General features: G+C 40.3%; 3 protein-coding genes and 1 long non-coding RNA gene across 12 annotated transcripts in view; 2 read left to right on the forward strand and 2 right to left on the reverse strand.

The window, feature by feature from the left end:
• The first annotated feature begins 3,633 nt into the window (after nt 1-3,633).
• Nucleotides 3,634-40,145, forward strand: IL31RA (interleukin 31 receptor A). 8 transcript variants are annotated; one of them, XM_035553697.2, is made up of 17 exons: nt 3,634-3,703; nt 3,926-4,208; nt 12,616-12,700; nt 14,663-14,959; nt 16,313-16,433; nt 19,390-19,574; nt 21,543-21,694; nt 25,083-25,248; nt 26,912-26,994; nt 27,523-27,739; nt 29,168-29,350; nt 30,563-30,664; nt 31,771-31,917; nt 34,409-34,549; nt 35,831-35,924; nt 37,431-37,509; nt 38,302-40,145. In XM_035553697.2, exons 3-17 carry the CDS (start codon nt 12,646-12,648, stop codon nt 38,929-38,931), a joined length of 2,652 nt encoding a protein of 883 aa, XP_035409590.1. In that variant the 5' UTR covers nt 3,634-3,703; nt 3,926-4,208; nt 12,616-12,645; the 3' UTR covers nt 38,932-40,145. The 8 variants fall into 8 exon arrangements, with proteins under 8 accessions (XP_035409590.1, XP_035409592.1, XP_035409591.1 ...); XM_050716579.1 differs by lacking the exon at nt 3,634-3,703 and adding an exon at nt 7,381-7,449 and having other exon boundaries at nt 3,813-4,208; XM_035553699.2 differs by lacking the exon at nt 3,634-3,703 and having other exon boundaries at nt 3,792-4,208.
• A 17,852-nt stretch (nt 40,146-57,997) lies between these two features.
• IL6ST (interleukin 6 cytokine family signal transducer) lies at nt 57,998-83,720 on the reverse strand. 2 transcript variants are annotated; one of them, XM_035553695.2, is made up of 16 exons: nt 83,578-83,720; nt 76,141-76,221; nt 74,684-74,995; nt 72,772-72,904; nt 71,885-72,045; nt 71,384-71,535; nt 71,139-71,298; nt 68,422-68,504; nt 67,045-67,264; nt 65,786-65,962; nt 65,015-65,116; nt 64,305-64,451; nt 63,524-63,664; nt 62,540-62,636; nt 61,094-61,175; nt 57,998-60,283 (listed from the first exon to the last, which is right to left on the reverse strand). In XM_035553695.2, exons 2-16 carry the CDS (start codon nt 76,205-76,207, stop codon nt 59,558-59,560), a joined length of 2,760 nt encoding a protein of 919 aa, XP_035409588.1. In that variant the 5' UTR covers nt 76,208-76,221; nt 83,578-83,720; the 3' UTR covers nt 57,998-59,557. The 2 variants fall into 2 exon arrangements, with proteins under 2 accessions (XP_035409588.1, XP_035409589.1); XM_035553696.1 differs by lacking the exon at nt 83,578-83,720 and adding an exon at nt 82,325-82,802.
• A 183-nt stretch (nt 83,721-83,903) lies between these two features.
• On the forward strand, nt 83,904-98,406 carry LOC126913660 (uncharacterized). The gene is made up of 3 exons (XR_007709318.1): nt 83,904-83,964; nt 92,112-92,170; nt 96,732-98,406. It is a non-coding gene; the product is annotated as an uncharacterized LOC126913660 (long non-coding RNA).
• Nucleotides 98,407-115,282: 16,876 nt separating this feature from the next.
• ANKRD55 (ankyrin repeat domain 55) overlaps nt 115,283-144,179 on the reverse strand; it is a 49,235-nt gene continuing 20,338 nt past the window's right edge. The window contains exons 6-11 of the mRNA XM_035553694.1: nt 144,129-144,179; nt 132,119-132,303; nt 130,286-130,453; nt 128,191-128,852; nt 122,287-122,388; nt 115,283-115,551 (exon numbers count right to left, since the gene is read on the reverse strand). The exon at nt 144,129-144,179 is cut by the window's right edge and continues 78 nt beyond it. Coding sequence (XP_035409587.1) covers nt 115,283-115,551; nt 122,287-122,388; nt 128,191-128,852; nt 130,286-130,453; nt 132,119-132,303; nt 144,129-144,179 — 1,437 coding nt within the window. The remainder of the gene's footprint in view (nt 115,552-122,286; nt 122,389-128,190; nt 128,853-130,285; nt 130,454-132,118; nt 132,304-144,128) is intronic.

A 144,179-nucleotide genomic window follows, 5' to 3' on the forward strand; every position in this document is an offset into this window, starting at 1 on the left:
CAATACTTTGCCCCAAGTGTTGGGAAAGTGTGATTTTCAAGAGAATGGCTCATCGAGATTTTATGGATGCCTTCATAGCAGTATAAGAAGAAAGTATTGCTGGAAGGACTGGGCAGAGTGGGAGTATATGGAAAGGGCAGAATTAAGAGGAGAGTTAGGATTGATTTTGGTTTTGGTAGAGATTTGTGAGGCAGAGTAGCAACTTAGTGCTGTCTTCTCAAAATATTTTGCTGCCATGTGCACTTTGACTTTTCCCTTGCTAACAGCAGTGGGCAATGGCTTTTTCTCTGGATATTGGTGAAGAAGCTAACATGGCCATGACCATTCTGCTTTTCCTGGTCATTACGATCTGTTTTGCCCATTGATATAGTTCTTTCTGAAATTTTGAAATGTTTTGGTTCTCTTCTTAAGCAGCTCAGCACTGAGGTGTCTTTGATTTTACAAGTTTTGCATCCCAATTGGATGGATCAAACAAAGGTGTGCATGCAACTTGGTGTGAGGTAGGTTGAATGCTTCTCAGAATTACACTTCTGAATGCTTGAGGGTTTCCTGTATATTTGGGTTATTTTCAGAAAATGTTATGTTTCTGTTGTCACCCTGTCTCACACACTTCTCTTGAGATATCACCGAGTCTTCAACCATTTCACAGTTAAAAAAAAAAAAAAAAAAAAAAAAAACTTTGCCAAAGTTCTGTTTCTCATCAAGACTGCACAGTTAAATTCTGCAAGGTCAAATTACAGACTGACCAGTGAAAATGCATCTCATTTTTCCACTTCATTACACAGTTCTCTGTTCTCCTGCCAAAGTGTTAATTTATACCGATTCACTGTAATTGTACAGTGATTAGTAACTTTATAATGTGTGGTCATAGATAATACAGAAGATAAATTATTCTCAGAAGAATTATCTTCTCAGATTTTAGCAATAGTTCTTCAGTGTCCTGCCTCATCCTACTCGCAGGGAGAGCACAAGTTCCTTCCTTCAAGGAGTAGCACGTGAGATCCTTCAGGTCCCTGAGGCAGCCATCCATGAATCACCACCCACAAGATCATAGGTACAGAAGACAGGGCAATGAAAAGGGTCTTCCTTTTGAGGGTATTTTCTTCTCTGAAGTTCCAAGAACTGCTTCGCTCTTTGCCACTCGAAGTAGAAGTTTTGTCCTTTTAGAGCATTCTAGTGCAAAGTGGATATAAGCACCCATAAGTGTGGATGTGATGACGTATTTTTGGCATGATTTCTATTACACCCTAAAGGTTTCCAGTCTTGTATGGTAAATCATTTTTGGTAAATCACATAACCATCTGTTGTAAGATGGTTTTTCCTTTCCTACTAATCACTACAGATGGTGGTAAGTGGAACAGTTATTTCTGCTTTCCTTAAGTGTCCTCTGCATCCTGGAGTGGTTTAAGTGCAACAAGCCTAGTCCACCAAAGCATGTACAACTATGGGAGCTTTAATTAGAACTTGTACCTAGTCCTGAGGCAGTTAGAGGGATGACTCGAGATTTTAAAAAGTTAAGAAAGTGCTTAAGTTATATCAGACCTAACAAAAATAGTTTTCATCGCCTTGAAAGTTTGAGACATCTTTCATCAAGTTGATTAAAACAATGTTCTGTATTAATCTGTTGTTACAGGTAGCAATAGATCAAGTCCAGGATACAGCTGCCAACAACAACAAAGTCCTGACCATTTCTGTAATGTTTAAGAAGAAAGTCTAGTGTATCAAGGAAAGCTTAGTTTACAGTTTGGGTCCGTTCGTTTAATCACATTTCTGTTTTGTGTTATATAATAATAAAATAAATGGAAGTTATCTAATAATAAATGGAAGTTTTCAAAATACTGCTATACATACTAACATAATAAAATACCTCTAAATAGCAGAGAGAATTTAGAAACATCAGTGCAATGCAGCCTTATACTGACAGCATAGATCATGGGGAGGTTGCAACATTGTTTGAAAAATAAAAAGGGGATCAGCAGGCTACCTGGCTGAATTAGTTGGGGAAGGGAGGGGGGTTAGCTAAAGAGATGAGGACTCAAGAGTACTCTGAAAGTTGGAGTGAATGCTGAGGTGGTGGGTGTAAAGGGCTGCTCTGTGGGAAAGAGCCAAGCAGGCAGGAGCTGGACAAGTACAGACAGGAGAAACTAGTCAGTGAAGTGGGTGTCTGAATTGATGGCTCCAAGTGCGAAGTGTACAAGTGCAGCGCCAGCTTGGCCTGAGGGGTAGGGTTTGTGCTTGGGGCATTCTGGTCTGTCAGCCAGCCTGCTCATTTACAAACTGGGATCAGCAGGGAGCAGTGGGATTGGGTAGTTGTAGGCAGAAATCAGTTCAAATTGTGAGTGCTGTCAGGTAGCAAATTGTGGGTGAATGTGTAGGGTAAATGTCTGAAACTGCTCTTTGGAACTCTTGAGCACGGGCCTGCTGCTTGTTCACGACAGCTGTTTGGGCTGGTTGTGGCTTCTCGAAACACAAACTAAACAAAAAGGGCATTTCTTGAATCCTCCCATAAGTGAACAGGTATGAGCCAATCATTAGGCTGTTCCCACTTTGCACTTCTGCATGTAGGCGATTGGATTGGGAAAAACAGAGCTTGAGGAATGCAAAGAAGGTGAGCACTGTCATTGAAGACAGATTCTGGAGATGGGACAGATGCAATGGAGACACGCCGGAGGAGCCTGGGGACCTTGGCTGGTGACAGTGGGCAGTTGTGGAGCAGAGAGGCAGCATGACCTTCCCCACCAGCACCCATCTCTCCCCAGTGGAAGAGGTGATGGGCCTGAGTGAGAGGTGAGATAATTGATTAGGGGTGACAGCTCTAATCTCACTGGTTTTACCAGAGGTTTTTCACATTTACTACAGCTTGTTGTTGGTTATTCTTCCCTGTGATGATAGCGTAGCATAAACACACTGAACCAGTGTGGATTTCCTGCTGGCTAAGGGACAAGACACCTGGATGATGTCTGTATTAAGACACTGAAGTGCATTATCTGTTCTCAGAGATTGTCTGCTTAGAAAGGTCTTGTTGGTGCTTAAGAGGCACATTGCTGGGGACTTTGGGTTTCCATTTGCTGACTTCACGGTATCCCTCTTAATTGCAATATTCCTCCTAATACTTTTTCCTTTTATTCCGTTCTTTGTTGCTGATGGCTGTCATTAGTTGGAACACATGCGCTAGCTTTAAAAGGGATCATAACTTCAGCTGTTCGTAATGGTGCTGATGACCTGAATAATGAATGAAGCGTGTTGCTCTGAGCGTTCATCAGTGATGGCTATTAACGTAATCCACTTGTTCCATTGCAGAGGTCTGTGCCACTTAAAGGCACTGTTGAGTCACCTCAGCTGTACCAAAACGCTGTGGTACGCATCGTTATGGAGGGGATGGACCCAAACCCCTCGGGAAGCAGTGGGAGATGGGTGCCGGTATTCAGGACTCGTCGAACAACACCAGATAAGCCTCTGCGTGCCCCCAGCGGGCGAGGCCCCTCTCCCAAGCCGCTCTTTGGGCCCGGGGGCCGCAGCCATGCCCCTTCTGACTGACCCGCACCCCGCTACGCCCGCCCTGCTCAGGCCGCGGCCTGGCCCAGAAGATGGCCGGCGGGCGGCGTGGCGGGCGGCGGGCCGCGCTCCCCGGGCGGACCGTGACGGGCCGGGACGCGGCCCCCCCGCCACGGCTCCCCCCGTCCCAGCCCTGCCCGTCCCGCAGGTGGGGCGGCCGGGCCGGGCCGGGCGGCGGAGAGGCGGCCCCGGGGCCGGAGCGGGGCCACGGGGCGGGCGGCGGGGCCGGGCCTCCGCGCTCGGGGCGTGCCGGGGCGGGCGGGTGCCGGGTACCGGGCGGGCTCCTCGCACCGGCCGGGGCTCGACGCCGCTCCCCGGCAGCCCCGCGGCCGGCGCCGGGACGCGGCTTTTTTCTTTCTTTTTTTTACAGGAAAAAACAGCGTTGCTCGCGCCGCGCCCGGCGACTTCCTATTCTGCCGCATCGCTGCGGCCGTGCCCCTCTTCCTCGCGGGGCGGCTCGGGCCGGGGCAGCCCCGGCACTGACCGCGGCCGCGGTGGAACCGCTCACGACGAGGGCTTCGACGCGATCCTGGTTTCTCTGGAGCCCACGCGACAGCAAGGATTGAAATTTCCCGGCTTGGCAGCTCGCGCTGGTGTCTTTTGGGAAGAGTTCGCGTGCTTGGCGGTGGTTTTGTTTCTGCGAGTTGTCAAAGGTAGTGTAAGCTCTTTGCCAGCTGTTGGCTGCTTAAACTGTGTGTTTGCGCTCGGTTGTTCTCCAGAGAGGCGTATCGGATTAAATACTGCGGCCCCATGCCTCTTCTTTACGTGCACAGTTTCTGCCTCGTGGGAAGTGAAGTGATAGTTGTGCGTTACGCATCTGTCACAGGTATCGCCGACACGCGCTTGTGCTTAAGCTGGGGAGGCTGCGTGAGGCTTCGCGTCTTTACTGGGCTGTGTGAGCGCTGTCTTTTGAGGATGGGTGTCTAAAACAGTTGAAACCAAACTTTTGATCCCTGAGAACTGAGACGCGGGGCAAAAGGATGGTTTTGTGCTCGAAGAAAGCTTCGTGTGTCAGGCGAAAGAATGGAGTGGTCAGGTTAGGTCCCTCTGTCAGGGACTAACCAGTAACAACAGACTTCAAAAGGGGGAGGGGGGAAAGAGGAGGTTTGTATCATAATGTACTGAACATCACAGTGTTGATTTATGTACAGTGATGATGTGGATCTGGTATTTATTTATTTATTTGCATGATTTGGGACTTGTAGGGAACATTTTTAATTAAAAAATGTCATGCTGGCAGATCTCAAAATCCGTTTTTTTAAGTAGGTCCCATTGCGATTAGTTTCACACCACGGTTCTGTTTCAGCCAGCAGTTTTGACTGATATATAAAAATATTGCTAGTATGAGTTTACGCTATGGCAGTAAATGGAAGACTGGACATGCATCCTCTACGAGATGATCAGTATTAACAGGGTGAAACGGTCACCATTCAGTTGTCTCATGCAGGCTTATAATGAGATAAATACATTTGGAATCAAAGAATACAGACCATGCTCAACAGGACAAAAAACTGTCTTGGATAGACTGCCGCCTCTGTTGGGGAAAAAGGGCTAATGCTGTGCTTAGACGTACAGTAGCAGGAATTAGCAGGTAGGAGTCCTGGTAGTGATCTTAAGTTCCTTTAACAACCTAAGTGAGGAAGGCATCTGTCTGGCATCTCGCAGTGAAAAATGAAGGAATTGGTGAAGGTGGGCTCTGTAGAGGCTTCCCTGTAATGTTACACATTAACTGCATTAATGCAATGGAGCTGTAGCCCACTCCTGTAAACCCAGCGCTAACTATTCGGATATTGTGTCCACACATTAGGAAGGGTATGAAGCAATGGCGAACCTTCAAAAGAGGATATAGAAAAATAATCAAAGGAAATGGAAAACAAACCTGTTGAAGAGGACTTAGAGTATAATACTTCCATTTGCATAAACTTGAGATGAGTACATCTAGGTGTTTGCATGTTTGCACGAGGATATTCAGGCCAGGCAGAGTAACCTTCTTAATTGCTGAGAAAGATACGAGACAAAATAATGCATAATAATTGCCAGTATTACCAATTAATGACTAAAACCAAGAATAGGTATTACAATAGTTGTGTAAGTGCAAAACTCATTACCAACTGTGTCTGTAAGATGGCTTTTTAATGTGTTCCAGAATATATGATTAAGTCTCTTTTTCAGAATGGCTGTTGTATGTGGGCATGTAAACATGCATGGTCACAGTCATCTTTTCTGACTGATAATGATATTTTGTGTTCATTTTGTTTCCTCTGATTCTTGTGTTTGGGAGACCAGGATTACCTGCATTGTTACCCCTATTCTTTTAACACCAGCAGCACTGTGGTAGGATCTGCAACTTGCGGCTGTAGCTGATCCTCTGCACATTCCAGGAAAATTTTGTCTTTTTTGTAAAACAGTTGCTAACATTACTTAAGTGGATGTGGGTTTTACTCTGGAGCATCTAGAACTGATCTTAGTTTATAAGGCGAAGCTGGACAGGTGAACAAGTGCTCTGAAGAAGTACAGGAAATCTTCCCTCTTATTTTCTGACAGGCGCATATTCCTTATGAACTTGAGGTTAAAACAATTGCCAGATTTGGGAGGTAAGGAAGGGTTTTGGTTCTGGAATAGGTGGGAAAAAAAACACTATCTTCTCTTAAGGGGAGTTATACCTTCCTTTAAAGCACAGTGCATGCATCCTTCTGCAGGGACCATCCAGATTTCTCGTCTGGTTGCTTACTATGGCACAAGCATCTCAGTCTGTCTTGTTCTTGGTCTCTGTTTTTCTTTGGGTCATCCTTCTTTTCTCAAGGAAGGGGCACAGAGGTAACCAGCCTACCTAATAACGTCTTACCAAGGTGTGACACAAAATCATGTTTCAAAGTATACTCTAACATTTGTGGCTCCCAAAAAACTCATGCTAAGGAGAAAAGTCCAGGGTCAGACCCGTGTATGAATCCTATTTAAGCCCTTGCTCGACTGTTTCTTCCTTCTCACAGGTAAAACAAAAACAAGGAATGACTGTGCAGCTACTAGATCTGCAGTTGTCTCTAGTAGTGACCAACATTCAGTTCTGGTAGCATTGATGTCTCGGCCTTTCTTTTAGTACGCATTATCAAATCAGATATGATTATGTACTTAAAATGAAAAAAAAAAAAGTGCCCTTATGTAAAATACAGAAATTAAATCTTGTTTTGTATTTGTAGCTTTAAGCTTTTCCACTAAAATTGAAGTCTTTATTATGAGGTTTCATATATTAATATATTGACAAACAGATATTTGTTCTGCATCTGTTTTATTTAGCTTGGCATCTGTACCTAAAGATATATTTAAAGGCCTGTCTGTTATATTTGTATTTGTTTAGAGAACAGTGAATTGTGTTCTACTTACTAGACACATAAGTTTTTTTTATTAGTATCAAGCTGTATTTAGGCGAATTTTGGAATTTAAAGATAACGTATAGCATTGTATATCAGAATGTGTTAATATTTAATACGCTGCTAAATAATGTTCCATACAAAAGGAAAGGGTTTATCAAGACAAGTTTTGCATCTGTAACTTCAATGTGTAGTAAACAAAATATATGTTATCAGTAGTTTTTAGCTGAACTGACCTTTCCTTGTCACTATGTCCTTCCGGGTTTTAGAACAAAAGTATCTTATCCTGTTGTGCTTTTTTGTTCTTTATTATCATTATTTAGAGGCTGAAAGAGGAAAAAGTCTTTCCTGCTTTTTCAGTTTCTAGTTAACTTGCAGTTTGTAAATTAAGAAGTCATTGAACTTAATGATTACAGCCTTTGTTTCTATTCTTTTTTTTCCACTATGACATATGTAGAACAAGTTTCTGCGGTCAGAAGTTGGCGCTGAGCTTCAAGAGGCTCTTCTCCATGTTGCTTCTTCAGATGTCTCTGGAAACTTACTGGTTTCTATTTTGTCAATAAATCTGTGTTGTTTGAATAATACTCTGCATTTATTTTAGTAATAAGTAGTAATTTTAATGGTGATGATAGCTTTGGGTTTTAAGGCAAGTTGCCATGATTTCAAATTTAAATAGGTTTGTTTTTCATCAGAAAATGTGCTTAATTACTGTTCAAGTGAAAATTTATTTAAATGTCAAAGTTGTAAGTTTTATTTTTCCTGGACTAAGGTTCAACTAACTATTTTTAGCTCAGTTGAGTACTGCAGGTTACAAAACCAGTGTGCTCAGGATCATTTACTACAGTGTTTGACATTTTCCCCATAAACGGGCTTGTCAAGGTATGATTTGTAGGGATTAGAGAATTCAGAGAGGAAATTAACTGTCCCTCAATTCTGTTGCTTCCTCCAGTATGCTTGCATGTCATTCTCTCCTCTGACCTGTGTAGAGAAATCTATGCTTTTCCTCTTCTGATACCCACTGGTACTCACCCTTGGAACTGGTCCTGGAAGCTGATGCTTCTGCAGCCTGTTTTCTAGGAACAAGGCTGAAGTTCACATTGGGTTTATTTGCCTCAAAATGCCCTCCTTCCCTCCAGGATTTTTTAAAAACTAATAGATTTGAATAGTAGTGTTCAGGACACTGATGCTTACACCTTTTCCAAATGAATCTGTTTCTTTTTTCTGTATTAATTCCAAATGAATTCACTGGGGTAGCTCATGCTAGGGCTTGGGGCAATCAGCGTTGGCTGATAGAGCAAATTCTGTCTCTTTGCATGGCTCTAGCTCCTTCAATTGCTGCTAAAGACTGAATAAAAGACTACACTCACTATTCAGTTTTTGTTGTCAGTTGCTAAGAGTGCTGTATATATACCTAGTGGGAAAGGACACTCTGTTAGGTTCCAACAAAAACATTAGAAATTCTTGAAGACTACTGGGCTTATGTTTTATGCAGGCTAAAGAAATACTGCTGGTTCCACTTACAAATGTACCATGTTCTTTATGCATGGCACAGCAGCTACATTGCATACAGAAGTATGTGTTTGTGTAGTTAAAAATAATCTCAGAATTAGGTTTGAGTGGAAGAAACTTTCCCATCCTGAAAAATGGGAAAGAGGAGGAGGAAAGATGGTGAAGGGCCTAGAGGGGAAGACATACGAGGAGCGGCTGAGGTCATGGGCCTGTTCAGCCTGGAGAAGAGGAGGCCGAGGGGAGACCTCATCGCAGTCTACAACTCCTCGCGAGGGGGAGTGGAAAGGCAGGTGACCTATTCTCCGTTATCACCAGTGACAGGACCCGCGGGAACGGTGTTAAGCTGAGGCAGGGGAAGTTCAGGCTGGACATCAGGAGGAGGTTCTTCACCGAGAGGGTGGTTGCACACTGGAACAGGCTCCCCAGTGAAGTAGTCACTGCACCAAGCCTGTCTGAATTTAAGAAGCGATTGGACTGTGCACTTAGCCACATGGTCTAAACTTTTGGGCAGACCTGTGCGGTGCCAGGAGTTGGACTCGATGATCCTTATGGGTCCCTTCCAAGTCGGGATATTCTGTGATTCTATGAAAGTTGATCGAGAAACAGCTCTACATAGAAAATGTAATGAGAAGTTGGTTAGGGTCATTTTTTCTTCTGACTTATTTATATTTTTAAACCATAATAATTCCAAATAAATTTCAAAATGAAAAATGGAAGAACAGTTGTTTTGGTGTTGAGGCAGCCTTTTTTCATCAATAATATTACCTTTTAAAAAAATACCTTCATTGTGATTTCCTCTTCCTGCAAGAAATCTTGTTTTGATTAATAGAGTTTTTAAATAGCTCTTGTTGAAGAAAATGGTTCTGCTCATGCAGTTTGTTTACTCATCTGATTTTAGCTTCTCTAGGTATCTTTCACAGACTTACAGAATGGCTGAGGCTGGCAGGGATCTCTGGGCCCGTCTGGCCCAACCCCTGTCCAAGCAGAGACACCCAGAGCAGGCTCTCCCAGGGCCAAGTCCAAGTGGCTTTTGGAGATCTCCAAGGAGGAGACTCCACAGCTTGTCTGGGCAGCCTGTGCCAGGGCTCCTTCAACCGCACAGCATGGGAGGAGGTGCTGCCTGATGTTTGGAAGGAACCTCTTGCATTGAAGTTTGTGCCCCTTGCCACTTGTCCTGGCACTGGGCACCACTGAAAAGAGCCTGGACCCGTTCTCTTTGCACCCTCTCTTCAAGTGTTTATGTATATTGATGAGATCCCTCTGAGCCTCCTCTTCTCCAAGCGAAGCAGTCCTAGCTGTAAAAGAGATGCTCAGTCCCTTCATCATCTTCATGGCCTTTTGTTACACCCCTTCCAGTATTTCTGTGTTTCCCTTGCACTGGGGAGCCCAGAACTGGACACAGTACTCCTCTGGGGTGGCTGCCCAGTGCTGAACATAGTGGAGGGATCACCTCCCTTGACCTGCTGGCAATACTTTGCCTAGTGTGAGCCAAGTTACCAGTCAGCCTTCTTTGTGGCACCTTGCTGGCTTACGTTCAGCTTGGTGTCCACCAGGACCCCCAGGTCCTTTCCTACAGAGCTGCTTCCCAGCTGGGAGGCCCCCAGCCCATGTGGGTGCCTGGGGATGCTACTCCCCAGGTGCAGGACTCTGCACTCCTCCTTGTTAAACTTCATGAGGTTTTTGTCAGCCTACCTGACCACCTGTCCAGCCTGTCAGGGTCTCTCTGGATGGTGCGTGACTCTGCTCTATCAGCCCCTCCTCCCAGTTTTGTGTCACGTGCTTTCAGCACTTCTGAATTTATGGTGTGACTTTTCCATCACCAGACCATTCTTAGTACACTTTTACGTGTGCAATTTCTTAAACAAATAAACAGCTAAAGACCTATTTAGTCATGTATGATTGCCACATAAGATGGGAAGGGATGTAACCTGCTGAGTCACTTTCTGGTTTCTGGCATGCAGTAGTTAGCAACTTGCACATCGAATAACTGGCTGCCAATGGTACTCGAAAAGGTGGAAGGGTAGCATCAGGACTGAACCAAATTAACAGAAGAAGAAATGGGAAGAAATGCCTTGGAGATCTCTCTCCCTAGGCCCCGTGCAGTTCTCTATTTAAGCAAATCAGATGCTCTTCAGGTCATATAGTAAGTCACATTTGCTACCTTAGCAAAAACATATGTGTGTATATATATATATATATTTTTTCTCTTTTACCAAGTGGAAATGACTGCGTAGAAACCACTAGGAAAAAAGAGAAAAACTGGTGAGGGTAGAGGACAAGGAGATCACTGAGAATGGATGGGATATTTGATCTTTGTTTAAGCTTTTGGGTAGGCACATGGAACCAGAGTTTTTTGAAGGCTTGTAACTAGGCTTGTGGCTGGATTTGCCATGCCTGGGCTTCTTAGCGCTGCCCTCCACTGTAGCTGAGTATTTGGTGGTATGGGATGTTTTTGGAACAAGCATAACTCAGAAATGGTTTTGACTTTCCTATGCTTTTGCGTTCTGATTCCTTGCTAAAAAAGTATGGGATTGCTGGAGCAAGTCAAAAGACTGGTCAAAAAGTGTTTTCCTATTATTGGAAATAGCTGAATTATTCTGGCTGAAAGGCCGCCTCTTCTATCTCGTCTCTTCAAAAATAGAGAACCAGCATGTAAGATTTCAGCAGAAACTGTTTTTTATCACAAAACGTCTGGACATGGTCCAGTAATTTCCAGAAGAAGAGTCAGTTGGTGCTCCCAGATAAAGTCAAGTGTCCATGTCAACTTACCGTTGCTTTTTTTGCACCATCTTCTATTGAAATGGACTGTTAATTTTATTAAAAACTTCTCGTAAATTGTTCCTTTCCTAGATTGGAAGGGATTGTGTTCTGTAATGCTTTACTAATTGTTTTGTTTACTTGTTTATGTAAGTTAAACAATTAAAAATTACAACTAAACAATTAAAAATGTTTAATTTACTAATGCTAATTGTTTGCATGCCCCTTTTGGGGAGAACCAAGATATTGTTTTGGTCTTGGCATTAGCTGAAATATATTTTGAGTAGGCCACAGATAAGAAAACCTATGACCATTTCTTACATAGAGCAGTGAATTCACATTCAGTCTAGACAGTTGCTTTGTGGTGATAATTGTATCCTCTCTTTTTTCTTGATTCTTTCATAGGAAAAAAAATGTTTTGAACTGTTGGTTTTATTTCATGAAGTCTTTACAACATAGAATACATGTTGAGCTTTTGTTGCAGGTTGCTAGTAGTTAAGACTACAAAAAAGAGTAATAGAGCTTTATTATGTTAAATGCCATAAGCTCTTTCCTGTGAACAGTTATACATGCTTATCTTCGCATGCCACACACAGGATTTGGTGTTCTCATGAATGAGCATTTCCTCCAAGATTAAAGCCATATTCATGGAGCTGCTACAAAACATTTTATTTAACTACCTAATAAGATGATGTACTTCTTGAAGCAGAAAAAAGTACTTACACCAGTGCAGCATCTGTAACCCATTATTGCGTGAAGTTGATTTCTCTTGGGCTTACCCTTCCTACTCTGCCATAGCTTTGATTAGGCACATCTTGTACGGCTCTTGATTATTTTGCTCAGTTTTGTTGATATCACTAATCATTTTTGAAGTGTTAGTTTCTCTGTAACCACTGGTCTAGCTCATAAAGTACCGACTGCATCACTGTTTACCACAAAGGTATGGTAATCTTTGGTTCATGTTCCTATGAATTTGGTAAAGCCTTTTTTGCAGTCATCTGACCATTATGATTTTCCTTTATTTTTGAATGGAATGTAGTTTTCTTGTAGACATTTTAAAAGAATTAGCCTTGCTAAATGTCTCTCCGCAGAAGATGGCTAGGCAGGCTGAATTTCAAACAGACACAAAGGCATTTCTCAACCATTCTTTACACTGCCATTGGAAGGCAGACTGGATCACCCCCAGAAGGATTTCAGGTGTGCTTACCTGTCTCTTCTTCATGGAAAAACTCAAGCACTTACCTTAGGAAAACTGCATCAAATTTCTCTCATCGTGCAGGAAACTAACACTTAGATAAAGCAAACTTGAATCCAAGTGAGTCGTCATTAACTCTGACACAAATGTTTGCAAAGTATTAAAGTTACAGGGACACCTTTACTTGAAGTATATTATTTTTATGTATGTATTCCTTATTTTTTATGACAGTGTTTCCTGCCCGTAGTTTATGAAAAGGAAATGTTCAGCTGTTGGATTTGGATGTTCATCTTGCTCTGCGGAAGTTCTATAGCAGGTGTGTTTCTTTATTATTAGCACTTGTCTTGCCATAAGAAAATTTTCTGAAAGGTGTCTTTCACCAAGTAAAATTTCCAAGCATTATTAAAATGAAAAAAAAAAATAGAACCATACTGTACACATTAAGTAGCGTACAATATAGTGTGAAAAATTAATTTATAGCATTCTTGATCTCTTTGTGGAATGTAAATTATGATTGTTGCAGCCTGGATTTGTTTTCTTTTGTGTTTTTAAAAAAGAATATTTTAAAGCTAACCCGGGTAACTGTTTCTCTGCTGCACAGGATATAGGAGGAGACTGCATTAGAAAGTCATACCATACATAGTTCAATTCTTGTTGGGTTGTCAAGACTGTTAACTTTGGAGATCTGTAAATGGAACAAATTAATATTTATGTAACACGTGAGCACTAAAAGAGCAGTGAATGTGTGCTGCTTCGGGACACATTTAGGTCACGTATTATTTTTTCATAAAATTCATGCAACAACTACTAACTTTCTTATATTATCCCTAATTTTACAAGTTACTTAACAGTATGTGAATGTCATTTTTAAAATAAATTTGGCAGCTCCACAGTCAGTTTAAGCTTGCATAACTGCTGAAGCTGGGGGAAACACAGTGGTCCTGCTCACCTTCTACCTCTGGATCTACATCTCCTTCCATTGCAGTGCTTGTTTGTATGGCTGGTTTTGAAGTGGTTACAAAACTGATCTGCATGGGAAACTACATACGTTTTTGCCAAGCTCTTATTTTTCATTTGTTTCAGTTTCCCTATAGTTCTCTTACACAGTTATGCTTTCTGACGTGGGAAGGGAGTAACACCAGAGTGAATAGGTGACATGGGGATTAAAAATGCTGCTTGTGACAACAGTGGCACTTTATACTGACTAAGTTGAATAGTATAGGTTAGAAAAGGAAATCACAGGGCCAGACTGAAATAACGACTGTTTGACGGTAATTGACAATTCAATGCAATTTGTCACATACACTTTAACACACAACAGTTGTGTATAACATAATGGCATCTCAAATTGTTTGGGGATTACATGGAAGAGGGGATTCATATGTTTGTAGAAGCTTGAACTATATGAAGCAGGGCAGCTGAATGCTTACATGTGATACACAGGAAACTGTGTAGCAGTATGCAAAATAAACAATATTATGTTTTACTTAATTTGAAATTAAAATAAATTACTTTGAAACAAAAAGACAGAAATCAAGTCACATAAGGGTTAAAATACACCAGGAGAGAATTAACAGAAAACGAGGAAGAAAGTTTAATATTTGGTTCCCTTTAATTTCTTAATTCCAGAAAAAAAACAAAACAAAACAAACTATCTCTGAAAGATTTTTTTTTATCTCTGAAAGATGGTTTTTTTTTGTTTATATATAACAGATTTATTTATGAAATTTGGCTCCAAGAAATAAGTAGCAACAGTAAAATATATAAAATAGCTCCTTGCAGGATTCCTTTGGGTGATTCTTACATTCTTTGAGTTCTCTTTGAGAACTTTGAGTTCATTCATTCACCCTCCTTCTGTGTTTTCCTATTATGTATATTTTGCGTACAATTCCTGCACTGTGTTTGAGATTTTAAATTCTGTGAAGGGTAAAGTCCTAATGAAACATTGAAATATACTGCAGCCTGCTTATAGATTTTAAACTTAACAGTTTGATGTACTTTCTGACATACTCATTAGTAATGATATAATGAAATTGCAGGTGTACTTTTTATATATAGGAATGTTTTTAAAAAACATTTAAATGGCAACAGCCTCTTTTCTTCATTTACTTCTATTAAAGGACATATGAGTTGAAATTTCTCCACTCTATCTGGGAAGTTATGGAAATCTAATTAAATGATGTGTAGACATATATGTTGATGGCAAAATAAGGTAGCATTTTTCCACAGGTATTTTGAAAGAGTCTAGGTAATGTGATGTCTTTAATTTTGCTTTTAGATGAAAACTCTATCAGAGATGCTGACATTTTTCCTTCATCTCCTGAAATTGAAAGAGGATCCACCCTGAAACTATTCTGTGTTCTTGGAAAACACTATACGCCTCAAAGAAATGCAAGCCACATAATCTGGAAATTGAATCGTGAATTGATTGCTCAGGAAAACTATAACATTGTGAATGAGACTGTATCTAGTGTAATCATCCATAATTTCACTTACAACAAAGCACATGTGAAATGTTTCATCAAGTACTTAGGCAAAGAACAACTTTTGGTTCACACTGAAGTTAAATCTGGCTGTAAGTAGAAATATGGGACAAAATTTTTAATATTTTTGAGTAACTTACTGTCAGATCTTTTTCTTAGAACTAGTTTTGTTTGTTTGCTTGTTTTTTAGCTTGGGGCATTACAAGACCTGTATTCAAGTATCTTCTTTTTTTTTTTCTTTTTTTTCTTTTTCTAAACTAAAGCATGAGATTTCTGGCAATCCTTATTGATGCTAGTCCATAACCTCTCTGAGCCTGACTTGACCAGCTAAAGCAGTGGGCGTTTTCTGTTGAATTCAGAGACTACTAGATCCTTCTCTTTGGTTACTTCTCATGTCTAGCCTAGCCAACTTAAGCTTTCTCAAGGGATGATTTCCTTTCTAATCCTGTGTTCCAGAAAAATTATAATCATAGTCTCATCTGGAGAAAGTTGCAGGATAAATATAAATACTACTTTTCTATTTTATTGAGCAGGTTAAGTCCATGTTATACTAATGCCTGCATGGGGATCCCATTCTAGTAAGGAAGCAGTAAATGCAGAGAAATAAACCCCCAGAATAAAGAACAGCAGAAAATATTACCTGTTTACAAAGTGAAGTGTGCTGTAAGCTTGTCAGCAAAAGGAAGATCTTTTTAAGAAATGTGCTGGGTAGAACAGAAAAGTATTATTTTACAGAAATGGCTTCTTCAATCCGTTTATTTCAGTGGGAGCAGTTCTCTTCCTTTCAACTCCCGTTTCTTCTAGTGAGTGAAGAAGTCTGTGTTTAAGGCAGGTATCTTTGAGGGTGTTACATTTTTATGGATTGTTTCCTTTGTGCCATCTTGCTTGTAAGTGAAATTAGTGGTTGCTTCAGTGTCACATAGATCTTTCCCAGGAAGTTGTCTTCTGCAGTCTGAGGCCATGCAGGCTTCTCAGTTTAGCAGTTTTAATAAGGTATGTGGCTAGGTATTCTAGGAAGGAACCAAGAGGAGCTTTATCTTTCAGACAATGCTGGTACATTTTTGCTGTTTCTTTGTTTTCCTGCTATTGGCTGGACTGGTGCTTAGCTACAGACACTTTACAGGGAGTGTACTTAGATGTTCAGGACAAAACATATTTTGGTTTGATATAAAATGTTTAATGAGTTCCTATAAACTATAAACTATACTATGAGTTACCAGGCCCATTCAGTTAAGTACTTCTGAGAATTAGTTGGAGCCAGTCTCCCTGCCTCCCTGGGGAAAGAAGGAATGGTTTTGGTTTTGTGAAGAGTTTTGAGGGCAATAAGAAAAAAAAATGGAGTTCTGTGGAAGCCACATAGTGAAGATTGGCCTTCTGACTAATATAGGAATTTTTATATATTAAAGTTGTTTATATTTATAATTTTTTCTCCTTGGTCATTGTAGTTCCACCAGACACACCAGGAAATATTTCCTGCATTTATTACTTTAATGTTGAACTTACCTGCAACTGGACTTCAGGAAGAGAAACAAATCTTGCAACAATCTATACTCTTTACAGAAAAATGTAAGTATTGGATGTATCAGGAACTGGGATGCTGGGGTAAGACTGCTAGCGCCCTCCCCGTCATATCCTCACTTCTGTTTAAAGTAAACCTGGAAGCATCATCTAGTTCAGTGTCGCAGCATTCCTCAGTAAGCACAATTAATTTTGTATTGATAATGGTTAAAAAAGTTACAACCTGATACTGTTCTAGTGCTCTGTATAAACATAATGAACATTTTTAACTCAATACTCAGTACAAAAATATTTGTTGGAATTGACGTTCCCTTGTTTCCTTGAAGTACCATGATTAATTAGGTCAAACTGGGTAAGCCTAGGTACAAATATAATCTTTTAGGATATTCTACTGATGAGTCAGAATGGAGGCACATAGTTGGACTGTAACCGAGAAACTTATTAACAGTCCTTGCTTTGAATGGGGAAAGATGCCTTCTCCCCCTACTTTAAACAATTCCCACTTAAAACCATTAAAGCCCCTGTTGTTCTGTCTAGTAATAGCATATACAACAGTTTGTACTAAGGTGTTGCACGTAGGGATATTTTAGAATTTATTTATTTATTTTAGATTAAATAAGTTTTCAAGGTGCTTTTCTAATTCGAAGCATTTTGTGTAGTATAGTACTCTAAAATATAGTGATTGACAACCATACTTCTCATCTGAAGGCCATTTTAGGGTAGGGAAAAAAATCAGAACTATGCAAGTATAATGACAAGCAACAGCAATAGTGTTTGATGGCATTAGGCTTTAACCTAGTAGTCTTTGGAGTCATACCATCTTAGTGAAAGAATCAAGAGTTGTCCTTTTTGGTTTGCTCATATCTGGGGATTTGCATTTACAAATACAAGTTATGCAGTCTTGTGCTTTTTATTATCTTCACAACCCCACTATGGGAGGAGTTATTTGATTCTTTCAATTTTTGTGAAATTTTAGATTTTGCTTAGTAGCTTACTTTTTCATAAGTTCCTGTGAAAATAGTGAAATCACTGTTGTTTCAAGGCAAATCTCAGATACAGTTTTGAAGGTGACAGCACAGATTTTATCAAATATACTTGTCAATGTGTTTTTCATAATACTGCTGCTTGAGGCTGTAGATAATATGTTTGCATGAATAGTTTTCTAAAATGCCTAAGATGTCCTTGAGAAACGGAAGGAATGTAGGCTCCAAAGGAAATACTTTCTTATTGTAAGTTATATTAGCATATTACATTATTTTTATGCAAATGGAAGGACAGGAAAATATCTTTAGTTTTGTCTCTACTTCAGGCTCGACATTTTAGTCCACCTTCGTTAGGTAGAACTTCCTACTGCTTCTCGTGTTTCTCTGTTTTGTAACAGTTGAACATGTGAAACCATAAACTGTGCCAGCTGTTGAAAAGAAGTATTGATACTGTTCCTTCCTGTACCAGCACAATTTTTTCTTTAACAGCACAGTGAATTGCAGATCTATTTCCAGTAAAATCTAACCATTAATTTTAATCTAGATCTATTTCCCTGTTTGTTTTACTATATGACTACTGTGGTGGTTTTACCCAGCTGGGCAGCTAAACTCCACCACAACCACTCTCTCACTCCCCCTCCTCAAATGGAAAGGGGGTGAAAATATGATGAAAAGTGGATCAAGGGTTGAGATAAGGACGGGGAGATCACTCAACAGTTATCATCATGGGCAAAACAGACTCAGCACAGGGAGACTGACTTACTACCTATTACTAACAAGCAAGAGAAAGCAGTGAGAAACTAAAAGCAAACCATAAATGCCTTTCCCTATCCACCCTTTTCCACTTTCTTCCCCCAAGCAGTGCAGGGAACAGGGAATGGGGGCTGCGGTCAGTCCCTGAGGCTTCGTCTCCGCCGCTCCTTCTCGGTCCCTCTGTGCCCCTGCTCCATGTGGGGTCCACGGGATGCCGTCCTTCCCGAACTGAGCCTGCGGGGGCTGCCCACAGGCAGCAGCTCTTCAAGAACTGCTCCCACATGGCTCCGTACCACGGGGTCCATCCATCCCCCAGGAGCAAACTGCTCCAGCACCAGTCCAGCAGCTCCCCCCAGGCCCCCTGCTCCTGCGTGGGCTCCTCTCCACGGGCTGCAGCTCCGGCCCGGGGCCTGCTCCTGCGGGGGCTCTCCATGGTCCGCAGCCTCCTCCAGGCCACATCCACCTGCTCCACCGGGGGCTCCTCCACGGGGGGGCTGCAGCGTGGAGATCTGCTCCATATGGGACCCATGGGCTGCAGGGGGACAGCCTGCTCCACCAGGGGCCTCTCCACAGGCCGCAGGGGAACTGCTGCTGCATGCCTGGAGCACCTCCTGCCCTCCTGCTGCACTCACCTGGGGGGCTGCGGGGCTGCTTCTCTGGTTCTCTCACATTTCTCATCCCTCTCTCCCAGATGCTGTTGCACAGCAGTTTTTGGTTTTGTTGATCACCCCCCCCGCCCCGCTTTCTTCAGTCTTCCCTCCCAGAGGCCCAAGCAGTGTCACTCATGGCTCATCTCTGGCCAGCAGCAGGTCTGCATGCTGTCTCATAGCTGTATCATGAGGCATGTGTTCCTAGCTGTATCTACATACATATTGTTAAAGGAGGTCTTGTGTGGAGTGGCTTGATTATTTCACTGCTCTTTTATTTTAATCTAAAATAATAATAACCTATGAATCCCCCATTAAGTCATTTTTACTTTTCATTACTGCTTGCTGGAATTTGTCTTACTAATGACAATTAAAGCTGAGTCCTTGTGGGCTATACATATGCATAATTTATTGAGTTTAATTTTTATAGAGTAAATGCAGGAGCAGTGCAGTTAGGAAAGAGCATTTGTTTGCACACATGTATTACCTAGGGAGGTTTTTAGTATTAAAGTCCTGCAGCCTCAAAAACATATAATAATTAATTCCTAACCTAAAAATCAGATTTATTCTGAGAAAATCTTCTAACGGCTAACTCCTGCTATTTTTCTCTCTTAATTTTAGTAAGAATAAGCAAGGTCTGATTATGCCGGACTCAGAGCTCTCCAGCTGCCGAAGCAAAACCGAGTCATGCTCATTTCGTCACCCAAATACTCCGTTTAGTAATTCTTTTTGTTTTCAAGTGAAAGCTCAAAATGTTTTGGGTGAAGCTTCATCAGACTGTGTTCCTATAGCTATGGAAAACATAGGTAATTAAAAAAACGTTAAGTAAAGATAACAACAGATTATGTTGAAATGGTGGCACCTTCACAATTCTTTTTCCATTTCTGTAAAATATGGCCTAAAGGTCTCTGGGACAAATTCTGTATGTTAAGTTAGTTTTTGTAGAATGAAAATATGAAAGTATATTTTTTTTCAATTTAAGTTTTGAAACAATTATTCAGGTTTCATTTGTTTTTAAATCGGTTTGCTTTTAAAGTACCATCTCATTTTAATTGCTAGTTAAAATTCATAGAATCATAGAATGTCTGAGGTTGGAAGAGACACACATGAATAATCAAGTCCAACTCCTGGCTCCACCCAGGACTACCTAAAAAATTAAACTATAAAATTACAAAGTTTCTGAGATTAAGTGCATTATTAAGTACATAAAATGTTTTATTCCTCCCAGTTTTTATTTTGTTAAAATCTGGGTGCTTCCAATTTAGTGAAGCAGATCTCCCATTATATTTTAACTGTTTGCATTTAATATGTAAGATTCTTTGAACTGCTTGGAACAGGCAGCAATTTTCAGCAGTTTCTTGGACTTACCAAGAGGTGATCAAAATGATACAGTTGTAGTCATAGCATGGAGTAGGTACCTCAACAATGTTTTAGCTAATGTCTGCAGTAGCCATTGTATGTTACAAAGTTTTTAAATTATTAACAAGTAAAGGCTTTATACTAAAATTCTTTGTCAAATAAGTGGTATTTGGACTGTGTGTATTTTTGAGTGGTACTAGATGTCAGCGCAGTATTTGGCTGTAAATGAATCATATCCTATTTGCAGATCTGTCCATCATTTATTCTGCTGTTCTACTTTCTGGTTAGGAAAAATAAATAAATCACCTATGATTGTATTCTGTAATTCCTGGAAGCAATGGTACTATTTTGTCTGTCTCTTCTCCCTCTGTGCTTTGCTGCATTTTCTTCTATTCATTTTGGTAGAGTTAATTGAGATTTTGATATCAGACGGGTAAGGTCAGTATCATCACTCTTCCCTGCACATCCCTCTAAAGTCGTTCTTTTCCTGATGCATGTAGCAGGTTGTGGAGTTGCATTTGATTTGCTGGCTCATGTGAGACATTGGTATCGAGGGTGAAGCTAGACTGACTCCCAGCTAGAAGGCTTTTCCTGAGCTGTACTGTGTATAATATAAGCACAGTAACAATACTATGCTTCTGCTTGGACCCTGTATGTTACATTCAGCTCCTCAGTGCTTTACAGGTGTCCATGAAACAGCTGTGTGTACTGCACAAGAAGTTGAATGAGGCGCAAGTTTTAACTATATTAAAGTGTAAAGAAGAGCCAGTTATCCTAGAATCAGTGCAAAGAGCTCAAAAGGCTTAATAGTGCGCTTTCAGAGGAAGCCAGTAAAACGCTTTTAATTGAGTATTTTTGGTGCAGCACTCTGTCAGCTCTCCAGCCCTGTTCAAGCCTGCTGTGGCTTCTTGTCACTTTCCATATCCTCTGTACCAACCATCTCTTTTCTCAGTGCTAATCCTTTTCCCATTGTCTCCTTCACATTACTGCACCTTCAAATCCTTTTCAGCTGAACTCTTCCCTCATCTGTAATTAGGGCATGACCTTAGCATTCCAGCCCCACTTCTTTTCTTCTCCCTGCTGTTGTCTTTGAGAAGAGACTCTGGTAGTGTTCTTCAGCACTGATACAGACAGAAGAAATCTGCGCATCTATTTGAGAGTGCGTTTGTCAGCATGAAATTAGTTGTGTGCAATCTCGCTTATAGATAACTTCCCATATGCAGAGTTAAGTCTGTAGAATCATATGTGAATATGTGAAATCGATATGTGAATATCATATGTGAATATCGTGTGAATTCTCTGCTGGAATGTACATTACTGGAAAAGTAGTTAAACTTCTTGGAATGCATGTAGACCAATTCTGAACTTGTATATAACCCTTTTCACCTGTTAATACTTTTCTTTCTTAATTCTAGAGAAATTTGAACCTCCTGAAATACTTTCCGTAAAAAAAGTTGCCGGTATAAAGCAGTTGCTTACAGTAACCTGGAAAATACCTGAGGATATTATACCTGCACAATATTTAAATTGCCAGGTTCGATATAGAAACTTGTATTCAAACTCTTCGGTAAGCTGCTTACATTTTCTTCTGAATGTGGACTTTGTATTTGTCCACAAATAGCTTTGTGGACAAAGCTGTTTGTAAAAGAGGGAAGAAGTAATTGGATATAATGATAAAAGCTTGTCACTTCAATGGAGCATAATTAGATATACAAGATCTTAGGTTTATTGTTTTGTTATCTATTGTTTTGTTATCTATTGTTTATTGTTTTGTTATCTAGGATTAATTTTCTCTCCTTTTGGTCAATGTCTGTTTTGGTACATACCATACTTCTGAATATTTCTGTGAAAGGCTAAGGTATGACCTGTTAAACACAATTGGTGAAATTATTTTATTTTCCTGTTTCATCCTGACGATGAAAACAGCATTTACTCCCAGCTGTAATAGTTGAATCAGAGTAAGAGGGACTAATTATATATTAATTTTCAAGTAAATTCAAGTATAAGTTTTGCAAGATAGAAAATGAGGGAAGTTATTTTTTCTGAATCTACCTTTCTGACACTTAAATGAAGGAGTGTTGTAAGAAAACATAATCTTATTTAGACTATGGCTTCTTTCAGATGGATTATTCCAATCCTTCTCAGTATGGAAGTGAATCCATTTGCAGTCATACTATTTCCTATTTCAAATTTAAGAATAAGTCAGGTTCTTTGACTTTTTTTTTAAGCTCATTAAACTGAGGTGCCTTTCTTGGCCTTGTTTATTAATTTATTTTTAACATATTATACATTTAATTCTGGGAGAGGAGAAGAAATCACCACGGTAACTAATCGTTGTTGTCAGACCTAAAGTTCCTAATGCTAAAATGCTTTTTAATTAGCATCCTCCCCATGTTCTTATGGCAAACATTTTTACTGTAGATATGACACATTAGTTGCTGGACTGAGAATATAATGTCCTGAATGATCTGATGGGCAGAATGCCTTAGGTTTACAGTGGATGTTAGAAACTAAATTAAAATTTATTTAAAAAGATCTATTCAAGACGTTCATCCCTTTAAAGCCAAGACACTCCTGTCCTTGTGATGCTTACATTCACGTGGGATTCTTCACACATGTTGAAAACGTTCATGTTTTTTGCTAAGTTACGTGCTTATTGTATGTTGTGTCTATTTGTCACCACTTCCATAAGAAATAACCTGTCTACTTTTCATTATCAAATACAGTCTACATATATTTTCTTCTTCAAAACTTGCATCTGCTTTTTTCCTTAGGTGAGTTAGAGAAAAAAAAATAGTAGCCATAATCACTAAAGCCAAAAATTTCAATGAGTTTACTTTTGTAGATCTTAGGCAAGCACGATTCATAGTTTTGTCTGTAGTCAATCCAATGGCAATGGCCAATGAAGACAGCATCAAACAATCAGTTGGATATAGAAGCCATTTTTCCGTCTGTTGGAACAAGTACGGAAAAGAAAGACTGAGCAAATGACAGCTGTTTTCTTAATCTTTTAAGCCTTCCTACCAAAAAAAAAAAAACACTTTGCTGTGGACTGTAATTATTGAGTGAAAAAATGATCACCAGTTTTTCTACTTGCATGCACTAAGTTTATAATTAAATATTGTTCACAGCCATTTGACAAGTAACAAAAAGCTAGACTGGGATATTTGCAGTTTTACTTCAAGTTGTGCAGGAGATTAATAATAATTTTGAAGTTCTTTTTGCTATAGGTTGGCTAAGGAGTCTTGTTATCTACCAGAGTGTTGTAGGTCCATGAGTTCATTCTCACAGAAGTAGTTTTCCATTTCTGACAATGAGTTTCTTGTGATCAGGTTGGACTAAAAATTTCAGATGTTAGAGGTTGTTTTATTAAGCAGCGTGCTTCGTATTCTGGTGTTTAAAGGAGCGGTGCTTACATTTTGTTATAGTATGATTCACTTTTCATTCAACTAGTAGAAGGCAATATTTTTTTCACAAATATTTGGCAGTATTGTACACTTACATGACATTACTGTTTAAAATTGGCTCCCAAGAAGTAATCTCCCTTATTCCAAAGCTTACTTACCTTTGCTGACATTGTAGAATTTAAGCCAGCTTGAAAATTAATTGTAGCATGTTTCTGTTTCAGTTTGAAATTGGAGAGCTTATTGATTATTTTTTTTGCAATTTGGAGGAGAAAACACTAATGTTACTGTAGTGATTCTATCCCTTGTTCTGTACACTTAAATCTTTCTGTAGTGCCTATTGTTTGCTTCTACTTTGTGTTCTCAATCCAGATGGGTTGATACATCAGATCTAGTATTTCCTTTTCATGTCTCCTTTCACTTTTTGTTTTGGAACAATGATCTAGTTTCCAACTGCCATTAGTTAGATTTTCTTCAGTGGGACCTTTTTAAGACAAGAGGAAGTTACTCACCTTGTTCTTACTTTTCCAAGAAGACATTACATCAATTACTTCTCATGCTTTTGTCTTCCTTCACCATTTAAAGGCTCCATTTTCCATGCTGTTTTTTTTCTTTTTTTTTTTTTTCTTGGTACCAGAATTTTCTGTTTTCTAATTCTTCTTTTTGTTTTAATCTCATGCTGATGGTGTTTGGGGTGTCCTACAGCCACATTGTTACAGGGCTAAGAGCTAGAAGACCCTGTAACTTGAAAGACAGAAGAAATAAATACCCCGCTGGCTCACAAGCTCAGGTGATCACTGCCTCCCCAGGGATGCGTCTGCTGCAAGGTGCAAATTACCTGTGGTGATCATTGGCTTTAGCAGTACTCAGTTACTTCCCAGTTCATAGAATCACAGAACATCCCGAGTGGGAAGGGACCCATAAGGATCATCGAGTCCAACTCCTGGCTCCACACAGGTCTACCCAAAAATTCAGACCATGTGACTAAGTGCACAGTCCAATCGCTTTTTAAACTCCGACAGGCTTGGTGCCGTGACTACATCCCTGTTCCAGTGCATGACAACCCTCTCAGAGAAGAACCTTTTCCTGATGGCCAGCCTGAACCTTCCCTGTTGCAGCTTGACACCATTCCCTTGGGTCCTATCACTGGTCACTAAAGGGAATAGATCGGCGCCTGCCCCTCCACTGCCCCTCGTGAGGAAGCTGTAGGCCTGCTGCTGAGAACTACAGTTCCCTGTTGCTGGGAACTACAGTTAGCCAGGACCTCCTGTACCAGCACAGCTGCTCTGTTGTTGCTTGTGAGCTGCACATAGTTCAAGCCACAAGGTCAGTCAGCCCAGACCTTTGGCTGAAATTTCTTATTCTGAAGTTTTACAAGAAGAATGAAGATGTTGTGAAGAAAAATGAAATAAGTAAATAAAAAAAGTGATTTTGAGTTTTACGGGAGTGAGATGCAAAATGTGAAAACTGCGGCCTTTTTTTTTTAAACCAGATCACGTGTCTGTTTTCAATTTTGTAGCAAATCATTTTTGTTCATGCATCTGCTTTCAGGAAATTGACACTGTTGCAGTGACTTCTGAAGAGAAAGTAGTATCGCTTAATCTCACGGGTCTGTGGGACTCCACAGAGTATTCAGTTGCCGTTCGGTGTATTGGTGTTGAATCAAAATTCTGGAGCGAATGGTGTACAGAGAAAACAGCAAGCACAGAGGAGAAAGGTAGGGTAACTATATAGTGTGCTTTTCTTTGGGTATTCTTTGAGGAATTAGGATTTAATAATAGCAAACTGTATTTTCACCATATTCAATCTATTGAATTTATAATTCTGTTTAAGAAAAACAAGTGTGTATTTTATTTAAATACAGAAGAAGGAAAACTGCAAGACAGATAAGGAGAGGAAGAGGTCTGAAAGGTAATTTAAATGCAAACAATGCAGGGCTAAAGAAGAAAATGAGTAAATAGAAAGAGAGGAAGAATTAGGGTGTACATGGAGAACAAACATGTGCAAAGTAGGATAGTAGCAGAAAAGCAGTGTAGCAAGTATGTCCAGTAACACGAATCAGAGAAATTAAATTACCAGTTGTAAAACAAGATAATGTGTTTTAACCCTGGTAGGCAGCTAAGCACCACACAGCTGCTTGCTTACTTACCCTTCAGTGGGATGCAGGGGAGAATCAGGAAGGTAAAAGCAGGAAAGCTTGTGGCATGAGACAAAGGCTAGGTAAAGCAAAAGCTCTGCATGCCGGCAGGCAAAACAAGGAAGTCATTCATGACTTTCCATCGACAGGCAGGTGTTCATCAGCTTCCAGAACTGCAGGGCTCATAACGTGTAACAGCTTTTTGGGAAGACTATGCCATCACTCCAAATGTTCCCCCTTTCCTTCTTTTTTCCCTAGCCTTTATTGCTGAGCACAATGTCATATGGCATGGAATATTTCTTTGATCCATTTGGGTCAGCTCTCCTGGCTGTGTTCCCTCCCAGCTTCTTGTTGCACCCCCGTCTGCTCGCTGGCAGGGCAGCATGAGAGAAGTAAAAAAAGTCCCTGGCTCTGTGTAAGCACTACACAGCAACAGCTAAAATGTTGGTGTGTTAGCAACATTATGTTCATCATAAATGCGAAATACAGCATTATCTGAGCCTTTGTGAAGAAAATTAACTCTATTCCAGTCAAAACCAGGACATAAGACTAGAAAATCGTCTCTAGAACTTAACAAAACAAACCAGAAGGAAACATATGGAAAGAACAAGAAAAAATTCTATGAGATTGTACATAGGTTTAGAGAAAACTTTTTAATGTCAAAAATCTTAAGAAAAAAATAGAGAACTAAGTGACTAGACCATTGATAAATTTGAAATTATTTTATAAATAAGTATTTATACACCCACAAGGAACCTTTCTCAGCTCCTCTTTCTAGCACAGTTTACTCCAAAGTGAACTGAGCTATTAGAGTCTATCATGTATTCTAAGAACAACAAAAAAATTTAATTGCTATTTTATATAATGTTGTCAGTGTATGTACCATAGTCATCTAAGAAGATAGTACTTGCTCTTTTTTTCCTTAATCTCAGTAAAATGTCTTTGGTAAAATACAGCAATTAACAACAACAACAAAAAGATGAAATAAATATTCTTTGAGTGTTAAGTGGTGTCAGAAATCTGAAAAAAATAGATGTATTTTGAAGAGGGAAGTTGCTAGCTGCATAAAAAGAGAAAAGCTGTACTAGTTAGAGAAAAAAGGCACAACATTAGAAATAGGAGAAATTCTTTTTAGTAAGTTGCTCCCAGACTATTTTTGAAATTCTTTGTTTGTTTTTTACCACATTATGCTATCTTTGTAATAATAATAACAAATTTCAAGATTTTGTTTGTTTTTGAATAGCTCCCTCAGAAAAAGTGGATTTGTGGAGGATAATTGAATCTTCACACCCAGCTGGAAATAGATCTGTACATCTTATATGGAAGGTATATATAGTTTTTATGAATTGATAATTATACTAGTATCCTGCAGCTGGTGGTTAACTGGAGTATTTTAGTGTTGTAGGACATATAACCACCAGGGGGGTTTGTTGTCAGGAAAAAAACACCTCACTGAACTAAATCAGAACTGAAAAGCCTTTTAAGAGTTACTCTCTTCTATGATCTCATAACATATCTTCTTAGAATAAAATATAGCATTGTGAAATGTTTTTAAAAATAACATTAATAACAATCTGGAAATAAAACATGCTATCTAATTGTTTCCCAGACTGCTATTCTGAAGTAGTGAGATGTTCTGAGGAATCCGTATTGAGAAACAAAATAATGGACTTTCTTGTAGGCTAGAATATGTCTTCATTCAAACAACTCAGACATTCCCCCTGTCCCTCCCACCATATCTTTGTAGCATATGTATTTTTAATTTATAGAGATTCAGTGGTCTTTAATACGGTATATAGTTTTGATAATACAAATAATGCTGTGAAACACTTACTAATACATTTTTTTTAATAGCTACTAAGCAACATTCCACCCCCTGGGAGAATTCTAGGCTACAAAATACAGTATTTTCCAGAAAACAATGCTGTACTTCAAATGACAAACATCACCACCAATAAGAAAATTGTATTACCTTTAAATGAAGAGGCATATATAATATCTGTTACTGCCTATAATTCTGCTGGAAATTCTCCTGCAGCTATTTTGAGGATTCCATCCATTGATGAAAAACGTAAGATTTCTAAGTATCGTGATAGATTTTTCTCTTTATAAAGAAATTATCTTCTTGATGTCTGCTTAAGTTCTTTTATAGTGGAAGCAAAATGGTTTTAAGGACTTTTGTCTTAGAACCATGTAGAGAGTCATATGATGTATAAAGATGTGTATAGTCCATTACTCTTTACTAGAACAATATTATCTCACTGGTTGTCATATTTTGCTATCAGATATTGTTTCCTTATAGAAGATTATTGTTGTGGCTTTTGTTTTAACTTATCACTGTTAAAATACCAGCATTTGCTGATGTGTTATTAAAATTTCTGTTACATTACTTTCTGTTTTGTTGGTATGTTTTAATCCTGAACCTCCCACTCAACAAACTATACCTCACCTGTCTACACCACCATAAAATTGGTTACTGCACTACCTCTAATAATGTCATTTAAACAAAGGTGTGTTTGACAGAAGTCCATAAGATGCCTTAACAGAAGCAGAGAGAAACATTGTAATTTGTATATATTCCCAAAGCAACCCATTCTGCCCACTGACATGGACAGAAAGCTGCACTGCTCTAGCACAGCAGCTTTGTTCTTTGGCTTTTATGCTTAATTCTGTTATCTTCTGTTAGCCTTGTATTGCCACATCCTGCTGCCTACCCATGATCTGTGAGAAAAGTTGCATTTGACACACTGTTGAATCATTTCTACATCAGTTGCTTGTGAAAAAAAGTACAAGTTCCCCTCTGGAGTTGCTCAATTAAATTCCAGTCTAATCAGAAAATTGGATATGTAGATGGGATGTCATCTTGTCCTGGAGGTTGCTGACTACCTCTCTATCCACTTTTGTATTCCTCAATAAATGTATCTTTTTTTTTTTTCCCCATGCTGTGACATGTTTTTTTTTTTTTTAACTACATAATTTTTTTTTTTTTTTTTTACCTTGATGTTGCTAGGTCTTTTTTCTCTCTGCTTTGCTAGAATTGCAGTCAGGTTTCTGTTACCTCTGTTTTACAGGCTGATAGTTCACTTTTGCTTCACTGTCACTCATGATGCTGCTTGCTTGTTTTATTGTTTTCCTCTTCCCTTTTGATGCCCCAATCAAAGCTTGCTTATCTGCACTAGCTGCAGCCAACAAACTGAAATTTGCATCCAAAAAGAGGGACTTGTCATTGATTCTGTATGTGTAAATCTCTATAGGTATCATCACCTCAATTTTTTTTTGTCCCCCTCACCCTCTTTTAATTGTTAAAATTCTTACATGCTTCATTTTAAGGCATTTTGAGTACATTTATGTGAATGTATCTATAAAGTCACTTTTTGTTTAACCTTAGCTAAACATCATACTTTCTAAAGAAGCAACCTCAGCTTGCTTTAACTGAATTGTTTTCTTGCTGCAGTTTTTACAAAGATAGAATTACTGACATTTTCTGTTAAATTTTTAGCTCCCGAGATTATTGAAACAGTGAGGACCTATACAACAAATGAAGAAATGATTGTGGAATGGATAGCCTCTGAACCAGAAGTAACTGAATATGTAGTTGAGTGGTATGAGGAGCTGGAGACAGATCCTTTTATTAGATCATGGCAGTATATATCAAATTCTACAAAGTGGAAAGCTAACAAAAGTACGTTCATTTACAAGTTATGGTTGTAACAATGTACAGATACATAGGTATTTATGTATATTTATTTATAAGTAGACCAGAAAGGACAAAGGAGGATGAACTTGCAAGCAACTGTTTTAAAAATAACATTTGCATTATTGTTCTGCTTTATGTCAAATAGATCACTTTCATACCTGATTTAACATATGTGCTTAAAGGAGCAAAGGGAACAAGATACCTAACGTTAACAGGAATTGAGCATCTGCATTCATATCACCCACCTCTGAAAGTCTCCCCCTTGATCCTGATCTGGAACACCATACTGTAAATTGTATCACATTATGCACAAAATGTAATATTATTGATATTTGAAAGATTGCATGCAATTTAATATTAAAGGATTTGAACTCATGCAGCTTTCCTCAGACCATTAAAAAAATAACAGCCTTATTTCATGCTTTATTGAAATTCCACAAGTAATTTAATAGCATTTTTAACTCTCAGATTTTCGCAAAACATGTAAGATGGTGTTTGTTTCCATATAAGATTAGGCTACAGATTTCATATTTAAGCAATTTGGTAGCTTGGTGGTCTTGCATGAAATTTGCAGTATCTGTTCTAATAGAAAAATCTAGATCCAAAAAACTGAATTCAAGGGAGAAGATTGTATCTTCACATGTTTTAGAGAACAAGAATCCTACAAGAGGATTTCAGAGAGAATTTTTCATTAAAATAAGTAAATGGAGTGATTTACTAACTTGGCATGTTATATATAATCATATAATCTTTCCTGTCCCTGGAGATGTTCAAGGCCAGACTGGATGGGGCTTTGAGCAACCTGATCTAGTGGGAGATGTCGCTGCCTGTGGCAGGGGGAGTTGGAACTGAGTGATCTTTAAGGTCCCCTCCAAACCAAGCCATTCTATCATTCTGTGATATATAATTACATTTGTGTTATAACCTAAAGCATTGCTCAGAGGTTTCAGTGGCCTTATAATGCACTGATAAATAGGTGAGGAACTGCTCACCATTTTCTAGTAGGAACTGACTTTTTTTTTTTAATTGATATACTCTAAATGGTAATGATTTGGCTGTGTGTATGTAGTTTCCGTGAAAAATCAGTGTGCAGAGTCCATGTGATATGTACAAAGGCAAAACTGTAAGCCATATTCTGTCTATATGTTTTATGTGGAGAACAGTGAAATTATTCTTATTTTATTTTTATTTTTTCAGAAATCTTTAAACCATTTGTATGCTATAACATGTCAGTGTATCCTCTTTATGGCAAAAAAGTAGCAGCTCCATATTCCATACAAACTTATGTTCAAGAAAAAGGTATGTATTTCATGATGTTGTGAAAGGTGTGCTGTAGTCTGTCTCCTAGATTGTATTTTCTTTGAGAAATTAGGTACTGGCATTACTGAAGGACAGAAGCAGATGCTGAAGAAGGTTCAGGTACAGCTCTGCTTGAAAGTCATCCATTGGTTGTAATGCTTACGTACGGTATACAACGCACTTGGGAAGAGTATAGCTACAAAGACTTTTTTTCAACTGGCTTCTCTTAAATGTTGCAGCTGCATTTAGATATATAATTACACTTGATTTCAATGATGCAGTTGATTGAGCTAGTTGTGCTCCTAATAAAAGAGAGATTCTACTCACAGAATAAAATTAATAGTTTGAAATGCTTGCTTTTTGTCACATTGTATAATATTAGAGAATATGTGCTGTCCTGCATATAAAAAATGGTAAGGAGCCATGAAGTTTATGGTTGAACAGAAACTGTAGATGAAATAGTGTTTCAGAGGCAGGAAGGGAATATTTCTTTGTAGAAGTTTAATGTGGATGCAGTGATTTGTACAGGCAGCTGCAATAATCTAATTTACTGAAAATTTTAAGATTTTAGGTGAAAATTTTAATGTCTGTGCCTTTAGATCTGTGTAAATGTGCACATGCATATCACAATATATTATTAAGTGTTAGTTACTTGAAAGAGGTAATGGACTGTTGTTCGATAGAGTAATACTAGCACAACTTGGTTTTGAATGCTTTCCTGGTCATAGTGAGCTGTGACAGTATTAAAAGTTGACAGAGAATGGGAAAGAGGATGCTTGTTTCAAAACTGAAGCACAGCAAGCTTCTGCTTCAGAGTTATGAGTTACCTCTCTATGATGTTGTAAGGATTGAGACATTTAATAATCTTGAGATATGTGGATTCTCGTAACACCGAACTATGCAAATACCAAAATAGATGAGGGGAAGTATTATCAGAAGAAATCACACATTAGAGAGGATGATAAAAGTTTGGGTTTATGTCAGAGCACTAATAAGACATTTACTTGTACATTTGCTTTCTTAATATTCCTGGTATGTGTGAAGTAACATATGGATAGTGTTGCAACATGTAGACAGTTTTTCTAATTTATGATGCTTCTGTGCAGAGCCATCAGAAGGTCCTGTGGCTGACACAGATGTTCCAGGCAAAAATGAAGTTGTAATAAAATGGGAGGAGATTTCAAAAGATAAAAGAAATGGCTTTATCACTAACTATACAATATTTTATAAACCTGAAGGTGGAAAAGAATTGAGTAAGTATACATTAAACATCAAAGATTACAACAGGGCTATGACAATCTGCTGTCTGATTATAATTATTATTTTTGTAGCTATTAGCATGCTTTGTTATTGTATACCATAAATACGTCTGAAAATACTGAAATGTGGCTTACATAAAGATTAAGGACCTTTTTTAGATTTATCTGAGATGTTGGAGAATTCTAGTGAACAGTCCTTGCTTTAATGTTGCATGTTTATTCTTGCTCGGTTTCTTTATCTGTTTTGAATTTATTTTGTACAGCACAGCTTTCTGTTAGTGAATCTTAATAGTGAATCACTTCTGCTTCTTTGATGGGATCCAGATCTGTTGGATCTCCAAGTGTTAAACTTAGTGTGTGACAGCATTACCATTCCTCTTCTTTTTCCTAGACTAGGATGGCAGCTCATATATGAGAGAATTTTTACAACCTGTTCTCCATAATGTTAAAAAATAAAATAAAATTGCAAGTGTATGCCAAATTAGAAAGTATTATTTGTCAGATATTTGTAGTTTTCCACTTTTACATAAGTATTAGTCTCTCTCCATCTTCAGATCTCTCTGTCAAGACACACATTTGAAGCCAGTTGAAAAAAATCATAGTAGAGACAGAGGAGTTAAATTGTGGCTAGAATAAATTGGTGAAGCATAGATTCTAAAGCAATTCAAGAATTTGAAGCACTTGAGGGTTCAGTAAGTTTATAAGTTCCGTGTTTGTCCTTGGAAGGATGCCTGTCCCAAGTCCTGAACTTATAGAACAGTATGGTAGAAATTTACTGGTAGAACTATTTTTACAGTCAATTAATAATAAAAACAAAGTAGCAAACAATAGCCAAGAAGCAAAAACAGCCTGCCAGGAAATAATTTCTGTAGACATAGTTTTTTAGATTAATTTCTTCAGATGAGCTTAATGTTTTGTTTGATATTGCTTTCCTGCTCTGTAGGCTGGTAGCATACCTTTTTGAGTATATTAATAATCCCCTATATCAAAAATAGTATCCATGCAAAGTGTCAATAGTCAGTATAATCCTATCTATTCAGAACATCTAGCATAAATCTCAGCAGAATCTTTTATGAGAAGTGCTTCAGTGATCTAAATTTCTTCTTCCTGAATCAAGAGTACTGTTGGATCATTCAATGCCTTATAAACTGTTCCTTTTCCTTCTTTGTTTTAGACATCACTGTTAGCAGAAACCTAACATCTTTCTTTAAACAATCTCAAATTTACAAATCTTGATATGTCTTCAGTTGCTTCTGGATAGTCAGTTCAGAGCCAGGGCAAGAATATTTTTGGTAATTTGTAAGTTAGAAAGATGAAGCTATGACAATTTGTGTCAGATTTAGTCTCCTACATATAATCTTTCTTGCCATGTTAGTTTCTGGATGTGTTAATGCTGAATGTTTTGTGCAGGGTCATCCTTAAGAGACACAACCTCAAACAAAGCAAAATTTGTAAAGCATTGCAAAGCTTCTCATGTGAAACACCGTGCCCATTTTAGGACATCAGATTAGTTTCTTAGGGAAAATATTACTAAATAGCAACTCATGGGAGTTAGTCTTAAATGGCAAAACTCAACTGTACTGTCATATTTTGGGGCTTCCTTGATATCACATCTTTTTGTCACATCTAAGATAGAGCTTTGAGTTTGTGCAAAGGTGATTTCATTGATGGCCTTTTAACTCCAGAACTGTACTTTTCAAACCTTGATTTAAGAGAAATTTTGCTTAATCTCAGGGTATGTTGCAGTGTATCTATTTCCTGAGCATTTCTTGGCTGAGCTGAATGGTGATGTGTTAGCTTTGACTTGATTTATCAGAAAATGCATTAATTTCATAATACACAAACATGTTATTAATTCTGTTGGCAGACATAGAATGTTACTATATATGTACTGCTTAAAAAAAAAAGAAAGTAAAACATATCATACCAATTCCAGTAATGGACAAGGTATTCAAAACATTGAGTTCTATTCAGAAAAGCATTTGGAAACTGGAAAAATTGTGTTGGTTTTGGCTAACCTCCTCTGATTTTATTGGAGTGATATTGCAGTGCTGGTAGGTTGCATCCTTTTGGATGATCAATGTACTAAAAATACAGTTAAATTTTACGAGCTGCAGAAACACAAATTTCATCAACTGTTTTAAGTTCTGAGCTTAGATTCCACGGGTTGTAGAAATAAATTTCAGAAGCCACTTTTTTTTTTTTGGTGATAAAATACTTTAAAATATTTTAAATTTAGAAAACAATTTGTGTGTTTATTTTTAAAATTAACTACACAATGGTTTATTTTTTGCCCCAAACAGTTAAATAGCATCGCCAAACATTGTTTTATAAAACTGATAGGGTCACTTTGTCAAGTTGTCCAGTCATCTTTAAAAACACTCTGTGATTTATCTTTGTAAAAGATGATAAATACTTGTACAGTTCTGATATAACACTATTTTTTTTTGTTTGTTTGTTTTTACATAAATCTTTTCCTAAAAAGATGAAACGGTGAACTCTGATGTTCTGCACCACAGATTGAAGTCCTTACAGGCTAATACACAATATACTGTCCATATCATGGCAAGCAATAGAGCTGGTGGAACCAGTGGAGAGCCAAAAACCTTCAAGACTTTGAAATTCAGTAAGTAACATTCCAGGTTAGTTACTGTTATTTTGAAAAGGAGTTTTGAGGTAAGAAATACAAAAATACAAGATTTCTCTGTTTAGGCATCTGTAAGAGTTATTTTTATTTATTTATTTATTTTTAATGGGTGTTAAGTCAAGGAAGATTGACCAACACGTACTGAATTTAACTCAATCTCACTGAACGTCTTTACAGACTAAAACCTCAGGATAAGAGATCAAAATGCCAAATCTTCTTGCTGTCAGTAAAACCATGGAACACTGGATCTTTGTGGGATCAACGTATTCTTCGTGTGCCATCAATTACGGGATAGAGCGCCTTAGAGTTTTTCAAAAAGCAGATGTTTTGAGTTACTAGATTTAGAATGGCCCTGCATTGAGTCAGATTTTTAGTGTGGAGATTGGTATAATGATTGTGTGCTGGTAGTTCACACACTTCCTCTTTCCTGCTTCTGATAGAATGTTTTTCATATTTATTAATATTCACAGTGTTGGCTGAACTGAAATATGTAAAAGTACATGAGCTAAACAGGTCCTTGAACAGGCCTTGAGACATGAAGCTAATTCTTTTTTTTTTTTCAGCCTGTAAATTCGTCTTCTAGTTTGCCATTCAGATGCAAGATAGGTTAGGCTGTGCTGAATTTTGGTCTTTATTGTTATTAGGACCTACACTGGGTGGTACTTCGGAAATCGGAACAGTATGTTTCAGTCATGAGAATTAACTGTATTTTATTTATATTTAAAGCCTACCTCTGGCATTGAATTTAAAATCTATTTTGTACTAACAGATAGAAGTGGCACTATACAGCAGTTTTAGGTGACTCTAAAACAACAACTGCCCAGAGAGGTATTAAACTTTTCAACCTGGTTGATATTCAAAGATTGGTTTGGTACTAACATGGACACTAAACAACCTGATTCTAATTTCTAAGTTGGATATGGTGTACTGCATATGTCCCCTCCCATATGAGTTATTGTGTGATTCTATTAAATAAAGTAAATTTTAAAATGTGATACATCTGTTCCTGAGATATTTTGAGAAGTTCCAGCATAGGCCGCTTTTCTGGCTTAGTAACTGTGACTTGTTGGATGCAAAATACTCATCTTTTGACACATTGTATAATGTATGGCAGTATTCTGAGTAATTTTAACTAGTTTTGGCAAAGCTTTTGAAATGGTGCTAATTAGGTGACTGATGTTGAAAATCAGCTGTCTTAATGGAATACATAAAGAAATGATAAACATCTGTTTTTTTTTTCCTTTTTTCTTTTCTCTAAAGATAAAGAAGACATTATTTTCATTGCTATACCCGTTGGATTAAGCATGTTCTTTCTGTTAGGCCTTTGGATAACATGCATTTTGAAAAAACACACGTGAGTACATTTTTTCATCTTCTAAAACTGTATTTAGTCTTTAAGTGTAAAAAGCCCGTTTTTAAATTTATTTTCAAAATGCTTCTGGGCTGGGTTTCAAACCAATGTCAAATTAAGAAAATAGAGCTAACGGAGTAACAAATAAAAAAGCCTACATATCTTGTAATTGTAGTTAATGTGCTATAGTCCAAAAATAAATATTAATTTTAGAAAGTGCAGTAGATGGGGAAAATAAAGGAGAAATCAATTTACTTATTATCTGTATCAGTTTATGGAAAAAGTTACATGCGAGTTGCAATTCTGTGTTCAATCAGGTGAGGGGAGTGCAGTTTAAGTCAGATACTGAAATAATAATGCCAAATAAAGCTGACAGAAAGCTTCCTATACTTTCTTAATATATCTGGAAGTACACCACTGGAACACGTTTCATGTAACCTGTATTGCTTAGTTACATTAATATTACTTTCATTAGTTTGTGACTGTAAAGAAGTAATTAAGAAACTAAAAATTTCATCATGTGAAGCATTTGGATGATAGATCCATGAGTTTGAATCCATATCTCTGTATGAAATGTAATTCTTTCATCTACTGTCACAGATGTCCCCTGCCGGATTTTAAATTGCTTTCTTGGAGCCTGGGGACACTGCAAGATCCCAAAGATAGCTGTGATGATTTGTTAGAGTTAAAAATGTGCTTTTCTTTAGCATGAAGAATGACTGGGTTGTTGGGCTGAAGCTTAATCATAAGTTTAATAATTTTATATATTTGGGGAGGTTCTTAGCTACGAAAACTGATAAGTTGATATATAAGTATAGCTGATGTGATGTGTCATTTCCAACAGTTGTACATCTTCATCTGTATTGTATATTCTGATTTTTCATAAAAGTAAGAAACGATGCTTTGATCCTGGAGAACACTTTGAGATGTACTTTAGTGTTAATATTCTTGTGTGGATTGAATTGCAATGTAAAAAGTCAAACTATGGCCAGGTTTTCATTCACTTATTAAACCTAATATGAACGAATGATTCATTTTGTTTCCTGTTTATTACTCCTTCAGAGAGATACAAGCTACAGCTTCATCTATTGTGTTTTATCTACTAATGAAGTAAGAACTAAGTGTAAATTTAGTGTGGTGTAATGTTAGGGACATTTTCACTAGAGCAAAGGTGGCTTTTCACTGAAGAACTACCAGAAACATGATCACTGCAGTTTATATATACAGCCTTTTTTGGGCATACAATTATTTAAACTACCACATAATCAGAAAGCTGACTATTCATTAACAATTCTTCTGCAATGTCTCTGTAGAATGAGATTTTTACTTCAGATCTTTTCTAATAAAAACTGCTGTGACGGAAAATGATTTTAATGAAAAATACTGTGTTAGCGTAAGAAAAAATTTCCTTTGTGAAAGTTTGGTATTTTGACCTCTTTGATTTTTATTCCTTTAGTTTTTAATAATCTATTTTTCATCAGTTAACTAAACATTCTTTCTCAATACTAGGTTTAAAAAGGTTTGCTGGCCTGATATACCCAATCCTGCAGAGAGCGTTGCTGTGGAATGGCCTCTTGACGCACCCATGGTAATAGCTGCCATTTTATTTATTAACGAAGGGATCAAAGGGACAGAAGACAACTCCTTCTCTAACATTAATTTTATGACTAACTGAAAGAAAAAGAGTATTTGATTTCATTCTTTTAAGTATTATAAAATGCTCTTAGTTATATTTCAAACAAGTAGAAAGTATGCATCTTTATAAAGTATATTAATTTAATTCTTACTTACATGATAATAAGAAATAAAGTTTTTGAATTATAAAGTTATTGGTGTACATGGCTCATTAAATACAGTCAATTTTTCACAGGTTATTGAGTCTATTGACTCAAATCACCACATCTGGATATTTCCTCCCTTCTCCACAAAAAAAAATCTAGTGCATCAAATAATCAGATTTGGTAATCCTGAGGTATACTGTTGTACTAACATTTACATGTTTTTAATTTATTGATATTTATGCTTACTGAAGTTCTTATGATTATTTGAATGAACAGGACTCTGTAGAAAGCATAATCTGTGGAGAATGGGATTTAAAATTTTGTCTGTAAAAGGGTTATTTAGAGTGGAAAAAATGGAAATAGTCCAGGTTCCATGGTGTGAAAGTGATTAACAAATGGATAGAATAACAATGTCATTTTTAAATACTCATTTAAATGTAAATGCGTCACAGCTGAAATGCACATTAACTCTTTATTAATATACTTTTAATTTTAAAAGTCAAACTAAGTTCAAGTGGCAATATCTTATATATTAAAAGATCTTCTGATACATTATCTATCTTTATGTAACTTTCAAATTCATCTCTTTGTACTGACAGAGTAATTCGTTTTTGAAGGGAGTGACGTATGAGGATAAAACCGTAGGCCTGGAGGATGTAAGTGTTTTGGAAGATTGCTTTCCTGAAGAAGATCATGAAGGATTATTGCTAATGAACTGTGAAAAACATGTTTCTGAATGTACTGATAGTAATGTAAAAGGTGTACAAAGTATCTCCGAACACAAAATAACTCTGTTAAATGGAAACAAAAAGATACTGTATAATGAAGAACATGAAGTAGCTAAATGCCTTTCACCATCCATGCCTTATGTAATTACTGGTGAAGATTTCAGAAGTCAAATGCATTCAGCTTTGATACCAGCCAAGAAAATCCAACCCATAGAAATGCTGGAAGACGATTTACATGAAACCCAACAGATTTCAGTTAAAAATGAAGAAAGTGATAATGAAGAAGCTTTAAAGCTGGAAGGTTTCAGTGAAAAAACATTGTTCAACCCATACCTTAGAAATTCTGTTAAAACAAGGGAATTTCTCATTTCTGAGAACTTGCCAGAACATAGTAAGAATGAACCCAAGAAACAGCCAACTGTTTTACCTGCTTTTCAACAAAATGCTGTAGGACAATCCTATATAACGCTGGACATTGTTGGGCTGGCCACAGCTCATTAGCAGGAGAAAACTTCCCTTGTACAGTCCCATCTTGGTAGTGCTGCTTTTATATATTCGTATGTTCTAACCTGGACGATCATGGTTACTTTGGATGAAATTACCCCATTTCTTTGAACAGCTGTGAAGTAATCAGTACACTGTGTTTATACCTGCTGAGGTTTTAGTGTTGTGGTGTTTTTTTTTTTTTATTTTTATTTTTTAACCATGTATATGTGTCAGTAGTGAGGCAAAGGAGGTAAGGTAACTTGTTTTCTTAGTTCTTAATTTTCATTTCCACTGTGACAACATCCAACAGTGCAAATTGCTCATTGATTTCCCCCAGGCAACCAGTTGCAATGACTGAGCACTGTTAGGGCAATGTGCACAAACTTGAGGAGAGCCAGCATTTGCCAGATACTTCCTTAAGTTACATGAAGTATAACTACTTTACTATTTTTATTTCCCCCCCTTGTTTTTTATCTGGTTTTATGTGTAGTGTTCCTCCTGTTTTGTAAGTAGTTGGCAGTCTTCAGTAGTCATCTTTTTGCATCCTGACTCTTGAATCAGCAGTTTGGGTCATAGTTTCCCTGTCTTTAATGAGGGGATGTGTTGTGTATATGCTATTGATTTATCAGCATTTTGGAAAAGATGGGGTTATGTTGGCTTGCTGCCTTCCCTTTCTCTTGTTTTCAGTCACACTCCGTAGTTTGTGCTACTTCTGTGTTTCCTGCTTATTCTCCGACTTTTTTTTTTTTTTTTTTACTGTTTACTGCAAGATATCTTCTTATCTTCTTGTTACTGTGCCCTTAATTTCTCCTGTTTTAAAACTGTTTTTCCCATCTGAAGTTTTGGAATTTCAATCTGGAAAAAAAAAATCAGCTAAATATTACATCTTCTGTTAGAATAAGCACTGAATTTATATTTAGGAAAGTGTTTTTCTGAGAGGTATTGGAAAAATCACCAAATCTACAAGATATACATAAATATCCTCTGACAACTGATTTAGGTTTAGAGATTTCTACAAGCAGGCTGTAACTTCTGTCTTTTGTTTTATGATTCTGATAAGTCAAAGCCACTTACAGTTTTGATCTTATATAGGCAGCAAAAGTATCAGGCAGGAAACTCCAAGTTATTTGTTTTCAGCAGGAAAGAGACTATCACTGTAAAGTTCTTACTAAAATATTCTGTGAAGTGATAGGTAAAAAAGAAAAGATAAATAAAGTGTTTAAAACGTGTTTGGTGTGACATTTGTGGCAAATGTAGTCACTTGAAGACTTTAAACTATTTTGGAAGCATTTAAAGGCTTGGCATTATCACTCTTGTGCATAACTATGGACTTCTTTAGGGGGGAAAAAGAACAGGAGTAGCGGGATGGAAAAAGGAGACAAATGAGAGTAGGCATAGAAAGCCTTCCCTGTGTAGGAAGAGGAGTGGGAGGCTTATGCGTTGCAAATTATTAATAGGTGTATCTTCTTCACTTACTGGATTTTTAGCTAAATTAAACATTCTGTGTTTTGTTAGTAGAGTTAACCTTTACCTCCCCAGTCTTTAAAGTTCTTTGAATAGAAATCCCACAAACTTAAATAGATTAATAGATAAAATTATCACATTCCATAACCAATGATATTTCTGTGTTCATCATGTTTAAAATCCCCTAAATAGGGAAAAAAAAAAAGTGCACCGGTAGTTAATGCAGGGGAGAGAAGGAATCTTTCTTCCTCCAGTTAGCACTCCTGTTTGGTGCCTGCTCCTCCACAGATGATGTGATTGCTGCTGAACAGCTGCTGTAGGTAATCAGCAAGTGGTTTGTCCCAGATAATGCTGTTAAGATTGTGTTTTTCTTGCCACAATGTATATTTCATTACAAATAACATAATATCTTTTACTATTCCTGAAAAATGAATTTATTATGAATAGATTTCTCTTTCTGAGATAGCTGATGACCTCTTGAGGTAGATGTTTCAACTTGTGTTCACAAGTGAGGACATGAGTTCACAAGTTGTTCAGAAGCATTTTATTGCTAGTCCAAGTTTGATATCTCCTGCAGCAGAGGTAAATGCTTGCATGCGACAGAGCCCTAATATGAGCACAGTGTATCTGGGGGGCTCACAGCTTCTGTTCCTGGCTCAGCAAATGAGTTCATGTCACCCTTGCACAGTCATTTCAACAATTTCCCACTTTCTTTCTTTTCCCCATTTATTGCACAGGGATGCCATTAGGCTCCATGCTTGTATGTAGCTTTAAGGTTTAACACTGTAAGATGCACTCTACTTATAATCCACCCTACTGATGTTAGTACAGGTGGTGTTTTCGTCCATCCCTACAGTAGCAGGGAGGGGTACAGAGTGGACACGGAAAGCCCACCTGATTAACACGTGGCTCAGAGGCTGGTGCCAACACAGAAATTTTGTTTTTTTGACCATGGGGCGCTTTACTCGGCACCCGACCTGATGGCTGCAGACGGGTCCCTATCTCCAAGGGGAAAACGGATCCTAGCCCAGGAACTGGCAGGGCTCGTTGAGAGGGCTTTAAACTAGGAAAGAAGGGGGACGGGGCTGAAATAAGGCTTGTTGGAGCTGTACCGGGGGAACAATGTCAGGGCCGGGGGAGAAGGCAATGGCCCGACTGAAGTGCATCTACACTAATGCACGCAGCGTGGGTAACAAACAAGAGGAGCTGGAAGCCATCGTGCAGCAGGCAGGCTATGACTTGGTTGCCATCACGGAAACGTGGTGGGACCACTCTCATGACTGGAGTGCTGCAATGTCTGGCTATAGGCTCTTCAGAAGGGACAGGCAGCACAGAAGGGGTGGTGGTGTGGCTCTCTATATTAGAGAGTGTTTTGATGTTGAGGAACTTGAGGCTGGGACTGATAAGGTTGAGTCTCTGTGGGTTAGGATCAGCGGGAAGGCCAACAAGGCAAGCATCCTGGTGGGGGTCTGTTACAGACCGCTGAACCAGGATGAGGAGACAGATGAGGAGTTCTACAGGCAGCTGGCAGAAGTTGCAAAATCGTCAGCGCTTGTTCTCGTGGGGGACTTCAACTTCCCAGACATATCCTGGAAGCACAACACAGCCCAGAGAAAGCAGTCTAGGAGGTTTCTGGAGAGCGTGGAAGATAGCTTCCTGACGCAGCTGGTTAGAGAGCCTACCAGGGGAGGTGCCCCACTAGACCTTCTGTTCACAAACAGTGACGGACTGGTGGGAGATGTGGTAGTCGGGAGCTGTCTTGGGCAGAGTGACCACGAAATGGTTCGGTTCTCTATTCTTGGCGAAGCCAGGAAGGGGACCAGTAAAACCGCTGTCTTGGACTTCCGGAGGGCTGACTTTGAGCTGTTCAGGACACTGGTTGGCAGAGTCCCTTGGGAGGAGGTTCTGAAGGGCAGAGGAGTCCAGGAAGGCTGGGCACTCTTCAAGAAGGAAATCTTAATGGCTCAGGAGCGGTCTGTTCCCATGTGCCCAAAGACGAGCTGACGTGGAAGAAGACTGGCCTGGCTGAACAGAGAGTTGTGGCTTGAGCTTAGGAGAAAAAAGAGGGTTTATAATCTTTGGAAAAGAGGGCGGGCTGCTCAGGAGGACTATAAGGCTGTTGTGAGGCTGTGCGGGGACAAAATTAGAAGGGCCAAAGCTCATCTGGAGCTCAATCTGTCTACTGCTGTTAAAGACAACAAAAAATGTTTTTACAAATACATCAACACCAAAAGGAGGAGTAAGGAGAATCTCCATCCTTTACTGGATGCGGGGCGAAACTTAGTGACGAGAGATGAGGAAAAAGCTGAGGTGCTTAATGCCTTCTTTGCCTCAGTCTTTAGCTGCAAAACCAGTTGTTCTCTGGATACCCAGTACCCTGAGCTGGTGGAAGGGGATGGGGAGCAGAATGTGGCCCTCACTATCCACGAGGAAATGGTTGGCGACCTGCTACAGCACTTAGATGTGCGCAAGTCGATGGGGCCGGATGGGATCCACCCAAGGGTACTGAGAGAACTGGCAGAGGAGCTGGCCGAGCCGCTTTCCATCATTTATTGGCAGTCCTGGCTATCAGGGGAGGTCCCAGTCGACTGGCGGCTACCAAAAGTGACGCCCATCTACAAGAAGGGCTGGAGGGTAGACCCGGGGAACTATAGGCCTGTTAGTTTGACCTCAGTGCCAGGGAAGCTCATGGAGCAGATTATCTTGAGTGTCGTCACGTCGCACTTACAGGGCAGCCAGGCGATCAGGCCCAGTCAGCTTGGGTTTATGAAGGGCAGGTCCTGCTTGACGAACCTGATCTCCTTCTATGACAAAGTGACACGCTTGGGGGATGAGGGAAAGGCAGTAGATGTGGTTTACCTTGACTTCAGTAAGGCTTTTGACACCGTTTCCCACAACATTCTCCTCAAGAAACTGGCTGCTCGTGGCTTGGACTGGCGTACGCTTCGTTGGGTTAGAAACTGGCTGGATGGCCGGGCCCAAAGAGTTGTGGTGAATGGAGTCAAATCCAGTTGGAGGCTGGTCACAAGTGGAGTCCCCCAGGGCTCAGTGCTGGGGCCAGTCCTCTTCAATATCTTTATCGATGATCTGGATGAGGGGATCGAGTGCACCCTCAGTAAGTTTGCAGACGACACCAAGGTAGGTGCGTGTGTCGATCTGCTTGAGGGAGGAAGGCTCTGCAGGAGGGTCTGGGTAGGCTGGAGCGATGGGCTGAGGTCAACTGTATGAAGTTCAACAAGGCCAAGTGCCGGGTCCTGCACCTGGGGTGTAACAACCCCAAGCAGCACTACAGGCTGGGAGATGAGTGGTTGGAAAGCTGCCTGGCAGAGAAGGACCTGGGAGTGCTGGTTGATAGGCAGCTGAATATGAGCCAGCAGTGTGCTCAGGTGGCCAAGAAGGCCAACAGCATCCTGGCCTGTATAAGAAGCAGTGTGGCCAGCAGGTCTAGGGAGGTGATTGTCCCCCTGTACTCTGCCCTGGTGAGGCCGCACCTCGAGTACTGTGTTCAGTTTTGGGCCCCTCGCTACAAGAAGGACATGGAGGTGCTCGAGAGAGTCCAGAGAAGGGCGACGAGGCTGGTGAGGGGTCTGGAGAACAAGTCTTAGGAGGAGTGGCTGAGGGAGCTGGGATTGTTCAGCCTGGAGAAGAGGAGGCTCAGGGGTGACCTTATCGCTCTCTGTAGATTCCTTAAAGGAGGCTGTAGTGAGGTGGGGGTTGGTCTATTCTCCCACGTGCCTGGTGACAGGACGAGGGGGAATGGGCTAAAGTTGTGCCAGGGGAGGTTTAGGTTGGATATTAGGAAGAACTTCTGTACTGAAAGGGTTGTTAGGCATTGGAATGGGCTGCCCAGGGAAGTGGTTGAGTCACCATCCCTGGAGGTCTTTAAGAGACGTTTAGATGTTGAGCTTAGTGATATGCTTTAGTGGAGGACTTGTTAGTGTTAGGTCAGAGGTTGGAGTGGGTGATCTTGGAGGTTTCTTCCAACCTAGACGATTCTGTGATTCTGTAGTTATTCCTCAGGGCAGACAGGACCTGAGAATTTAATACCATTTGAAATTTGATCTTGTTACAGGCTTCTTACAGGTACAGCTCACCTTAAATTACTTGCGTGGACATTTTTATTCCACCCTGCTTTTTATCTCCCTTGCGGTTATTTGAGTTTCAGATCAAGAAGATACATAAAGAGAGATCGTGCTTTATGCATATATACCTGTCTTCACCAAATAGGCTTGTATAAAAAAAAAGGAAAAAGAAACATTTTGTTATCAGAACAACAAAATCTAATCTAAATCTACCCTCTTTTAGTTTAAAGACATTCCCCTTTGTCCTATCACTCCACTCCCTGACAAAGAGTCCCTCCCCAGCTTTCCTGTAGGCCTCCTTTAGGTACCGGAAGGCCACTGTAAGGTCTCCCTGGAGCCTTCTCTTCTCCAGGCTGAACAACCCCAACTCCCTCAGCCTGTCTTCATAGGAGAGGTGCTCCAGCCCCTTGGAGCATCATCCTCATGGCCCTCCTCTGGACTTGTTCTAGTGGGTCTATGTCCATCTAGTGTCTATGTATTTACCGTACTTGTTGCTCTGCTGTTAGATTGACACTGGTATGTGCCTTGGCTTGAGCCCCCGATGCTGGAGGGAGGAGAAGGAAGACTCTGCCTAGTTCAAGGCTGTCTCCCCCTTCTCTGTCAGCACATCTGCATTCCCCGTATGGGAAGGTGGCTGGCTCATTCCCTTCTCATCTGAGTGCAAACCAACACTTAGCAGTACAGATGATCGAGAAGCTTGAGGCACGGGCAGGCTCAAGTCCTGAGCTACAGTGACAATATAGATGTTATCGTCCAGTGCCTCCATCGCGCAGATTATTACTGTGGTCAGTAACAAGATAATGACTTTCAATGCTTGGTGACTGCAGCTGTGTTAGGCAACTGTCATGGTTAAGCTGAGCAGATCTTTGCAAACCAAGATCTTAGGGCAGTAGTGTTTAGCTGTATTTCGTATGTTTCAAAATGATGGGGAGGAACATGTGCGAGAGGTCATGCTGTCTGCAGCCTCAGGCACGAGTCATGGTGCATGCAATGTGCTGTGCTCATGAGACCGAGGTTTCAGCTGGTAGTTTTTGCAGTTACCAAACGTGGTCAGAAATTACAAATATCAACAAGAAAAGATAATGAGCCAACTCTGAAGCTCTATTTCAAAGAAATCTCAGATTTTCATTTTGAAATCTCCCTCAATGGATTTGGGTAAGAGGGCTTTGTTTTGACAGCCATGGGGTTTCAGGTATTAGATGGTAGCATTTTAACTTTGCCAGCCAAAATGTCAAAATACAAAACAGCGAAGATTCAGCAGCTCAATGCGTGGGAGGTTTTTTATGTAACAAGCAATGCAATTCTGAATCTCAGTGATCACACACACAATACAGTGTTTTAAAAACAAATGCCACGCTCCTTATTACAAGAGGTAAGCTGAGAATTTTCATTCAATGGCTTTATGCTTTGGTAGGATCTATTCTGAACTATTCAGATAAGATACTCTGCCAAATGTTACTTGGAAATAACACAGAGTTTATATAACATGTACATGATTTGTGTCTATGTTAAATTGATCTTTAACATGCTGAATCCACTGCAAAGAGAGTCAAAGACTCATTTTGCTTCTCTGTGTCAATGTCTGTGGTGTTCATAGCAGGAGGCAGGGCACATCCTCAGTGTAGGCAAGTCTTGAGCCCACAGGTATATGGACTTATTCTAAATTCAAGTAGTTGCTAATAGCAATGTCTTTTGCCTCCTGGCACGGGAGAAATAAAGAAGTAAAGGAAGAAATAAGTTCTTGTGTTGTGTCTGTCTTATGGCTATTCATCATTTATCAGAAAATGTGCTACCCTCGTCTTAAAAATAGAGCATGTCTAAAGCAATTGTTTGTCTAAAATATTTTGTCCTGTATACAGAGGATGACATTTGTAAATGGAGCAAACAGATAAACACTAAGCATACTTTTTGTAATACTAGCTGTTCTTAATCATAATGTTTATTGAGTGTATTTATTACAAAATGCAAACTCTACCCTTTTTGAGTATGTGTTGTGCATCCCAGTCTGATAACTTAGGAGTGAGGCTCTGAACAAAATACTTTGTAATCCTTTCATTCAAATTTCTTCACAGTTTCGCTACTTAAGAGAAATTCTTTTTTTAGTGTTTGACAAAATACTAAATTATTCTAGTGAACTTTTGTCCCTTGGATTACTTTGTCTGGTCTTTTTATGGGCTTTCTTATGATTATTTACCTTGCTGTCCTTTCCAAGATAAAATAATCATTCTTACTGCCACCTAACTATTTAATTAAAATTATATTTTTTCTAGTTCTTTTAGAAATCAGAACAGGAAAATGAAGAATCACAATCCAGAAGTTGTCACAAATGTGTGACCAAAATGTTCTTCCATGGAATTAATTTTTTTTTAGTGGAATATCAGAACATGAACTGAAACAGATGTGTGTATGTACAGCATGGATTTGTTCTCTAAATTTGTTTAAAGCAGGACTTACTTGAAAAGTAAGTACAGAGGGATTATTTCATGCTGCCCATCCCCTAGTGCTGTTCACTTTCTTCAGCTCTTAAAAAGACAGCACGTTTCTAGAAAAGGAGAAGGGGAATCCAGTCTCTAAAGTAGCTTGTGTAAGCTTGCCTGACACACTGGCACTCCAGGGCCCAGGCTGTGCTGAGCCCAGCAGCAGCAGCAGATGATGATGATGATGATGATCCCCCTGGGTGGGCAGTGGGGTGGGCGTTGGGTTCCACGCCTCTCACCTGCTGCGGGACAGGACAGGGTGTGTAGGGCGAAGCACAGGGACCGAGCTTCCTGTAACCCCCCTGAGCTTGTGGCGAGCTCGTGTGTCCCACCCCAAGCAGGCAAAGGAACTGCTGCAATCCGGCGTTTCATATTTCCAAAGTGCTCTTTCAAAGCTGGTGAGTCACGCAGAGCCATGAGGACAATGCTTCCAAGTTTGAATTTATGCCACCAGTGTTTTATGTACTGTCTTGTTTCTCGTGCATTGCTTAGCCACAAGCTGATGAGCTTCAAATACTTTATCACTGCATTTATATAAAAGTCAACTTTTATATTTATCTAGATTGCAGTGTCTGACTCAACAGAACTGCAGTTTTGAAGCGAGTATGCATTTCTCAGAAAACCAGCCTCATTTAGATTTCCTGGGTCTGTCACTGCTGTCCTCAGAGTGCCGTGCTCCCCTAGCCAAGGATAAGATCTGCAGAGTTTTCTCCATTATGTTAGAAACAGTATGTCCAGTGGAGTTTGGTGAAGAAACATGACATACAGAATCACAGAATATCCCGAGCTTGAAGGGACCCAGAAGAATCACAAATTCCAGCTCATGGCTCCACACACGATTACCTAAAAATTAAACCATATGTCTGAGACTGTTTTACAAACACTTCTTGATATCCCTGTCTCTGGGGACACTGAGTGCCTGTGGGACACGGGGACCCCATGCCTCTGTCCCTGGGGACACTGGGATCCCCACAGCCTCAAGACCTCAGCCCCTGGGAAATGTGGGACCTCCACCCCCCCACCGCCTCATTTTTGGGCAGATATATTGTCTCCTGTATGGGGAGCCATGTTGTCCCCATCCCTGGGGGTTCTGGGGCCCCCAATATCCCCGTCCCCAGGTCCCTGCAGGATGGGGGACCCTGCTCAACCCACTCCCTGGAGAACCAGGGACCCCGATTGCTCTGAGCCTTCCCCATCCCCAGTGCCCCCGCACGGCACCAGCCTTTTCATAACCACGGGCGGATTATGCAGAAGCATTCAGGGATGTCAGAAACAATGAGCATAAGATCAAAATCAGGGTAAGTGCCCACTTAGGACATAACTGAACCAAACTCAGCACTTCAGCCCAAAGAAAGCTTGAAAGTCTTCCCAAAATGATGCTGTAGTTGATTCCATCATAATGCAACAAAATCCAAGATGTTTCTTTTTGCCCTTATTTCTGCCAAGTGAGCCCAGCACAGCTCTGGAATGAATCCTTTCATTAGTGTGTGCTAAGTCTGGACATGGTCTCCAGGTTGTATTTCTGTTGCTCCCTTTAACTCAAGCAGCTGATGTATGGGGGGGATGGGAGGGTGGGGAAGGAACAGGACAGGAGAGGTTTTAGTTTTGCTTTCCTTTTGGATTTTAATTTATTTTTTATTTTTTTTTTCTTCCCCTTTAGGAGCAGGAATTTATTCTAATTAAAAAATATATTATAAAAAAAATCTTTGGACACAGGAAGAATTAAACAGCAGGGGACAGTGTCTTTGTTTTTAATGTAAAGCTAATTATGTACCTGGCATGCTCCCCAGAAACTCATCCATCCAGCTGCTTTTGTGGCTTGCTGCCTTTGCTGGCTGCTGTGTTCTCCCATGGGCTTACAGTTCCTCCAAACACAGCCCTTGCTTTTGCTTTGATCGCCACTAAATTCTTTGCAGCTACATAGCTTGGCTCATGAATAAGCCCCAAATTTTACTTGTCCTTTGGGAGTACATCCCTTCCCTGCTTTTGCTTTTCTTCTCAGAAGGGCTTAATTGCTTTTACACGTCTGATGGAGGGTGTTGGCTCTTCATGAGCCTAACGAGATTTCACACTGCCTGAGCTGTGAGAGGCAAGAAGTAGGAGAGCAGTGAATCATTTCTGGTGCAAATTGACTCATATAGGTTTAGTTTTTGCTCATTTTCACCTCCAGCACAGGCAGCTAGTTCTTGTCTGTAAGTACAGGCCTTATTAAAGGGAAGGGTGATCATGGATACAAACTGAGTGCTGTTTGCTCTGACCTGCTGGGGTGTGGAGGAAGGGAGATGCTTGGTCTTTAATGGAGGTGGCCCTGTCCATTCTCTCCCAGCCATTTTCACCCTCTCCTTGCACATTCCCATTTCTGTGCCCGTGGCAGGGCTCTGTCCCCCTCGCTCCTGCATGGCCCCCTCTTCCTGCTGCTGGGAAGTGAGTGAAAGCTTTGTCCTCTGTGTGCCAGCAGCTGATGTGCAACACGTTTTGTCTTGGGGGGGGGGGGGGGGTGGGCAGCAAAGTCCAGGCATGAAAATAAAAAATAGAACCACCAAACATCCTGAGCTGGGAGGGACCCACAAGGATCACCAAGCCCAACTCCTGGCTCCACACAGGACCACCCAAAAATCAGACCTTGTGTCTGACAGCATTGCCCAAACGCACCTTGAACTCCAGCAGCTCAGTGCTGTGACCACTGCCCTGGGGAGGCTGTCCCAGTGCCCGATCACCCTCTGGGTGCAGAACCTTTCCCTAACACCCAGCCTGACCCTCCCCTGTCCCAGCTCCATGCCGTTCCCTCGGGTCCTGTCGCTGTCCCCAGAGAGCAGAGCTCAGCGCCTGCCCCTCCGCTCCCCTTGTGAGGGAGCTGCAGGCTGCCATGAGGCCTCCCCTCAGATATGCAATGAAATACATTCTAGGGTGCTTTTCCCAAAATGGCTACTTTGCTTTACAGTCCCTGAGAGCTTTTTTCTTTTTTATAAAGAAAAGGAATGGTTGTAGGTAGCAAGAATACAATTTACAGGAAAGACAGCTTCACCTGTTTCTTGTCAGCCCATTTTTCCAAGAAACCTCTGCCTGCATTCCTCCCTCAGCACAGAAAAGCTGCCCATCCTTCCCTGGGCCGTGCACCATTGCTGCTGTGTTGATCTAGGTGCCACCACGGTGCTCTACTTCACCCTCCCAGCACCGCATCCTGCCACTGCCCTGTGCCTGCTTGGCCACAGTTGCCTCAGAATACCATCCCCAACCAGCAAGAGCTGGAAAATGCTTCCACTGCCTCTTTGCTGTGAATAATAAAGTCCCCTAGCTCTCCGTCACTGAGTTTAAGGTCGCTTGCTCCCTGTGAAGGTGGGCGGGCTGTGCTGGCCCCGCAGGGACAGGAGCACAGGCATGGGATGGGAGCAGCTGTGCTTGCCGTGGGCAGCCATTTTGTGCTGCAGGTAGGCTGCTGGTTGCCTCGGCTCTCGCCTGTCTTCATTCTGCCCCCACCGCCGAGGTTTGCTCTCGTGGTGACGGATTTCTTCTTTAGTGATGGGGCCGAGTGCAGCTCTGTGGGCAGAGACGCTCGTGCCATGAGGTACTTCTGCCTGCTCCAGCCCTTGCGGATGGGTCTCGGTTTCTTGCCTTTAAAGGAGTTTGTGCTGTGGCAGTGTTGGTTTATTTGTGGTGTTTCTATTTAAATTACTCCACGTGTTGCATGTTGACAGAGTCTGATCTTTTTCCTACAATGTCTACAGGCTAGTTTTAAAGAGTGATTTCAAGTATTTTTCATGCTAATGCAATGAATCAATTTGCTTTCGTGTACAGACATCTACCTACTCCAGTAACAAGGGATTATTCTGTTTTCTCAAAAGAGTAATAGCCTAATTTCAAACTCGTGTTCTGAAATGACATTAATTTATATAAATGCATAGAAAGAAAAAGCTCTCTGACAGACAGAAATATTACAACCTATGAGTGCTGCTGTTTATAAAAGAAGACATCCATCAAAAAGATGAGCAAAAGATCACCTTGAATTAGGAAACCAAAACTCCATATATCAGGTCTTGCAGAAATTAGACCAGCACTCAATAAACCTCTGCTAACACCTGGCCTACTCGCAAGTGACTTTGCACACCTGCGTCTTAGGGTCGGGACTCTTGCTGCAGCAACTGGTGCTGTCTCGCAGCGTGGCACAAAACCTCCTGAAGATTTTTCAGGGCAGGAAACGCCATGGTGGGCCCTGTGCATCACTGAATGTGCAGGAACAGAGGACAGAGCCAGCGTTTCGCCCTGGGCTGAAGCCAGGAGGAGGAAGAGGAAGCCGGGCAGGGCGGCAGGGGTGTGGGGCTGGTGCCGGGGAGGAGGCAGTGGGCTCACGGCCAGCCCTGCCCGGCACCAGCCTGGGAACAGGGCCCAGGTCATGGCACTTGGCCCTGCAACTTTCGCCGGCCTGGCTTTGTGGTTCTCTCTCTTTTTTTTTTTTTTTTTTTTTTTTTTTATGTCTATTTCTTGGAAGAGACCTTGCCTGGGGGAGGAGGTGGGGGACCCCCGAGGTGACAAAGCCAGGTGAGGCGCTGCGGAGGTCCCAAGGGAAAAGTGCTGCTGGCTCGGAGTGCACAGCAGGATGTCCTGGGCTTGTGGGGCCTGCCAGGTGAGGAGCGGGGAGGGGGACGGGGGCAGCCCCATCCCCTGAGGTGGCCCCCAGATGCCAATGGAGATTGCGGGTGGTGGGGGCAGAGCTCTGATGGAGCCAGGCCCTGTCGCAGGGCAGCCTGTGGCTGCTCAGCCTCTCTGAAGGTAAAATCCTTCTGGCAGCCACTGCCAGCCCCTGCTCTGTCCTACCTGCCGCTGCTTCCTCAGGTGGCAGCCTGGTGCCCTCACAGGGGGCTTTTGGGGCTCTGTGAGCCACATGTGATCCAGGATAAACAGCAGCTGGAGTGTGTTTTGGAGCTTGTCATGGTACCCCCCTCCAGGAAAGAATCTGCCTTGGTACCAAAACAGCACCCTTGTCTCACCCATAACCCGGTCCTGTGGTGGTGAAGGAGAGACGGTGCACGCACAGGGAGGCAGTCCCTGGGGCTCTTGGGTGCATGCTCATTCTGCTGTGATAAATTTCCTTAAAACGGGAAAAAGCTGCATCCGTTCAAGCAGGAAGAGTCTTGCTGCCCAAGTCTGGATCAGAACCAGTCACTGAGAGCTGTTTGTTCCCAAAGTCCTTGCGTGGGAATGCGTATTGGTAACAAACAAGGGTCAGCAGTCATTCCAATCCTGGATGCTGCAGTGCCGTGATTCAGGCTGGAGCAATGCATGAGAACAGCTTCCTATTAGCAACCCCCTGTGTTCGTCAGCACGCAGGGACAGGGAGGCAGGGCCTGTTGCGTGTGGATGAGCTGTGCCATGGCCCGGCCAGAAGGCACTGAGACATTGACCTGCCCTGGAGCATGTGGGCACTGAGCCCGCCTGTGGGTCTGGATTTAATGTCTACTCCGTATCGCGATGGGACTGCACAGCCAGGCTCAGCTCTTTTGCTGACAACGGGGGAGGGAGGAGAAGAGCCAAGGGGTGTTGCTAAACCCTCAGAAAAGAATTATCCAAAACCAAAAAAAAAAAAAAAAAAAAAAGGCGGCACAAGTAAGGCGAGCTGTGGGTAGGGCTGGAGCAGCCGCATGCAATGTTCTGCTGCCGCCTCCCGGCATGGCCGAATGCTCCCGTGGGTGCTGAAGCTGGGCTGGGGCCAGGCAGAGCTGCTTGGCCCAAGGCTGAGAGCAGCAGCTTGGCCGGCTCCGCTCTTTGCTCCCTGCCTCCCCTTGGGCTGTTCCTGCTGCCTCCCTTCCTCTCTCCCTCCCTCCATGGCCACAGCAGGGCAGATCGGGCTGGTCCTTCACATGTAGCTTCTTGTGTTGCAGGAGAGGCAGAGCAGCACGGCCTGCAGGGCTTCAGATGGATATTCCTTTCCGAGATGAGGAGGCGGGTGGGTGGATGGGGCTCCAGCCGCAGCGGCATGGCTGTGAACCCCCTCGCTCATCCCCGCCAGGTTTTCCAGCCCTGCTGGTACCTCCTGTCCAGCTGCAGGGTGTGGGGGTGTCAGGCTGAATGAAAGCAGAGCCTCCCTGCCCGAGCCGGGCTTTTCCTCATTTGCACAGCCTCGTGGTTTGCAGGGGCCCGAGGGAGATTTTTGGCTATGCTTGTTGTTTCACGATAGCTGGAGACCAATGGGGAGGCAGGAATCTGAGGCTGTACCAGGAACAGCACAAACCCCTGGGAAAACCGACGTGAGGTGCTTTTGCAGAGTGGTTCAGCTTTACTCTCCTTACCAGCAGTCAAACCGAGGCGGCAGTCACCCCAGCAGCCCTCCGGCCATGCCGCCGCGAGGGGCACAGGGCGCCCGTGGGTGCCTCCTGCCCGCTGGCTGCTGTGAGGCTGCGCAGCGCCCGGCCTCGCCTGCGTCCCCGGGAACCTGGCGGCTTCTGGCGTGCCGATGTGTAAGCCGCACAAGTATGTGCTTCCTGTGGGAAGCACGGCGTTCCCGTCATTCGCTGTCCCCGCTCCTCTCCTTTGTTTACTTGCACAGTTACAGGAAGCTGCCTGGCTCGGACAGCAGAAAGGTGAAGCCGCTGACGCCTCTCACGCACCGCTTCGCCCTGCGGCCCCAAAGCCGGCACTGCTGCCCTGCAGCTTCGTGCCCAGGCAGGGAAGGTGCACTGAAAGCCCGTGGAAACCCGAGGGGCCTTCTGTGAAACTGGCGAGTAAAACTGTGGAGCGAGCTAACAGCTCAGTGTGCTGGCACTCACTGATGAAAAAGGTTTAGTTCTGCGTGTTTTTACAGCAAAGCGGCACCTGGCTTGGCAAGCCTGGATTGCTCCCCTGTGGCAACAAAAGCAGCAATTTTTGCTGCCATAGGTTGCGCACAACGCAACCCCTGTATGTATATGTCAGACTGAGTCTGTCCCCATTAAAGGGGGAACTGGGCAGCCTACAGAACCAGCAGGTTTCCCTCTCCAGGCAGGAAGGGGAAGCCAGGTTTTGTCAGGTGCTGCCCTGAGGCCTTGCTGACCAGTCTCTGAAGATCCCCCTGTGATTTCTTCAGTACAGAGATCCGGCTCCCCAAAGGGCTGTGAGGGTCCTCCACCCTTAAGAAACAAACAAATCCAGGTGAGACTAAGGGCAATGCTGGAGGTAGCCACATCTTTTCTGGAAACAAGGCTGTGCAAATAGATGGCGTTACACGCCGCTCCTCCAGAAAGGTTACTTGGAATGGGATTTTTTTTTGGACACCTCTTCCTAGTTTCATCGCAGCTGCCTGGAGCACCACTAGCACATCTGCAGAGCGCAGAGCCACCACCAGACACAGCCACCGCTTCCAAGCAGCACAGGGCAGCGCGAGGCCCAGCAACAAAGAAAATTGGCACAGGCTTGGTCGGTGCGACCCGCCTGGCCACTGCAGCTTCAGTCAGTTGCAACCACAAGCGTGATTAAAAGGGGAGAATGAGCCATCGCTCACCTGCCACATGAAATCCCCATAATACCCGGACAGGTAAGCCGCAGTCACCTCTCTGGGAATTTCTCCGTTCCTTGCCTATGAGGTAGTGCCCCAGCTCTGTGGTCACTGAAGTTATGGTAACAAAAATATCCACTCTGACACGCAAAGTAAGTACGGAATTTTTCTTCTCTTTTTGTATATCGTGAAGTAGACAAATGCAACATTCAGGCTCAGCTGGGTAACAAAGAGGAAGACATTCAAAATTTACAGTAAAAAGTAAACTGTATAAAGCAGATTTTATATGACAATAAACATGCAGCTTGCAAAAGAATGAAGATCATGTACTGGTATTAAAACACATTTCCATATAGAGACAGCTTATGCAGCAATTTGCAGATTTAACCTCTGGCTGAAGTATGCAAGCCCTTCAAAGCAGGCATACAAATCACCAGGAGCTTAGTCAGCCATAGTTACTTTAAGTACATAATAAAACTTGATTTTATGTTTACATTCACTAGGCATTCAATTCAGCATCAAGGCACTTTCCTTGTTATATGTCCCCATGTCCCATGACTACACTTACCTAGGTGCATATATTGGCACAGTAACGCTTGCTGACGAGTAGCCTTGATAATGAGCTCTGTAGCCCCTCTCCCCAAATAAAAAGCAGTTGGCTACCAGACAACCCATCGCCGCATCAAAACGCCAGGCTGTACGTGATGCTCCGAACAGGTCTGCTTTATTAAAAAGCCACACGCAGCAAGGTGAGCGGATCTGTTGGCGCATGTGCTTTGCTACGAGGAGCAGTGATGGGTGTTACTGCAGCGAGGGCGCGTCCACCACCACGGCCGCGGCAGACCACCACCCAGGAGGAAGCTGAGCTTCCCAGCAGCCCGCAGACGGCGTGCCACACGCTTGGTTTTCATCTGTTGTTACAGAAATGTGCTTCTGCGGGAGTAGCAGCGACTTTATTGCCTGTCTCCACTGCTAAGGTTGTCTTCGCAAATAAACGCAATGCTTGACTAAGGTCTGCGTGCTGTGAGGTATTTATTGCCTATTCTTGCTCTGCATTAAAGGCAAGGTGGGGGGAGAGGATGACCATCGAGATCTGCCCCTTAGTCACTAATCTGTAACAAATCCTGTGGCCTTAAAATGCATCCTTGTGCATTTGAGTCAGCGCTGCTTTCACTTCTAGGAATGGCTCAGATTGCACAACTAGTACAAAGGGAACAACAGAGAAAGCAAACACATGCATCCTAGTTTCGTCTTTTCCTAACCGGTACTTTCATTTTTAACAAAGAGAGAGAGGAAGGGGAATTGGTGAATCAGCTGCAGGATATTTAATTCTGCATTTCTCCAGAATTCTGCACTTGAATTCCCCACCTTACTACCGTCTTCTGGACCACGAGCTGAAGCTGGCTGAAATTACAAACTGGCTATTTCATAACAAGATGCTCAACATTTTTGTTATTAAACTGCATCTGAATAACATTAAAAACAACTATTGGAATTTAAAATGGCTATATGTATCCACCCTAGCAAAGAGATGGGCATTTATTAGAGGAGCAATGACATTTTACAATCCAGCCATCACGTGAACTTTTTAAGGTACTTAAAAGAACGCATCAAAATGACAGAAAGTAAACTGGTATATTTAGTCCAATTTAATGCATATAAATTACAATCTAAAGCATGTGTGTCCTGGAGCAAGGCTGACTGTAAGAGTTCTGTGTCTCTGGAGTTTCAGATCCTACCATGAAGTCAATACTATAGCAGCATATATTGGTATGGGTCCTAGTTATTCAAGACCTGGCATTAATTAAATAAGTTGAATTACTGAAGTTAAACCAGAACAATGACTCCTACATCCTTGGCACGCTAATGTAAGTTTTAACCATCTGGTGGTGCTCACAATTTGCAGTCAAAGCTGAAACTGCAAAACCCATGGCAGGTAATGGGGCTTTTCTAGCCACCGAGAAGTGGCACAAACCCTCGTGTGCAAACTCTCCCCCCTTCCTGGGGAGGCAGGAGGGGAACGGAACCAGGGGAGCACCTGGATCCACACAGCCCCAGAACCAACCCCCTCTTCTAACAGCACTACAGAAATAAATATATATGCTTTTCTTGTGAACGGAGGAGAAATTAGTTAGCCTTGCACTTAAAAACATCTTCAAGGGTGAAGAAAAATACTTTTACTAGCCACCCCTCTCTGCTAGAGAGCCAACAAGCTTTTCACAACTAGCCTCCCACACCCTGCTGTAAAATTCCAGTCCAGGTAATCAAAATGGGCATGAAAGCATCAATAGTAGAGTGTAATTTTATTTTGCTAATGCCTTTATTTTGTAAAGTGCACCATAGTTATTGGGGGTGAGGGTAACTATGATGTTAAGGCCAAGTTCAGAAAATTTCAGTGGATTGCTAAAACATACTACATTACATACACTCTAAAACCTGTGTGCAACTTTTTGATGTAACTAGATTGTGATGCAAAGTACAAAATCAAGTTAAATGCTGAACGCTGTACAACGTAGCATTTTGGCACAGAGGTTTATGAACAAGTTGTAAGCCTGTTACTTAGATTTACTGTGGCTTCCATAAGCTGCTCACCCGCAAGCATCCCCTGCTTAGTCTTTACTATTTTAGCCCTGGCTACAAGCACAAGACAGAAAGACAGAACAAATATATATGCTAGACAGAAGTCTTCCCAGTATATACTCTTGCACAATTCTGTGACTTTACTACCACTGATCCATAAACGACGAAGAAAGTAAAAGTCCAGAAGTGACAGGACAAAGCTCTTGTTAGCACAGATCCCCTAAACAGGTGAAATCTCTTCAAAGTTGAACTTTGGAAATGGTTCATGATTAACAGCAACTGAGAACAAAATGCCTTCCCTTTACACAACAGAAAGGAGAATAGTAACTTTAAGAATAACTGAAGTTGTCCCTCAAACATGACATATGCTACCAAAAGTTAGTATTACTGGATCGGAAATAAAAGATTATCAGCTTTTCTTTTTTTTTTTTTTTTTATTAAACATCCAGGACTTTGAAGCAACGTTCAAGCTCAGCAGCCAGATCGTGGCCAGAAACTTGTGACCCATACTATTTCATCAATTAGCAGAGGTTGGATTAGATAGCATGTGGCTGGCAGGGCAGTTTTAACAGGCGTGCACACTGCTCACCAGAAACTTTCCCTTTTACTTGTGGTTTCCACAGTCACTATGAAGTTTGCATAGAGAAGACATACCCATCCCCCAGTAAACTCACTGCTGTTATTTTCTAAGAGGAATGTGTTCTGACAACAGAAAGCTCCTTTGACCTCTGAAAAAACAGACATGTCCTCTATCATCTGGTGACAGTGTAGTTTTCATTATGCCCTTGCTCTCTGGGGGGGAGGTTGAAGGTGCTGAGGGAAGATAGGAGGAGGTCTGGTTTGAAAAAAGGTATAGTTACAGTAACCTGCAACATAGCATTTTAGTTTTAAAAAGCACACAGATATGAAAAATACTGTTAGGAGAAAGGAACTGCAGAACACTGAATAAGACAGTAAAGATTCAGCATTTTTCTTTCTTTCTTGTTTTTGTTTTGAACAGTCCAGACTTCAAATGGTAATCTTTTGAGTTTACTTTAGCACTGAGTTTCTTCATAGCAGAAGCAAAAGACACAAAATTTATACTTATACCTGTCCTTCAAGGGCCATTACCAAGTGCTTTGCACAACAGCAGCACCACACATCACAAAAAGTTTCACGAGGTCTCAGTTCTTTTGCTGAAGGAGAAATAAAACCCTTGTTTTATTCTCACAACACAGCATGTAGTGTTTTGAATCAAGGTTTTATTAGTGTCAGATTAGAAAAGCTGACTAGGCTGAGTCAAGTTAAAAAAATAAATCTGCAAGTGTCATAAGATTTCATCACTTGGGAAGAGGTTAATTTTAATGCAATTATATGTACCTTCTAAATAAAATACAGAATAGAAGTGAGACAGAAGAAAAGAATTTTAGCCACCACAAACATTGTGGCTCATGCTAGATAATAGATACATATAGTCATGAACTTGAAAGTTCAGGGTATAGTTTCTTTTTTTTTTTTTTCCCTGAGCACTTCAATGACTTCAATGCTTCTTTTTACTATGTTCAGTTTCAAGGAGGTCCTGTGGTGTTAGCAGTAAAGTTATAGCACACTAGTCATTGTAGTCATTCAGGAAGATCCCCTGACATCCCCTTTCTCCTAAGTAGTTATAAAAACTTTGAAAAGTTTTAGCTCATTACTTGCCTCTCAAGCTAGGCACTGCAAAGGTGCACTTATTATATACAAAGGCTATTAATATGACCAAAGAGGTGTGGTATAATCAGACAGTGTTTTGGGTACAAAAGCTTTAAATAAGTAATTATCTGTGTTTTCATCCAGATTTTTAACTTTTAAACATGAAGACTGAATTGCTGTGCATCAAGTTGCAAGGCACATTCTTAGGCCAGATTATTGTATAGTTCATGTGCACACATCTAAATATATGCATAATATCAATTATTACAGTAACACTCAGTCAAGCAATAAGGGCATTTTGTTACTTGCAAACCATCAAAAGTTCTATGCAATTATTAAATGTGGATGCATGATTTGCACACCAAGTCTGACAAGCTGGGAACTGTGACACTGGGCCACATCAAAATTCAGAGTCAAATCAAGCTACTGAAAAGTGTATGACATAGTATTTTTCCCCACATTGGAGTACTAAACCTCAGTCTCATTTAAGTACAAATATGCTCCAAACAACCAAAGCTGGCTTTTTAGGCTTGTACACTGTTGCAAATTAACGTATTTCTTCTAGGAGGTCTGTTGGCCGATGTGATTAACTGAAACTTGCTGTTTTCAATCATGTGTAAATTTGATGTGACAAGACACAAAAAGCACTGTAGCACAAAGGCTTGTTCAGCTATTCAGACAAATATGATTTCATGTAGTGCATAAAAGTAAGTCTCCAGAAGGTCTGGAATGCAAATTTTCCACAGAAACACAGTCCTTACTGTATTTTGTCAAATTATTCTTCACCTAATTTTAATATTTCTATCTGCATTCAGATAAAAATACCTAGCTTAATTCATCAGGAACACAGGAAGAAGTGTGAACAGGCACTAATGAAGGCCTAATACAGCCAGTCTCTTCTCTCACTGAGGCATATAACCCCCTTGTCTCACAGTCTGTGGGAGATAACTTTTTGGCATTTCATCAACTGATGGTGGGTTTCCTTCTACTGTTTCGTATCTCACAGTTTGTCCTTCAGTACTTGTCTGTAAAACATCTGACAGAGCAGCTTCCTGGGTACTTTTCTCTAGACCAAGACCCAGAGGCTCTGAACTCTGCCCTGAGATCTGCAATTGTGCAAATCCAGCGAGATCCTCCTCATTAGCAGGAATAATCTGCTTTGCTATTTCAAAGCAAGGCCTGTCAGTGTTGTTTTCACCCTGACCACAATTTTGTTTAAAATACTGCTGCCTCTGTGTTGTACTGTCACTCCCTCCACCATGATCCTCTGATCTCTCTTCTGAATCTAGCAGTGGCTGAGTAGATTCAGACCTTGAGAAGACTTGTACAGGCGTTTGGTCTCTGTAGCCATTGAGCACTACTGTCGAATACTGTACAGTGCTTGAAGTGTTTTGTGTAGTTTCACCTTCGTCGCTGTCAGAGACGCTTTGCCTAGGAGAAGACATACATGAGGATCCTCCAATACCACTGCTGTGCCCTTCTGAAGTACTTTTTTCCTTTTTAAGCAAATCAAAAGGCTTTAGATCTTGTTCTGAAAAAGACTTCTTGTCATCAGCTTCTATTTCTACGACGCTTACATCTGTAAAGCTGCCTTCTGGGTACATCTGATCTTTAGAATTAAAGTTGTGCTGAAAAAAAGAGAGGGATTTTGCCTAAGAGGAAGGTTAAGTTAAAAACAAAACATTAAATATCTGAATATTTGTTTTGTTAATTTCATCACGATTCTTCACACAGTTTGCCTCCTCATTAAGTGTGGCAATATCTCCCAAGTACATTACAAAATAAAAACTATAGCTTTGTTTCGCTAGAAAATCTTAATTCCATAAATACTCTAACTGTAATGGGGTGTGCAAGCTTTGCTCTAATTTTACTTACCCTGAAAAACTGTAAACAGAAAGCCATTCACTGTGCAGCACAGAACATTTTGTACTGAGGCCATACATACTACTCCCAACAGCATGTTCAGAGCCTAACAAGAAGTTAACCACAATTTATCGAACATAATTTATCCACTCCACATGGGGCATAAATTCTGCTGCCACTCACCTCATCCATCTTTAGAGCTTTCTCATGCACCACTTAACTATACAAACAAGTCACTTAAAGGTTTTACAAATCATGAACGCTGTTTACTTAATATTGATTTCCTGTGAATGAGTCAAACAATCAGGCCTTGACACTTCAAACTAGTAAACTGAATATAATTTACAGTGCTAAAGCCATCTCTGTACTGTGAGTTTATGCCCAAGGACCACATATTTCTAACACTAATTGATACAATAAAGTCTTCTAGCCATATAATAACATCATTAAATTTAACATCCAGTCTTTTTCCCCCCCTGAAATCTGTGTGTTTGAGCAGGGAGAAGACTCCCTCTGTTAGTTCATTAGAGACCTTACAGATTAGGAAAATAAAGATGCTGAAAGGCGAGTATTACCTTAGCTGGAACTTGAGGTGACCACTGAGCAATGTTGCTCTTGGATGGATCAGGGACATTAGGCCAAATATGCTTTTTAATTCTGTAGAGAATTAGAAAAAAGATTACAAGATGCACTTCCCAGATTCCTATATTGATAAGTTTTGCTTAATGCAGGACACCGGGCCCTTACACAGAAACTTTGCAAGAGTATATTTTCCAACAGGAGTACTTCCTGCCCTTCCTTGTGTCTTTGTAAGAAGCTGTATTACTGAGAAAAACAAGGCACTGCACTTGCAGCTCTTCCACACGATGTAGCCATAAAACATGGCAAACAAACAAATGGTAAGAGGTAGTAAGGGATTTTCAAATTCACAGCACTCTAGAAGCTACAGAGCAATTAGGTAGAAACTATGATCTACATCAGTATAAAAATACACTTGCTGCTTTGAAATAACTATGAATATCACAGCAAAGTTAAAAATTTAAAATAAAGTGAAAATATTTAAAGAAAAAACTTGGTTGGTCTTTTGCAGCCCTGAACTCTTTAATTCACAAATGTAGTAACTGCTAATTAAGACTTTAGCAATTTCTGTAGATAAAACAAAATACTCTAAGTCTACTTTCAAGTTTATACATCTACTCTGCTCTATACTCCACAAACAGGCTCCAAGAACAGATTGTCCATAGGATGAGTCAGGGCATGTTGCAAGATGGACTTCAACAGAAGCCCATTAAAACCTGATCTTAGAAGTAGCGGGGAGGTCAGAAGGAACAGGGCAAAAAGTGCTCTTTTTAACCAGAAAGAAAAGGTAGTTAACTGGGGACATGTAAAAGGTGCTACTCTTTGCCAGGGAGCAATAAGCAATAAGCTCTCAGCAATAAGCTCTCAGCTAAAGCTACAGACAAGAGCCCTGGGGTAGAAGGAACAGGAGAAAGACAGGATGTTTTCCCGCAGATAGTAAATAGGAACCAAGTATGACTGAGGTTATGCAAGGCAGAAAAATAACATCTACCAATTATTTATTTGCTACAGTGCTTAAAGTTTGCTAATACCATAACTGAACAACTCAAACACAAAACATTCTTCTGTCATCCTCACAAGATGACAACCACCATTCTCCTCTTATAAGATGACTCAGACAGTATACCCCCATCAAAACCTAACAAACTTAATCCTAACCAAGACTAGCAAGTAATTTCCTTGCAGGATCAATCCACAGGACATTAAGTTTCAGTGCTAATCATTAACAGTAAGAAATGAAATCAGTATCAAAAAAGCCCCTGATTTTTTAAGGAAACAAGTATGTTTATTATCAGTGCATGTGTTTTACTTTCTTTTCCGATCTAACTGTAGAACATTTACTTAATGATTATCGCCAAGTCTCATGTTATGCCAAAAAATACTACGAGCAGAAGAGAGAAGCAATACTATGAGCAGAAGAGAGAAGCTTCATTTATACTCACAAGTCACGTTTGTTGAAGCAAAACAGTACTCCAAGGAGTACAATCAACAGGAACGCTAAGCACACAGGTACTACTATAGCTTCAATTTCTCCTCTCCCTGAAAAAAAAAACAAAGAAGTTATAGCCCTCTGGTATTTAATGAACTCAGCAGCAGCACACATTCCCACAGATACAGGGAGAATCTGAGACTGAACACACACAGCTTAAGATCCACCTTCAAAAGAACTTTTTCACTGTATGAAAATAGTCTTTTGGTAAACACACGAAAAACTCTGTTCAAACAATCTAATGCCTTTTTTTTATTTAGGCAAATATGACACCGAAATGAAGGCATCTGTGGTCCAGGTGTTTCAGTGGCCTGCCAGATGCCATATCAACATCAGAGCCAAATGACTAATGTAAGCAAAGTCACTAGTTATATGCCCGTTTATTCTGTAGATGAAAATATCCTCTGCCCACAAACACTTAAAAGCTGCAGTATTGGTATGCATTCCTTCCTAAATGATATGAAGATTTACAGTAAACCTTACAGAATGCTTAGGGAACATATAGGAAAAAATATCTAAAAAAGTGTTTTCCGAAACAAAATTCAGTTAATGTTGCTACTCTTACCATTACAAACAGGAAGCTCTCTAAAGCTGCACACTCAAATTTAACTGTTTGCAAATCATTGCACAGGAAACAGATCCCAAGCCAGCATGTTTGCCAACATTAAAACAATTCAGGAAATGTGCAGAGGACAGTTAGTATCCCTTGTCCCCTGTACAATTGTCCAGGTTCAGTCAGGATTCTTCTCAAATACCTCTTGGTGCTTGAGACAGACTATCGGAATACTGTCTTGCTGCATGTGAGTATAAGAGTGTAACAGATACTTTTTCTTTTAAAATAATGTCACTGCCCTCTGCTATCAGATCCTAAATGGAGCCTTGCTACACTGTTGCAACATTACTTCCTACTTCTATTAGTTTTGCCACTCTTCCTTACCGAATTTCTGTGTAGTAAATGTAAAATCGGGACCACTCCTGCCTCCTTCATCTGTGTATGCCATCATCCGCACAGTATATAGTGTGTCACTGGTTAGAGAAGAGAGTGTATACTCTGTCTTGGAAGGATCCACTGACACAGCTGAAGGAAGGAAAGAGACAGTAGTTTTCTGTAGTAACTTATTAGTTCTCCACAAACACAGTTAGCATTAAGACATCACATTTTAAGAAGTACAAGATGGTTTGAGAAGTACGAGAGGCTGCATGGAAAATAAAGAGAAAGACTACAAACTTGTATAAGGAATGCTGAGATTCACTTGTTTCTGTTCAAGTGCTTGAATTAATTTAGTCTTTCTTGATGATAGTTCATGCGTGGATTTACTGTTTTTCAGAAAGTAGCTACAAACTAAACTGATAGTAAAACAGAGGCTTAAAGGTCTTTAATGGACAAGACACATGGCTAGCTAGAAAACACTAGTTAATAACTCAAAGTGTCATGGTTAACTAGAAATGACAAGTAGGATAAGCACAAGTAACTTGCCCTACCAGCTTAAGCAGAAACCAGACTCCGTACCCTGTAACACAGACTGAACGTTCTTAATTCTTTATTTGGGAATTTCCTATTCACAATGTAGGAGAACAATGTATCAGATATCAGCTTTATATCAATGTAAAACTGTCAAACACACTTGAGTCTGTATCTTGTTTTTCAGGAACAGGTATTAGAAAGGAAAAAGATCGAGTACTTCAATGCCACAAAGTACATCTCTGCTTTCTGTTACCTGTTTCATTTCCATCGATAGTTTTGTAAAATATTGTGTAACTTCTGATAAATCCATTTTGCTCATCCACTGTGAGATGGTTCCACGTCAAAACAGCTTCAGCTTTTCCTACTTTTTTTGTCTGAACAGTTGGTCCTTTTGAAGGACCTGTAGTGGGAGATGAAGATCAGTTTCTGTTGAGGACTCTCACATACACAGAAGCAGTGTATTGATGAGCACTGAACTGTCATTTCATAAAAACTTCAGTAGAACAGCTGGACTAACTCATCTAACAAAGTTATTTTCAGGCAATACGGCAACTTCAAAGACACTTTTAAGAGAAATTGCTAGAAAAATATGTGAAAAACAGTAATCATCAGATCAGATTACATGAAATCTTCAAGTGAAGCTAATTAGTTTCAACTTCATACTTGAAATCTAAAATAAATCAGCACAGAAATATTACCATACAAATAGTGTAACAAAATCCCATGCCAAATTATCCAATAAAAGTTGGAAAAGGGAAAAGTCCTCTACAGGCATGTGTTTAACTTCTTCAACATTGTGTATTAGCAGAGCAAATGTTAGTGGAAGGGACAAAACCAGTTACGTCAAGTGACCTTTATGTGTAGGACCACTTTTTATTATGCAGTCCACTTGAATGCAAAGCCCTCATTATTTTAGCCAAGACAGCTGCTTAAAGTGCTCCAAGGTGACAGTTTTGTACTTACGATCCTGCTGAAGATAAGCCTTCACAGACTGTCCACTTCCCTGACCATCAGCATATAGAGGGTACACAGTTATCAAGTAGCACTTGAACGGCTTTATATCGCCTAATAAAAGGAATTACAAAATACGTTGTTTCAAAGAATCAAATTCCCACCATCTTTCTCATTTACTTCAGATACAGGGTGCTGGCTGTTTTGTTAGATGCACTTATACCTAATGCAGTTGACTTTTTTCCCCCCCAAGAGCTCACTGATGTGTTACTCCAAAAAAGTAACAAAAGGAACAAAATGGTTCAATAAAGTAATAATCAGACTTCGCAGTTGTCTTTGGCTTTTTTCCTTATTTATTTAAAATAAAATCTTTATTTGTCTGCAACAATGAACCTCAAAATTATAGATTTGAGCTACTGATTATAATCTGAAAAGAATCATAAAGCTGATCAAGTTTCATTGTTTGAACTGAAACATAGATGAGAGAATCTGATTTTGAAGGAACTCAGCCTCTTCACTATTTTAATAGTTCCCAAGAATGAAAACAAAACTCAGATAAAAACCTTGCTGCTAAATAACATGAATTTCAAAATGCAACATTAGTTTTATGTTTGGCAAAAATACAGACTTTTCTATGCACTCATAATAAAGTAAGAGTAAGCCTCAGCATTATGTCAGATTCCTATCCTACAAAAAAAAAATCTAGTTAGCATATTCTTCCTTTTGAGAATATTCATTAGGTCCTTAGTGTTCTACATATTTGCAAACTTGTGAGTTAAGTACCTTTTAAGTATGTTCCTTGAATATTTCCTGGTTCATTCTGCCATTCCATGATGCAGTCTGAGCTGTTGGACAGCAGACACCATTCAATCACGTATTTAAGAACATTACTGTTAGGAGCAGTCCACCCTACCCACAGTTTGCCATCTTTAGGTAGTGTTCTAATATTCTTCACAGGAGCTGGGATGCAAGAAAATAGAAGAGTGTTAAATGTTGGCATTTCTTCCACTAGGTATTCATAATGGTAGCTTATTTTGTCAAATGTGGATAATTTTGATTATTGGAATGGCAACAATTTGACAGAAACTAAGAAAATGTGAAAGCCATTTTCTTAAATTTGGAAACTTACATATGAATTTGTATCAGAGATCTAAAATTACCAAATACTAGGCTATTCAAAACCATAAGTAATAGTACGTTTAACAGAGAAGCTGCATAAGTTGTCTGTTTCAGTGTGAAATCAAACTTTCAGACACTTCTAAACATTCATTCTAATCCTGAACACGCTCATGTAGCTTACCAAGTTGTTCTGGATGCAATGCTGCTCTGTTTAAAACGTACCCTTGGTTAGCTCATCTAATAGCTTTAGAATTTGTGACTCACTTAGTATTTATACTAAAACCATCACACCTCTCAGTATACTTATTTCTGCTACCTGTCCTGATAATGTTTGGATTGTCTAAGAGGTTAGATTCATCAGATGTTGCAAATAAGGATAAATCAATCTGTAGTTAGTACTACTGCACAATAAAAGGAACATGATAAAAGAACGCTATGGAAACAGTGTAGGCAGAGTAGAAAGCACCCAGGTAAGATATTGGAATTGTTGGAGGGTAACACTCGGACAAGAGAAGAAAACGGGAGAGAAAAAAATGTCAGAAAGCAGAAGGAAGAAGAACAATGACTAGAACAACGACTTGCTTCCCCCACGCTTTTATTTTTTAAAAAAGAAATAAAAATATCTGCTATGCTAAGAAAAATATAATAGAGAATACAGTGCACAGTAGCTCTAAGAATCAAAAAGAACAGTGAAATAGCACACAAAGCTTCAAATAAATCCATGAATACAGAAGTCTGCATGCTCCTCAACATATAAATGGTGGCATAATTAAAAGGAGTAAGAGTGGAGATTCATTCAACAGCATAATTGTGTTTGAGTAAAAAGTGTAATTTTACAACGCTTAAAATTTCTTCTAAGAAAAGCCATGCAGATTCTATTATTCCATGCATTTGTAAATTAGGGACATTACTAGGACACTAACCTTTTGAATTACTTGTTGGGATAAGTAGAACTGACGGGGGGGATGCACCGACTCTGTTGTGGGCAATCACAGTCACTTCGTAAGTTCTATTCGGCAGCTTTAATGTAAGGCTGGTTGTATTAACATTGTACTTCAATGGTGGATGGAAGGGAGGTGGTTTAGCTCTGACAGTCACTTCATACCGCAAGATTACTCCATTGGCTTCAAATGGCTCCAGTGCCTGTCAGAAACGCATCTTTTATCAGACTAATACTGAACAAAAGTGACAAACTTCACTGTCTTTGAAGCGTAGTTTAAAAGTCTAAGAGCAAGACAGATTACGTAGATTAAGCAACATAAGAAAACTGCAAATGAGTTTAGAGCTCATTTCTGTAAAACAGTCTCCAGAACTATTTCTTGTTTAAATCCTCTTTTTCTTACAACCCTATATGGTAGACTAGCAAATGCTCTATCAAGACTGTAGACTATGTGTGGAAGAAGCCTACACTTTGTGCAACTTCACAACACGACGATACCAAAAGAATCTCAACCCTCATAACCTGGGTTGAGCCTAAATGCAACACAGCATGAGCAATTTTCTTTTATTACACATGCAGAAATACTCTTATCTGTATTATCTGTAACGGTATCAGTTTTTAGGGAACAGAAAATTGTTTAGAAGGGTAAGCTTTAGTAACACCAGTTTTCCAATGCTAAGCTAATAGTTTCAGAGTGGCATGTGACATATGAGTTTCATCAGAAAACAATCACTATACAGGTAACTTCACCCAAGCCTTTACCAAGTAATACTTCACCACATAATGGGAAAATAGTAAAAGACAGCTAGGTCAAACGTGACAAAGTTCACAGACCAGAAGAAATCAGGAGATGGGGAATGACATAACTGTATTCACTTTCTCAGCTTCAGATTTTTCAGTCAACTAGGCACAGTGATCTATCTACTGCATGCAGACACAGGGCTGTATTTCATAAGTCTGGTCTCTGGAATGCCTCTAGGCTTAATGGATTTTGCAGCTGGAGGATTCCTGTACAGTCAGTGTTACAAAAGTTTTAGCATACATCAGAAGGCATAAAGAATGTTCACTTTGTTCAAGGGAGCTTCCAATTCCAGACTCCTTAAGGACAGCAAGTTGTAAACTTGAAAGGGGACTCTACATCTTTTGCATTACAGACTTCTGTCAGTTAACTCATGGCCTTTACATGTGTACTTTTTGTATACTTATAAGTAGTTATTAAAAATTAAAGTCACTTTTTGCATCACTAAAACATGTTCTATCCCAGTTATCTAGGAAAGTTTGTTGAGGTAATTTTTTTCCCTACTTAAACTCATGTTTTTAAAAGAATGCTGAATTTATGCAGTTTATCAGATCGCTTTACCTTCCACATCAGATGTACAGTCCAAGAAGCTGGTGAAGAAGATGCATCAATGATTCTCCATACAGATGGCCCTTTAGATGGTTCTGATGAAAGAAACAATGCTTAAGGGTAGAGACATTTTTTCATATGTTTGAATTCATCATTTGACTATCATTACCTGCATGCCCTTTTTTCTTCCTTTTTTTAAAAGACATATACAAAAATTGTTTCCTTATTTCCTTGGAAGGAAATAATGCTTGGTATGTTAAGTGGAACATCTCTATGTAAAGATTTCCTGATGCGATGAACAAAACATCAGTTCTGCTCTAATACACAATATCAAAGTTACTGAGCACCACCATGCTGAGCATCAGTGATAATGGGTTGAACTTGACAGCACCAAGCATGGTCAAATCTACATCGTGCAGCACAGCACTGCACTTCTTGCACCGCTGTTCTTGCTGTGGTTTGTAACCCTACCCCTCAACATCAAGTCACCTAAAAATGAAAACTACAGAAGAGTTAATGAGGAAACCGGTAAGACAGTTCCCAAATTTCCCAAACAGTTTATTCTAAAAAGGCTATCAGAACTACAGTACTTTTGCAGAACACTACAATACTGTTTGGTGTCAGTACTGTTAAAGATTCAAGTGGTATTTCCACTGCAAATTTCAAAACAAAATGAATTAATCTATTATTGTGCATGAAGCAAAAAAAAAAAAGGCTAATTCTTTGCAATGGTTTTAACCTTAACAGAAAGAAAGATCTTAAAAATGTATTTACATTTATAATCTTGCTAGACTGTTTTCCATAGGAATTCCTGTGTTTTTAGCATTAATCACAAAGAGGCATGGAAGTTTAACATCTAAGTAGCAATGTCAAGCCCAGAGAGTTCATCTTGTCTCTTATGCTTTACAACAGAGTGGAAAAACCAGGAATTGAGGCCAAGCGAGCTCTTAATCTCATTTGAGTACGTACCTGTGATTTGTATGAAGCAGAAGCAGTTGTACATCTCACCTAATATAGGTCACAAGTGCAACATGACCTGCCTCATGTTCCTTCCCTATCATGACACCTTGGTTTTTAGACTAAAATAAGACATTGATACTTGATCACTTTTGGCATTATGTTTGCAGAGCAAGTCACCACAGCACAACAGCAATGCAATCTAGTAAGCAGGAAGTCCTGAAATCCTCATTGCTCTGGTTGAGATAGTAACCACAGAACACATGCCTCTTCCATCTCACGGAAAGCAGAAACAATATCATTAGGAATTGAAAAGAAGTGGTTAGAACATTGAAAGAATATTTATAATACCTTCCCCAGAGAAAATAAGTTTTGAGTAAAGCTGAAGCAATACCATTTTGTACACAAATTCCATTTTGCTTAAATAAGTAGGTTATATCTGCACTCATTCTTTTTGCTACAATATAAGAAAAACTCAAAACACTTCTTTACTGGGAGCTCTATTAGGATAAATAAGAAAGGACTTCTGACCCAGCATATTGAGCTCTAAGCACAGGGTGGTGCTTTGACAGCAAAATCCTTTAGTCGTTTAACTCTGTTTAGAGACAGATGCACTGAAACATTACACTGTACAGACTGTTTAATAAGAAGGTGCCTTGGAATGCACTAAGGAACAGATGGAATACTGTAGAAAGGAGACCAAGAACAGTGCAAGTAGGAAAGGCTAAAGCACACTTAAAGAAAGAACAATGCTGAAGATTTGCTCCACGAAGCACTGGAGGCTGACCCTTGACTGAAGCTCTTCGACAGTTTAATTTTTTTTATTTTTTATTTTTTTTTACTATGGCTGTGAACTTAAAGCTCAGCCCAGTGGTTTACTATGTCCTAACCTATCTTTTATGTATGTTAATTGTGAAATGATTGGTGTATATTTGGAAGTTGTATACATCCTGCTCACAAGTCCTTTTGCGCAACGCTAAACATGATCTGAACACTGCCCTCAAACAGCTGCTGCTGGTAAAAAGTATTCTTCATTAAGTCATGGTAGCAGCAATTCAGTGTTCACTTTTTTTGCAAAGGGAAAGTATACCTTAAGTCCACATCTGTAACATGACAACAAACACAATGACCATCATCAAGAAGGGAAACTGTAACAAAGCAGTAATTTTTATGTCTATGTGTAGTCAAAGTAAAACCATTTTCCACACAGGCTCAGTCTTGTGGAAAGTCAGTGATTTTGATTTATATATGGTGTTTTCTTAATACCTCCCATATTAATGGATGAGCAGTGAGACTCTTAGTAACTCGGGGCAGAATATTGTAAACCAATGGGTGCAAGACATTAGAAAACACCAGTCTGTAAGTAATAATGTGACAAGCAAGAAAGTGTTGCAGATGCAGACTGTCTCAGGAAAAGTAAGACTAAACAAGAGTGTTCTACTTAGATGCTTTGGTGAACACGAGACTATACTTCCATATGCATATTTTTTCCTATCAGTGTTTTAAAGAAAAATTTCATACTTAGTGATGTTGGTTCACCTAATACTTTATTTGATGACTTTATTCGATGGCCTCCCAAACCCTGCATTGTTTAAAAAATAAGGCACTCTTTGCCTACTGAAAACTTTCATACATAAAGGATAACTTCTGTTGCAGTCACATGCGTGATCAAGCAGTTCAAATGATGTTGTACAATTTCAGTTGGCTATTGTCAAACTGCTCAGCACGCAGCTATTTTGGAAGTCTGGGACCAACTTTCATATATTACTTACTATCTTCAGTTGTGACTCCTGTTTTTTCTTCACTCCAGTCACTCCAATAGCCCACTCCATCTTCCTTCATGCATCGAATTGAAAAGACATACTCTGTGTAAGGTCTGAGGCCTTGAACACTGAATGAAGTTCTTGGTGAAGCTGTATCCTCAGAAGGAACCTGTAAGAGAAGGAAGATTGTAGAGGCACTGATCAAAAAGTTCAGGTTATAGCAAAAGAGTGGCAGGAGACATTACTTGTGTTACCTGCATCCAGTTTGTTTCATTAATGATCCTATAGCGAATATTGAATTTCAGTTTCATCACAGCTGTTGAAATCCGGTTCTCCCAGGAAAGCTTCAGAACAGTAGGTAGTATTCCCGAGTTGACTGATAAGTTATGTGGAGACAGTGGTTTGACTAGAAGAAAAGTTACAGTCAACTATGCAACTGCATTGTTTTTTCCATGCATCTAGCAGTTGGCACACTGTGCTGCAACACTGCCATGAAGGCCTTTCATGAGCACAAATGGCTGCTATCTCACACTCATGTCTAAAGCAGACTATTTAACAAGAACTCGCAGTCTGAACAGTGATCAAATCTCTCAACTTCTATAAATTTTGTCCAGCATAGTTCAAATTCTAGTGTCAACAACACTCTGGAAATGTTAATTTTTATAGTGAAAAAAATTTGCATATCAATTCAGTAATATGCACAGGAGCAGCAGTCCTACGTACTACTAAAACTGTATTAAGAGGCATATAGTTACCAATCTCAATGGGATCAAAAACAAGACGATCAGATTCATTCTTCCCAAGAGCATTTGCCACTTCTACCCAGACCTCTAGGTTAACAAAGAACTGAACATCAGAGATGGTACAGGAATTATTTGCATCTTTTGGTATGCAGTCAGGAAAGTTCTCCCGTGGCCTGAATAAAAAAAGAAGGTAATAAAGCAGTAAGTTTGGTTTCCTTTACAGAATTTGTTTTCTAGCTACCCATACTTTCTACTATAGTCATTACCAAAACACTGTAGAGGAACAAGAGGAGACAGGAAGTTGTTGGCAGTTATTCCTGTTTCCAGAGAGGGGCAGTAATTCTGTCCACTCTATCTTAAATGACCTTAAATGACAAAAGACCATTTAAAGAGTTGGAAAAATATATCAATTTGATTTCATGAGAAAAACTTTTGCTGACAGCTTCATGTTAGAATTAGATTGTGAACAAACTACTGAGTACTTAAGAAATACAGAGCAAACACCACCTCACAAAACCTCACAAAAAATGTTGGTTTCTTCACTTGCTTAGAATGGGATAGAACCATGAGCACAAAAAATCAAAATATTTGGGGTCCAGCCGCATCATGATTAGGTGTACTGTACTCTAACCTTGCTAGTCATGTATTTGGAGAATGGAAAAACTGAGATGGCTGTTACTGTAAAATAGACATAGTAACTAAATTTCAAGTCCTAGTTTTAATTACTTTGGATGTGAACTTCTTTAACTTTTCCCTCCCTCCCTCCCAAAATGGGCAGCAATGTTTCAGAAAACTGGATTTAAAAACTTTTCCAAAATATTAAAGAATTGCAAGGAAGTTTGGCTTAGCCTACAAACATTCTTCAAAATGATTAAAATAGTCTATAGAGAGCTACTTACCACCTGTATTTCAACTTAAAATGAGTGTCCAGGAATGTATGTCTTCCAGGGTTCCACGTACAAGTCATAGGATATGTGAGTTTTGACAGCTGATGCACAATACAACTTAAGTTCTTGGGCTTCTCTGGGGGCACTGTACAGAAAAGTTAGTGATAATTAATTGATATACACTTTTCAATTCAGTAAGAATCATGAGAGATGTCCCCTTACAGCAATTTCAGCAAGCATCAGAAGTACTTTTAGTTACATGCCTTTTTAAATGAGGGAGGCATGAAGCACTAGGGACCATCCAGCAGCAGAAGTCAGTAAGCTTAACCAGCTGCTCTGAGAAACAGTAGGCAGTTGGTATAAGGAACAAGCACCTGACAAAGTAAGAAACAGCACAGAAGGGTATTGGCCACCTCTCACCTACTGTACTAACCCTATTTTAACTCACGTGGCGGAGGGGAAGAAATGCTACTGAGCAGCACAGCTGCAATGGCATGTACTGACTTTGCCAACAACCTGATATGTGAAGCAATTGTGATAGGTCTACTCCCTCACTCCATCTATGGAGGAGGGATGGTTTAGACAAACATCTGCAAGAAGGGTAAGGGAACTTCATCAGTACACTTCAGCACGTAAGAAACTTTCAGACAGCAACTGAACTTTTTTTCTTCTTAAACTCAAATCATATCATACAAAGATAGCATTGAGTTTGTTTCTAGCTTTTAGGATAATCACTATTTACATCAGTGTAATATAAAGCATCTTATTTCTTTTCAAGCAGAAATGCTATTTTAAACAGAACTACCAACTTATGAACACATTCATGGCTTTGTTCCTAAACACCTGTACTGTTCTGAAACATGCTGCTCTCACTTGTTATAGCATTTTAATTGATAGAATGAAAACAGCAGCTGTAAATACAAGTGCACCTCAAGATTCACATGTAAATTACAACTGTAGAACACTATTTGTACGGTCATTTAAGTTATCATAGGATATTCTACATGTTCACCTTTCCATGTATTGTCTATCCCATCTTTTCTGAAAAGAAATTTACTCATCACAAGTTGAAATAACTGTTTTTCTATGAAATCGTTTTGTAACTCATGAAAGAGTCACATGAGTTTGAATGGTAAACCCAAAGCAGCTTCTTTCATATAAATCAGACAGTAATTGCAGTACCTTTTACCAACATTAGGAGGCAACGTATTTCACCAGCTATTTATACTCAGGAAGGAAGGACACATTCATCATTTTATGAACTGTCCACCAATTAAACAGTAGTATATTGAGTCATTCATATCACACCTTCTCAAGACCTCAGTCTTGTCTCAAAGAGCACTTGCTCAGAGTTATGCAAAAGCTATCCTGCTTGGAAAAAGAAAGTTTATAAATCATTAGAGGTATTTTCTTATATATAAGTGTTGGACAATCCAAATAGCATGTTTCCTTCTTAAGGCAGTTCAGTTTTCATTTAGTGGTACAGATGGACTAGATATTTCTAAGTCTGCTAATGAAGGAAACAGTAATCTTATAATTCTATTATGAAACTAGGATTTATGACCTTATTGTATTTACTTGCACAGCAGGAAGAACCAAGGAAAGTTTGATTTCTTTCCTACGATCTTTTTCAGCTAAGTTCACATCTTCTTTAGGAAACTTAAGTCTTCTTGCTTCAACATTTTTCTGTTAAATAGTCCGGAGTACTCTCTATTTTTTAGAGTATTTTATTCTGTGCATATTCACTGGCTTTGATGACATACTATTTGACAGTATTTTTATGCAATTATGCATGAGCTGAGGGAATGAAAAAGAACATCTCAAGATATACACACTTTTCATTGTTTTCATCCCCGTACCTGTTTCTCAAACAATTTTTTTTAGTCTTTAAACCAGAATAAAGCTCAAGAAAATCAGTACTTACAGCCTAATGTAACCGTAATTCCATAAATGTTCTGCTCAATCTGTCCATCTGCTAGAACGTTGCATGTCAGAGGAGTAGCTAGCGAAGAAGTGTCATTAAATGTGACACTGGAAACTGTTCTGTTTATTTCACGGTATTGTTCTTTAGGTACCACTCTATTCTTAATTTTCCAGATAATTTGATTAGCATATATATTGCCAAAGTCAAGACAACTCTCATTCAAAATGCATAATGCTGTGAAATTGGAACCAAGGGCCAATACAGGAGACTCTGGGATGATGTGACCACATGACTGTACAAGTCCACCTGAAACTGGAAGAAAAAAGACAATACCATCTTTTTAAAAAGCAGAGCATTCCACAATAATTGCTGGTACAAAATTACTGTACTATTGACAATATTACAAAATATGCCTAAGCAAGAAATTACTTACTTGACTGTTACAAAACTGCAGTGTGTTAGTGGATCACAAAGTACAGATTTAAGGGACAAAACCAGTGTAATATTCCCCAGGCTTTGCAAAAACATTTTATGAAGCCAGTAAAGATCAACTAGTAACCAAGGGTCTTTAGAGAAAGTGAGAATAGAGTCAAGGACTGAATGTATATTTTGAAGAGGGAAGTAACTGAGGTTACTCTTGCAGTTAAAGGTATTTTCTGTTGAGAAAGTTAACAAAATACTGACACATACACCTTTGTTGTGGAAGACTAATTTTAGAAGAACCACATGCAAACAGTTAAACACTTGAGTCATCCACTTCAGAATCTTCAATATGTATATAAGAGCACTGGGGAATTAGGGCCAACTCTCTGTATTTGGTAGTAATCTTTTTACAAAGGAACATCAACACAATGATTAAATTGTGATTACTGCTACCAAGGCATACAAACATCAGCAGACTGAAATGTTGCCTTGATTCAATAGCCATACTAAACAGCTTCAGCATGATTGTTTCCTATACAAGTGAAGTTGCCCATGGCTCCACCTTGATTACAACACTAATTCATTGGAAGCTTACTGCTTTAACAGCTGTTTAGTCTGACCAAGTTAGGTTTTCATTGAGATATCATTTAGCATATGCAAAATTAAATCATATAATATTGCTTCAAAGGTTTTTTTTTATTAAAGAAATCACACTATAAGACCAAATTCACCACTGCAGTCTGCTACAGTGACTAGTTCCAGTGATGTCAGTGGAACCAAAGCAACCTGTCACTGATTAAAGTCAGCTTCACTAGCTCTGTACAATTCTGTAGGAATGGAAGCAGAGATGAGTACTGGTTTAACACTGCATCACCTTACCATAAGATTAACATAACATGGGTCTCTTAATCATACTAAACCTTATTTTATGCCCCACACCTGCAACAGTTACTTAGACAAAAAGCAGGTATGTGCTTCGAGCATCCAATTAAAGACTTTCTGCAAGTCTCTCATGCGTGCAACAGAAGCCTTACCTTCAAGGGAACAAATATTCCAAAACAAGTATAAGCAACGGGCCACCCAGTTCCACCCAGAAAACATGCTGCTCAGAATTCCTGTAATAGACAAAGATTTTTTTTTTTTTCCATTTTAGCTATTAGTCTTCACTTCAGATCACTAACAGATTCAAATTTCTATTTGTTCTATGGCAATATCTCAGGTCGGGGGTAATTTTCCCCCAACAATCTCTCTTCACTCTGGAAAAAGAATGGGCATTTTTTTTCCATTTTACTTACAGCTATAACAAATTCCAATGTCTGTTTAAGACAAATGATGTAGTTGAAAGTCTCTTAAGTTACAAATTTAAGATATGCATCAGCTTAAGTTTTTCATGTCATGCATGAAAACAAAATTCACTGGTATTTCTATAAAAAGTTAGCAATTAAAATGGAGTGTAACACCATTATTTGGGTTTTAAAACAGAGTTCTAAGAATTCGATCATGATTACCGTACTACTTCACTTTTAAAGGCACTGATATAAGCACCTTACATAAGGTTCAGAAAAGACATTTTAAAATTTCTTAAATTTTAAAATTTCTCAAAATTTAAAGAAAATTTTAAAACAGAATTTACTGTTACAAAACAAAAAAGAAACTGCAGCTTATGACAGAAGACTCTCCTTGGTTTTGACTGCATGTAGTTTATTCTATAATGATGACGAAGATGCAAAACACATTTCATACAGGTCACGCTAAGATTAGATTGGATAAGTCATTTCAGCACCGATGTATCAATATCAAGCTAGAATCACGTTCCTTAGAATACCTTAGGTATTAGCACATCTAAGCTTTTTGACTTGAAAATGAAGGTAAATAATATAAAGAAAATTGATTTTCACAGGAATCCTAAACCAACAACCCAACCAATGCCCATCTCAAAACTTTACAGCAGTGTCTTTTTAGGGCTCACCTACACAGGTGTTTTTCAGTTTGGACTAAACAGCTAGAGGCATTTAGTAGAATTTTTCTTGCATCCATACTTCAGAGTTCATTACTCAAAGCCCACCAAAATTTACTACAGAAAAATTTTATACTAGGAATAGTGCTGATTAGAATACTCCGCAATTAGGTTAACAAGCACTTACAACTGTCATTAGAAATAACAGTACTGTTATCTATAATCAGACTTTGTTTTGATGAATTGATTTCAGAATCTTTTTTTTTTAAATAATATGCTGTAACTGGACTGGGTGTGCAAACTATTACATAGTTTACGGTCAATACACCTTTAGATAAATTAATTGAAAGTATACAGTAAGAACTAAACCAGCTGACCTCTGCTCACTACAGATATAACACCTTTACATAACATTCACACACTCCTTTCTGCATTTTAAAATCCCAACTGGTTTCATAAATTTAAGTAAATCCACATGGTGAACAAGACCAACATCAGAGAATTATTCTGTTGGTTTAGGTCCTAAGCTCTGTTTCAGTGTCTTGACTTACCCTAATATTTATCAGAAATACCACTTTCTACCTTGTTGAAGCTTGCTGCACACTAAGCATAGACCTTACAATTTGCTATTTTAAGCAAGATTCATTTAAACCTATTAAACTTGAACAATGTGGTGCAGGATTTGAAGCTCCTGAGAACCCTGCAGCCAGATATAAGCTAGTTGGAAAGCAGGGAGCAGCTTCACTTTCCTGCTAATTGTCAAAAGCTGCTGAACAATAGCAGATGCAAATTCTATGCTGAAGAAAGAAGAGTGAAGCAGAAGTAAAAGGGCAGAAAGGAAAAACAGAACAAAACAAAAAGAATACACAACATAGCATTTCTCTCCCAGAAAAAAAAAATTGCCATCATGATTGGTGCCACATTAGAATAGCTGTACTGTCACCTAAGCTAAGTATTGCATCATTACAAACTTACTGGTTTTCTTTTCAATGACGACTTATTTCAGGTTAGAAAATAAATCCACAGAGCTAATCAAAAAACTCTAAGTCATATTAAGTCATGTTAAGTATGGCTTAGGTTGATCAGAAAAAGGAACATACTCTGAATCACTTGAAGGAACACAAGAGCTAAAACTTAAGAAGCAAAAAACCAACTCAGAAGCAAACAATAGAAGAATATCACATCTTTGCTGAGGTGTAATATTTTTGAGTGAAAATAAAATCAGATGACTTCATCTTTTTAAACAAATGCCATTTCTACATGCTTCAACTGTTTTCCAGCCTTAGTTGAACTGATTTACAGATGAGAAACCTGAGGTCCAATTCTCTACTAGTTTGCACTTTTGAGAACTTAGTTTCTCTTTTGAGGGAGCAAAAAAAAAATCTTACACAGTTTAAAGTACTATTTCACTGTACTCAGCTCCTGAAAGGCACTAAAACTGAGACGCAATCACCTGCAATGGAAAAATTAACTGAAAACCCCACTTGCCGGCACTAGCAGATGTGACTATAGCTTCAAAAAAAAAACAACACATCAAACCACAGTTCAGCATGTATCTGCTTTTAGGCTCTTTTGATGTAGCTTACTTTTTCCCCCCTACTGATCAATGCAGTTACAAGATTTAAGGCACAGACCTTTGAATCCACAAATGGGCTGTTGCAATGTCTTCTAATGTGCGCTTTTTTTTTTTGAAAAAAAAACAAAAAGCAACCAACAAACATTAGTTTCTCTAGCTTTTATGAGATTGATTCTTAAGGGAAATTTAATTCTTAAGGGAAATTAACTCTAGAGGAAAGAACCAGAGTTACACTAAGCACTTCCATCTATCCTGCCTAGAAGAAAGTTGTAAAATAAATGGTGGAGCCAATACCTAACAAAACAAGCAGCCATACTTTAGATCAGAGCATGGAAGAGATTTCTATGGAAACTTGTGTTTTCTAATCTAAGCATACAAAAGATTTGATGGTACAGAAACCCTGCATATAAGCTATACCAAAGCTTTACAAGACGGTACCATCATTCCAGAGAAATGCTGCTGAACACCAATTGTTCACTGTAAACGACTAAGTCAGACAAGTTGCAAGTCTGGACAAAAGAAAACTCGTTAGCCTCAGCAATTACACAAGGCAGCCAGAAATCTTCTGTTATACAAACCAGTGCAGGTTGTTTGGAGTGTAAGGTAAAAGTTCAAGCTGATGCTGAACTAACATTGACAAAGATGGTCATTTCAGAAGCTTTTTTTTTTTTTTTTTAAAAAAAGCAGAATCAACAATTTATCTAGACTATGCACTTGTTGTGGACCACTAAGTACAACAGTTTTTCCTAGCCAAGCCTAGTTAGGTACAATGCTAAGTGAAAGGAAAGGGAGATACAAAAAAAACTGATGTTGGAAGTTTGTCAGGCTACTTTCATGGCTGGGTCTGCCAAAGTGGCAAGGGATCAAAGTCTGTCAAAATACTGCACAGTAAAAACAACACGATCAATTTAGAACTACTGCTAGCGACAGTCCTTAACTCTCAGAATGTTATCTTCAAGAGGAAAAAAACCCTGTTAAAATGCTGAGATTACTTCAGTAGAGAAAGATGTGTGAAACACGTATGCCATGAGACCACCCAATTCAAACTCTAAATCATACAGTACTTGTTATTTTTCATGTCCCGCTTCCATTTTGATAGGAAATCACTAAGCCTTTTTCACCTGCATCTTTAAACCAACGCTTCAGACAGTGCTCTGTGGAAACCTAGAAACACCCCTGAAGTCGAGCAATATAAGCATGAAGTAACAACGGCATTCTGTTATCACAGGTTCGTGATAAATCAATTTTTGAAGAAATATCACACATTCATACGAAAGGGATGGCTCTACTTATCTCAAGTAACAGAAAACTTGTGATTTTAATCTTATTTCATAAATCACAAAAACAACAGTCAAATGAATACAGGTTGTGTGTCATACGATGAGCTATTCCTCTCTACATCAAAAATGTGACATTTGAGTGACCTAAGAATGACAGTTTCAGTTAAACGAACTGCAGCAAAATGGAATTTTCTTGCCAGCAAAGCCAGCTTGCAAATCAGGGAGCAGAAACAATATCAGGACCATCACAGGAAGGAGTTAGGTCTAGGTTAAGGCTCACCACAGGTCAATCACAAAAGACTAAAGGTTGCTGGCAAGCAGACTTCTGAAATTTCCTCAAAATAATTATTAAAAGCCAAGCTTGCAGCTTCAAGTGGTAATTTCTCAGCCAGAGCCACATAACTCAGGTAGATCGAGCAAGAAAACTGTACATATGAGTGATACGGCAAATAGCTGCTACTGCTTGAGGTTTTGTAACAAGCCAAGGAATACTTAGAACTGATCCAAAATCTGTATCTATCCTAAAGTAATTTTGATTACTCAAGCTGTAACTGCTTTCTAATCAAGAGCTTTTCATCTGCAAGCTTCCTTCCTTCCTCCAAGCTTACTTCCTTCTTGGAAATATTTATGAGACTCATACATTTTCAAAGACGATCACTTGAAAATGTTGCATAACCTTATAGACACAGACCATTCTGAAATTCACCTTCATATTGAAGATACCTATATGCAAACACTATAGAGTAACCTCCTATCAGGATGGCAAAACCATTTAGCTTGGCAGGGACCTCTGGGTGCATCTGGCCCAACCCCTGCCCAAGCAGGGACGCCCAGAGCAGCCTGCCCAGGAGGCTTTTGAAGATCTCCAAGGAGGAGACCCCACAGCCTCTCTGGGCAGCCTGTGCCAGGGCTCCCTCACCTGCACAGTGAAGAACAGTGAAGTTGGAACCTGATGTTCAGACGGAACCTCCTGTGTTCTAGTTTGTGCCCTGGCACTGGTCACCACAGGAAAGAGCCTGGCTCAGTCTTTTTTGCATCCTCCCTTCAGGTATTTATGCCTGTTCACAGAATGGTTTGGGTTGGAAGGGATGTTAAAGACCATTTAATTCCAACCCCCTGCCATGGGCAGGGACACCACCCACAGATTCTCACAAACTGTTTCACTGCCTGACAACCCTCAGAGTAAATAATTTCTTCCTTGTATCTAAACTAAACCTACCCTCTTTTAGTTTAAAGCCATTCCTCTTGCCCTATCACGCCACCCACAACAAAGAGTCCCTCCCCAGCTTTCCTGTAGCCCCCTTTAGGTACTGGAAGGCCGCTGTAAGGTCTCCCTGGAGCCTTCTCTTCTCCAGGCTGAACCACCCCAACTCTCTCTGCCTGTCTTCACAAAAGAGGTGCTCCAGCCCTCTGACCATCCTCATGGCCCTCCTCTGGAATTGCTCTAATACATCTAATACGTTCACAAAACATTGATGAGATTCCCCAGAACCTCCTTCAGGCTGAACAGTCCCAACTCACTCAGCCTCTCCTCATGGGACAGATGCTCCAGGTCCCTCTTGGACTGGGGAACCCAGAAAGGGACAAAGCGCTCCAGGTATGGCCTCACCAGTGCTGAGCAGAATGAAGGATCACCTCCCTCAGCCTGCTGGCAGCACTCTGCCCAATACAGTCCAGGATACTGCTATCCTACTTCATGGCAAAGGCACAGTGGTGGCTCATGGTGTCCACCAGGACCCCCAGGTCCTTTTCCGACAGGCAATTTTCCAGCTGGTTGACCACCAGCATGTCCTGGTGCCTGGGCTTGCTCCTCCCCACCTGCAGGAATCTGCACTTACTATTGAAGTGCATGAGGTTCCTGTCAGCCCACCTTTCCAGCCTGTTGAGATCCCTCTGGAAGAGAGGATGACCCTCTGGCATATTTACCACTTCTGCCAGTTTACCAGTTTTGGGTCATCTGCAAGCTTGCTGAGGCTACGCTCTGCCCCATCATCCAGGCCATTAACGAAGATGTTAAACACATACAGACTCAATATCGACCTGTGGCATCCAACCAACCTTTGTAGCACTGACACTACCCTCTGGGCTGGCCATTCTGCCAGTTTTTAACCCACCTCACTGTCCGCCCATCCAGCCCATACAACAGCTCGTCTATAAGGATCTTATGGGGTCAGCATCAAAGGTCACAGTGAAGTGAAGGTCCACGTTTTCCCTAGTCTTCCTTTTGTCACCAATGTACTTATAGAAGCCTTTAGTCTCTATAAGCCCTGTCTTGACATCCCTGGCCAGACTCAATTCTGTTTGAGCTTTAGCTTCCCTAACTTAACACCCTGATGCTTAAACAATGTCTCCATATTCCTCCCAGGTTCCCCATCCTTTCTTCCACTCTCTATATGCCTCCTTACAATGTTTGGATTTTGCCAGGAACTCCTTGTTAATCCACACAGGCCTCCTGGCATTTTTGCTTGACTTCCTCTTTATTGGAATACACTGCTCTTAAGCTTGGAGAAGGTGATCCTTGAGTATTAATCAGCCTTCTCGGGCCCCTCTTCCCTCCAGTGCCTTATCCAAAGGCATTTTTCCATGCAAATCCTTAAAGAGGCCAAAGTCAGCCCTCCTGAAGTCCAGGTGGGGAGCTTGCTTTTCACTCTCCTTCTTGACCCAAGGATCTTGAACTTCACCATCTCATGGCCACTGCAGCCAAGGCTGCCTTTGACCTTCACATTCCCAACAGGCTCCTCACTGCTGAGGAGTATGAGGTCCATAGAGCACTTCTCCTCCTTGGCTCCTCTAGCACTTGGAGAAAGGTTATCATCATCAACAAGAAATCCAGGAGGTTTGTGGAGCGTATGTCCTCTTGTGCTGTCCCTCTCTCACTTTCCTATTGCAATATACCAACACTCAAATTATTAAGCTGGTTAAATTCAGAAATCACTTGCTTTCAACAGATGATACCTTTTATATTTCATTATTCCTCAGCAAGTAACAGCGTTTAGGAAGAGAAGCGTAATTACTTTTATGTCCTATAAGGGCAGAGAGAACTAAAAAAAAATTCTTCGCTTCCCAACGCGTCTGACCTCTTCATTTTGCAGACCTTTATTTTTCCCCCTCCCCGGCGACAAAACCACAACGCCACATCATTCCACCAGCAGGTTGCTCTTCCAGAGACACCTCAGAAGCAACAAGCAGCCACCCAGACAGCCTGAAACAAGGATTTTGCCCAGAGAGGCTGTGCAGTCTCCTTCTACGGGTCCCCGAGGCGATCCCCCCGGGGAAGGGGGTGGTGTCCCTGAGGCGGTCCCCCCGCGGGTCCCTCCAAGCCTCGCCCGTTCCGTGACGGGACGAACCCCTCTCCCCCCCGCCGCCAGCCCGCCTGGCGAGCCGCTCTCCTTTGTGCCTCCCTCCCACGCCCCCCAACAAGCCGGGCACGCCGCTCCCGCAGAGGAGACCCTCCGCGGGGCCCGGCGGCAGGCTGCGGGCGCTGTGCTCCCCATACCCCCCTCACCCCTCCGGTTCCCCGTCCCCACAACAGCCGCGCCGCACCGCACCACACCCCCACGGCGGCGGCGGCGCCTCAGCCCGGAGCCTCGGCCGCCCGCCCCCGCGGCTCGGCCCCGGTGTGGGGGTGCCCGCTCCACCCCCCCCGCCCAGCCGTTACCTGCCGCCGGCCGCCGCCGCCCCGCCGCGCGCCCCTAAATAACGGCCCGGCCTCGCGCCGGCATCGCCCCGCCGCCCGTTACGCGGCGCGAGCGCGGCCCCGCCGCCCGTTACGCTCCGCTCGCGCGCGCGCGCGGGCGCCCCCGCCCCTCCCCGGCGCGCGCCGCCATTGGCGCGGGGGGCGCGTGACGCCGCGGGGTGGGAGGGGGGAGGGTGGGGGGGTGGGGGTGGGGGTGGGAAAGGGGGCGGAGCTTCCCGTAACGCGCCCGCCGGTGCCAGGAGCCCGGGAAGGGCGGGGGGGGGGGCTGTGAGGGGAGGGGGGCGGGGCGGGGCGGGGCGGGCGTCCCGAGGGGCCGAGGGCGCCCAGCCGGGGACGGAGAGGACCTGGGTCGGTAAAGGTCCCCGTAAAGGGTGCGGGCGGCTGCTTGGGGTGGTTGGAAGAGGTCCTCCGGCCGGTGTGGGGCCGGGGAGCGCCGGGGTGCCCCCGGGGATTTTCCTCAGGTCGGCGGATCCAAAAATGGCTCCCGTCAGCGGGGCGGGCGGGGGCTGCAGGCGTCCCTCCCGAGCCCGGGTCATTCTTCTCCCCTTCCAAAGCGAGAAAAAAGACATTTAAATGCCACAGCCACAATTTTCAGTGCCACAGCCACAACTTTACGCCTTGCCGAGAGCCTCAAACTAAGCCATTTCTACCCAGGAACGTACGAGACGTCCATGATGCATGCCAGAGCTGCTTCTCGCCACACGGCTCTGGCCTTTTGCCTGTGTATTTCTTCGACAACTTTTGGGCCTTAGTGGATTATAATACGCTTTAGTAACATCGTTTGAGGAGTAGGCGGATTGGCCTGACAAGTAGGGTAACTACAGGAATATCTTGACTCAAATGCTGGCTGGCATGAGCTGCTAATGAGAAAAGATTAAGAACTTTGGGGAAGGATAGCGGGAGATAACCTTTTTCTGACATGTTCACATGTTCTCACAGGTTCAAACTTTAAACAGATTTAATACCAGTCTTTGTTTTATGTTCTGAAATGGTTTAATACCCTCAGCAGGAACATCACTGTTAGTAACGCTGTGGGTGTTGTACGTTTCATATGCAGCAGAAAGTAAAGCTGGAAGGGCGCTCAAGGGGTCATTTAGCTCCTCCACCTTTCCTCAAGACAAAATCAGCTATCCTTAAGTCATTTCTGATAGGTACTTACGTAACCCGCAGTTTAAACTGATTACTTCACCTCCCTATCCGCAGCTGGCACACTTTCTAGCAACCTCATATACCTGTAGTGTCGCTGTTTCTCCCGTTGGTTGTCTTTGCACTTAATAGAATTTCCATCTCCTCACGCAGGCTTTTGGGTGTTCATACCCTTCCTAAAGTATCAGGACAAGTGACATCTGCGCAACGTTGCACAGTTTATTCATTATGAAGAAAAGTACTTCAGCGTTAAGATATTTCACTTTCTGCTTTCTCTTCAGGTTATGGTTACAGATGTGTTTGTGCTTGTGGTGATGTGAGAATCATGTATAATTAGTAGGCGTTCTGTATTAGTATCTTTGTAGATATTTAAATTAGTATCTTTATGGATATCCCTGCCTCAGAATACTCCAAAAAATAAAATAAAACAAATAAATCTGTGTTTGGCAATAAAAGGTTAAGTGGAAACAGACTCAAATTAGAAGGACAGCAATAATACTGTATTTTTTTCTTTCTTGTTCCAGCATATCCTCTGTCCTGTAAGATCATTACAGTTCTGCTGGTAAATAGACTTTCCAGGAGTAGAGGCTCAAGTCTCCCCTTTTCCCCTAGCCAAAAGAAAGCCTCTTGTGACATTCCCATTCCGAAATCTGATAGCCTGAAGCAACTCTTGACTTATTTCCAGAACTTGTAGAGCAACACCCCCCACACACTTCAAATGCAATCCCGTATCAGGCCTCACTTGACATAAATTGTAACTCCTCAAATAAGCAAGAACTGGTATATTTCACAGGCGATTTATAGACTTGGTGTAAAATGATTTCCACATTGATGAAGTTGCACAGACGAACAATTTGTTTGCAATTGTACTTTTTTTTTTGTATTGGTACAAATCGCGATTAATCGAGTAACAAGTTAGTAGTGGTATTCAGTATTATGTGATCTCTTTTAAGATTTGCTTTCCCAGAGATTTTCTACAGGTTTCAAAGTTAATGATGGCATCCTCACCTATATACCTTATCTCCTCTTCAGAACCTTCTGCCAACTTTAGATGTATAGAAAGATACCATAAAACTGTAAGAAATAGTCTCATGAACAGGCTGAGTCCCATTTCTCTACAGTATCAGGCAGTGGGCACAAATCAGCCCTTTATTTAACACCAGCCGTAACTGCAGCTGTGGCATGGATGCTGGTGTAAGCCACTCTCCTCATGGGTGCCCTGGACACAGTTTCAACTGCCTCTGTTGATCAGTTTTTTTTTTGTCTTCTCAGCCCAGAAATTTTTGGTCAGGGCTGCTGTTTGACTCACTTTTTGCTACTCAGAGGAAATAATTTGACATCTGTGTTGCAAATGGAAGTAAATGGAATTAAATGTGGTAACATGTATATTTTCCTTAAATGTTTACCATCTACCCCAGAGGTGGTTCATATTAATCTTTCACGGGCAGGACTGAATGTTGTGGGCAATTATGTTACATCGCTGGATGGGTGAAGTTTTGCTTTTATTCTTCTGAAACCTAAGTTTTCAATCTGATGGGGTGGGTGGGTGTTGTTCATGTTGCAGTGATTTCTAGTTCTGTGTCAGCATCCTCTCTAGTAATAAATGCTCATTTTGAAATCTTGTTGATGAAGATGAAACTCGCAACTCTGGTCTTACACAGGGTGCCAAGATCCTGCTGGTGTGAACGACATGGTCTGTAGGAACTGTAATCCTGGCACGGGGCCCTGTAGCTGGGAATATAAAATAAATTCTCTGGATTGTAGCCTTTTAAAATATATCGGCTGGCTTTCTCTAACACAAAGAAACTGGCTGTTCTTAGGACTTCATTAGGCATGCTTTCTGGTGCAAACAGGTAAAAACAGGTTAATGTCATTATGAGTGGCATTTGATAGACTCAGGACATTTGGGATCTAAGGGAAAGAAAACATTTAGGCCCTTCAAATGTATTGTGAAGGGCCTCTTCTGCACATGGGTGATTTCCCGAAAGACTCAGTTTAGTTTAGTATATTGCATTATATTCTTCCCTATTAATACACAATACATTGCTGTATACTGTGCTGTGTATGTACTAGAGTGCTGATATATAGGTAATATGAATACCTCTAATTTCAAGTTTCAAATACCCAGAGAAATTATTATTATTATTTTTTGCCATTAAAAAAAAAAAAAGTTCCTGCAAAGCCTGCACTTTAATCTAGATACTGAATTAAGCATTCTATGAAATAAGTTAGTGTATCACATTTACTAAATGTACGAGGCAAGAATAAGAGGAAGTTAATTTTCAGGAGTAGGAAGGTCTTTGGGATGAACCGTCCATCTGCTCGTATACACCGCAGCTTGTGTTGCAACACATCGCTCAGATCAGGGCTCTGTAGGACATTTCCAAGCTTGCATGCTTCACAGCTAGGGTGAAAACAGATGGTGCATGCACTCACACCCTGTTTTTTTCAGCCCCAGGGAGAAAGGGGTAGACTGGTAGTATGGAGATGGGCAATATCCCCTGAAGAACATTCAGGGATTGGCAGAAGTTTCTACGTAGTTGCTTGACTGTGGGGGTAAATAAATTTTAGAGATGCTGTAAAGAAAGCCTAGGACCAAACTTGTACCATTCAAAATGGATTGTTTCAGCCATTTCTTGGCAGGTTGTGACAAGGTCTGCAGTCAATGCAAAATCTACTGAATCCTACAACAGATGTATTCAAGAGAAGAAAAGGTCTTTCTGAAATCTGTTTGTTATTTTGATATAAGGACATGAAGCATCTCATAGATACATTGGGGTGTGAAAGGACTCCTTCATCCTGGATACGTCTGGTTTTGTTGTAGATGGGCTGCTGCCAAAACTGGGATTTAGCGATTTTCAAAGTCATGAGATAATGAACAGCAACACCCCTAATGGTGGTGTTTTGACCCACAACTTGTCAAAGACATTTTCTGTGAGAGGGCTGAATCACTCTGTGAAACTATTCGTCTGGGAGGTTCAGTGACACATCCAGACCTCTTGCTAAAGTGATGGTGTTATCTCAGCTTGTGTCACTGTCCTGCACTTGAACTTGCAAGTAGGGTGTTCAGTGTCCTTACACTCAAGATGGATCTCTGCCTTCTGACATCGTTTGGCTGTAAGAGAAGCCACTTCTTCCCCCGGGAGTGAAGTGACCAGTCCTTTGGCCTGGGTGGCCAGGATAGGAGCAGACTCTTGTGGTGAAGACATGGTCTTGTAGGTCATGAAGTCATGAAGTCAGGGTAAAGCCCCCTGAAGGAGGAGGGAGGAGGCAAGCTGAGAGTCAACAGCAAGGCAAAACTGATGATGTAACTGTTGGAAATGATTTAGTGAGAGTCACAGCATTTCCCAGCTTCATAACTTAACAAGCACGAGCTGCCTAGTGGCAGCAAAAAACAGCCTTTGTAGTAATTCATTACTTGCTTTTGAGGGAGATTAGAGGATGCTGCTTTTTCCGTAGAATAATTAGGTGTTTGCAGGCTTTGTGACAAAGGGATAAAAGTTCACAGAGCCAAGCAGCCACAGTTGCAACCAACCATGTTCAACCCCTGTCCACTGGATAACACTTGTTACACCAAGGAGTGGATGTTGCATGTGGCATCAGGATTTGCCACAGGGAATGAGCTGGTCCCATGCTTTAGTATCCTTATGCCCGGTAGGTTGCTGAAATAGGAGACTCAGCACAAAGTCTTGCAAAATTTAATTGGGATCTGTAATCAGGCTTCAGCAGTTCAGGAAAAGACTTGTGGTCTTTGGAAGACGTTGGAAATGGGAATAGCTGACTCCTCTACATGTGATAAACTTGTCAGGGGAGTTTAGGGTTGTTGAAGTGAACCTGAAGCAATAATTTGTTGCAATTACTCCTTGATGCTCAGGAAAAGGAATGGCAATACCATGAAGCTGCACCAGGGCATGTGGATTAGGAAGAAGATTGGTTATAGATCACTGAAAAATAATGGCACGGATGACAGACTAGTGCTGAACCAAACAATCTGCTTGTTTTTCTAGGATGGAAATTGTAAAGCTAATGTTGTTTTAGACATAGGCTGGAAGCTTTGACTGGTGGAACATGTTGCTAGGCTGTGTTTTTTCCCAAAAGACAGTGGGCAGGACCGTCAGAAAAAAAAGGGGCCTGACCTTCTCTGGAGGAGCTTGGCCAAAAGTGAAGACAGAAAAAGGAAAAGGCTTCTAAATCAAAGAAAGCAAATAAGAAATAGCAGATAAGATAGAAATACTGAAAAGGATGGAATTAATCAAACAGAGAAAATGCTTAACTTTGGATGAGTAATACAGCGAAATTGCAGTTCACTGCAAGGAAGTGCTGACTCAGACTGGTAGCTGAGATGAGCTGAAGGTGTTATGACATGCTGCAGTCACTTCTGCTGCATGCGTGAGCTGCTCCTGAATTTAAAATGCTTTTGGTAACTACTAAAAATCTTTGTTGTGATTCTGCTTATACAAACTGAAGTCTAGATGCATCCTTGCATGTGTTCTTCTGCTTGGGGCAGAACTCGTAGACAGTGGACAAGAAAGCCCAACTAGAAATAGCAGAAGATGATAAAAGAGGGGAGGATGGTGCCCTTATGAAGACCCATCTGGAGTGCTGCATCCAGGTCTGGGGCTCCCAGCACAGGAAGGATGTGGATCTGTTGGAGTGGGTCAGAAGGAGGAGGGCCACAGAGATGACCAGGGGGCTGGAGCACCTCTCCTGTGGATACAGGCTGACAGAGATAGATATAAGAGAAGGATCCAATGAGACCTTACTACAGCTTTCCAATACTTACACAGAGCTTAAAAAAAAAAGATGGAGAGAAACTTTTTAGCTCATGCAGACAATAACAGGACAAGGGGGAATGGTTTTAAACTAAAAGAGGGGAGATTTAGATTAGATGTTAAGAGGAAATTCTGATATTTAGGTTCATTTTATTGTTCTTCACACATGACCCTACCACGTCTGAATACTAGATTGCTTTGACAATGGAGAACTGACCTACATTTCCTGGAATACTTCTTACTGGCCATATTGTTCATGTAAATCTTTGTGGCCAAGTAGGAAAGATAATCCCACTACTTCTTAGCACATCACAGAATCACAGAATGGCTTGGGTTGGAAGGGACTGTAAAGATCACCCAGTTCCACTTCCACTGCCATAGGCAGGGACGCCACCCACTAGGTCAGGCTGCTCAGGGCCTTGTCCAACTTGGCCTTGAACACCTCCAGGGATGGGGCACCCACAGCTTCTGTGAGCAACCTGCTCCAGTGCCTCACCGCCCTTTGAGTGAAGAAGGCGGTGAAAGAAATACTTCTTATTTTGCACAGGGAAAGCAGGATAATAGAGCAACACAGCATTAAAAAAAGCCTACCACATCTAAAAGACAATGAGGTACCAGCTAGTACAAGATGCCTGCTATGTACATTCCTGTGCATGGAGAGATGTTATGGCAAACAACAGCCTTGTGCTTTAAGTTGTGCTGTTTCATAACTGCTAGTCATGCTGTTTAATGTTCCGTCCTGCTGGAAAGCACTTAGCAGGATTGTTGTGGTGAAAGAACCTGAATGCGGTAGAAAGTAGTGCAGCTTGACTTGCTTTAACAACCATAAATTTGCTTCCTATGAATTCGCACATCAGGGTAACACCCAGCTGCTGAAGGGCTATTCTGTTGTAGCATGCAGGGTATGCATTAAGCTGTTGTTATGGTTGGAAAGATTGGCTTCCTGATACTGCAGGGTATATGGAGCTTACAAAGGGGATATCTACTACGGGCAAACTACTGACAATTCTTCTTCTCTTTTTCCTTGCTATACCTACAGAAATCAATGCAGTGAGATAGCACTTGATTTCCAGGAAGAAAGGCATCAGCAATGTTATACAGTTAATTGCCTTAAAGTGACGTATTAAAAAAGGGATCTTGACAGCTTTGTGCTTGAAGTTTTCTGCTTGAGCTGTTACAAAACACAAAGGGAGTGGAGCTTGTTGCTACAAGCAAAGGTTTTGAGAGTCATGGGGAAACACATTCTCATCCATAAAACTGAAGCAAAGTTCTGTATTAGAGAGCCCGTCATTCATGGCTGCCTACAGTTACACTGATGTTATTCAGAACAGGTAAGGCTGTGTGTAGAGAAATATATTCATCTGCAAGTGTTTTACAGTTAGAGAAATGTCACCAGAAAGGAGTGCATTCATGAGAAAGAAGGAATGTCATGTAATGAAGGAATGGAAAGAAGAATTGAGGATAGGAACAACTGAAGAAATTATAAAGAAAAATAAATAAATCAGCACACCAGGTGTGTGTGAGTGTGTAAATAAAAGACTCAAGAAGAAGTGTAGGAATTTGTACATGATATTGTAGCACAAAAGGGTTGTGTATAGAATGAAATAAGCAACAGAATGAAAGGGAGCTAAGGAGTAGGCTTTTGGTAATAATTTCCCATTGTTAAGACATACTAGACTGTGGTATAGCTTCTGACGGCTATAGCTCTTAAACAATTTAAAGTGAAAGCTATATTTAGGTACCTAGGAAACATTTTTTTTTTTGGAAAATATAAGAAACAATAATGATCAGTATTATCCCATTCATACTGCAACTGCATATCTGGTATAAAGTCAAGAGGAAAACATTTTTGTCCCACATGCTTCACTACTTTTGAAGATCAACTTTGCAGTTTACCTTTCTGATCTCTCTGACCTATATTCTCTTCTTCCTCTGCTTTACCATTAGCACTTACAATTTATTAAGAGTTCTTTCTTTCATTTATCTTCTGGTGTTTTCTTTTTCTCCTCTTCCATTGCCAGTCTTACTTTCGTGTTTTCTCTATTCTCTTTGACATTAGTTTAAATACAGCTGTTATACAGCTGTTATATTCACAGGTTGTTCAGAATCATTCCTACAAAATAACACCTTTTAAAGTGTCATTGTAGGGAAAAAGTTAATTGAACATTTGTGTGCCATATTTATCCTCACACTCAGGTATGTGGCAAAACATGATTTTTCTTGTAATTCTGCTAAAAATCTGAAGCTACAGAGAATTCCTTTAGGTCTCATCTCACTACCTGCATTATCAAGTGCTTTGCAGTCAGAATTTAGCAAACAATAATTATGGTGGTCATGCATAAGGCATAGAAAAATCAAGCTCAATTTCCCAGTGCTGAAAATCCTCTCTAGTACCAACAGCAGTGAAAACTTGTATTAAGATGTAAGTCAGGGCTAAGAATAAGAATCATGGCCTAAAGGAATCTCCTACGCTGAACCTTAAACCATTGTTTCTAGAGGCAAGTCCCCAGTTCAGAAATTGACACTCTAACTTCCAGTTAATCACTGTTGTGATTTTTTTTTTTCCTTCTGTTGCAGTGCTCAGATATCCCAGTCTGGACAAGGAGCTCATTTTCTTGCTGGTTTATAAACATGTGGTAAGATACAGACCTTCTCACAGAATCAAGACTCCTAAAAGATTAAAGAAAATGACAGACAAATGTTATTGGTGAGAGATGTAACATGCAAACCAAATTGTTATGATAATCGTAGACTAACATTCCCTCAGTCTTTGCAATATCATTGTCTACTGCTTTCATTCTCACTTTTCTGTCACTTTTCTTTTGCCTTTCCTTTCTTCTGTGACTGGTACTACTTGCCATTCAGCCAGCTGAATGACAATTCTGACTCAATTCAATGCTGACTGAAGTATGCTTTGTATATATTTTGGGAGGCAATAGGTGAATCTTCTTGGAAATATGTATGTACTCAAGGTGAAGTTCAAGTCATGTCAGTATCAATACATCCTGAAGCACATAGGCTTTTCATCTTTTAGTGCTTATTCTGAATAGATCCTGTAAGAAAGAACATGCTAATATTTGCTCTGGAGTTATACTTCATAACGTATTATTTGAATTTTATTATATGACTGTGATAATCAATATGTATAAGACTAATTCATTCAGTAGTGCTGGTTTATTCAACAGGTGTTAACATTTTCACAATGCTCATGTTTTATACGCAGTCCTTAGCAGTGTGAATACACGTATCTCAGAAATGCATATAAATTCTTATGTCTTGTGAACCACTCCTGCCCCTGTGAAAGGTTCTCAGGTGTGTAAATTATTGTCTAAAGTTGCTTTGAAGCTTATCTGTAGGTTAAGGTTTTTTAGAACCTTCAGTGCTCTCAGGAATAACCTGAAGTTGCTGTCTTTGTTCTTCTGCGGTGTTTAGGTGTCAGGCTTTCCTTTCTTGCCTCATTTTCCTTTGTAGCCTTTTATTTTTAATTTTTCTTGCTTGCTCCACCACATTTCCATCTCCTAACTTTCACCTCTGGCTTTACTTGGTGTCCTCCAGATCATGTCTCAGTGTCAGGAGGAAAATTTGGTAGAGTGGGCTGGTATCGCAGTCTGTGATCTAGGATCAGGTATGAAATGGAAAGAAGAGGCATATGTGACTAACAAGCTTGCTCTCAGGATGCAAAGCTGGCAGCTGTGGCACTTACAACAAGGCATTTATTGCCCCTACAGCCTCCAGAGTTAGGACTTGGTGTCAGCTGGAAACTGGTACCTCACATACAGACAGGCTATTGACGGTATGGTGATGGGATCTTACCCCTTGGGAAGCAGCACTTCCTGGCGCCTGCTGTGTTCCTTCCAGCAAGTTCAGCCACTGGTTTAGAAAAGAAAAATACAATCTGACATATAATCCTTGACAAATTGCTGACCCTTGTATCTGAGGGATGAGAGTAAACTATCCTCAGTGTTCACACATTTTTTTTCTTTTTTTTTTTTTCCTGTAAGCAGTAATTCTTTGTCCACAGCCTTAAAAATAAAAATAAAATTAAAAAAAATAATTGGATGAGGACAAACAGTTTAGTCTCATTTCTATGCATAAGAAATCTCTTTTACAGATGACTGAATTCAGCCATGTCTAGGATGAATGTAACAATTGTTTAATAATGTGAAGCCCTAAATTATATCCAGCTGATTATGTAGGGGGATTTTGCAGGCAGGAAGAAGTTAATTATCCAAAGCTGGATCCATGACAAGATTAGGCTTATTAGCTCACACATTGTAAGCTCGATAGCTCTAAAGTGGTAACCGACTTACTTTTTTTTTTGTTTTCATATCATTTGTGAGTATGTTCTGTGCTGTAAGAAGGTACTTTTCCAGTCTGCTCAGGAAACAATGTTTTGCCTGCTCATTAATCAATTATGATTTTCTTGAAAAAAGGAATGTAATCTGATATAATGCTCCAATAATTACTGTAAAAAAAAAAAGTTCTACTGCTAATAATATTATAACTATTTTTTTTCCCACATGTACGTTGTCAATGTTCTTACTGGTAGTAACATACATTCATCTTGATGGCATGAATAGAACGAAGAAGCACAATTTTCTATCGTATCAAAGGCTAAGTGATTCTGTTCCTGAGCTGTAAAATTAAACTTACTGATAAAATCCTAGAGTAGCAAGGCTAATGAGTATTTTATATTGACCCCTTTAAGGTGAAGATGTTCTCCGAGGAATTAAAATTTCAGCCGCTGTTAAGAAAGCAAGCATAAGTGTGTATTGATCTTAATTTTGATTTGATTTAAATTAATAGGAATTTGTTGTTGAATTCAGTAATTGAATTGGGTTCCCATTGTCAAATGTGGCAAGATTCTGCTGACTTCCACTAACTTTATGGAGGACTAAACTCTGACTCATGACTGAGTGGAAATAAACTTGTCAATATGCTCTTAAAACAGATTGAGTCTAGGAAATTAATAAGAACTAAATGCTTATCTATGATTATAACAGAAAAGACATTTTGCATTACCTGCAGACATAGACGATCACTGTGAAAGTATTTTGAACTGTTCAGCAACTTCATAAAATACTCTTATTCAAAAGAAAAGTTATTCTCAAGATCCAGTAACATCCTTTATTCCCCTCCCCCCCCCCCCCCCCCCCCCCCCCAATTAAAGTTAGCTGAGAAGAAAAAGCTTCCTAGGATATATCAGGCCTGTTTCTGGTGAGAGAAGTCCTTACTTGAGCAGCAACCTTATATGAGATTTTGTATTGTTAGTGCAGTTTATCTGTGTTACATGAGGTTGACATATAGGTGATAGTTCTGTAGATTCATGTGTTGCAGCTGAATCTAAAATACAAACAAAAAAGTGACCTCCCTCTGGCAGACAGGATTCATTTTCTGTAAGGGGATTTCATTTGATTGTGCACAAAATATGTACTGCCCATGTAATATTTTGTGAAAGTTGCCAATGTACAAATGAAGACTGAAAAATAGTTTCCTCAGAAAAACTTAATGTTTAAAAGAAGGACTAGAAGGAAATTCTGATTGCACAGATGTGATTTTTTCCTTTTTTTTTTTTTAAGTTTTCATCTTCAATTTTCCAAAAAATAGGCTGCCTGGGTGAGTGAGATCTAACCAAAAATATAAGAAAATGCCACAGTAATGGTGATCTTCTACATTTTGAGCCAGTACATTTTTTACAGTGCTTTTTCAGTTACTGTTGTTTTTTGAAACATATCTTTAGTTTTTGGAACATAGGTGGTACTACTAGTGTCAATTCCTTCGTGAAATGGATTTCCAATATAATTGTGAAGTGAAATGGAAAAACAAGAAAACAAGGACAGGATGCTTACTGCTCAACTGACAGACATCCACACAGCTTGAAAGGAAAGGAAACACAGCAAATCCACTTCCTATTTGAGTCAAACCATAGTGCTAAAAAAAGAACCAGAGATAATAACAGCAAAGTAAGTTGTCCGAAAAGGACTGCAAATTCTCAAGGTAAAGAGGAAGAAAAGGCAAGCAACAAGAGATTATTGGAAAGACACAGAGAACAATGTGGCTCTGCCAAGCATATTTTGTGTAGAGTATAACTTTCAGCTTCTGTAAGAAAAGGAAAATATGTTTTTTATTATCCACCTTACATGGAAAGTGATATAAACTGTTTTAAATCAGTTGCTTTAAGCAATAAATTGCTTAAAAACTCCACTAAATTTCAACATTTCAGTCTTCTCTGTTTCTTGCACTAAAACCTCTGGGGTTTCTGTCATATTTTGATTACATTTGTAAAATGGGTATGCAACTCACTCTCTTGTGACAAAAGCACCCGCATTTCTCTAATTATTGTTATTATGTTTTATATTTATTGGGTCATTTATTTGAATTCTTCTCGCAAATAGTAACACTCACCTACTTTTGCAAAGTATCTAAAGATCTGAGAGGACAATAGTAAACACAGGTAACATGTTGTCTATGGGAAATGCTTCCTAGCCCAGCAACTAATAACAAGAATGAGAGTTGATTGTTTTCTCATCTTAGTCTAATGTTGGTCATGGCATACAGACAGTAGAGTCAAACCCTGAACTGTTCCCCTCAGATACAAGCCTGTTAAGACTTTTCCGGGCAACCAGGCAAGAGTCAACATTTAAGTGAGGTCGGACATACATTAAAATGAAGGATTTGACTTAGTGAGCCAGACTGTATGAATTTACTGGCTTCAGAACTCTCAAAATCTGTAAAATTTTCAGTTTTTTGGGGACATCTGTTATTTTGCTAAGCCCAATCATCAAGCAAAGCCCTTTGTGTTCTCCACTAACCATGATTAACCATCTGGCAGCTATCTGTAGATATAGTTTCCCGAACTATAATTTCTTTCCAGGGCTAAGCCTAGCAGGATGACTAGGGGCCTCCATTGGCATTGCTTTTTTGTTATTTTAAAAAATTACTTCCAGTATTTCTGCCCAGTTCTTAGCATCCTTATTTACTTTAGAGTATTTCCAGCAGATGAGGAGGAATGTTCCATTTTCCTCACATTCAGCACATTTCTAAAGAATGCTGATTTCTTTTTTTTGGGCTATAATGGAACAAGATACCACTGGAATAGTATGTTTCATAATAGGTTTCTTTGGTGGTTGCACTTCTTGATGATCCCAGAGATCTCTTAGATGCCAATATTCATCATCTTACCTTGTTTTGTTTCAGCTATGCCATAAAAGAAGAAGTATAGTCTGGAGCGTCAGTCTGTGCTGAAATACACCAAGTCTTCTCCACTACCTCGTACAGTTCTGCATTCATGAAAGCCATGTTAACCATGTCTGACAAAAACAATTTAGAAAACAATCAACTGCTTCAGCTTACAAGAAGAACTAAATAGTGCTCAACTCCAAGATAATAAGAGTTGTTAAAACAAAACAAAACAAAACAATGCTATCCCTAGTTCTTCTCTTGGTTTGGCAGAATGCCAAATTTGCATGCTGTGGGGGTTTAAGAAGCTTTAAATTATAAAGGACTAACTATGTTTTAGCTAGTGCTTTTTATCCATGATCAGGGTTCCACACTCTGGTACAGTGTATAAGATTTATATTCTAAGTATATTAATCATTACCGTTGGAAGGCTGAGAGGCACAAACTTCACATGCGGTTGGCAATGTTATGAAATCAGTTAAGACAAGATTTTTAAGAGCATAGTGTCTCACTGGGGCTGTGCTGCATGGGGCAAGAGGCCCTTTGTTATTAGTTACGTTGAATTTTGACAATGAATTAGTTTGCTCTTAAGGGGGCTGAGGATGGCATTGTACTCCGCTCTTGCAATGTAAATTCAGGAAAAAGTAAAACTTTTGCTTTCTACTTTAAATTTTATGGCCCCCTTTTGAGTTGTACCTAGGTGGGATTATTGTAAGGAGTGTTTTCTCAGCAGCCAAATTACTACTACTGCAGTGAAACAATTCTGTTCCAAGCCTAGGAAGTACAGATAAGAAAAAAAATAGAAACATTAATCTAAACTTTGTGGTTAAATAATTCTGTAGTTGCAATTCCTCCTTCCTTTTTTTTTTTTTTAATTATTTATTGTTTTGGTGAGCTAATTCATCCATATCGGGTGTTATATCAGTTCTGAATAGGCTGAAGTCGCCGTAGTTTATAACTCTCTCACAGGGGTTTCTGAACCTTTTAAATCTATGGTAAGAGAGGTGGTGGTAGTGTAGCTACATGCTAGCTGTACGTGAATGGAGAACTGTTATGCAGGATACAGTACAGGCTCAAATAACATTAGCAGGGAAAGTCCAAGGAAGGACCCTGGGAATAGGTCACTGTTTTCAATCTTTCCAGTTTCAACACAGGCAGAAGCTGTTTCATGCTGCACAGTGGAGGAGAGGGTATGGAGGGTATGGAGGGTTGTGCAGTCCTCAGGGAACTTATGATTTGGCAGGTGTATTCCCCCTTCACAAATATGCTCCTAGCCTGTAGTTCCTGGCATCTTGCCTGTTTTTCTGGTTTGAAAAGGGAGCGGAGAATTTTTATGTATAAAAGTACCTCTGTCTTACAGGTCACCTCAAATAGTCATGGAGCAGCTGCCACGCTTTCTATTTGGCCTTAAGCCTCACACTGCGTGACAGACAAACTTTTTATCTGAAAGCACCAGGGAATATAACATATATGTGTATATATCTGTATATATATATTTGAAATAAACACTTGCACTAAATAGGAAATATTGTTCAGATACAAATCAGAGTTTGTCCTAAAGAGGAAGAAAAATACTTGGTGAAATACTTGGTGAAAAAGATATTTGAAAGATGTTTGGCTTTCTATTTTCACTTTCTACATTAATAATCATTCAAAGATTTTTGGTACTGATTATAGTGTTTCCTCTTCCCTTCTTGTAATATTCTTCTTTAATACAAACACTCATGTAAGCATTGCTGCGAATGTATCAGTCATGTAGAAGTAAGGAGTTTCTTCTTCTGTTTCTGACAGTTGAAAAAAAAGTGTTCCTCAAGAGACGCCTGAGAGAAGGGCAGAAAGAAAAAGAGATTAAGACCTGACCAAATGTTAAAAAAGAATCACAGACTAGCTACACTCACACTAACTTTCCAGCATTTATTCTATATCCACCTTTTTTAGGTATTCACACCTTTGTCCTGCAATTCAGTCCATGCAGGCAAATGTTTCAGGGCAGTACCTGGAGATACACAGGCAGAGAAACCTCTTCCTATGGATTACTGTGTCTAGTCATTAGAGCAGGGAAGTTCCTTAGGTCTGCACAATGCTTAAAAGACTGTAGACATCAGGTCCTGGACTCCTCAAAGCATTTGAACATTTGATTAAAGCTTGATGTGAAATATTTAATCAATCACTTGAAAATATTAAATACTTGTTGAATCATAGGCTATAAAGGTTGCAACTTAAATGAACAGTGATATATAACTGAATTCTGAAAACTGAAAATAACTGGTGCTGCTTTTAGGGAACTCTCGGTAAAACTATTGGTTATAATTGTGTCTGTATCTCATCTTCCTAATAACATATATGAGTATTGAAGCTTCCTAGAGCTGTAGAGATTAGAGTGAAATCCAAGGTTTCTTTGACTTAGTGTGACACCTAAAATAAATTGAAAAGGTGTACAATTATTGTTTAGGACACCTAAGTGGGAAAAAATAAAAGGAGGCAAATTAAGTACAGACCTGTTTCTAACTCTCCTTGAGCTACTGAAAGAAGTCCTTTGGACTCAGCTGGGATCATGGAAACCTCAAGAGAAGAAGTATAGAAGGGTTCTTGTGGTTATTAAAGCCTAACCCAAGGGACGTGGTAAAGAGGTCTCTTCTATGAGCAACTGAGCCTGGTTTGTTTTGCAGTTCCTCTGCAGTAGGCATATGTCCTCCAGAAAAAAACAAACCAAAACCATTGTATTCCTTTCCACCTTAGGAGGATAGGTGAGATCTTTAAAAAAAAAAAAAAAGAAAAGAAAAAAGTTTTAGAATTCTAAAGTTCTAAAGTAAATATATTTAGGAAAAAAACATTTAAAATGGTTTGTAATACTAAAAAAAATAATCCAAAATTTATATTAAATAAGTCTTGAGGCTCTTGTGACATGAGATAAAAAGGGTACTGAAAAGCCTTCCCCCTTGTCGGCTGGTATGGTTTGCTCTCAATACAGAACAGCGTCCCTGGAGCTCTACAGATGTTCTTTTCAAATAGACTGCAACATCTGAAACTAAGTCATTTACTCAGTTCTGACTGGCCCAATGTGCATCTCCAGTGATTTCACAGTAGCCTACAGAAGAATCCAAACAGCTGTAGTATTCTACTGACCTTACTACGCCTGTCCCACACCAAATGTGATCTTTCATTTTAGAGATTATGTTTAAACCTCTGGCTTCTAAAAATGGTAACGAGAATGAGGTAAGGAGTAAGAGAGGCTCTGCAGGAGGATTAAACCGCACTCTGTAAAGGTCCTTTGAAAGAGTTAACCTATTTGAACAATGTACAATGTAACTTTTGCAAGAACCTGACTGGCAAGACACTGGGATATATGAGAAAGGACATTGGTTTCTTAGTTAATGTACATTGCTGACTTGTTTGGGGAGACACAGGCTATTACCATTAATTTAAAAATAGCTAATACTTAGAGAAAGCCCAAGGAATTATGCTTATAGGATGATTATATTTTATCTACTGCTAAAATGCAGTCCCTTCTACAGTGACTGCTAAAAAGGGTTTACCGGCAGTACAAGGATTGTATGGATCAGTATTAATAGAGGTTGCATGCATAGTACATAACTAGGAAGAAAAGGCAATGTATGTGCAATGTATGGAAAACCCTGCTAAAATCCCACATTCAGAATAAAATGAGAACATAACAATATAAGTTCACAAAAATCAAATAGCAAGGACTTTAGTCTTATTTGGAAGACCTATTGCATTACAAAGATGGTACAAAGGGTTTCAGTCTACTTGAGAAGTAAAAGGCCCCAAGAGAGTAGTGCTAAAGGGAAAACAACAAGAAGAGGTGTAAGAAAGAGAAAGCAGGCCTCTCACTTGAGTGGTTTCATCAACGTGTCCTTTAAAGCACCATTTATTTCATTCCTGAATGATTTTTCACAGAGCTCACATAAAGAAAACACAATGGGGGATGAAGTTCGTGACTTTTATGGTTTTCATGACATAGTTGCATGGAGAAACAGGCAAATTTTACAACATGCCATCAATAAGTGTTCTTTCTAATTCATGGATATCAGAAATGGGTAGCTTAGTTTTCCTTTCTCCTTCTAAAATGCGAGACAGTGCATACTAGGCAGAGTCAGGCCCAAATGACATATCTTTCTTTTACAGCTGAGGAGCTGACACAAGGAGATAAAAGGGAAAACCACTCCCTGCTACTCTGTAAGCTTCATTTCCTCCTGAGCCATTTTGACTACCAGAGCGGGTGATACTAAAGGATAATGACATGGGAATACAATAATTTTCAGGTATTAAATACAGACAGGCATTATATTTTTGGTTTCAGAAAGATAATAACAAAATTTGTGGCTTAATTAAGAAATCAACCAAGATATCTTCGTAGTATGACCTTAACCAAATTAGTTCATTTCAATGTTGCTGTTAATCTTGCTACTCTGTGTCTGCTAGTCTGTTTATTTCAATTCTAAATTTTGAGTTTGCAGGGTGTATTTCTTGTAGCATATTAGCACAGTAGGAAGCAAGAGATTTAAATCTTCACTGGAATTTCTAGGTGCTACTTTGATATGAGTAAACAAATTATACACAGTTTAATAAGTTGTCACATCTTACATATAACAGATGAGCTTTAGTTCAGTTAGAGTCTAATGGAATAAGAATGAATAGCAAAAGATTTTTGTGCAGCTTGGGAGAGGACGGATGCCGTCTGATGCAATGCTGACTTTTGCCACAAGCTGTACTTCCAGTTATGCTGACTGTGAAGTGAAAGAATATTTTGCATAATGGAATTTGCATTTTTTTTTGCTGTTTAAGCTAGCCACACAAATCACACCCTAAATGGTTTCTCTTTTTTAAATCCCAGTACAGCTTACTGTCACGTGCCCCGCTGCTCAGTGACATTCCACTCTCTCATAAACGTATTTATTGGTGACTTTCTTAAATTCTTGCTAGAGGCTATTAAGAGTACTTGCCAGTAAGATCTTAATTTAAATTAGATAAGTATTCCCAGAAAGTCGAAACTGTTAGCCCCGTGCTGGCACTATATGCCAAAGCTGTATGATGCTACGCAGTTCACCGGTATATAGACCACATTCCTGAGGCAGTACCTCAGCCATGTTGCGCTGGACAGTATGAACAGTTGTAAACATGGACCTTACCTTTCATTTGTAGAAAATAGAGAAGAAAGAGAGCTATTTTATGGAGTAAAGAGCTGAAACAATAGAGAACATGTCCCAGAAGGCTTAACCACAAACATTAAGTACTAAGACTAAGAAAAGTTTCCCTACAGAGTTACTAAAAGACAAGGGCCAGGGATTCAGGGGGACTGGTGGTACGAACAAGGTGAACAGAGATCCAAAAGAAAAAGGACACTGGGAAAGAGAAGGAATAAACTGCTCTAGCTCTGTCTGGAAAGCAGGTTCCCATTTTTGAATGTGGAAGCTGGAATGGTGTTTGTTTCTTTGCATACAGAAAAAACAACCCTGCATATATTCTTGAAAAATAATCAGATGAAGTCAGAGACCATGCTGCTTTCTCTCATGAATATCTTATTTTGATTTATTTGCTAGTTACTTAGGATCTGGTAACAATAGTTGCTTACACAGCTACTGTGAAAACCTCCTCAGATGGCTTGGTTTAGCTCAAAACCCCACAGTAAACTTCACCTTGGAAACATTGTGGTTGTTCCCCAGTTCCTCTCTTTCTCCTTGTCAACAGCTTTCCAAGTGCCTCTTAGGGGCATGTGTGTACTCAGACCTCAACACATCCTCATCTTTCTTTCCATTTTGTTGCTATGCTCTTCTGTTATGTAGAACTAGGCACTACTGTTTCCTCTTCACAGAGGTTTGGTGAGGCATGTGTAAGCCTCAGGAAGCAAGTTCTGGTTCAAAAAGAATTCATTTTACCTACTAATTCACTGAGAAATTCACTGAAATAAGTGAAAGTACAATACTATTTTTTGTAAAGAAAATATTTTCAGAATACACAACAGAACTTAACTAGTACATCTGATATAGCTGTTCTTGTTTTCCCAGAGTTTGTATGTCCCCATACTGCTGACATTCCTTTACCAACAAACAAACAAGAAAAAAAACCAAACTACAACAAAAAAATCAAAAAACTAACCAACCAACCAACCAACCAGCCAAATGAAAAAATCAAAGCAAAACAAAACAACAAACAACCCCCGTCCCCCCCCAAAAAAAACCACCACAAACAAACATCAAGAAACAAGACAAACACATCACCAACTATTCTTATTCAGTGTTTTCTTAGTATACAAACAAGGCTACACACTCTGGGAGAACTGCCCATCAAGAAGGGGTAATTAGTTTAAAAATGAGAATGGCTCGGGTTGGAAGGGACCTTAAAGATCATCAGAGAGACTGACAGTTTTAAAAATAACGCCTGGACAAATATATGGCATTACACTGAGGTAGTACCCCATACCCAGATGTACTGGAACTAATTACAGCCACTTGATGTTGTGACATGGCTGTTTGAGAGTCCATAAAATGAGATGTGCATTATTTCCAATAATGTATCACACTAATGTGTGTTGATGGCTGAAGAGTTAACACTGTTCATTTGACTGTGTGCGTAACATTTGAACAGCTGGAGGATCAGCGCTGACTACTCTCAAGGACTTCCCATAAACACAAAAAATAGAATACTCCCGAGGAGAATTCAGGCTCTTGAAGAAATCCAGATGACTGCCAAATCAGAAAGGTCACTAGGGTGTTTTTCTCTCTAAAAAGTCTCTCTTGAACTGAGATATGATTTCTGTTATGAAAATATATTTAAAAATAGCTTCAGAGTTTGTTTCTCAGACTATCTCTAGGGTTGAGATTGTTAGTAGATGTGCTCAAAAGGAAGTAGTTAACACCTGTGGCAGCACTTCTTTGAAGGTCCTAAATAAAGAGAATGTTTTGACAAAGATATCTGACATCTCTCAGCTGTAGGCAGCTGAGGAATAATTATTTTTTTCTTTAGGAACATTTGGAATAGAAAAGTATACTTAACTGTCTTACATAATGCAATGTGGTTACATGTAGCAACCAACAGAAAAAAAAAAAACAAACACAAAACAACAAACAACAACACTTTGTTGTGTGGAATGCAGAATCTGTCACACTCCTGCAGATATTAAACTTCAAAAAATGCACATGAATGTGAGAATTTGCTGCATAATCTGGCAGAGTTGAGAAGAATGGTCAGAAAATAAGTAAAGCTTGTACTCGTTTAATAGCATATTCAAAGAAGACCATAAATAAATGAAGGTTAGTTCAGAGAGCAAAGTCTACAGGCTTTATTCATATTTTAAATTAGAGCAAGTTAAGTCATCACTTGAAACAATTCATACTTGTTAGTTTTAACTGACCCAACTGTTGAATTTAGCCAAACATTTGGATTACTAAATTAGGATTATAGATTTTAGAACATTAAACAGGGGAGTTACACTAACGTGGGTTTTGTTTCCATGGCTGCATGTATCTGGGTGGCACAGTAGAACAGGAAGCTTTTCAAAATCAACCTCTGGTTGAAATGGAGAGTCAGTAAGAACTGAACTCATCCTATAGCTTTTCAGTTGTTTGAGTTGATGGTTTTTGTTCAGCTCAGAGAAGGCAATTTTAAGCGTTATTAGAACTGGCTTTTTAACTTTTAAAGACAAGTCAAAGAAAACCGCAAAGAAACATGTGATTTAGATTTCACTGCGGGAATTTTCCATTTGTTACGAAACGACAACATGACAGCCCCCTCCTCTCCAGCACTTTCCTATGGTTAACCTGTGAATACAGCTCTGAATTGCTGAGTGCTGGTCGCCCACCATTGTGTTTGGGTGAAAATGATGTCCAGAGATACTTACCGAGTGATGCTGCCCAGAAAAGGTTGCACTGACATCGTGCACTATATTTGGTGTCCCTCCATGGGCAGTACCAGAGGGCAGCAGCATTTCAATTTGGATCAGCTAGAGGATGTGAAACAGGGCTGTTCTCTGCGAGAATGGTTACAGGTCTCCTGTGTGGTTAACAGTCATTGTTCAGTGACTATTGCAGGAAGCTGCTGTAGGTGTTATGTGATGAGTTCAGACAGAGTTCACAAAACCTGTCAGGAGAGCAGCCTGAACAAGCTTGGTAGATATTAACTTGTTTAATCTCTTTTCTGTTATTTGGAATGGCAGAGTTGAATTGTGACTCCAAAATGTCTGCCTGTGCTCTTCTATGCCCCAAGGAGATCAAGGAGACGTAAGAAGAGCTAATTTGAGCTGGCAGATAACTTACCCAATGCAGCTCTAGGTCTCTTCTAGACCAGACAGTAATCACACAAAGTAACAGCTGTGAAGAAGGCTGTCACTTAATTTTCCTGAAGATAAAGGCTCTTTCTTAGTCCTATACTACCGCTCTGGGGCTGTGGTTCCTGGCTAGGATCCCCAGCATCCTGCGTGAACCATCCATAAATGTGGTTAATGATGCTTTTCAAGCTGTCAGTGACAGCACTGTGACTACTATACACTCTCCAGCAGGAGCTTTGCAGCTGAGCTGCCTTGGCTGACTAGTCAAGGTGGCTTTTGGCCAAGAACAAACACAGACCAGTGGCCAGGATCTACTGTCAGACTCTGACTCTCTGCACTATGCCCTGAGGGGAGCCATTTAAAATCTTTATTTTTTCAGACCTTAATTTGCTTCCTGTAATTTTCCACCTGGATTGTCATAAATACTGAACACTCACAAGCAAGTTCCCATAAGGCGGGATAAAAGAAGCCATGCTTTGGATGGTTAACACCTGGGCACTGAAAGACGGCTTTACTACCCCAGTCCTCAGAAGCCACCACTGCAAGCTTAGTGTCTAATCTTCCTGTCTTAGTTTCCTAATATGTAACATTAGGATGATATTATTTACTAGCCCACTGGGCTAAATTTCATCAGAATTTATAAAAACAAACAAACAAACAAACAAAAAACAACCAACACACAACCCCAGCTTGCTACAAGTTCACTGACAGTTTTGGTTATCAGATGTTATCCTCACATAAAAGCTCAGAGGAGAATAAAACCTTTGTGAAAGCAGACTATCTTCCTGTTTACCACCTTACCAGGGAGCACCACAAGCATGTAAAGCTGGTGCTTGCTTTTTCCATTTAGATAAAGAATTTACACTAGTTTCTGCTGCAACTTTAGAGTCTGCTTTTGACACTTTTCTGACAGGTGCTGATCGTACATTTACAAAAGTAACATTGAAAACTGATGGTGATAGATCTGACAGTATTGATAGATGAAATTTCCATTATGAAAAAAGAATTCAGGAAAGTATTTCTTGCTTTTGTGAACCGAGAGACTAAGGATCTCACAATTACCGTAGTTAAGAAGGTGATGTCTGAATTCTCAAGCTCTAAGTCCTGACACATTGATATTTGTATTTCTGAAACTAAGTATGTCAAGCTCTGATGAGGAACAGTATGAGAGAGGATTCACCTCTGCTTTTAAAGTACCTATGACTGCAACATTTGGTGAAGTGTACAGTAGGCATATATGTAAAAATGAAAACAATAAAATCCTAATGTAAATTCATTGGGCATTAAAAAAAAAAAAAAAAAGAAACGAAAAAAAATATCACCAAACAGAAAAGAAAGCAGTAGAATGACAGCAAGGGCACACATTGCTCCTAACAGCCTATGCCACTGATGAGTCCCTACATTTCTGAGTGGAAATTTTCATGCATATTAATTATCATGAACCCATGAATGTCTCATGAAGAAACCTAAGCAATGGCTAATCAGAAGCAGCTTTTGTAAGATATGTTCTGGAAGCCACAAGGAAAATAAGATGTCAATGTCATTTACAGGAAAATCAATCTTTTAAAAATGTTTATCTGAGAGACAAAGACCGCAGGGACAATGATAAACTTCAAGTGGCTTTAGTCTGTAGTTTCTAGGACATCATAAAAAAACACCTAAATCAACAATGGAAGAAAAATTGCTGTGAGTAAGATCACAACATAATGAACTGTGGAAAAAACACTAGACACTGTAACAGGAAAGGCCAAAGCACAAAAATATTTTTAGAGTTTCAAGCATTACAATTTTCAAAACCATCCAAGCCATTTCTGATAAATTCCCTATACAGGATGTCTTCAGTCAACAGCTGGAGGATGAATGAATATTTAAGAAGCTCCAGACTTTCGGATCGGAACAAAGTACAGCTGTCTGGTGCTAGGAGTTGGACAGAATGGGAGACAGAGTCTCATTATGGGTTAATTCATCGTTTTAAGAGTTTGGTGTAGTTGTTCTTAGCAATAGATCTCTACCTTATTTCCCAGAGTCTACAACAAATAGTCACTTTAGAAACAGTATACGATTGGCAAATTTTAGAAACTGAAAATGCAGTCTGTACAACTGTATACTTAGTACGTGTATAATTAGTATAGCCTTTCTCATTACATTTAATATATATTTTTTTAATTTTAATTTTTATTTTTTGTTTATATTTGGTGTTTGTGGTGCAACAGAAGGTCACAGAACATGATGCCAAGTACCCTTAGAGCACCACAAACAGTGACGTGGGGAATGGGAACTGTACCATGTAAGTTTCTGCAGACTATACCAGACTCAGCAGCAGCTATAGAAGACAGGCCCTTGATAATGTAGGCTAGCAGGCAGGGAACACTTATCTGATGTGCCTGGAGTTTGTTTCTTGGCTCCATGTCACAGCTGCTTCACATCAAGTACTGCTCACTACCAAAGCTTGCATTGACACTGGACACCTAACAGACTCTGGTCTAAACTGTCTCTGTGGTGATGTTGAGCTTTTCCACCAACAGGGACAGCACAGGAAAATCTTCGCTTTTTCTGAAACCAAGGAACACAAGCGAACACTATAAATATAATGAGAGAAAAAATCCTCTTTAGAACACAACAGTGTAATAATGTATCATTGCAATACTTCTGTCTTCTTCAAAATTGTTACTATGGTGCAGATGCCGTGTAGCAGATCTGATGACTGATGGTGACAGTGTGATCACATTATGGAGGTTATTCTGGGAGTTATTGAAAAATACTTGAAAGACTACACAGTCTTTGATCACAGCCAGCACAGGTTCATGAGAGGACAGTCCTGTTTAACTAACCTAATTTCTTTTATGATTAGGTTTGGAAGACTAGGGAAATTATGGGCCGTCTCCAGAAGGAAACAGGAAACCTGGTTACTGGGGATATGGAGAGGGAGGTACCCAAAGATATTTTTGCCTCAATTTTCACTGGCAAGAGCCATAGCCACATGGCCCAAGTCCTAGAAAGCAAAAGCAGGGACTGTGAAAATGAAGAATTGCCCACTCTGGGGAAGATCAGGCTCAACACTGTTTAAGGAACCTGAAGGTGCACAAATCCATAGGACCTCATGAGATACATCCATGGGTTCTGAGGGAACTGGCAGATGAAGTTGCTAAGCCACTGTACATCATATCTGAGAGGTTATGGCAGTCTGGTGAAGTTCCCACTGACTGAAGGAGAGGAAACAACCCAATTTTAAAAAAAGGGAAAAAAGAAAGAGATGGGGAACTACAGGCCAGTCAGTTTCACCTCTGCAAGATCATGGAGTAGATCCTCCTGGAAACTATGCTAAGGCATATGGAGAATAAGGAGGTGATTGGTGACAGCCAATATGGCTTCACTAAGGGCAGATTGTGCCTGGCAAATCTGGTGGCCTTCTACAACAGGATTACAGCATTGGTAGATAAGGGAAGAACAACTGACATCATCTACTTGGACTTGTGCAAAGCGTTTGACATTGTCTCCCATGATATCCTTGTCTCTAAGTTGGAGAGACATGGATTTGATGGATGCACCACTCAGTGGATAAGGAATTGGCTGGATGGTTACACCCAGAGTTGTGGTTAATGGCTCAAAGTCCTAGTGGAGATCAGTAATGAGTGTGCTCCTCAGGGCTCAGTATTGGTACCAGTGCTGTTTAACATCTTTGTCAATTACATGAACAGTGGGATTGAGTGCACCGTCATCAAGTCTGCTGATGACACCAAGTTGTGTGGTGCAGTTGACATGACGGAGGGAAGGGATGCCATCCAGAGGGACCTGGGCAGGCCTGAGAGTTGGGCCTGTGTGAACATCATGGAGTTGAACAAGGCCAAGTACACTAGGTCCTGCACCTGGGTTGGGGCAATTCCAAGCACGGATACAGGCTAGGAGGAGAATGGATTGAGAGCAGCCCTGAGAAGAAGGACTAGGGGGTGTTGGTTGATGAGGAGTCAACATGAGCTGGCAATGTGCACTTGCAGTCCAGAAAGCCAAACATGTCTTGGGCTGCATCAAAAGAAGCATGGCCAGCAGATCAAGAGAGGTAATTCTCCCCCTCTACTCTCCTTTTATGAGACCCCACCTGGAGTCCTGCACCCAGCTATGGGGCCCCAGCAAAAGAATGGTAGAGATCTATTAGAGCAAGTCCAGAGGAAGGCCATGAGGATGATCAGAGGGCTGGAGCACCTCTCCTATGGACACAGGCTGAGGGAGTTGGGGTTCTTTTCTGGAGAAGAGAAGGCTCCAGGGAGACCTTATAGGGGCCTTCCAGTACCTAAAGGGGGCCCACAAGAAGGCTGGGGAAGGACTCTTCATCAAGGATTGTAGTGATAGGACAAGGAGTAATGGCTTTAAAGTAAAAAAGGGCAGATTTAGATTATATATAAGGAAGAAATTCTTTACTGTGAATGTGGTGAGACACTGGCACAGGCTGCCCAGAGAAGCTGTGGATACCCCATCCCTCAAAGTGTTCAAGGCCAGGTTGGATGGGAGCTTTGAGCAACTTGACCTAGTGGGAGGTATCCCTGCCCATGGCAGGGGGCTTGGAACTAGACTCCCTTCCAAACAAAAACATTCTATGATTCTATGATCCTATGTTACCCAGCTGGTTGACCAAGGGAAGCCGGCTGATGTGATTTTTTGGATTTCAGCGAAGTTTTCAATATTGTTTCTCACTGTATCCTACCGCACAAAAAGCCCACCAAGCAGCTCAACAAATACATAATATGATGGGTCAACAGTTGGCTGGGTTGGGCTCAAATGCTTATTGTAAATAGGGTTACATCAGGCTGGCAGCCAGTCACTAGTGGGGTTCCATAGGGCTCCATTTTAGGGCCAGTTCACTTAATGCTTTCAAAAAAGACGAATGCAGGACTTGAAGATATACTAAGAAATTTTGGAGATGACACTAAATTGGGAGGAGGTGTTGACTTCCTCGAAGGTAGAGAGGCTTTGCAGAGAGATCTTGACCAATTAGAGGGTTGGGCAATGGCCAACAATATGAAGTTTAACAAGAGCAAGTGCTGGATTCTGCACCTGAGAAGAGGCAACCCTGGCTGCATGTACAGACTGGGAGATGAGAGGCTGGAGAGCAGCCCCAAAGAAAGGGATCTGGGGGTTTCGTTAACAGCAAATTGAGCATGAGCCAGCAGTGTGCCCCGGCAGCGAGGAGGGCCAACTGTGCCGTGGCATGCACAAGGCACAGCATTGCTAGCCAGGTGATGGAAGGGATTGTTCTGCTCTGCTCTGCCTCCAGTACTGTGTGCAGGTTTGGTCCGCAGTATAAAAAGGACATAAAACTATCAGAGTGTCCAAAGGAGGAATACAAAATTGGCGAAGGGTGTAGAGGGCAAGACATATGAGGAGTGGCGGAGGTCCCTTGGTTTGTTCAGCCCAGAGCAGAGCAGGCTGAGAGGAGGCCTCATGGCGGCCTGCAGCTCCCTCACGAGGGGAGCGGAGGGGCAGGCGCTGAGCTCTGCTCTCTGGGGCCAGTGACAGGACCCGAGGGAACGGCATGGAGCTGGGACAGGGGAGGGTCAGGCTGGGTGTTAGGGAAAGGTTCTGCACCCAGAGGGTGGTTGGGCACTGGGACAGGCTCCCCGGGGCAGTGGTCATGGCACTGAGTTGCCAGAGTTCAAGAGGTGCTTAGACAATGCTCTCAGACATAGGGTCTGATTGTTATGTAGTCCTGTGTGGAGCCAGGCGTTGGACGCAATGATCCTTGAGGGTCCCTTCCAAATCAGGATATTCTATGGTTCTGTGATTCTGTGATCAGACGAGCTCTTAGAGCTTTTTTTTTTTTTTTTTTAAAGTCACTATTCTTTTATGCCCTGAAGCAGTAACTATGATGCTTCTGATGTTTTGCAGTAAAGGTATATATAGATTGTACATATTTCCCTTTGGTGATGACAGAGGAGTGCAATATTTGAGGTGAAGAGGTAGAGATCTCCAGCTTCGGCAGGGGCAGAGGGTTTAAAATGTCCTAATGGGACTGAGTTTTTGAGGATGTAACTTCCTCTTTAGGCATTCATACTGGAAGAGTAAGCTTTTTCATCAGATACGCTGCTTATCAATAGAATAGCCTTTTAAAGATCCCCATAATATTTACAACTGTTTGTTTTACATGTGAACATTTTTCTCCGTCTGAAATAAGAGAACAATGCAAACCTCCTGCACAGTTTACTGGAAGCATGCAATACAGTATCAATGTATAAGTAAACAGTCCACTGGATTAAAGACCACACTGTTTTCAAATATATTTTCAAATTCTACTTATAAGAATGATATATGGTAAGTAGAACATGTTCCAGTAAGGAAGTATATTGTGTTTTGTTCAGAAAATGTATCCTGTATGTACATATATTTTCTTAGCTCTGTGTGCCAAGCCAAACTCCCCAGACAACTGAGTACTGCAACGCTGTATGAATTAACACTCAGCTAGTGCCACAGGAGAATGTGCCAGAGATGTTTAATCCCTAGGCAGAGGGAGAAAATCTGTGTCATGACCTACTGACCAGACATTTCTTGGCAATTGCTGATCAACTGTTTTAGCCTTGTATTGTCTATCCTGCCATTATCTTCCAGGAAAGGTCTGAGCAAGAGGTCAATGTAGTTTAAGTAGGTACTGGTTCATTTGTTATCTTTGGTGCAGTGTGCTGCAGTGAACACTTTGCACTCTTCTGAAGGTGAAAGACTTCAACATTGTTTGACATGTTTATTTACTGTAGAATTTGGCTATCAAAGCCCAAGGTTAAAAATAGCTTCTGGTGGGAACATTTCTGAGAAAAATATTCTGTGCTTTCTATAAGCATTATTTTTTTTGAAGATATATGTTTGGTAAATTGTGAACCCCAGAGGGTTCTGGTAAATGGGGTTACATCAGACTGGTGATCTGTCACTAGCGGGGTTCCCCAGGGCACAATTTTAGGACCAGTCCTCTTCAATGTTTTCATAAATGATTTGGATGAAGGACTTGAAAGTTTTTTGAGCAAGTTCATGGATGATACCAAATTGGGTGAAGCTGTTGACTCTGTCGACGGTGGTGAGGTCTTGCAGAGAGATGTGGACAAATTAGAGAGCTGGGCAATCTCCAACAATATGAAGTTTAACAAGAGCAAGTGCTGGATTTGGCTCCTGGTAAGGGGCAGCCCTGACTATACATACAGACTGGGGGATGAGATGCTGGACAGCAGCCCTGCAGAAAGGGATCTGGGAGTTTTGATCGACAGCAAAATGAACATGAGCCAGCAGTGTGCCTTGGTGGCCAGGAGGGCCAACTGTGCCCTGGTGTGCATCAGGCACAGCATGGCTAGTCAGTTGAGGGAAGGGATTGTCCTGCTCTGCTCTGCGCTGTGCGGCCTCACCTCAAGTACTGTGTGCAGTTCTGGGTGCCAGACTATAAGAAGAAAATAAAGCTGTTAGAGATTGTTCAGAGGAGGGCTACAAAGATGGTAGAGGGTCTAGAGGGGAAGATGTATGTGGAACAGCTGAAGTCACTTGGATTTTTCAGCCTGGAAAGAGCAGGCTGAGAGGAGGCCTCATGGCAGCCTGCAGCTCCCTCACGAGGGGAGCGGAGGGGCAGGTGCTGAGCTCTGCTCTCTGGGGACAGCGACAGAACCTGAGGGAACGGCATGGAGCTGGGACAGGGGAGGGTCAGGCTGGGTGTCAGGGAAAGGTTCTGCACCCAGAGGGTGGTCGGGCACTGGGACAGGCTCCCCAGGAAGGTGGTCACGGCACTGAGCTGCCGAAATTCAAGGAGGGTTTGGACAATGCTCTCAAACATGTGGTCTGATTTTTGGGTGGTCCTTTGGAGACCCAGGAGTTGGACTCAATGATCCTTATGTGTCCCTTCCAACTCAGATATTCTATGATTCTGTAATAAATGCATTAGAAAAAAGACCTGGATCTCCATTCAGATTACCATGTATTTTAGACTGTCTCTGTTCTGGGAAACACTGTAGTCTACACTTACCTTTGAGCAGGCAATTAGTTTTGCATTCCTTTTCTGAAAAAGCCCATTTCCTGGGTTAAAGACTCAGGGAAGAAAAAATAGTTTCTTCCTAGAAAAAGACTAAGAAAAAAAGGTGGGGAAAGAATAGAAAAGATCAGACAACAGATGTCTTCTGCTAGCTGCTCACACAATTTTTTTTGTGTAGAGAGGAGACAGTGGTAAGAGACTGCACCTGAAATTCTGCATTTTCTGAGGAATTTTGTTTGAAAGACAGTATCATCTTTGATCAAAAATGGTTCACTAGTCAGGTTTGTACACCCTTGGTACATTAACAATGGTAATGCCTATGCTGACATTTAAAGTTAACATGGAGGCTATTTGCTGCCAGACAAAGCTGCATGAACTACCTTTTCCTTCTTGTCATTGCAGCCATTTCCTCCTTGTCATTACCTCAAAACCATCTGCTTTGCAATACTGATTTTTCAGCTTTGTTAGTGTTTTAAGGGGCGCACTGAAATTTGAATGATTCTATGACATCTGAATGTGATTTATGAGCCCCCTGTCTCTTGTGTGAGTTGGAGGATATGTCAAAAGGCTGGCATCAGAATAGAGAATTTGGGGGTTGCAGCTGGTTGGCTTCCTGGGCATGGAAGCCTAGGGCTTCTGGAGAGCAGTGCAGCTCAGGCAGTGACCCTGTGCAGTAGAGTGCAGTCTGCAGGAGGGACTCTGGACTTTTTAGTGAATCTGGACTGAGTAGGAACGGTCAGGTGCAAAGACAGAGCATACCAGAACTGATTTTTCCTTTGATCAAGCATGCTTCTGTTGTACAGTATTTCTTCCATCTAGCCTCGAGGACTAGGTTGCCTGTCAGGCAGAAGCACATGAGCTTTTTACTGTCATGGATTTCAGCAAGGAGCTGGGGGCTTATGGCACTTATTCAACTTGAGCTTTACACCCTGCTATTTGGATTAGAATATCTGTGCTTTTTGCTCTCAGTGGCTGTCTGTGACAACCACCAGCCATACTTCTATTTACAGTCATTACCACAAGGCAATTGGAAACTGCAGCTCTGTGGACAAGATTATCTTCTCTTTCATGCTAGGTTTGTCTTTTACTGTTACACAGCAAAACAAACATTTGTACAGCTAATAAAACCTTTTTCTAGAGACAGACAGAAATATTACATCCTTGTTGGGTGAGCTTTTGATGTAGGACTAATGTAAGACAGGTTTACCATTAATGGTGATACAGATGAGGTGATAAATGAGGGCTGTCCTCCCCCTCTTTCTGCCCACAGTGTGCTTTCCCCAGTGGTCTTTGGTTAGTCCTAACAAGGTCCCCTGTAATCAGACATGGAGGAGCCTCCTGGGTAATAGCAGTGAGATTTAGATAAGAATCCTGAAGCAAGAGGAGGCTGGCATCTTTGTCAGCCTCTAGGAAAGGAGAGCCTTGCGAAATGTTTAGTCAGAGGCTGCAGCAGTTGCCAAGGCTCTTAACGAAACAGCAGTCTAGTTAGATTTCCTTCAGTTTGTGGCTAAAAGTGATAAAATAATGCCTAATTTCTCAGGACCATACAATCCTTGTTTTATGAAATTGTCAATGAACAACTCCATTTTTGTCAATGAGAAATATAAAATAATAAATGAAAGAGATATATATCTTTCAATGTAAGGCACAGTTTTGAACATGTGCTATAACCCTGCCTGTCCCACAAGGATTAGTGTTTCATTGTAATTTTTTAGCTTGTAGAAGGAAAGAAAAGAAGAAAAAACCCACAAACTTACAATGTAGAAAATATGTGAAAAATAAAGAGCCAAAAAAAGCTCATTTGATAAAACTGCCTTTTATTTTGAGCTTACATTTTTTATCTTAAAAAGATATTTTTGATGGCACACAGCTTCAGAATCAGCACCTTTGCATTTACAATCTGCAGAGAATCCCCGTTGATTTGTAGTTCTCTAATTCTGACTTAAATCACACAGAAAATCTTACTCTTCCTGTTTTCTGCGGAACGCTTAATAGCACAGTGCTGCAACAAGATTTCATGTTATGAGGGCTCCATTCACAAAATAGATTTACAGAACATTAAATACGGCTTTAGTATTTCCAGCATAACAAAAACCATAATGAGGATGCCTATATAAATACACAGTGCAGCTTTTGTGATGCGCTACCCTTTTCTTTCTTTCTTTCTTTTTTTTTTTTACACTCGAGTTCACAAGAGCATCAGTAGTGCAAATTAATGAGATTTTACTGTATACTTATCTTGTAACAAGCTCTTGGATGTATTTCAGCTGATGTGTTTGATGCCAGTTCAATGAGTTAATTTTCAGTGTCTTGGTTGGTGAGGGATTTCTCAAGCTCTTTTGCAGGGTTGGATTTCTTCTGGCTTGGGATTGCAGGTAGGACACGGCTTGGTTTCAGAGGCTCTCCTGATAGACCAGGCAAGAAAGAATACAGCATATGACTCTGAGAATGTCCCCTCTTCTGGGATCTGGAGTTTGGGGCTGGTGGGAGAATAACTGCGCCAGTCCTTATGGAATTTAAAGGCAGGGACTTAAACTTCTTATCACCCTGAGATGGTAGCTGAACTACAGAAAAAAAAAAAAAGAGAGAGAGAAAGAATGCACAAGAATGAGAAGCATGACATTTTTACTAATGATATGTTTGTTGCTTTCTTTGAACTGTTCATTTTTTTTTGTTGTGTTGTGTATAAATAAACCCGCATTTGAAAGATGTGATAAATATATGTGTAAAAAAACCCTAAAGCCTGTCAGGGCTAATCTTCAGCTGAAGAAAAGAATTCCAGTATCAAGAGATTTACTTCATGTTTGGTGATCCATAAGACCCAACAAGTTCAAAGGTTTACTTTTGATAAGCACAGAATCTGTAGTTTGTCTGAACAAGACTTGGTCTGTTCAGAGAGATTTCCAGAAGACATTTTTTCTTCAGAAAACAGGCTTGACTGAAACAGAAATGTTCCATGGGAATATATTAATTTTAGCACAACTTTTGTGTGTGGTAGGTGGTCTATAATCCAGGGTAAATTCTGGTAAAAATATTAGGAAAATGAAATGGAAGAGCTTGGGAAAATGTCTCGGTTTCTCTAGGCACAGTCAATCATGAAGGTAGGTCCAAACATCTGCTCTGCGTGTCACAGGCCACAAGAGCAGCCCAATACCCTACTGCACACTTAAGACCCACGCTGAAACACAAGAACTACAGCTGTTGCACGTCTTGTGCTTGTCAACAACCTTGTGAGAAACTGAGGATTTAGAGCACCCTTAACCTCCACCTCACATCCAGCAGTGTAACAGTGTTTGTGCTTTAGGGTTAGTACAGTTCTGTGCCTTCTCTAAAGAAGCTTGTCCTCAAGCTCTTTCAGTCAGGCAACTCGTTACTAATCACACAAGTTTTTAAAAGGAGAACTCAAAACCTTAATTATAGACCTCTTTATCTCTGCCTTAGACTTTATTGTGGATTACACTAGACTCTATTCATTTTATTCACCATTTAATTCACACGCTCTTTGCCTTGGCCAAACTTTTTTTTATTATCAATTTATTTATTTATTTCCAGTCTAGCCGTGTTAGGGATTCCCAAAAAGAGTTAACACCTATTTTGGTTACAGATCCTTCCTCATTATTCTTCACATTCGTTTTTCCTTGGTTGCAGTCTCAATCCATCTGCAATTTCCTTCCATCTGCACCTGTCATGATGAATATACAATATCAACATTTGAGTCTGAAATGATTCATGCTACTAGTCATGGCAGCCTCCAGAAGGTTATTTGGATTTTCTGCCCATTTTGATAGCTTTTCCTTTGAAATTAGCCACAAGTACTTCCTGTGGTTAGGTATTAAAAGCCATTCTCTGACTGGTATCATGCTGGTGTCCTGGTTCTTTGCATGCAGAAAGAATTCTGCTATAAAGTACTCTGCTCAAAAGGTGACTTTCTCAGCCAGGTGTTATCATTTCATTTCCTAGTTAACCTCATTGAAAACCTGAGTATTCTTGTTTACATTTTTCCCAGCAGACCCTTTGATTATTCCTTTTTCATAGTGAGAAATGTTCCTGGTGCAAACTGAGAGAAATTTTACACAAATTAGGAATGGAGAAAAGTATCCTCTCTTAATGCTATGAAAATCATGTGTAATTTCAGAAAAACATCTGAAGGTAATCTAGACTTTTACTGTTTGAATAGAGAATATCATGATAAATAAACTCATTCTTATTAGAAATAACAGGCCAAATAATCAATTGGTATGAACTGAGTAAGTACTGCAGTCAATGCGTCTGTAATAAGCTGGACCTTGCAAGTGAATTTTAATCTAAAAAACAACAAAAAAAATCCCCCCAGATAAACTAAACATTAAACACACTTGAGGAACTTATAGACAGAATAGTGGGTAGAGTGTCTTGAAGGCTGTAGATTAAAAAGACAGAAAAAAAGAGGTCTTTGGGATTTCAGATATATTAACCTAACTTTCATACATAAAAACCTGTCTGTGCTGGTGTTTCTCAGAAGTGAGTCTTTGAACATATGAAGTCAACCTTCTCACTGTTCATCAAACAACATCAAAAAGAGTTACTTGAGGTGTAATTATTTCCTGAACAACACGTTTACAGTGCAAAATGACCTTGATAAATTGGAGAAATGGTAAGAAATTTAGATAATGAAATTCAGCAAAACAACATGCAAACCACTATACTTAGGACAAACAAATGAAGAAAGAAAAAAAAAACAACACTATCCAAGCCACCAAAAGTACACATGAAAAATGGGAAATAGCTGGCTGGGTCAGCAACAGTAGTACAGCTAACTGGGGATACAGTCTGTGCCCAAGTCGGAAATAAAACTGCAAAGTTTCAAACAGAAACCCCACAGCTTCTGTGCCACAGTAAAGCAGAAGCACAACAGTTTTGTCATGCAAGCGCTTCTGTGCTAGTAGATTTACCTAGTTTATAATTAAGGAGTCAGAAATTTGTCCTGTTGAACACAAATGAACCTCTCTTATGTCTTTAGTGGGCAGTAGAAGAGTTTTGCAGACGTGTATTTTTTCACTATATTCATTACGACAGAGGCTGAAGTTCTCCTTGCCATCTTCCCCTGTACTACATGCCATAGATGCATTTCAGCTTTCTTTATTTACTTATCGGGGTGGTAATTCTCTAAGACTCACCAGATATCTATCAGGGGCAAAGCAGAATCTTCACAGAGAGGATTTAAAAATTTGGAAGATTTTTTTCTTTTCAGGCTAATTTCAGTACAATTCAAATTGTGATGGCCAGACCAGGCAGTATTGTACCAGACCTCCTTGTCCCTTGTCAATTTAATGTAATTCACAGATTATGTTCAAGGTTCATTTGTGTTCAGAAGTTCAGGAAATGGCTTAGTTGTTGCTTCCAACAGCAACAAAAAAGCACCATTAATAATTTGCTTCAGTTTATATATTTTTTTGCATGAGTCAGGGTTAAGTACAATATATTAGCCTATATCTTTTCTGGCACGTGATTAGAATGCTTTGTGTTCACAAAATTTTGGCATGAAAGCCAAAAGCGTACTGAGAGGGCCAGTTGTTTCTCTCTGTGGGGCATAGGCATATGTTCATGCATTCAAAGTTTACACCTGTGTGAAACATCTCCAGAACACTTTATGTACTAGATAAACCCTTAATGGTGGGTTTAAGTAGGGTGTAAGCAGTTTAGCTTGATTTCACCTCCATGCCATCACAAACCCATACTCCTTGAAAGAAGGAAAAAACATCAGCCAAACATCCATACTGCCCACGTACTATACTCAGGACCTTTGGTTTAGGATGTTCTGTAAGAATCTCAGGACTGGGACAAAGATGACTTTGAAATAATACATTATTATTTGTACTGAAACACAGGAGTTTGGATGCAGCACTGGGGTCTGTGAGAGACAGAACCCTTCAGGCAGGTTGCCTTACATCCAGAAGATATATAAAACAAAAGCACCACTTTATGTTCATATTTGTGTTCAGAGGGCAGAGTTGGTTACCCAAAAGAGAGTGATGCTGTAAGACCTACTAATTCAGGGAGCCTTTTTCGCTCAGCAGTGACTCCTGAGCAGTTGCTGTAAACTGCAGAGACCAGAATACTGCTGTCAGGGAAGCATTCCCGAAATATTATGTGCAACCCAGAAGAGGGGATGGTCTTCGACTCCCTCCCCTAACATGGATCATGGATCCCTAATGCACGGATTATGGTGACCCTCTGCAGAGAGGAGGGTGCTTCATGGAATCCTTTACTGTTAACTTGGGAAAGGAGAAATTTCCAGTCATGATAAATAAAGGCAAAAGTAACTATTGATCCCCAGAAATTGTTGTTAAATGACCTGCAGAAATGAATCTTTTTTTTGTTTTGCTCAACAAGTAATAACACCAGTGTGGCTTCAGACCTTCTGTGCCACATGAAGAAGTGAGAACAGCAGAGAGTTCTCTTGAATTTCCATATTTGCTTGGAAAATGATTCTGGCACGGTGTGAGTGGTGTGTGATGGCTGTGAGTTTGCTATCCAGGGGTTCTTGGGAGAGTTGCATGATGAAGTAGGAGGGGTGTTTGAGTGGAGGAGCAGCAGCACGCAGCATAACAGAGATGCCAGGTCATGAAAAGGCTACTCACGAAGACATTTGACGTACCCCTTTGGCCCTGGGAACATCTGGAGTGTGAGAGTTTATAAACTATGTTTTAAAGTCATTGAAGTATTCTTTTCCTAAGCTACCATATAATTCCTATTATCTTCCTCCTAACCTGTATCTTTAAATATTTTTACTTGGAGGTTAAAGCATCTCTTCCTTTTTTTTTTTTTTTCCATTGCCCTTCCTTTTCTGGGAGATGTTTCTTCTTTTTGTTTATTTCTGACAAGTTTCAGTTCTCTCTCTAATTTATGCTTATTTTATCTTTCCAACTCCGTGGTTGCCTTTTTTTTTTTTCCCTCCACTGGTTTTGTTGCATGTATTTAGCACACATCTAGTGTAACAAAAGAAAATACTAGAAAAACAAAAATGTTTGTGCTCAAACTTCTTTGCTGGAACCATATGCCTGAGTAATGGCTGTGTCTGGAACAGTAATATTTTTAGGACTGGATGGTGACTGAAATCTTGGCTCTGAAACAGTTACTTGGAAAGCTCCAGGATGAAATGTGTCATTTGTATTAACAAAGAAGAAATGTAATCTATTTTGCAAATAACTTTCCTTTTCTTTTATTAGCTTGAACTGATGTTCAAGCAGTAATGACACCTGGATAAATGTGCTATGTTAGTTCATTACAAGATGATTATGAACTATAATAGTTATATCTCATATGTAGAGTACTTTTTTTTTTTTTTTTTTGCATGAGAGTAGAACTAAAATCCTTGTTGTCTGTGAATTTCTGCAAAAACATCAGTGATTATGAAATCTATTTTTTTTTTTTAGGATTTTGCTTACAACTGTGTTAAATAGAAAACATAAGGAATGTTAATAGAAAGCTTGAAAACAAAAAGAAGACTTGGAGCTGGGGTTTTCAAAGCAGTTAGAAGATTTTCCTTCTCCTGAGGAGGCAGGCAATACCACCTCAGGATTCTGCATATTCTTCTTCTTCCTTTCTCACTTACTGTGCTGCAGCAGCAGTGGAGGATTCTGCATTTCCCCTATGCAGTCTGATGTTCCCTATAAAGCTACCTCTGCTGTTTCATTTTTAGTAATGTTTTCATAGCTGCAGAATGGCTTCAGAAGCTCAGATCATAGGAGGCAAAGAATCTTTAGCTCTGAAATTTCAATGCTTTAGGACCTTGCTGATCTGCAGGATTGCAAATAGCAAACTGAAAATCCTTGTTCAAAATACGTGGAGGGATTTGGACTTTGTGGAGCACAAGAGTGTGAGGGCAGGACAATGCCGGGAGTAGTGTTTGTATGTGAAATTTATATGTGCATCCTGCCTGGGACACTCACTAAGTCTTGACACTCCTCCTGGGCTGTTGGAGCAGGGTGAGGCTTTACCTGCCCTTCGGGATCTTGCTTCTTACTGCCTTGAGAATTAGGACCTGGCTGACAGTGCAGAAGAAAAAGGCTGATGCTCTCTCAGTCCCTTTATTTTAGTTCCCAAAACAGTTCGTGTTAGAATGAGAGAAGCGAGTGGTTCCCATCCTTGTGTAAGAGCTGGTCCAGCTGCTGTGCTTAGGACAGAGTGAGGTCTGTCTTGAAAATCATCAAGGATCATCTGTTTCAGAAACCTGATAACCTCAATCTTATCCTCTTTCCTCTGATTTTCACTAGCAAAAGGATGAAAAAATCAGTGTCTGTTATGATATTTTTCATGCAGTTTGTAGAAGAGTCATTCCTTATCCTGGCTTTCATCTCACATATCCAGCCTTTCTCCAGTGTGCAGTTTTGAGGGTGTTGTCATCCATCTCCAGTGACTCCTTACATAGTGCAAGTCACCATGGTACCTCATGTCGTACCCCCTGTGAAATACTACGAGACTTATAGGCATCCACAAACCTTTCTGAGAGTGAAAAATCCCATATCTATGAGAATACCAGTCTCTGCTCTGGAAAACAAATGTAACACCAGACTCTCCTCTCTGCTGATTTAGATCGTATCTGTTAGATCAGCTCTGTGGAACTCACTGGAGAAAAGGGTTGAGATCAGCAGCACAAAGTCCAGCTGGAGGTGGGCCAGTTACTAGTGAGATACCCCTGGATCTGATACCAGGGCCAGTACTGCTTAACATCTTCATTAATGACTTGGATGATGACACAGAGTGGGTGCACAGCAACTCTGCAAACAGCCAAAATCTGGGAGAGTGGCTGATACTGAGGGTGGAAGTGCTGCCATTCAGAGGGACCGGGAAAGGCTGTTGAAATGAACTGACAAGACTCATGATATTCAATAAAGGGAAATGCAAAATCCTGCACCTGGGGAGGAGTAACACCCTGTACCAATACATATAAATGCCTGACTGGGGAAAGTAAAGAGGGGGGGCCAGAATCTTCTCAGTGGTAATCTATGAAGGCAAAAGAGTCAGTGGGCACAAACTGAAATACAGGGACTTCTACTTAAACATAAGAAGAAACTTTTTACTTCGGGGGTAGTCAAACACTGGAACAGGTTGCCTGGAGTGGTTGTGCCATCCCATCTTTGGAGACACTCAAAACCTATATGGTCCTGAGCAACCTGCTGCAGGTGGCCCTGCTGTGGGCAGGGGGTTGGACTGAACAATCTCCAGTGGTGCCTTCCAAGAAACCTCCCTCAAGCACTCGGCTGCCACTTATGGAGGCACACAGTATGATACCGTAGACGAGACTTGGTTGTACTTACTTTTTTGAGCACAGTGGTTAGATATAGGAGCTAGGCTGTTCCGTACTGGAGAAAGATCTTTTATTTTGGGTTGGCCTATGGACTTCTGTTGAAAGTTTTTACCTGTGGAAGAAAAAGATAGTCTATTATTGTGAGAAAATAGTTGTAAATAATAAGATGCACAGTAGATCTCTGGTTTCTCGAAAAAAAAAAAAAAGAAATAGTATTTCTTAGGGATATGTAATAATAAGAAAGCAATGATTGAAAAAAGCTCTTTACATATTTAAAAGAATGACTGATTTAGTATAACTTCTGTGCGTACACTTGCTCTCATATAATATTGTAATTGGTGTTCAAACAGACATGTTCCAGCAGCCAGGTCCACATAAGAATATTTGGACACTAGATGTGAAGAAATGTTCAATTAGACAGATTTGATTTGAGAATAAAATTTTAGAATCCTAGAATCAGAGAATGGTTTGGGTTGGAAGAGACCTTTAAAGACCACCCATTTCCAACCCCCTGCCATGGGCAGGGACACCTCCCACCAGACCAGGTTGCACAAAGCCCCATCCAGCCTGGCCTTGAGCACCTCCAGGGATGGGGCATCCACGGCTTCTCTGGGCAGCCTGTGCCAGGGCCTCACCACCTCTGAGTGAAAGCTTTGGTTCAAAAACTTTTCTAATATTGTCTCTGCCTTTCCAAGCACTAGAACACAGAGTTCAACTCCTGGTTGGAAAATCAGGCTAGAGGAAGTCTGTCAGCAGATGAGTTTTGAGAGGGTTTTGCTGCAGATGAAATATAGCAGAACTGATACAAACTGATAAGGATTCTTATTAAACTATGTTTCTGGCAATTTGCTTTTACCAAGAATAGACACTAGAAAATGAAAGGTTGATGTTCTAACTGTGGCATTTTACTGGCTTAGACCAAAGTTGACTTTGGTGTTAAAATAGACGATGTGTTAGGTGATATAGTGCATTTCACTACAGAAACACCACATCAAATGTTATTAAAAAAGTAGAAACTCAAAATCCAAATCAACATTTTCCCCAGATCCTTTCTCTGACTTGATCATATTCTGTGATGTTGGCGTCCCTCAGATTTTTCTTTTTTGTTATCCCCAGTAATGTTGGTTAATGTTAGTTAGTTAATGTTATCCCCAGATCTGAGGTGATCCATGTAAGGAGCCTTGAGATGTCTTCCCAAACCGCTGCTTGCCCAGCATGGCATTGCAACACAGCTCATTGCGGAACAAGCATATGCTCTGTTCGCATGCAGAGATGAGGGGAGGCACAGGCTGGATCTAGTAGAACATGTTAAGCAATAACAAGAAATGAAATGATATAAATTGCTTTGATGGCTTTGTGGCTGGTACTTGAATACATCTGCGTATTACTGGTCTGTACAAGCTAAACCTATAGAAAAGCAGTTACAGAACAGTTTCCTAGAAGTAATTACTGAAGTAATTGTCAAGACTGCCGTACAAACGTTACTAGCTAAATGGTTTCTGTGTGAAAAGAGCTAAGTTGGTGTATACCAGTTAAAACCCACACAGAGCAGTGCATTCTTCACCTTGGCATGGAACAAGATCCTGGTCCAAAGCCTACAGCAGCTGATAGACATTGGATCATTCTTTTGGTTCCCATGGGTAAAGCTAATGTGTATTGAGCTAAAGCACGAAGAGTCTGTTACAGATGAGCTGCGTCTAATACAAACAGACTTTGTTCTCCTTTTCCCATGTTTTACTCTTTATTTAGTCTTTAATATCTCTCCAAGGTAATCACAAGGTGTGTGTAAAGGTTGGTAAATGTCTTTGACACATATTGCATCCTCTGTGCATAAAGAAATAATTATATTGATTCCAAAATAGAAGAAAATCAAGCCAGCTGCTCCCATTAGCAATTCAAGTTGTATTGGTTTTATTGTGATGCTTACGCTGAGCACTAATGCCTTATTATGTATGTACCATTATGGCCTTGATGAGGGTACATTGTTTTTTTCTATCAAGAGATATGTTTATTTCATAAATGGGGTTATCTGGCAGCAAAACAAAAGTACAAAGCATAATCATACTTGCGAGGCTGATATGAATACTTGGAAAAAAACCTTGTCTACAGGTTCTGGCATCAAGTGGAACTATTTTTCTGTTCTTCCTTCCTATATGCTTTACATAATATCAGAGAAGAAAAGGATTTTTCTTTCTTTAAGACATCATCTTTGTCACTCCTGAGGGCATATTTATGATGGCATTTGAAATGGAAAAGAAGCAATTTCTAATTTCTTGTTTGTAGAATGCAGGACTGTTCACGTTTTGTTTACTGACTTTTTTTTTTTTTTTTTTTTTTTACAGTTTGATCTCTCATTTTCCTTCGTGTTTGGATACACATTTGCATTATAGTTTTGTTTGTTTATTTGTTTTGTGGAAAAGCACTGATGTTATGGTGAATGTCTCGCTGTAAATCAGTTCTTCACTTTGAGTAAGAAACAGCCACATTGATCAGCTTTGCTCTACTCTTTCCTGACATGAACTGTTTCCCTTTTGACTATACCATACTGCTTACGCCAACAGATGAGTAATAATAGCCTTCCTTTTAATGTTACCTATTCAAGCAACTAGAAATTACTGGACTGTTGTACAAACCTATTAAAAAGTATTGCGTTAGACCTGGCAGGTTAGTAATCTACAGGATGAATGGGTGATAGAGGGAGGCTCCATCTGGTTAGAGGGTGATAACAGCTGCCTTTTTGTTTGAGACAGCCCTGCTTTGTCCATGTTACGAGGAATTTCTTCATTTATACCATTTTCCCAATGAAAAGTAGGTGGCAGTGCATTTTGCAAAAAGAGATGATTGCAAAGGTCACAAATGCAAAACGTTTCAGATTGTGGATGCCAGCTCAGCCCTGTGGCTGGCAAGGACTCCTCCTGCAATATTGACAGTCATTTTTGGTACAGTCCATCTCTGTTCAACTCAGCAAAGAGTAAGACAAAGCAGTTATTCTGAGATAAACCGGTGGTGTGATAGGTGAGTCTCACTCCTACCCACAGCAACCTCTTCCCTTTGAATAAGTGTTAGGGCTTGGCTAGTAAATTGACTCATCTTTCATTTCCAGGAGCACAGAAAACAGAACAAAAAAACTCTAGAAATCCCCATCGATATGCCAGCTGCCCTGATAGCAGTAAGTACAAAAAGTAGCTCTGACTTTAATAAAAGGCGTGGTCATGCAAGACAATCAACACCGTGTGTTAGCTGAGAAAATTTTTTTCAAATTGAGCTCCCCTAGTTTATCGATACCCACGATCCTGTCTCGGATGTTCAGCGATTCGAAAACTACACGCAGCCCCCACAGCCATGCCTGGAGAAATTGAGTATTAACACTTCAGTGTCCACCAAAGACCAGATGCTGTTTTCCCCCTCAGCTAGGCCTCCTGCAGAAAAAAGCAACGAGGAAATGTCTTTCTGAGAGCGCCGCCTGCGCGGTGCTGCTGGCTGGGTTGGAGCCAGGGCATGGTTTGCTTCTGATCCCTGCAAGTCGTGCAGGCACAGCACTTCTGTGCGCTGGAGACCTGCAGGCCCTGAAGCTCATACAGTAAATGCAGTTCTAATTCACTGCAAGGCAGGTGGCTTTAATTACGGGGCAGACGGATTTAAACCACACACATGCGCATGAAAAGGGATAAGCTGTTCTTTTTAGCATGAGAAAATGTTAAACAATATCTGGGTTGTGCAATGTATTCCTGCCAGACACTCTGCCTCCTTACATGCTTGTATTCCACTCACTTCAATGGAAGTCCTTTATGCCGGCTAAAGGAATTTTTTGTTGTTGGAAAGTTTTGTTAAAGGGAGCAGGTACGCAGAGAGCTGGGCTTGCAGCAGTCTCAGGCTTTTTTCCTCTGAGTAGATAATAAACTGCCAGAGCTCTGTTCTTCCTCTGGACACAGAAAGATAGCTCCCATTGCAATGATTAGAAGATTTCCTGTAATTGATGTGATTTTCCTTTGTTCATGCATGTAGACTGCTGCTCCTCTACTGAGTCCTAGTGCAAATGATGGAGCACTGAGTGGATGCACACGGTCTGTTCTCAGTCAGTTTCCTGTTTTTTTTTTTTTTTTTTTTTTTGGTAATAGGATGTTCTTTCCCATCAAAATGGGTGGGATGGTACTTTCCCATCAAAAGTATTCATAGGCTAGCTAATTCCACCAAGAAGTGTTCCCCTATAGTCATCCTCTGGTTTGGTTTATCCACTTTTAGTTCATTCCTCCTTCTGCTGAACAAACAAAAGATCTCAAACACCTCAGCCTCACTGGGCCCTATTATATTTAGGCTGTAAGGAAGCCCTGCAGGTTTTCTTGTCTTCCACATGTGAGATGAACCTTGCAGAGTTCAGTGTAGAATGAATAATGGTGGAGCAATCCTTGATAGCTATGTGGAGTTTGAGGTTTGTATGGTTGAGTGAACAGCTGAAGACTGCACAGTAAAAAAGTAGTTACACCTATAGACCAGGTCTATCGAGTTTTCAGGAACTTGGCCTGATGTTCAGGAAGTGGAACTTTTTGAATAGCTCCTTTTTATGCTGCAAAACTATTTCTAGCCTTTATTTGCACAATGTAAAATCACCTGTCATTCTGAAATCACCTTACCTACTCTCATTATTAGAGAAGTGAATAAAGATTTACTGTTGTACATCTCTCTTTGCTTAGGAGTTACCGCAGCTTGCAGTGCCATGCAGAGTTCAGTAGCGACCTGACCTAACCGAGGGTTCCTCTTGGACAGGGTTTCTGTTCACTCCTCTTTCTGCTGGAAGATAATGGCTCATGCCTGTTGAGGGGAGGTTAGATTAATTCATTGTATAATGTTTACTCCTTGTAATGGTGTACTGGTAGGTTTGGCAATTGCTTTTGCTTGCTTCATTTTCAGCTGGATATTACAGCGGTTGGAAGGCATGCTAGATATGTTTAATTTTGGCATGAGACTAATCCCAAAGGTGATGAGGTTGGAGACTCTGATATGTTAAAGTGAACTCCAGTGTACAGGCCATCCAGCCAGATTCATTTAAACATGGATGAGAGTCAAAGTACTAGATCCCAAATCTTGCCAAACCCTGGTTTTGAGTTTACTTCAGAATTCTGATACTCTACTTCATTATCGTTACACTTCAGTTTCCAAACCACAGCATAAAAGCATTTACGCTCTCTGCAAATTTAGCAACCTGAATTCAGCCATGGAAAAAACCTCAGCACAGCACATTAAACCAAAGAGCTGGCACTTGGGGCTGGGAGAATGGGAAAGGGTGATACTATGGTCTGGAGTCAGGTAAGTCCATGTGTGCTCTGCTGGATGGCTCCGCACCATGCTCATTTCCTCGTGCAGACATACACTGACTTCACCAGAAGCAACTCTAAACAGAGTTAAAGATCCGAATGCAGTACTTCTCCCTTACACATCTGGTTCTAGGGTTAAATGAAGACAGAAGGCAATGGACATGGCAGTAGGTATTAACTTTCAATTCACAAAACATGTATGTGATCTGGAGGCACTTACCTTGCTCAGGTACCATACTTGTCTCCTAATTACCTTTATTTTTGCTGCTAGGCCTAATCAGATCTCTGATTCTCATAATTAGAACTCTAATGTCTACTCACAACTCCGATTTCCCACACTTTAGCTTCTTGCTTCAGCTGTCAGCTCATGTCCTGACATACAATATCTGCAATTGCTACTGCTTAGAATAATAGAATATCCTGAGTTTGAGGGGACCACAAAGATCATTGAGTCCAGCTGCTGGACCTTCAAAGAAAATAAACTGAAAAAAGATATTAAAGAAATAGAATCATCATGGGGCAGACTTACCTATCTTTTCTTACTCAGCTTGCCACATCAGCAGAGATTGTAGGATATGGGAGATACAGAAGAAAGAAATTACCTGATGGAGAACTGGGGAGTGAGGGAAGGCGGGGAGGGCACAAAAGCACATGGTGAGATCTATCAGAGTTTACGCCATTTATCATTCTGTCTGCAGGAGTTCTTGGACAGACTTTGTAGGAGTGTATTTGGTTAGAGTCTGTGTTCCAGGGGTTGTCCAGCAAAGCCTGGCAGCTGCTTCTGTGATCCAGCAAGTCATGTTCACTCCTACTCTTTTGAGACCTGTGTGCAAAATGGTGGGTGCTGGTGCTGGAGGAGATGCTTGAAGCTGTGCTCTGGGAAACAGTGAGGAAGGAATTGCCCACTGTGATTGGGGGGAGGCTCTGGGTTCGGATGGGCAGAAGTCCATGACAGTCTGGAGGCTTCTGTTCTGGTATGAGGTACTTTGTGTCTGTGCTCCTTCTTTTGAAGTCAGTGGTGGTCACACACTCATCCAGGATGTCTTTGCAGTTTGTGTCCATGATGCAGTCAAAAGTGGTGATGATATCATCTACTTCCGAAGTCTCTTCTGTAGGATATCTGTCTCTGCTTCTGTCTTTCTGATTGGTTTTCTGGTCCTCTTTCTTCTTTTTGCAGAAGATATTGTTCAGCATACTGAATCTTCCTTCTTTCTTTAGGAGTCTATTGTTTGGAGAGGGAAATTGATGAACCGGCTCAGATCTACTGAAAGTACAAATCAAAATGTGGTGCCATTACTCAGCAAAGAATGAAATAAACACTGCCTGTGTTAGACCACGAAATGGGGTACATACTGTTCAGATACATTTTTCAGGGTGGCTCACAGAGGGAGAAAATGAGGACTCCAAATTTATAATTAACAAAGACTGAAAATGATACTGCATTACTTCACTCTTTCTGGTGGGGTTCATTGCATTACACCTACCTTAAAGCAGGCTCAGTGCAGCTATCAGGAAAAAAAAAAACACAACAAACTTCTCTGGCTTCAGCTGCAGAATCATTATTCTTAATAGTGAGACAAGATCCAATAACAACAAGAAGAACACACAGGGATCTTTATAACCAAGTAGTCTTTGTATTATGTCATATTAGGAAAATGATATTTCCAACAGCACAGTCATTCAGTCATTGCTAACACTGTGAGAAAGACACTACTTCACATTTCTTTTCCTTTCCTTTTCTTTCCTTGCCCTTCCTTGCCTGTTTTTTTTTTTTTTTTTGGAGGTCACCAACCCATGTGTTGAAGAGGCCTGGCACAGTTTCAGAAGACCTATCAAGATAATTACCTACAGCAGTGTTGCTGTAGTGGTTTTTAGATGAGATTTTGACTAATCAACTTTGCAGACCTACTCAGGCAGAGTGCGGTGCAGTAGTAGTAGGAGGAGATGTAACACTACCCGTGTCTCACCATTTGTAACACAGGAAATAACACTGCCTGCTGACTGGAAAGGAGGGGCAAGCACAAAGAAATGTGATGATAAATGTCTTTGTAAGTGTGTGCTCGTTTACCAGAGTTGAAGAACTGAAATGAATTAAATGACAGCTGCTGAAACCTGAGAAATATGAAGAGAGAGGAAGATCATAAGCAATGGTAAAAGAATTATATTTTTTAACATAAAAAATCAGGATAAGAAGAGATAATTGGAGTAGAGAACTGAAGTAGACTAAGAAAATAATCCCAAGCCCTTACCCTGAACATGAAAATTTAAAATTTATTTTACTATCTGTCTGGCAAAACTTCTTCTTTTTTTCAATCTATCTCTCTGTCTGATTACATGAATACACAGCCAGTGTGCAGAGATTTCAGAAAAGTAAAGGGCATATATCTAAAGTCCAAAAGATAAATCTAAAGGCTGTAAGATAGATTTTGTGCACAAAGGTGTCTGAGCAATAGCTATACCCACACTGTCTTGGTTCAGAACCCTCTGCTGACTGGCAGACTAGCACTGTAACCACAGTGATGAGTCTTCAGTAGATGACTAATTCTAACATTGCTATCTTGGTGGAAAATTTGGGTTCAGTATTGCATATGAATTGAGCCATCACACAGGACTCAAACCCTTCAGCAGCATACAGAAAGTAATGAATTTATTTTCTAGTCAGTGCTAACATGAGCAAAGTGTGAACTTTTCCTTTACCTGCTCTCCTGAGACAGCAGCTTGATGCACGCTGTGTGACCACAGTACATTGCATATGTCAGAGGAGTGTTTTCATTGATGTCTCGAGGGCTGCTGTCTATCCCCAGCTCTAGTAGTGTCTGCACACAGTCAGCTTTCCCTGCTGCTGCAGCCCAGTGCAAAGGTGTCCTAGGGAAAATGGGAGAATATCATTAAAATAAATTAATCAATGTGCTATTGAAACTATTATTGACACAACAAGGTGTGCTCCTATGCTATTTGTCCAGATTCACAACATCCATTTTAAGGAATTCTTCAGCAATTTATCCCACATTGATATAGTTCCCAGTAGTAGGAATAAAACCATAGACCAGCATCTGTCTATGTGCATCTACTTGGCTGTAATAAAGGTAGATATGGTGCTGGAGGATGCCAATGCATGCTATATAATAGTATCACTTCTGCTGCTGGAGTTGTAGAGTGGGAGAAGCTTCTGAAGTTTTCAGAGCAGAATTTGAAAAAAATCTTTGTAGTGTCCACCACAGAGGGACAAGCCCTTCTCATCTTTACAGCAAACACAATTAGCCATGGTTGGCTTATGGCTCTCCATGAAGGCAATAGGAAAAGAAGCCTCTCTAAAACAATGAGAAGGACTGGACACATCTACCAGGCTGTCATTGTCTCTGCCAATTTCTGTGTTCCTTGGTGGGCACAGACTGGACAAGGTATAATTGTCTTGAATCTAGAAGGAGAATCAAGCTGATTTTCTTATTGGCAGTGGATGCTCATCTTTGTAAACTTTTGTCCACTTTCAAAATTGTAATAATTTGCTCTTGTGAAATCTCTGAAAGCACAGAAAACACCACAAGCAAAATGTGCAAGAAGAAAGAATAAAATTGACTTTTCTGTGCCCTGTCTTGCAGTCACAGTGATTTCAGATGGGTGCAGTCAGAAACAACATAGAATGGAAAAGTACTGTGTATTTATATTTAACAGCTTATCTTTTCCCTTCTTCAAGTGTGATACCTTCTATGGAAATACCTAGGAACACGTAATAGGAGGTACTTTCTTTACTAACCTCTTAACTGTAGTAGCTCCTCCCTTCCCCCTTCTTTCCACAGAAACAGAGCCTTCTCTACTACGCTTTCCCAATGTTTAGAAACTTCTCCAGAACTCTGTTGATTTTATTTCTGTTCCATTTTATTGGATTTTTCCATGAAGAATGCTATTAAGTACCTGAAGACCTAAGCCAAGAAAACTTTGGCTTTTGCTCCACTGAGCAGGATAATCAACCCAGACTAGGCAGTTGGGTCTATTTGCATTAATTAACTTTGCAGCAAAATTCCAAGGGACGTGGGTATGGTGTGATACAGGGATTTATGATACAGGGGTTTCGTTTCCCTTGTGAGAATAGAAGGCAAAGGCTCCCTGGTCCTTTTAGGAATGCTGTGTTAGCATCTGAACAGCAACAAGGGAATGTTGCAGTGTCTTGTATGCAAATAGCAGCAGGATCACAGCTTCAAGATGTAGGATCCTGTTCTATTGTTCTGAGAAGAATGCCCATTTTGATTAAAAGAAGTTAAGTCAAGCAGTGACAAAGTCCTTTCACATATAGTCTTATCATTTCCTACCAGAAACACAAAGTTAAATAATATTCCTACTAGCCAGTTATTACACTAGATGTGAGCAGGAGTGCTTTGCCGGGTTTCTGAGCAAACACAGTTCTCCGTAAGTGCAGTTCATTAACTAGGCCATGGCCTGTGAAACAGGAAACATGATTATAAAATAAACAGACCTAGTCTCAGGTTAATAGAAAGGAAGCAGCAATTTCAGTTTCAGAGTTTCCATGGTTACCTGTCATCCACATCAAGGGCCTGCAGGTTGCACTCCGGGACTTTAGCCAGCTCGCTGATAATATCACTGTAGCCTGCTGCAGCAGCAATGTGCATGCATGTTTTGCCATTCTCATCATCGTAGTTGATTATTGATGGTCCCTGGTAGTGGTCCAGGATGATGGAACACAGGATCCTGTTGCCACTCTGGGAGGAAGTTCAGAGAAGAAAAGCATTTTACCGTGGAGCTTACATCAAACTGCATTTTCTCTGCTGGAGAAGACTAAACACAGTAACAGTATTCTGTTTTGTGTATACCAGCCTCCCCAGGTATAAAAGCCAAAAGCTTCCAATCTCCTGCTGGGAATTGGGTTTACTTTATGAATTTCCTAGCTGCAAAAATAATAAATAATGTACCACTGCAAATATCTCTAAAAGTTACAGAGTGTAAATTACTCAACAGCTTTCTCAGAAATAGTTTTCTAAGTTTTGCTAAGGCAGAGTCCGGAACAATATGAGCCGATATTTTTCATAGAAATTTAACATTGGAAGGGACCTCAAAAGACTAACTCACTCCTGTAAGCCTGTCCAAGTATACATGGAAAAGCCATACCAAACGTTTGCTCCAGTGGTTCTTGAAACCACTTGCTTCTTAGCAAGTTTGCTCCAGTGCTTCAGTATCTTAATAAAAAGTTTATATTGTTTTCGAACCTGCAAGTTAAACTGAACATTTCATATCCTATCTTGGATATAGAGAAAAAGTATCTATCTATCTATCTATCTATCTGTCTAACAATATTGTATAAACACTAGGCTGTAAAGGTCTTTCTAGATCATTAAATTCAGTCCCTGCATTCACTTGCTGCTATGTTATACCATCTCTTTCATGAGTGTACTGTGTCCATTAAAAGCAATTAGTTTTCTGTCTCCACTATTCCCTATGGATGGCAGTTCAAGAACTTTTTTGCTTTAATGATTGTACCTCTAATTTCTATTCATACATGTTTGCTCTATGTCCCTTTATTTTTGTGCCATTGTTATTATTTAGATTAAATACTTCTTTCCTCTAACTGGTATTTATTCCTCAGGTCTATTTACAGACAACCATAATATCCCTTCTGAGCCATTCTCTCGCTGCTCTAATAAATCAAGATCTTTCCAATTTTCCTTGTAAAATATACTTTCTATTTCGCTCACCTCATACTAACCTCTCTTCTTTTATGTTGTGTATCCTTGGGAAGGGGTGAATAAAATTGTATCTGGTCATACAGAGATATTGTTGCCAGGTTTTTGTACTAGATCTAGCTCTTCCTTGTTTCTTCTAGAAATGCCTCTTTCGGTATGTCACAGAACCAGCATTTGCCTTATTCACAGCTGTATCCCATTAGAAAAAGCTCCTAGTCATTTTAGAGTAACCCTTTACATCTAGGTACTTCTTTTCCATAGTCATTTCCAAATGCAGGGTTTCTAGTTTGTAGGAGGAACATCTATATTAGTACCCAAGTTCATGACGTAAACGATCTATGCTATTCAATTTTGTTCCATTTGTATTATTTCAGATTTCAAGGTGATCCCACTTTCCCTGTATGATATCCCCATTCTCTTCTGTTAATGCTTTCCAGATGTTGTTTTGTTTGTTTGTTTGTTTTGTTATGGGCAGACTTCACCAGAAAGCCCCTGTATTTTGTGCCAAGTTATCTTGAAGTATTAAGCAAGACAGATTTCAAGTCTTGTCCCTGAAGGTACATTTGTTCCAGCCTCTGTTCAGCATTAATTATTATTCTTCTTGATCTTGGAGATACAACTTCCCTTGCTTCTCAGTACTTTTCCTCTTTATTTTCTAAGATGTCTACTAATTCCAAATATTTCTTTGAAAGATGGTTAGTCATCCAGCTGTAACTGAAGCCTCTTCTACACATTTTTTCTCCTCTTTTAGGATGCGGATTCCTGATAAATTTTACAGCATGGATAGAAGAAATTCCATGGCCTTGGAATATGTAGGAGCCAGAGCTTCTCTGTCCAGATAATAATTCCATTAATTTAACAAGATGTGTCCCTTTGAAATCAAGAATTTTGTTTTGTATGTACTTTGTTTACTTGCCTGTTCAATGTAGAGTCTACTTATGATCATGCCAAACAAGTTTATTTTCTATGACTAGGCATGTTAAAATTGTCATTAGTTCTTCATTGTTTGAATATCTGATGAAAAAAGTGTTGATATTTATATTCAAGAATACCTAGGTCCCACGAATAATAGTTGTTTCTATTCTCCAGTTCCCATGCCAAATGTCAATGTTCTCCACACTAAAGTAATTCTGCAGTATCTTACTATTGCTGTATTAATGTTCTAATGATGCTACCATTCCTCTAACCTCATACCGTCTTGGTAAATCACAATTTTACATCCTGCACATACAGTTTCAGTCCCTTAATATTCTTGCACAACTCGTAGAATTTGCATAAGAAATTTTCCACTGTTCTTACTGGCATTTTATATATTTACAGACTGTTTTGTCTCTCACCAATATTCCATTTTCTAGACTAAACAAACCATTTCAACCTCTCTTCATGGGTCAGGTTTTTCAACCCAGTTATCATACTTGCCTTTGGCCTCCTTCCAGTTTGTCTACAGTGTTCTTCAACCAAGGCACCCTAAATTACATAATTATCCAGCTGTGGCTTCAATTCTGCCATAGAGAAGGAAATTGCTACTTCCTGTACCCCACATGTATCACACTTCTGTTAATATGTCCCAGAACGATGTTTGTTTGTTTTGTATCGACACTACAATTTAAACTCCTACTCACTTCGTAACTCACTAGTCTACTACTCTTCATTTTGTGCAGACATCTGTCACTTTTCATGGTTCTGTACATGGTATTATTTTATTAATTTCAGTTCATCCCTACAATTTGTCAAAACCATTATGAATTTCATCATGTTCCACCAAACGTGTTCCATCATGCTTGGTGCCCCTCTAACGAGGTTCTACTTTTGGGTTAAATACGTTTTGCATTTCATCACCTCACTATGGAACAAATAAAAACATTCTTATGATAAGTTTCTGCAGAAGAGACAACCTAGGAGTCCTGGTGTACTCCAAGTTGAACATGAGAAAGCAATGTGCCTTTGACACTAAGAAAACTAATGGTATTCTTGGCTTCATTAGGCAAAGTATTACCAGCAGGTCAAGAGAGGTGATCCTTTTCCTTAACTCAGCCCTGGTGAGGCCACACCTGGAGGACTGTGTCCAATCCTGGGCCCCCCAGTACAAGAGAGACATGGACATAGTGGACAGGATCCAATGGAGGCCATGAAGATGATGAAGGGACTGGAGAACCTCTCACATAATGAGAGGCTGAGAGAGCTGGGACTGCTCAGCCTGGAGAAGAGGAGGCTCAGGTGGATCTCATCAATGTCTATAAATACCTGAAGGGAGGGTGCAAAGAGGATGGATCCAGGCTCTTTTCAGTGGTGCCCAGTGCCAGGAAAAGGAGTAATGGGCACAAACTGGAACACAGGAGTTTCCATCCAAACATCAGGCAGCACTTCTCTCCTGTGTGGGTGAGGGAGCCCTGGCACAGGTTGCCCAGATGGGTTGTGGAGTCTCCTTGTAGATCTTCAAAAGCCACCTGGATGTGGTCCTGGGCAGCCTTCTCTGGGTTTCCCTTCTTGACCAAGGGTTGGAACAGGTAATCTCTAGAGGTCCCTTCCAACTTAAATCATTCTGAGATTCTGTGAAGGCCCTGGTGGGACTGTCCACAAGGTGTCCACATCCAAAGAGTATTTGAGCTGTCCTGAGCGTGTCACATGGGGAATATATAATGTATGATATAAGTCCCCACATTGATTTTGATTGTATTACCCTGTCATGTTCTTCCCCACTGGGACACGCTATTTTTGGACTGACTTCTGAGTCCATTATAGCAGGCTGTGCTGATACAAATTGTCCTATGAACTGCTTCGTTGTGATGGAAGTTACATGTGCTGCTCGAGGCAGAAAGGGACAAAGAACTGGACTTTTTATGATCACTCTATTCACCGCCTGCTTAACAAGCTTTCCATACCATGTGATGAATTTTATCTTGTTGGCCGTTTTCTAGTATGTCTGTGTTTACCACATGGTGTTACACTGATTTATTGGCATTCAAACACGCCATATCCAACAGCATCTTACCTGAGGAAACAAGGATAGTTTTGAAGATGTCTGTTAAGCTCCTATCCTGTTTTAAAATTCCAGTAAAGTTTTCATTTGTTTGTTTGTTTAAAGTCACCCAAAGACTATTTTAAATATTTTGAATGTTCTTCTGAAAGAAATCTGTGGCTAGCTGTTCTGTGGCTTCCCAGCTCTCTCTTTTCAGGAATGCCTTCTTACCTTTACATTCATCTTGGCTTTTTTAAATTGCACACAAAATTCTCCTGAAATGCTTACATTTCCCTTATTCTTGGATTGATAGTTTGAAGCTGAGGTCACCAAAAATGTTGTCTTCCTGTGGTAAATTTACCATGAACCCACAGTACTGTTGTTAGACTAGGATGTTCAGTGGTAAATTTACCATAGGAAAATTACATGTTTTTGTAACTTTATTGTGTGTATCTCTACATTTCATCTTCTTCTTCTTCTTTTTTTTTTTTTTTTTATTTCAAAATCTTTTCATCATTGTTCTCAGAGATTAATAGTTATTTTTTGGTTTTGTGTTTCTATCTCATTCTGTGGGGATCCCAACAGTTTTTTTCCCATCTCACACCCTTCAGTTTCCAGCCATTATTCATTCCCTTGATAAAACTTTCTTAGGTCACTCATTATAACAAAACTTAAGTCATGAAGAAGAAATGTTCTAAAGCCTTGATCAAGGTGAGCTTGAAAAGCAAATTCTCAGTGTACTTTATGCAAGCTTTTGTTTTAAACTTGTGTCATCTCCAGACAGTGGTTAACAAATTCACAAATGTAAGGTTAATTAGCTAACACTTTCACTTGATTACAAGCCCTTTTTCTTTAGGCTGGTTAATATAAAGTCCAGCTTCTGATAGTTGCATCTTTCAGTGCTTTCAAAACAAGAAAATAATTCTTCAGGAAGTATCCACTGTACCAAACACCATGAGGAGAATCCTGCATATTTGGGATGTTTTCCTTCTTTTGACATTTTTATTTTATTTTTTTCCACCTGTGTCTGCTCAATTTATCATCATCTTTGCTACAGCCTTTTTTCTTTTACCTGGACCTTGTGTATGTCCAATGGATGTGTAGAACTATAATTTTATTTGTGTAGTTTATTGTGACTTCTGCAATATTGTGCCACAACATTGCATTTTATTCTGCTAGGTCTTCAGTTACACATAGTACAACATTTTCTATGTTCACTGCACTGTATAGGGGGTTATTTTTTTCCTCTTGTCAGATTACTCTGGTGAAGTAGATGTTACAATGTCAAAAACAGAATAATCATGTGAAGGGAGTCTGCTATGCTGGCTTGTGTCTACCAGTAAAGTACAGACGGGAGGGGGAGAGGAACAAGCTATGGACCACTTAACTGTTTTCAGGAAGCCCTGACGAAGTGCTTTTCTTCCAAGTGGATGCCTCTGGAGATTATGTGGTTAGGTTATATTAGTTTGCTTATATTTCTGCCTTTTTTTTTTTTAATGTAGTATGCAGTTTAAAGCCTTCCCATATCTATAGCTATATTTGCTAGATAGAAATTCCCCTCTAGCAGAGCAGTTTAAAGCCTTCCCATACCTATAGTTATATTTGCTAGATAGAAATTCCCCACTAGCAGCTCTTATCTTGCTTCTTAACATTAGCATCTCGCTTTAGGGCTGTCTGTGATTCACCTTCTTCCACCTTCCCTTCTTTCAGAATTCCACACTTGTGAATCCAAAGCTTTGACTTTCTCTTTGATGTCTTTCTTCTCTGACTCTGAACGTCTTGCCATTTAAACATCATTTCACTACTGTCTGCAGCAGCAAGCTACTCTGGGAGGTAACTTGTTTTCCTAAAGAAAAACTTTAGATCACATAAAATTTGCAGTAGTACTTCTGGCTTCCTCCTGGAAACCATCCTTGTGCATCATGAGGTGCTGTTTGAGTTGTGTGTTAAAGAATGCTGTCTGGTTTCACAATTCTTTTATCTGTCCTCATATCCCTCACAGACACACACTGTGCATTTTAATATGAAATTTACTGTAAGAACACCAAGAGAGCCCTTGAAGAAAATAAGAAATTTCTTTTTCTCCTTTGCTGAAGTGAAGGCATGTGAGACATTTCAAGTATTTGTTTAGCAATCCATAGCAAAAATGTGAACAGGTAGTTTGCCTGTGGATGGCTTTCTTTTTTAACTCCAGCTGAGGTTATTACATTAGTAAATGCATCTTCCCTTTCAAAGTCACATTTTTTTTCCTTCTTGATTTAGAAATTCAGTACTTACTGAAATCAGATGCCAGCAGTGTATTATATCATTACCTCTACTGCAAGACAAGTTCAGAATTTCAACCTAGAATACATGCAAGACGAACCCAGAGTTGCATTAACAGTGGCTGGAATCAGATATTAAGATTATATGAGAGCAACACATCCGTATCTTGTTGTAGAGGGCCATATCACTGTGAAGTAATTTTCTGTTTTAGTTGAAAGATGCAGTGCCTGATGTTTTAAACACAGAGAATATCATACTCAGGAGAGGAGACATGATGCAGCTCCTACTGCAGTGAAAAGCCTTCATAAAGCTGGCAGCTTGGGTTGCTGGGTTGAAGGGTTTTGTGCTCATGGGAGCTTTCTCTCATTGTTAAGGACTTCTGGCACCCCTCCTCTGTACCCTGGATGAGAGAAAGCTCCTCAGAAACGGGAGCATGTTCACTCTGCCTCCGCTGCTGCCATGCCCTGGCTGCCATGTGGCTGTGATGGCAGTGAAGGACCAGTGCAAGAATTTGGAACACCCTGTGGTTTCTCTAGACTCAGGGGACAGAGTCAAATGGGCCCTGTGCTGAGGAAAGGAACAACCCGTAATACCATCGTCAGCTTTCCTCCTGCCAGTGACACTTTGCCAAGAGTTGCCTGGAAGCAGCCCAGGCACTTCACAGGGTGTGTTTCTGATGGCAAACCAACATAAATTAACAACAACTCTACTGACGCCGTTGTAGTTACATTGGTGAGACACAGCCAGCTGACAGAGAAGCTCATTTGTCTTCTCCTAACCCTAGTGCTTCAGCCTCAGACACCCACTGAGACAGCGTCTCTTGCCGACTCAGAGCATCCCAGCTTGGCTTGAATTTGTGATACTTTTGGAAAGAAAACATGTTGTTGTCGTACAGGATACTTTGTCCTGTGGTCCTTAGAGCACTGCCTCTACTACAACAAAGGGACAAAGTGTTCCTAATATATTTATCCTCTCAGCAACCTTGGTGGCTGTTGGAAAGAGCTACCAAGTGACAAGGACAGTCAGAGCCCTACCTGTGTGGCTATCATATGTCACTGCCTCTCTCATCCTCACTTTGCTCAAACACAAACCTGCATGACATACTAGCCAAGTCTCTCTGAGGATTTATTTTCAGTTGGACTCTTCCATAATAACCAAGTGTGATTTACTGTGTACTGTGCCTCTGACTAAAGTTACTTGGCAGCTTTCCCCTGCTAGTACATCGTTGTGAGGACTGATCTCTGTATGAGCTGTTTTTTTTACGTGCTTTGAAAAAGGGGTCTTTTTTTTTTTCTTTTTTTTTTTTTTTTCTGCAGTAGCATAAGGATTTATTCCTTACTGCTGTCAGAGAAATGGAAATGTTTGTCTCCCAGTGCCTTTTTGTAAGGCATAGGAGATTAGGACATTTATAGATACTGAAAAAGTGTGGTGTGTGCATATTACTCATGTTCTGGCATCCACTTGCAGAGTTACACACAGACTGTGTGCTAAGAAGAGGTCTGGCAATTATCCTGTACTTACCTACAGGTTTTGCCCTAAAAAATTCCTGCTAGCCTCAGTGGGAGTTCTGCAATTGATTTCCTTAGAAATTTGATTGGCACAAATAATTACATTGTCAACAGCATGTTTGTACTTGAAGAATTTACTGTTTAACAATTAATTATTTCACATAAAGGCAGTTTTTCTGATAATCTGGTTGTACTGATGAGTTTGTATATCAATATTGTGCACTTCTGTACCACATACAAGTCACAGGGGCCTTCGATTTACAATCTGTCATAAATGGAAGTGGAAAAATAGGTCACAGCTACAATAGAAATCTAAGTAGCACTAGGGAACGTCCCTGGGCATCTGAAGTCAGCTGGCCATACTGTAAAATTTTTTAAATCCTTCAAATTAAAAGCTCCTGATGGTATTGGAGCATGTTTGTTTCTTACTCAAAACCAGCCTCTTTGCAATCCCTTTTCTTCCTCATTTTGCAGCTTGACAGCTCATTCCATAGAGCCCTGCTGCTATGCAGTGGCCCATCCTCCATAAGCAACAGCTTTACTTTTGCTGGAATGACAATATTTGCACAAGAAAGGGATTTCTTAAGGTAATGGTTAAAAAAAATATAGCGAATCTGTTTTTTCATTCATTTCTTAGCAGTCAAAATTGTCTTTAAATCTTAGTGACTTAAAAAAAATAAAGTGCTGCTCTCCCTTTATAGCTATCTCTAGAAAACTGCATGAAACAAAGAGAAACCACATCCAAATTTGCAGCAAAATAAATCTGCCTGAAACCACCCAGACTGTGAAAGGTGCCCAGTTCATGCATCTTTTCTGGCCTATTCCAGCAGCAAACACATCTGCCATGAAGAAACACCCACTACTTCTTAAGAGCTCTGAGAAGTTTCTATCTGAATCCTTCCACTACAGGCAGCCCACAGGAGAAAAACTGGGTGCTGGGCAGAGAGGATGAGCGCAGAGTGATGCCTAGGGACAGACCTGGTCCCAGCCACTGCTGCCTGCTCTGGGCCCCTTCCCCTGCCCCTGGGCTGGGTGGCCAGCTGTGCCTTTTGCGATCCCCTGCAGCAACAGAGCAGCTCATTCCTAGACATCCTGAGATGCAAGCACAGAGAGGCTGCCACACCTTCCCAGACAAACACAAATGAGTAATTGTCTGTGCTTTTCTTTTACGGTGTGTGTGGGTTATACAGGTATTTCTTTCTGCTCTCAGGAAAGGAGGGAATTAAATAATTCATTAGTTTCTAAGAAACAAATATTCCAAGTTTGTATTTTTTTTTAAACATTAGCACCGCAAATCAAAACATATATAAAAAAATCAGAAGTGCAGCTCCACATGGCAGAATATTATATTCAGTAGCTTCTTTTTATCCGAGAAGTTCACTTTTTTTTTTTTTCTTTTTACTTTACAAGAAACAATCACTAGAAATCTTGGTTTGATTGTTTGTTTATTCTTAAAATGAAAGCTGATATTTTTAGATAATCACATGACTTTGTCATCCAGAGTATTAAGAAAGAGACAAAGAAACTTCTGGTAAAAACCATGCCAAGTGGCAAGACAATGCAGGAAGACTATAAATCTTCCTAGACTGTTTCTAGGGTACTAATAATACCATTATGATGTATGCTAGTGTAGCATGCTAGTGTATAATAATATATCATATACTATATTTTTCAAGGATTTCAATGACGTCATTATCTAGGACTTTTAAAAAGGCTTTAAACTTAATTCCAGTATCAGGTAACAGGTTTTCTTTATAACAGTACGCTTCCTTCTGATTACAGCAGTTATTGCTTATTGGAATGAAAGGAGAGAAACACCTCCTGAGACACTCCTACTATAGCCCTATCTGTACTGACTTTTAAAAATATTGCATGCATGAAAGATTTGACATGAGGCATTCCCACTTCGAACCAGAATGATTCGTGTTTTTGACACTGATGCTGACACATTTGCACTGAAGACATGAACTCGAGCAGCAGGAAGCTCGAGCTTCTCAGTACAGCAGATGTTGGTGTGGGCAAGGTGTCTTTAGGGTTGGGACTCAACAGCCCCTGTCTGTCTGGTGGAAGACCAAGCACCAAACCTGTGTTCTTTGAAACTGACAGCATAGAGCTATTATTCTGTATGGAACACGATTTTTGGTGGTGGATGATGGTTTTTATGTGGTCCTGCTCTGAGTTTCAGTCCAGTGTGCACAAACTGCCTTTTTTTCTGCAGTGTCTGAAACAAGTTTCTATGTTATGGCTGGTCTTCCCCTTACTGAGTTTTTAAAAACTTAAATTAAACACAAGGCCCTGTTCAGACAAAAAAAACCCCCTGCAGCTGTTACTGCTTGAGCTCTGTGGGTCTCTTGTGCTCTGAAGATATAAAAGCAATTCTTAAAGGAAAATTAGCCCCTTTCCAGCAGCTATGGAAGAGGTTATTAAACATTGCTTAACACAGTCTTCTCAATGAGCACAACTCTGCCTTCATCTTTTGTACTCCAGGGGAAAATATTCACTGAGCATATTAAAAATTGGTACATGGGAATGAGGATCACATGCAGCAGAGCAGTAACAGCAGACGAAGCCATGGCTGTCCACAGTATCTATTTCTCCTGGGCCTAACAGGGCAAGAGAGAGCACTGGCTGAAAATATTTCTTCTTGGCCAAGCCTGAGTAAGGGAAATACTAACAGATCTATTCCATGCTCTGGTATTTGAACTAGCCCTTCTTGACCTATAGTATGAGAAATATGTGGATGAAGGAAGCAGTTTATAAGGCAGGAATCTGTCAAGAAGAGAAAGGGTGTCATCCTGCTCGTATTTTCTCCTATTTCTGAGAGCAGCTTAGAGGGAGAAAGAAGAGTGGTTTATGATTTACCTCCACCTGAGGCAAAGTGGATTTTGTGCAGTTGCAATTTCTCCCTTTCTTAAGAGTTGTTCTGCACATTTATGAGACGAAGTGGGAGGAGCAAGCCTAGAAAAAACGCACAACGGATTTTAGACTAGATAACTAGTTTCCAAAGGCAAAAGAGTAAAGGAAGTAACCCAAGTTCAGACTGATCAGGATTAAAGAATGAAACTGTTGTTGAAATAACACCAGTTGCAGAGGCCAAAATATAACTCAATTTCAGAAAAACAAAATTTGAGCCTATTGTACCTGAACCATCTGTGGGAGGCTGTGGTTGAAGGAAACAGATTATTCTTTCTAGATGTCCTTACTCATTTATAGCATGTGGCAGTTCAAAGCTTTTTTATTTCTTTGTTGACACATATTTTAAGATGAGCGGACTTGGACCAAAAGGTGAGGATGCAAATATTCAGTCATTGTAGGAAAACGTTACTGGATTTTTGTGCAAGTTCTATTTTTGCTTATCTGTTGAGCAGGTGTTTTGAACACTGATACTGGAACTTGCTATGCCAAGTGAGCAAGTACAAACATGTTTGTATGATTGCTATCCTTTCATCTGGGATGTTTTTTTTGCAGGAAAGTTTATGCATAACTTTTTAAACTACACTATTTTAGACCACTTGCTAATAAGCATATTACCAATTGTGTAATAGTGTTAAATGTCATATGCATTTATTTACCTGTGTGTTTTTCTTCTCTAATGATCTCCCACACAGTTTTTAGCAATTTGACATTTGTTTTTTTTGCGTAGGAGATAGGGAGATACAGCTGAACAGGAAATGTGTCTGTCTCCCCATCTTCCTTAATCTCCAAGAAGCAGGGGCTCAACCCTTCTACCAATTGTTCCACAACTATTTATTTTTAAAGATATTTTAAATTGCATTTACATTATTCTATTCCCAAAGATCATTAGAAAGACTATTTAAACTGCATATTTCTGCAAACCTGATTCAGTGAAAAAGACAAAGCACGTGTGCAGCATGCATCACACTTGTAGTCCCAGTGAGATAAATGATAACTTTGTTCAGGGCAACAGAGCTCGGTGTGCATGAAGCATGCCTTGCTCTCTGGAGCAGGTGTTGGATCCTTGTCCCATGCCACTGGCAAAATGCTGAGGGTGTTACTGGACATTCTTAGCATCCTTTTTCCTCATTTCATTTAGGAAAACACAATAGCTGGCTCAGTTCAAGCAATTGCCTGATGAAACAGCAGCCGCGCCTCACCTGAACGGCCCAGTGCAGAGCGGTTTTGAAGTCTTTGTCCACCAGGGTCAG

Source organism: Cygnus atratus, chromosome Z (genome assembly GCF_013377495.2).
Source record: "Cygnus atratus isolate AKBS03 ecotype Queensland, Australia chromosome Z, CAtr_DNAZoo_HiC_assembly, whole genome shotgun sequence".
NCBI classification, from domain to species: Eukaryota; Metazoa; Chordata; class Aves; order Anseriformes; family Anatidae; genus Cygnus; species Cygnus atratus.

Bases quoted from the DNA above. Each gene is read 5' to 3' on its own strand.
- IL31RA (XM_035553697.2), top strand. From the start codon at position 12,646: ATGTTCAGCTGTTGGATTTGGATGTTCATCTTGCTCTGCGGAAGTTCT. The intron at 14,960-16,312 runs GTAAGTAGAAAT...TGGTCATTGTAG, and splicing joins CACTGAAGTTAAATCTGGCT to TTCCACCAGACACACCAGGA. The intron at 30,665-31,770 runs GTATGTATTTCA...GCTTCTGTGCAG, and splicing joins AACTTATGTTCAAGAAAAAG to AGCCATCAGAAGGTCCTGTG.
- IL6ST (XM_035553695.2), bottom strand. From the start codon at position 76,207: ATGTTTTCTGGGTGGAACTGGGTGGCCCGTTGCTTATACTTGTTTTGG. The intron at 72,046-72,771 runs GTAAGTAGCTCT...TTTTTTATTCAG, and splicing joins TTTAAGTTGAAATACAGGTG to GCCACGGGAGAACTTTCCTG. The intron at 71,299-71,383 runs GTAACACAAGTA...CTTCTCTTACAG, and splicing joins ATGAAACAAACTGGATGCAG to GTTCCTTCTGAGGATACAGC.